The sequence below is a fragment of the Marmota flaviventris genome, chromosome 14 (genome assembly GCF_047511675.1).
Source record: "Marmota flaviventris isolate mMarFla1 chromosome 14, mMarFla1.hap1, whole genome shotgun sequence".
NCBI classification, from domain to species: Eukaryota; Metazoa; Chordata; class Mammalia; order Rodentia; family Sciuridae; genus Marmota; species Marmota flaviventris.
In genome coordinates this window covers 12,070,550-12,214,728 of record NC_092511.1, presented here as the reverse complement: position 1 = coordinate 12,214,728, position 144,179 = coordinate 12,070,550, and positions in this window count along the sequence as shown.

The window sequence follows — 144,179 nt, the reverse complement described above, 5'->3', positions numbered from 1 at the left end:
TCCAGACGTTGTTTCAAATACAGGAATGTTTGAAAACCTGAGTGGTCTAGCAAAGTCTGTACCCCCTCAGAGGAAACTCAGATTCCCTGGAGACACTGAAGAGCCGATCACATGGAAAATGATCTTTGAGCGAATTTCATTTAAAATGGAAAAGACAGAAGTACTGAGTGGACACCTGGTTTGTGAAGTGTGGACTGTCCACTGGTGGGCATGTTTTTAGTCTGTAACTGGACCAAATCAGGGCCATGTAGAGAAGCATGAGAACAGGGAGCAGGACCCAAGATCCTACAATGTAACACCCCCAGGATACTGAAGGATCCTGTTTGGGAAACACATCACCCTCATCTCTCTCTCCTGGAGACTCAGGCCTTGTGAGGTAGACAGACTTTAGTTTGAATTCTCTCCCTGCAAGGAAAAATTGGTGACATGGTCTAGTAGCTGAGGCTTATGTGTAAAATACAAGATTATTGCCAAGATTATCAATAATATCTGTAAAGCTCATGGCAGGTGTTCAGTTCTTACTTATCGGTATCATCCCACTGTGCCCAGAAAGGTGCCCGTGCATCATAAGGGCTTGCATGATCTTGCAATAATTGTAACCTTGAGTGAGACACATTTACCCTTGAGCATGTGCTTGTCTTGACTTGCCATAGAAGTCTACTATGGAGCATTGCAATTCTCATGGGTCCTAGCATTTTCTCTAGCTTCTCTTAGGGCACCACAGTGCAGCAATTCAGATCAGAATCTGACATTAGCTTTCTGAATTTGATCCATAGCTCTGCCACTTACATCCTGTATGGCTGGGGCAGATTTTTTAAGCTCTATCTTGTCACATTTTCCATAAATGGAGATTATAATAATCCTGACTCCTCTGAGAGGGCCAAATGAGTATATATGTGAATAATTTACAAGAGTAAGTAGTAAATGCTCAATAAATGTTAGTTATTATTGCTACGGATTTTCCTCAAACACTATTCAGCCAAGAGACGCGCTTGCTCTGATTCCAGTAGAGGAGTGCTGGCAAACGGAGGAACATGTGCGTCCCTCCCACACGATGCTTAAAAAGATACTAGACTGATCTCAGACTGCCTCCCACTTACCGAGCTCTAGATGTACTGACAACTGGAACTCCTCAGCGTCTTATGGTGGCCAGACCCTATCTGTTCGCGACAGACCACTGCGCTCCCATCGCTGTTCACACGTGAAGAGTGTCTCTCTGGGCAGGGCCACGCCTGAGCATCACAGGGATCCTGTCGTGCCGCACGGAGCTGTGTTCATAGAAGGCGTGTTTCTTCATTCATCATCTATGCTGTCGAGCACTGACCTTGCCAGGCAGCAAGTATGCAGAGGCTAACCTGAGATGCTATCCTAGAGAAGGGTAGGAGCCAGTGGGAGGGGACCGGGCCTCACTGATGCCCTTGTTCAGATGACAGGAAGTGGAATTCAGGTGATGACAGGAAATTGAGCATCCCAGACACACTGCGTGCAGATTCCTAACAGAATTCTGGGCAGCTGGGTTTCTGCTGAGGTGGGGGTCAGGGGTGGGTCACTGGTAATGTTTCCTGAGCCTTGCCTTCTTCTCACGCAGACCACTTTGCCTTTTGTTTTATTAAAGAAAGGAGATATGCTGAGAGGGGAAGCGAGGTCTAAGTACAGCTAAGAATAGAAGGGAAGATCTATACTTGGCTGAAGGCGGGGCTGGCGGCTGCCCTGGAGCACGCATTGCCTGTGCTTCCAGCCTGGCCGCCTGGCCTCAAGGTCACTGCTCTGTTTTGTCACTTGTTTACTGTGAATGTGCAGAAGACAGGGCGCAGGCTCTCCTTCTACCCCACCCTCCCATGCTTTGGTGTCCCGTAAGTTAGCTTCCTCTTTTTAAAATTTTTGTTTTGAAATGTACATTTTCTAAGAAAAGAAAAATAAACAAATAAATAAACAAATCTGTGACTCTAGACCTGCGTGTAGATTTTGCTAGCTTCCTGATGAACGTGACCCTCATGGCTGCTGTCTGATTTGTCCTTAGGACCACCTGTTAGGCAGGTGGAAGCTTGCATCCCTTCTCCATGGAGGCCGCTGTGTTCTAGCACCCCGTGGAAATGTTCTTGTCCTCTCCACAGCACTTTACTCAGAGTGAGGCCCAAGCCATGGTAGAGCCATGACTCAAAACCATACTTCATGCTTTCTACCCCCATTTTTTTCACCAACACTGGTGAAATTTTGTTGGAAAGAGAGAGACAGATACACACCCTCTCTGTATCATGGATTAGGGATTAGGTGCCTGTGAGAAGCTAGACAATCCTATAGAACATTCCTGCCATGGTTCCATGCAAATGCACCCCTTTCAAACTCCTTCATTATTACAGTCCAAGTGCTAGAGATTTTGTAGCTTCTCTTGCCTAAGGACAATCCATTGTCCTGCGTTTCTCTGCTTAATCTGTCTCAGCTCTTCCTCATCCCTTGATATGTTGAGAAACCCCTAGCTCCTTCCTGTAGGCCTGTTGACCTTTACTCAGATCTGTCCTACCTTAAACATTTCTCCACCTAAATGCCTTCCACCTTTTTAGTTAGTACACTAGCTCCCTTCTCCCCATTACCACCAAGCTTCCTCCGTGGCTGAACCCTCAGATCTTTGCAGACTGGTTTGATGCTGGATATTCCAGCTCATGTGCCTTGTCTGAGGTCACCATTGACCCCTGTGTTGGGGAATCTAGTGGATGCTATCTAGTCCTCATGTAAATGGCTGTCTCTACATCATCTGACTGGAGACTGTGCCTTCCTCTGTCACCTCCATGCAGACCACTTGTCTTCAGGTCCCCATACAGTACTTCATGTATGCTTATTGAACAAAGAGTTATTGAATGCCATCATGTGCCAGAGACTATTCCTAGAATCATGCATTTAACCATATTTCAGTACTTTGATAACAAGGTAAGTGTGAGTATATTTAATGCGAATTTAAAAAGATGTATCAGCCAGACAATATGATAAGTTCAAGATTTTCTTGGTTGTTTTTACAACGGAATATGCTTTGGCAGTGAGAAATTTCTGTGGCCCTCTTTGTGAAATGAACATAGAACTCACTTAATCATCAAACAAAGGTTTCTTATGCCATGCCAATTACATGTCTCTCTGGGTTTCTAGCTAGTGACTCCAATTTTTACAGGTGAGGGAGCCCCTCCTCTCACATCTGTGTTATTGTGTTTCCTGCAGGGTCTTGCCATGCAGCCTGTATTTATTGAATCAAATGCAAGAATTCTATAAATTAGCCTAATTATTTTATAACCTTACCTTTTACAAATAAATATGCCACAGTTATTTGGTTCCTGTGAGGATAGGAGGGAGAAGGTATATGTTTAATTTGTACATGATAAAATTTCAGTTAAGTAGGTGGACCCACATACCTAGAATCATTGTCTTAGTTTCCTCATTAGGAAAAAATGAGAAATGAAAAGAAAAATTGACTAAATGAAGGAAATTGTGGATGTAGCAATAAAGAAGTACCTATTCAGTGATCTCTTGACAGTCACCTAGGCTGGTTCCATAGCTTGGCTATTGTGAATTGAGCTGCTGTAAACATTGATGTGTCTGCATCACTGTAGCATGCTGATTTTAAATCTTTTGGATAAATACCAAGAAGTGGGAGAGCTGGGTCATATGGTGGTTACATTTGTGGTTTTTGAGGAATCTCCATAGTGCTTTCCAGAGTGGTTGCACTAATTTGCAGTTCCACCAACAGTGTAGGAGTGTACCTTTTCCCCAACCTTTACCAACACTTATTATAATTTGTATTCTTGATAATTGCCATTCTTATTGGAGTGAGATGAAATCTCAATGCAGTTGTTATTTGCATTTCTCTGATAGTTAGAGATGTTGAAACTTTTTTTCATATATTTATTGGCCATTTGTATTTCTTCTTTTGAGAAATGTCCATTTAGTTCTTTTGCCCATTTATTAATTTGGTGTTTTTTTTTGATGTTAAGTTTTTTGAGGTCTTTATATATTCTGGATATTAACCTTCTATCTAAAGAGCAGGTGGCAAAGATCTTCTCCCATTCTGTAAGTTCTGTCTTTACATTCTCAATTGTTTCAACAGATAAATGGATGAAGAAAATGTTGTATAGATACAAAATGGAGTTTTACTCAGCTGTAAAGAATAATAAAATTATGGCATTTTCTGGTAAATGGATGTAACTGGAGACCCTCACGCTAAGTGAATGTTTTCTCTGAATGCAGAAACTAGAACAAAATGAGAAAAAAATGAAAGAAATAAAAATGTGACATTCTATGAAAAAAATAGAAGAGATCAATGGAGCAAAGGAAGAAGGTTGAGGGGAAGGTAAGAGGGATGGGAAAAGGGAAGAATGGTGGAATGAATCTGACCTAACTTTCCTATGTTCATATGTGAATAAATCTCACCCTCATGACATCCGCAAGATACTAATTAAACAAAAAACAATACATACACAGAAAATCAGTAGAGTTGATGAAAGAGAAGAGGGGGAGGAAGGAGGTGAGAGAAAAGGGACTGAATTAGAGCAAATTATTTTCCATCCTTGTATAGTTATGTCAAAATGAAACCTAATAGTATGGATAACTATAAGGAACTGAAGAAGGAAAAGGAAAAGAAGAAGAATCTACAACCTCCTGACATGGACCTAAGATGTAATATGTATGTAAACTATTTTCCAAATCAGTGATGACCAGACTGGGGCTCCATGGTGTGGGAAGGTCCTCACTTTGAGAAGAAACATTCTACACTGTCTCCCTGGCAACACGGTAGTGATTCTGTAGTAATCTGTAGCAAGGTTTGAGTCTGGTAATGATGGAGAATGTAGATTAAGGATTGTAAGGTCTGAGCTCAAATCTTGGTTTTGTCCATTGTATATATGTATATGTCTAAGATGTATAATTGAGCAAGTTAGTCAGATTTCCTCGATTTGCTTACCTTATCTATGAAATGGTACAATGATGTGAGAATCAAATGAGATGTTATGATGTCATATATGTCCCCAGCATAGAATAGGCATTTAACAATGCAAGAAGCTACGATACTAATATGAATCAAGCTAGTATTGTCTAGGATGCTTCATAATAACCATTTGCTGACTACACTAATGAATCTGGAGTTTACTCTCTTTGTGTGTGTGTGTGTGTGTGTGTGTGTGTGTGTGTGTGTGTGAGTTACCAAAAATTGGCTTTTCTGAAGCTCAGTCTATCAACAAGAATGTCTCCCCTGGAATACAGCTAAGCACCGTGAGTCATGTGTAGACAGCCCTGCACAGGCACACTAGATGCAGCAAAGCTCATGGGCTGAAGCTGAAGCCTTTCCCTTATTTCCCTTGGATTAGGGCCCTCTGGTACTCATCCGAGGTGTGAGAGGATAGACCTGACATCTTACATCTCAGTCATCTTTCTTTCCCCATAACATCATACGCATTTCCTGGAACGTTGATTGATCTTTCTAAATTTGTTGAAGTGACATGAATTATAGGTTGGGACTTAGTAAGTCCATAGTAGAATGGAAACAAAAAGCAAACATAATGGAAACATAAACAAACGTATAATTTCTAGAAGCAAGTACATTGACAGTGATGAAAAGTAACAGCTAGCAGTTCTGGTTTTAAGAACGTCTTCTGATATAGATTAACAGAGCAGACACAAATACTCAGTAGGACCATTTATTTTGGGGGTAAATACCATCACATGCATTAGAAGGCTTGATAAAAACCCTCAGTTGGCGGGGAAAATTCAAGTCATGTTCAATCTTTGGAAGATTTATATCTTAAATATCTTCGCTTAAAGCACATTATATAAATATAGACTGAATTTACCTCAGACTCATGAATTTCAAGGTGCAAATGGGGTCATAGTAACAGAAATGAACATTTCACAGGCATATAGATTACCTATAGAATATTGCACCTTTGACTCATTAAAATAATGTCCTCTTAAATATTTCTAGAAATCCCTAGGAAGTGAATTCTTTGTTCTTCAGAGAAATTCTGCTCCCCTTGTGTGCAATATTTTCTCAGTCTATTGCTGCAGGTTTTCTGGCCACCTCTAGGTACCGGAAGTCTCCAGTACCTGTGGGCACTACAAATTCCACTGGTCATAAAGTGATCACGATGAATGATGCCTATCTCCCTCAGTGTTACAGCCTTGCACGTAGATCCCAAAGTTGTGTACAATTTTAATGTAAATGATTTCAGATTTTACCTACAACTGCTGTTTCTTAAAGGCTTTTGATCTGAGTTTAGTGAGGACAGAGCCAGATAATAAATTCTAGAGATAGTCACCATGCTATACTCAGACCAAACTTCCCCCTGATGACTCAGGATGTACTTACTGACTCAGCCTCTGAAAGACTTTTTTTCTTCCCTTAGGATTAACCTCAGAAAGTTCCTCATTCTTCATGAAAATAGCTTCCTGGCAGATTGTCCCCAGGGTTTCCTGACACACTCAGATGCATGAGAATTTCTTCCTTCCTTCCTTCCTTTATTCCATTTCCCATCTTTCTTTCCCTCCCTCCTTTATTTCCCTCAAGAAATATTTTATGAACAAGTGCCAGATGCCAGATGCCATTGTAAATGGTAGAGCATAGCAGCAGGCAGAATGGACAAGGCCCCCTAAGGGGCTTTGAATGTCCCCCTAAGGCCAATGCGGGGGTTAAGGGCTTGAGAAAATCGACAATAAGTAAACACATACATGGGTGTATGCATCGTAAATTTCCAAAGCTTCCTGTTTCACTGATGCCTCAATAACCCTACAAGCAGACAGGCTGTGAGCATCCTACTGAGATGACCAAGTGGCACGGCTGGTCCCTGCCCTGGGTCCCCTGCTTGCTCTCCTCTGAATGAGACTTACTGACATTCATCTTCCCCAATGCAAACCTCAGGCCTTTTGCTTGTGTAGCCCACTTTCAGCCCCCTAAAGAGCCCGTGCCCACGAGTCCTTCCTTTCTCTCTGTTTTTCTTTTTGTTCCCCACCTGCTTGGTTGAGAGCTTCCCTCTGTAGCATGGCATGCCTTTCTCTTCTAGGACATAACAAATAATCTAATCTCATGTGCCTCTCTGAGTGCTTTTGAAAGCCATGTTGGAATGATCCTTAAAAACCCTGGAGGAGGTCTCACCTCTTTACTTATACCCCAGGGTACTACACTCATGTATCACTTAGTGATATGGATAAATTATGAGAAAAGCATTCATTGGGCAATTTTGTTGTTATACAAACCTTATAGAGTATACTTGCTCAAACCAAGATGGTTGCAGCACCCCTAGGAAGTAGAATCTTGTGGGACTGATACCCTATGTGCTGTCTGTTGTTTTAGTCAGCTTTGGCTCTGACTAAAAGACTCCGTAGCACAATTGTAGAGGAGGAAAAGTTTACTCATTTGGGGACTCATGGTTTCATAGGTCTCAGTTCATTGACAGCAGGCTCCATTCCTTGGGGTTCAAGGTGAGGCAGGACACCATGGTGGAAAAGTGTGGCAGAAAGAAACACCTCACATGATGATCAGAGGCAGAGAGAGATCTCCACTTGCCAGATACAAATATGTGCCCCAAAGCCATGCCCCCAATGCTCACGTCCCCAGCCATACCCTACCTGCCTTCAGTTGCTACCGGATTAATCACAAAGAGTGTTTAATTCACTGATTGGATTAAGGCTCTCGTAACCCAATCATTTTTTCTCTGAACCTTCTTGCATTGTCTCACACGTGGGCTTTTGGGGGACACCTCACATCCAAACCATAACATCCATCATTGACTAAAATGCTTTTATGTGGAGTGTGATCTATTTAGATAGAATGATCATAAAGGCTTCTAGGACCAGGTGCCATCAGCAGAACATGAATCAGGAAAGACAATAAATAAGTGAATATCTGAGTGAAGATGATTCTACTAAGAAGGGGCAGTAAGTTCAAAGACCCTGGGCAGGAACATGCCTGGCCTGTTTAAGGAACAGCAAGGTTAGAATTGCTGGAACAGAGAGCGGAAAACAGAAGTAGGTCTGAGGGTTACCTAGAATGATGACTTAGGAAGAACCTTGTACACTTAGGGAAGAAGTCAAATAATGATAGGGTATTTCAAGAACCCAGATGGGAGTACCATACTTTGTGTTAAGGGCTTGGTTCCCAGGATGGTGCTATTGAAAGGTGGTAGCACCTGTGGGAGGTCCTTAGGCCACTGGGAGTGTGCACTTGAAAAGGGTTGTGAGACTCCATTGGTCCTTTTCTCTCTTTTTATCTTATGGTTCATGAAATGAGTAATTTGTTTTGCCACACACTTCTGCCATGATATCCTTCCCATGTCAGAGGCCCAAAGAATAATTTTACTCATCTTGGATTGGAGCCTCTAGAATCATGAGCCAAAATAAACCTTTTTACTTCCTAAGTTAATTTTCTTAGGTATTTTGTTATTGTAATTGAAAACTGATTAACAAAAGGTGATAGTAGCTTGGTTTAGGTGTCAGAAGTAGACAGGGGTGAGAAGTTGTCTATTTTAGAATATAATTTTAATGTACAGTAATAAGTTACTGAATTACTTAAGGACTATGAAAAAAACTGATTCCAGCATTATTCTATTGTTTCTGGCTGTAGACTATTACAGGTTGGGATTACCATCTACTGAGATATAAGATATTGGGGAGTACCAGGATAAATAAAGTAGCTGGAATCCAAGCTGTGGGATTTAATGTATTAAATTTCAGGCATTTATTAGATGTTACATTAGTTTTCTAGAGCTTCTGTAGCAAAGTATTTCAAACTGAGTGACTTACACATCAAAAACTTAGTGTCTCACAGTTCTGGGGGCCAGACATCTGAGATCAAGGTGTGGGCAGAATTGGTTTCTTCTAATGACTATGAAAGGCTCTGTTCTGAGCCTCTTTGCCGGGGTTGTAGATGGGTCTTCTCCCTGTGTCTCTTCACATCAACTCCCCTGTAGCTTCCACTTCTTACAAGTACACCAATCATATTAAATTAAGACCCAAACTAACATGATGACCCTATATGCAAATAAAGACATAGGAATTTTGGAGGGACGCAATCCAACGTATGACAGAAGTCAAGTTAGCAGGAGGAATGATTATGCAGTCCAGGGGAAAGAGTGAAGACAAGGTGTTTATTTACTGCCATCGACATATGGAAGGCAGGGGATGCCTAGGGCCTGGGTGAGATCACGTACTGAGATGAGCTGGAGGACCTCTGGGTCTTCAGGCACTCCAGCATTTGGAGGTGGGGGATTCTGACTCAGACTCAGGCTGACTCTGCAGTTCCATATATTTTTTACAGATTATAATTATAACTTCACCTAATTACTGAGCATCTGACTTTCTGGGCTGCGGGGGGGCCTGATTTCACAGGAGAGAGACACTATTCTCTGGGAAGATCAAAGCAGACTTTTTTTTTTTTTTTTTTTTTTTTTTTAACAGATAAAGGTTCTGATGGACTTTGATGCTAGTGTCTGCTGCCTCCTTACAAAGTCCACTTGTAGGCAGATGTTCAGTGTTGTCCTGGAAGAACTTAAAGCACATTTTAAAGTACATTAAGGAACTTTGCCTTGACTGAATAATAGCCCTGATGGAAGAGGAAACGAGATGTTTCAGATGTGTGACTCCCGTAATGTCCTAGGGATGAGCTAAAACACACAGCCATCTTCTTTTCATCTTTTGTTACTTAGCGACACATAGCAGATAATTTTGTTCGTTTTAAGTTTTCAGCATAGTTGCAAATCATGGTTTGATCATATTCCCAGGAAGGTGGACTTTATTCATCTATCAGCAGATATTTGCTAAGTGCCCTCAGCAAATCATGCCAGTGGGTAGCATGACTTCCTGTCTGGCCTTGGGGAGGGGGGGATGGTTTGCTTTCTGATGGAGCAATACACACTGACCACATGATATGCAGGAAGAACACTGACCTGAGGCATGAATTTGCTTCTCAGATGTGACCCATCTAGTATGTGCCCATGGATAACTGTCATGTATACAGTTTACCCCACAGATAAGAGATGTGGATTGGATGATTCCAGGGATGTTCTATAATCCTAAGACTTAAAAAAATAATAAATTCCTATAATTTTTAAAACTACAGCTGTTTCCAGGGGGACCCAGACATTTGGCCTAGTTATTTGACTTGATGTTGTTGGCCCTGGAATGACATTCTGCGTGGAAAGACTAGGAGTATTTGTGTTAGCAAAATAACAAGAACATTTCGAAAACAAACCCTCAACACTTCAAACCTTGTCTCCGGTGTAACTTTTTGCTTTTGCTCTCCTACACCCACCTTGTACCTGGTGAATTCATGTTGTTAAAGTGCTTTTAAAATGATCTTTCCAGGTGTTAGACTTCAAAGTGTTCAACTTTCTTGAGAAGTATATTTAAAAATATTATCTTTTGATCTCAGACTATTACTCAAGGCAATTTTGCTCTCATTTGGGTCCATTTGGAGGATTCTTTTTTAACTTTTCTTTCAGATCAACAACTTGAGGTGTGCTTATATTTGGAAGAGTTTTCTCTTGGGGTGCTCTTGTCCGTTTTCTAAGTATGAGACTCAGAAACCTTGCCATCAACAAAGATGAAGCTTGGTGAATCTTTAGAATCTTGTTTCCCTAGGATTTTTTTGGTACACCCATGATACTGGGTACATTCTGTTGGTTACTGTTATGCATTAGCAACAGGCAAGAGGTTATGTCCATCTAATGGCACAGAAAGTGACCCAAATGGTATCAAGAAGATATCTTGGTTCTCACTCCACATACTGAGTTCCCTTTCTGTACCCCGAGTCTTCATTTGTAGACTCTGTTTTGATGAAGTTATAACTTACAATTTTCTCATAAGAGTTTGTTGCATTTAAGATCTTAAAAAGGTAGAGTTGACAGTAAACTTAGAGATAATTTGATCCATGAGAAAATGTAATCTTAAGCAAATTGCTTAAGATTATGCTGAGATGGGCAGAGCCAGAACTATGGCTAGGTTTCTTTATTCCTCATTCTCCTGCACCAGGTTGGGTCCAAATCCACAAGGGCTACGTTGATTCCCAGTGAATCCAAACACTTTTTTTTTTTTTTGCCCCTAATAGGATTCTTTGATTTTAGATGGAAATAAAAGTTTCCATTATATGTGTGTGTGTGTGTGTGTGTGTATTTTAAACTTTAAGGATTCTAATACTTTAAATGGTCTTGGCACATTGTGTCTTTGTGGGGGTAGATACTTCATTTTCTTATCTACAGCAAAAGTGTTTTGTGTGTGAGTGTGTGTGTGTGTGCGTGTTTTTGTTTATTGTTTCAGAATGTTAAAGACTGGGCATTTTGTTGAAGACTTGGGAATTTTGAAACCAGGTTGTTCTCTAAAGAAAAATAAAATTTCCTGAGAAGCGGTAAGCATGTGGCTATGTCTCATTGTCAGTGTGTCGCCCCTGGAGATCTCTCTCTCCTGCATAACCACCTGACTGTGTAGTATTGCAATCAATTTCAAGGGATCAGCCCATACAGGAGAAAAACTTATGCAGAGGTTCTTTTCCTAGGTTAGAATTCAGCTCAGAGCCTGTGTGATTCCTCTTCCTGTCTCTTCCACGTTCTCCATCATGGGATTTCACACATTTTTTTTGTGTGTGTGTTTCCTTCTATTGCAGTTCTTACCACCATACTATAAGGTTTATTTATCTTCTCCTTTCATATTTGGCATTTGGAGGTCAGGGGCTCAGTTTGGTGTTTGTTTCAATACAGTGCTTGCTTACTGCAGTGCTTGAGACCTATTGCAAGGTTAGCAAATTTTTCAAAAGTGAATAAATGAGCAAATGTATAGTTGTGTAGAGCAAATGTTAGCTTGGTCCTTTGAGAAGCAGGTGCCAAGGCAGGATGAAATATGGAAGTGTTTTACTGCATAAAACACCTATAAGGGAAAGTGGAGAAAGAATTGGGTCAGAAGAGCTGGAGAAAAGTCCACATGTGACCTTGAGTGAAGGAGAGTGGGAAGAAAGGGTCAGTCAGGGCATCCTAGATTGCCCGACAGTCCAAAGACAGTGGGGTAGGGACAGTGGAGAGTCCTCAAGCCAACTGAGAACATCGGAAGAGCTTCAGGTCTCCCTGCAGAAAGCCTAGTGTCCCTGTGGCTCTCGGGCATTGGCTAGGAACAATCTGTGGACAGTGTGACTAGTGCGCACTTGGGTGTAGACTTCAGAGCATGACAGTTAAGGCTCTTGGTCAAGTAAATTCCTTTCTCCAGGTGTTTGTGAGGGACATCTTCAAGGTTGAGGCATGTACAGAATATTGCTACCTGTGTTTCTAGAAACTTCTTAAGTGACCCAGTGTTTCCTGGTGTGCTGGAAAGCTGGATGCAAATTACAAGGAGATCTGTGTACACTAGTTCTTCTTTTCCCTCCTTGAGGAGAATTTGGCTTTCCTGGAGCTATTTGTAAGAAGCAGGAGATCCTGGTGAATAAAAATATAAATATTTTTATATTTAAAAGTACAAATATAATGGGGGAGAGTGCTGGCTGCTCATGGAGGTGCCCAGGGAAGGTGGTGTCCACCTGTGTAGGCTGGTGGTTAGCAAGGACCAGCCTGTTCTTTGTCCTGGTAGCATCTCACGTGTAAGTGCAGGCAGAGAGCCCTGTGGGAAACACTGGCTAACGGGAAGGCCTCGCAGGTGACCTATCTCCATTCCTTCTGAGCTCTTGGCCAAGGAAACTGGGCCCCAAAGCAGGTTGGTTCCCTGGGAGGGCTCTGGTGCTGATGCCTCCCACCTGCGGATGGCTTTTCCTTTGGTGTTAGTCTCTGCTTTTTATGTCAATTTCATTCTGCTCCTTCTGTTTTTTGTTTTTTTTTCCCCCTGACCTTGTCTGACTTCCACACATTTGATATTGAGGTCTGGTTTTATAGTTTACTCACAAGAGCTCAGTGCTTGGGACAAAAATGATTCCTCCAATAATGGAAGCCATGTGAACATCTGAGCGCTCACCCTCTTTCCACACATCCACCTCTGCGTTCTTCCTCAGATCTCCAGGTGTGACATGGTTGACTGCAGCGCTTTCTTTCAGGCATTTCTGGGCACACTTTGAGCTCTGTCTGGGATCTTCGGGGTTCACTTTAGCCAAGTGCACTGAGCAGTCCCTCTGTGTCAGGTGATGTCCCAGGTCCCTGGGAGGCACAAATCAATCTGAAAGGGCCCTGCCCCCGTTGGATGTTTAATGTGTTTTCTAGCCCAACGGGGGAAAAAAACAGATGTCAGGGGAGGCAGGGCAGGTAGGGATGTGCCCAAGATGAGCCAGGAGGGTGGGATGGATGGGGAGGTGGCCTGAAACTGGCCTTCACAGGGAGCAAGAGTGGAATGGCTGTGGTGGGAGGATGAAGGCACAGGGGGGAGGTGTCAGCATATGCTAGAAGAGCAGTTGGGAAGAACTTGTGGGCCAGGCTGCAGGGTTCAGGCATCATCTGCAGGCCCCCCAACCACCTCTGCTGACCCCTGACTTTGCACCTTTTCTCTACCCCTGGCTACCTCCACAAGGGTTTGTTATATCATAAGTCTCCCACATAGTGGTGGATGGTTGATGCTTGCCATTTAGGAAAGTGCCTTGGCTATCATCAATTCTTTAGTAACCTCCCTAAAATAGGCAACTCTATTCACTGACAAGTGTGAAATGAAAGGTATCACAAATAGTTTTTATTTTAAAGCATGGAATTTGTTCATGATGATTGGAATCATAAGCAGTAGATTAATGTTAAACAAGATACAACTGTGTTTAGCAGTTCATGTACAGTGTGTGGAGGGAACAACTAGTAACCTCCAGCAGCTCTTCCCACCATCTCAGTTTCCATGACATTTAATGAGGGAGGGTATTGCCCCATTCAGATGTTGCCCTGTACAGAGCATTTGTGGTGTCAGAGAATCTCTGCAGACTAGACATTTTTCTAAATAGCTTCGTTACACTCCACCCACATATATTATGTTGGAAATCACGGGGAATTCAAAATACAGTACTCAAGTCATTTTCTGTTCCCAAAGAGTTTGCTTTCCAGCCAGGAATGCAAGATCCACAAATGTTATCATCAACACTTACTGAGCACTTTCTATGTGATTAGGCCACTCTTCTAATTGCTGCAGGTTAAATTGTCTCTAATCCTCAGAAGGATCTTATAATGCAGATGCTACTATTATCTGAGTTTTACAAACAAGGGGGAAAAATACAGAGAAGTTGAGGGATTTGTCCAAGATGACACAGGCAGAAACATGGTAGAAGTAGGATTTAAACTTGAGCAGGTTCATGTCAGAGCTCACACTGTTAATCCTTGGCATTGCTAATTGGCCTCTCCTTAGAGCTCAGCTTCATTCAAAAGGGAGTGCATAATAATGACAATGAATGGTGCTGAAAATCTGATTTAGTTGAGTTCAGGAGGTGAAGAGTTAAAATAATAATCCTCCACACCTGCAGAGGTTGATATGCTACAAAAGATTTCTATCTCCATTATCCCTGTAGTTAATCCATTCCCAGATGGGAGACTCTCCAGTGAGAGTCCCAGGAGCACACTTGAGACAGCCCATCTGGCTTTCTGAAAAAAAAAAAATGAAGTTGACATGTAGTTTGGAGAATCAGGAGTCCAAGCAAATTCAGCTGCTGTTGGAGCACATTAAACTGCTCAGTGTGTGGCTTTACAGCTTCTCAAATTTCATCTTCAAGGAATGGACATAATACCAGGATATAAGGTAGTTAAGTTGATAAAAGAAGAAGCCTACTGACCCCCCCCCCAAACAAAAATTTAGGAAAATACATTATATATGTATGTTATCAATACCAAAAATTCCAAGAGTTTTCCTTTCTTGAATCAAGTATAATAATATCTCTAAGCATGTTCAATTTCTGGGCTCAATTTGTGAAGTTTCTATGTTTTGCAAATTCTATTTCCAAAATATATCTAGTATCCTGATGCTCTTTTATATCCACAATGACACCATAGAAGACCACACCACAGCTGCAGTATTTTCTCTGTCCCAAACAGAAGTTCTTCTATGCCAGCTTAAACATATGGAACAAAAATTCATCTTTGATGAATTCCAATATATCAAATATGTCACTCTTTGTATAAAAGATGATGAATTACTCCATGGCACAGCCAATCCTGTGCTGTATGGTCTTCTACACAGGGTCTCTTCTTCAGCTCTGAGGACTTTCTCCCATCTGAACACATCTCATGCGTTCCCTTGGAATGAAGAACTGTTCATCCATTCTACTTCCAGTCCCAAGAATAATATAAAATCTCTCCAGGCCCCTTTTAAATGTAACTTTCTCCAGGAAGATTTCGTCATCTCTACAAATGGGTTTAATCTGCCTATCCCTGGATAGAGCGTGCACATTTTAAACTTTTCAGGTGCTCAGACCACCATCTTTCTTTCTTTTTTAAATTGTTTTAGTTGGTTATACCATCTTTTGTCCAAACCCAAGAGCAATTGTGATCATGTTTCGCCCTCCCCAAGACACTGAGCTCCTGATGTGCTCACCCTCTCTGCCTTCTCCTGTAGTAGTGCTTAGCACAAGGAGGCCCTCGTTCCATGTTTGTCAATATGCTCTCGATCTTCTTTTCTGCACTTCTTAATAGCCTCTGTTCCTGGGAAATTTTGAATTTCAAACATTTGCCATTACTTTTTTACATCAAACCAGAATTTATGTATGAAACACAGGTTTCCTCATTTATGGTTTTATTTGAACAAAGAAAGGTGCATCTGTAATACTAATAAGGCTTCTCCTCGGGACTCAAAGAGAGGGAACAAACTACAAAGATGCTTGGAATAATAATAATAAAAAAATGAGTACTTAGAAATTGAAGGATAGACTGACTGTGAGTATCTCTCCTGATGAATGAATACCTACTTTACAGGCTGATAGATGACAGCCCACAATGTTTATGAATAGCCAAAACAACAGAAACGGTTATCATTAGCATAGCAGTGCACTCTTAAAATCCATTAAGTAAATTCAGTGTTTCTTCATGAAGCAAAATTAACTCCCTTTCAATTTTTTTTTTATCAACCATTTGAAGCCAGTATTATTTTCCTGTTGTTGCTCAAGAAGAAAGCTTTAAAATAGCCTCCTCTTTGGAGTCACTGTGTGGCAGCAGTCCAGTGTCTTCTTGCATTTATGGATTAAACCGTGGATCACGTGGAAGCATTTTCTGAAAGTTGCTTGGGGGCAGCAATAAACTTCATGTTACGATGATGCAGGTTGGTACACGAGAGAGAAAGGGAGAGAGTGAGGGAGCGAGTGTGTGGGTCTGAATTGCTTTTGTCTTTCCAAATTCTGGGGCAGAGTTAAGGAGGCGAGCACAAAGGCCTGCCTGAAATGCAGTCATCTCTTGAGAATTGGAGCTGAGCTGCCAAAGAATCTGGAAGCAAGTAAATACAGGTGGAATCCATGTATGATCTTGCAAAAGGTGAATTGTCTCATAAGCCCTGCAATTTCTGAAGGCTTCATTCAGATCAGTCACCATCTGAGTTCAAGGGAAAGCCACATGCTCCAGGAAGCCATTATAATGACTGTGGGCACTGCTGATCCCTGTTACCTTCTGTGGCTCTCACCATGATTCGTAGTTCTGGCGGATTTTTGTCTTTGACTTTGGGACCCTACCAAGCACAGTTTAACATTTTTTTTTTTTTTAATTTCTAAGAGAGAGGTAGAGGTTGTTCTTAACCACCATCCTTAATTCAAAGTCAGTCATGTCAAAACTACTCTAAGATTCATCTCACTCCAGTCAGAATAGCAATTATAAAGAATTCAAGCAACAATAAGTGTTGGCGGGGATGTGGGGGGAAAATGCACTCATACATTGCTGTTGGGACGGCAAATTGATGCAACCAATCTGGAAAGCAGTATGAAGATATCTCAGAAAATTTGGAATAGAACTACCATTTGACCCAGATATCCCTCTCCTGGGTTTATACTCAAAGGACTTAAAATCAACATACTACTACTACAGTGACGCAGCCACATCAATGTTTATAGCTGCTCAATTCACAATAGCTAAATTGTGGAGCCAACCTAGATGCCCTTCAACAGATGAATGGATAAAGAAACTGTGGTACATATACACAATGGAATATTACTCAGCCTTAAAGAAAAATGAAATCATGGCATTTGCAGTAAATGGATGGAACTAGAAAACAACATGCTAAATGAAATAAGCCAATCCCCCAAACCCAAAGGCTGAATATTTCCTTTGATAAGCAGATGCTGATCCATAGTTGGGGGAGGGGGACGGAAGAATGAAGTAACTTTGGATTGTGCAGAGGGGAGTAATTGCACTATTGGTGTGATTCTGCACTGTGTACAGCCAGAGGAATGAGAAGTTGTGCTCCATTTGTATACAGTGTATCAAAATGCATTTTACTATCAAGTATAACTAATTTAAAAAAATAGAAAGGAGAAGAAAAAAGAGAGAGAGAAGTGCAGGTTGTTCTTAGACCACTGTCTTTAATTCAGTCAGTTGTGTGTGTGTGTGTGTGTGTGTGTGTGTGTGTGTGAGAGAGAGAGAGAGAGAGAGAGAGAGAGAGAGAGAGAGAAGCAGAGAGGAAGAGAGGGAGAGATATTTGGTCTGGTTGTGTTAAGTCTACTCAGAATTTTCCAGAACCCTACACACAACTACAAGCATATGAGTAGACTTATTTATTTTTTTCAAGAATCTTCAAGTTCTTGTCCACAGCCACCAGAGAGGGAGGAGCATAAAGACATATTCTGAATTCATCTGACTCCAGGTGCTTTACTGCAGCACTAGATATACCAAGAGCTCTATTGCATATCACACTACTTCTGGCTACTTATAAGACTTTAGTAGGGATGGCAGACATATATTCTCCTTCTTCCATAGTCCAAAGTTGCTACTGGGAAGTCCTCATAGCTCTGCCAGTCCACTCCCACCTCCACGTGTGGCCATATGACTGGCAACATGAAAAAATTTACCTGTGTCATTTCGAGACCTGATCCTTAAACACATGTGAACATTCATGCTCTTCTTCAGGCTGCCCAGAGTACAGAGGGTGACTTTGTGTATGTTCATGACATGATTTGTAGCCTGGGTCTCTAAAGGAGTGCATGAGTGGGAGCCCCTCTGCTGACCCTTACACCAGGACAGGCCTTTGTTTATTTTGGGGTATATTTGCTGTAGCAGTCTGTCTATCCTATGATACTAAATTTTGATAGCTTGCTTTTTAAAAATATTTTCCAAGCTCTGAACATAATAGTGTGGTTTATTTCATGTGATGAAAGGAAAAAAAAAACATTAACAAGCTCCAATATCACACTGAGTATTACTGACAACTTCCTAGCTCTGCTTGGTATTTATGACTTTTACTGGCTGCGCCTACATAGGTTTCCCAAGGAATTCTCTGGAACATCTTATAAGATCTTCTCATTGAACAACTTAAACATAAATTTCAAATAGTTTGATGACAGATAGAAATATATAAATCTTTAAAATGTAATTTTCCATTTTTTTCACTAATAAAAATTACACCAGGATACGGAAGCGATTAGAACATAATCAAAAGGACAAGTAGATAAATGACCTTGGATAAAAACGTTTACTGTTTTTATCAACATTTCCTTGTAACTTTAGTGAGATATTTAATTTTAAGAGGAACTGTTTTGTGCACTAAAATGGAATGAATAATTTAAGCTCCCTAAGAAATTCTTAAAGCATTTTTTTTTTTTGCTTTAGTTCCTAGGAGACTGCCAAGACTTGAAAAAAAGAATTACAGATTCTGCATATATTAAAGGAAAATTTAGGAATAGGTTGTATCATTACACTTCAAATCACTAACAAAAAAACAATATAAAGTAGGGAAATGAGAGAACCTCATCTTTTCCACTGTGGCAGTTCTGGGGGAAAAATGTACTGTGAATCCTTGCAGGATGAGACACACATCATCTATGGGGTTCTTGGAGACTCAGTTATTTGCTCAGATTTTTCCTGGAATTAATCCTAATCCTAACTTTAAAATATTATAACTGTTTAGTTTTCAATCTTCTGAACTTCTTTATCTTTCAAAAAATAATGTTTCTGCTTTCCTTTCCTTCCTGAAACCAATATGTTTCCAAGTTTGGTTGATTTTGCTGAATGATCTGCTTCTCCTGAATGCTCATGATTCTCCTCAATCCTTTCTCTTCTTGACCATTTGGAAGCATTTGATACTTTTTTGCTTTTCTTTCTTTCCATGAACTTTCTAAACTACCTCAGGTGTTATTCTTTGTTTCTAGAAACAAAGGCAGAGTCAGGAGTTCCATGGTATTGTAGAACTTAAAAAAAAAAGAGAGAGAGAGAGACACATATACAAGAGTGGGTCTTCAGGACAGGTTGAGAAAGAAAATTTATTCCAGTTTGTCCATCTCTGAGAAAACTAAGACTTTTGGCTTATTAATTTCTCATGAAAGAATTCAATTAAATGGTGACATCTTCATACAGGTCAGCATTGGGTTTGTGTCATTCTGCTTCCTACTATTGTAACAGAATACCAAAAACTGGGTATGTTATAAAGAAAAGAAGTTTACTGATCTCATGGTTCTAGAAGATAAGAAGTCTGAGAACAAGAGTCTGACATCCTCATAACTTCTGGTGAGGGCCTTCTTGCTACTTCATAATGTGGTAGGAGGACAACAGGGAGGGAACAAGAGAGGGTTGGAAAGCTGAAATCATTCCCATTAATCTATTCATGAGTGTAGAATCCTCAAGACCCAAACATCTCCCATTAGGCTCTACCTCCCCAAACTGCCACATTTGGACTTAAATTTCCAACACATGAACTTTGGGGGGACCCATTCAAATGATAACAGCTTGTATTTAGAATTCCATTTCCACTCCCTTGTCAGGTATATGCCCCCTCCAGCAAGTGAAGTCCCTCTTCAGCTGTTTTCTTGTCAAGGGATCCAGTGACTCCTCTCACAGGCAAAAGTTCCTCCCCCAATAGTTACTGCTTATGGAACCCTACTCCATGGCAGCTGCTCAGCTCAGCATTGTTGTCAGTATGAGTAGAGGCGATGCTGCTAAAAATAAAGCACATCCTGTGTTTGTGCAGGGCACATCAGTACCAAGAGGGAGGGGGCAGTGATTCCAATAACCCCAAGAGAAAGAAGAGGTCAAGAAAAGGCAAGAGAGTGAAACAGTGTTCTTTTAAAATGGAGTGACATTTCATGTGCAGCTGTAAAAGGGGTGTTTCCAGAAAACAGCAGCATCTGACCATGCTGTGGGATGGAGGGAGGCAGGACCTCCACACCTGAGAGAGCAGGGCACTCGTGTGTCAGTGGTCACTCTGGTTGACCAATGCTGGGAGGGAGGTAGAGAGGACAGCACTGAGGGGAAGAGGTCCCAGAGGTTCCCATGGTGACTTTCATATTCATCTTTCAAAGTCCAGCTCAGGCACCGGCACTTCTGAGCAGGCTTCTTGATGTTCTTCCCTCACCTTCTGGATGGCGTCCGAACGTCAGCTCCCTCTATCACTTCAACATGCAACTGCAGATACATACGAAATCACAATGTGCTTTAATTTATCTGCTAATATATTTCTCAAACAGATGGAGAGATGGTCGAGGCAGAGTTGTTGGTACCTCATCTTGGTGTTCCTGGAGGCAGCATGAGTACCTGAGGTGTGGGAAAAAAGAAGGCAGTAAATATTTGTGGCATTGCATTGATGTGACTCCAAATATCTTTTGGTTTAAATTCAGTCTGTTCCTGGGTTATTATCTAGTTTAATATGGTAGCTTTTAGAGCCTGATGAGGCTACCAAAGGCCCCAATATAAACTTTTAATATGCATCTTTACTATCAGTGTGGATTTTAACCGTAGGCTTGAGGCATAAATAAATCAACAATATTGCATAAAATATGTTTAATAATGAGCTATAATTTTGCCAAGAGATGTAAGTGGGTAGCTGGAAATGGTTTCACAGCAGATAACCAGAAATATGGAATCTTCCCAAAGACTAAAAGTTTTAGAATGACTCACCTAGAAGCTGTATAATTATTTCAGCTATTATTTTTTTTTAAAAAAAATCTAAAGCAATTTCTATTTAGAGAGCAATGTATAGCACAGAGACATTTGTGTGCCTGGATGAAATGGATTCAGAGTTCCTCTAATGTTAATCACTTTAAATCTATTCAGCTCAAAATGAAAAGGGGTGTTTAAGGAAAAACTAGAGGTTATAAGAATTAATCGCTTTAAAGCCCTGATTTTATGTTTGATGACTCATAAAGCTTTTAAAAGTAAATTTTAGAATAAATTATTAAGACACTGAACTTTAAGCAGGGTGCAGTGGTGCATGCCTGTAATCCCAGTTATCTGTGAAGCTGAGGCAAGAAGATCACAAACTCAAGGGCAGCCTGTGTAACTAAGAGGCCATGTCTCAAAATTAAAATAGGACTGGGGATGTAGGTCAGTGGTAGATTGCTTGCTTAGTGTTCATGAGGCCCTGGGTTCAGTCCCTAATACCCACACCAAAAAGAAGAAAGGAAGGAAGGAAGGAAGGAAGGAAGGAAGGAAGGAAGGAAGGAAGGAAGGAAGGAAATGAATTTGTCATTGGGCAAACCATTGTTTCTTTTTCTGCCTTGTTTCTTGCTGGCTGTTCACCTGGATAAATTGTTTAACCTTTCTGAAGGTCAGTTATCACACTGTAAACAGTTTTGATGTGGACCTTATCGGATTGCTTTTAGGCTAGACAAGATAATGTGTGTGAGACACATAGGTTCCTGGTTGTCTGCTATCTGTGCTCAGGAATTGGCAATCATGGAGAAGATAGGTGAGGCTGGCCATTTTTTAGGAAAAAGAATGCCAACAAGAGTGGTTCTTATAAAACTGAGATCAGAGTTGGGGTTCTGATTCATGGTGAATGATTCTTTACCATTCATGCCTAAAATACATGTCTCATTTTTTTTTTTTCTGTGATTCAGGGAAATAGATATTTTTCCAGTTCAATTGGTGCCCACTTCTGTGACATCTGAGATTCTTGGCTCTAACTCTTACTTTTTTGTGAAAGTTAATCCTCCACCCTACTACATGTTTTCAGGTCCATTACCCAGCACCAGCATATTCCCCAGCATTGGTCACCACTACATAAAAATGTTTCTTCTTCTTTCCTGGAAACTACAACATTTCCCCTATGACAAAAATGATTCTAGTGGGTTGAAATTGGAGGGAAAAATCTTGTGCATATTTATACAGTTATTTTGCCCATGAACTTCTATTACAGATCATTAAAACTTTGCCATTAGCTTAACTGCTAAGAACTCCTTCTAAGCACATAGTTTAAGTGTAAAAAACAAACAAAAAACCAAACAAGTTCTTGAGGATGTCCACTGCAATACAGGTAAATTGTAATGGGACCTTAAATATCTTATAATAGGGACATCTCTAAATACCTGATGGGTGAGAATAAAAGGAAATATATTAGAGCCATTAAATATATTATAAAATAATACTTATTTTCATGGAGATGATGATAGGGATGAAAATAGCTAATTTTTTTAATAACAGATGCATACCCACTTTATACTCCTACTAAAACTTAAAGTGACAAAAATTTTAAAAACCTTTGCAAATATGTGTATATATGCTTATATAGTATGCATAAAATGTACTCATTGTAGAAATTCTAAAACATACAGACAGACATAAAGAAGAGAACATGAACGTGCTCCTATGGGAGTGAATGAGAAGCATGATGCAGATGCTTGGTGCTTGAATGATGTTGGGGAAGGCTTTGCAAGGGACTTACAAATGTTATATCCAACATCCAGATGTGGAACTCAAGTCTCTGCTCTCTCTTCCACCCTCTTCTCCAGCATTCCAGCCAGTTAGAATTCTCTTCGTCTCAATGTGGAAATTGAATATGAATACTTTATTTTAACACCATCATGCTTCTTTCAGGTACCACACGGTTGTTTTTGTTTTGAACTCTGTGTTCTTTGTTTCAAGTGTGGGACATATCAACAAAACCTTCTGTTTTCTTTTCTGAATTTAGCATTTCACAACATGGGTCTAATAGTTGTACTAAAAATACTCAAACATAAAATTCTTAGTGAACATTGTGAAATCTTATAAATGGGCAAGATGGATTGACTTGAGGTTTGTTTTTGTTACTGAAAAAGATTTAATTTGCTTACCAGGTCATTTTGTTTTGTTTTGTTCTGATTTTGAGATGAGGGTGGTGCTAACATTTTATATAAATAAGGAGCCTAACCTTTGCAAATCTGAGGGCTAAGGAGAATTCAGAGGGAATAATTTGCTTTAGCTTTATCCCCTGAGATTTTTGGAGAGGAGGCATTCAGATTTCTTCTTCTATTTGATTTCTTGGGTTTTAGCTCCTGAAAACTGAAAATGCAGTTTGGGGGTTTAATCATTGCTTTATAAGTGATGAATACTTAGTAGTCAAAGAAGCTCAAGAAAAATAAAGCCTGGTGCCTGTCCAGAAGGCACGATGGTAGGATGCATGGCCTTTTTCTAATAGAAAACCCTAATTGGATTCTGTGGCCACCTATTTTCTCTTCTCTCTGCAGCTCACTGTCTTTTGTGTTACCTGTACAATCCTCATAACATTGTGGTTTCAGAGGTTCAGCCCATGGCTGGTGGACTCCATAGCTCTCGGCCTGAGATGGGGCAGAACCTCATAGAGGAAGGGCATAGAGGAGGAGAGCATTTTAGAACATGGCAACCAGGAAGCCAAGAGCTAGATATTAAAATTATGTATTTTGTGCATATTTATATAGCTATCTTGATTATTATATAGCTGATTTACATTGGGCTTGCTTTGTGTCAAACACTATCCCAAATGCTTTATATATATATTAACCTACGTGATACATGTGACAACCCCATGGCACCAGTCATATTCCTTATCTCCCATTTTATGCATGAAGAGTAACAAACAGTTAATATTCCATTGTTTGTGTAAAACATGGAAGCACAGACACATATTTATAAAATATCCTCCTACTGAAGAACACATGGGGGAATACATTTTTGGTCACTTCCGTGGAGGATTAAGTGACAACTAGGAAGGTGATTGCTGCAGTCTGGCTGGGCACCAAATAACCGAGCTACCACAAAAACTTGTAGATTCCAACAGCAACTCTTTATTCCTGAATTCTCACCAGCCGTCTACACGCATGTTCTGGGAAAAAATCCACACCTCCACCGGGCTCTGCATCCCAAATACTCTCTGAATCCCGCGAGAACTCAACAGCCACTCAAGGAGCGGGTGCCTGAGGCAGCAGGATAAGCCCTATTCCCAGCAGGATCCACCCTAAACCCGGATCCGCCCTGGTCCTTGAGCAGGGTCACCTTTCTCAAACATTCATGCAATGTCGCTGCAAATGACCTGGGTCCAAGGCAAGCCCATTTCCACAATGGAGAGTCCTCCCCCTAAGCAACATTGGGTAGGCTGACAAGGAAATTGCCATGCATCATTCCTACTTGGCTATGGCTCTCAGCAGGTGATAAACTTTGATCCATTTGAAAATGATACCTATATCAAAAAGAAACAAAAATAAAAATAGAGGTTATCTGAGTCTAGTATACACATCGTACACAGGAGGACTATTAAGGATTCAGACAAGAAATACATGGAGTCCAAGGGCCTGGGGCTCACATGACTAGTATTGGTGAGTCTTAGTGCCTATTTGTGACCAGCAAGGAGCTGAAGTGTATGAAGTGGACTAATCAGGACATAATAAGCATCCATTTGCTCTTGATAGGAGTCTCTCAGGGTGCCACTGTTCATTGCTCATTACATTTATCACATGGACCTAGTGCATTGTGATAGCAGGATTTTACAGATGTTGGCACAGCCTTGATTTACTTTTTTTCCCTGCTTCATGCCCTCCCTCTCTTCTCTTTCTCAGTTTATTTTGCCTTAGAGAGAAGAAACCAAACACTGCAATGGAATAAAATCAGTCTGGTAAGAATTTTCCCTTTTATCTCTTGTCCCTTTGAGGATTAGCAATTATACTTTTCCTTTCACATTCCTAGTAGATCATTTGTTTTCCTTTTAAAAGTCTCACTCTTAATTGGTTCCCAAGATACTTCCAGAAGGTCAGTTTGTCTCATTATACCTTTTGTTTTGGCTGAAAATTTTGGGAATAGCAGTTTGTCTAAAAGTGAAGTGTCCTTCCTATGCAAGCTGATGCTGGCTGTAGGAAAACCTAAGGACTGGGGATAAACTTGAGGCTATAGAGAGGTTATTTACCAGGGGAAAATACCACTCATTCTGGCTGTTTCAGTATACTGTGAAGAGGAAGCAGGAAAAGGAGGGAGAAAAAAATGACTACCTATTTAAGGATCAAAATATGGGTGCTGAAAGCAGCTGAGTCTGCGACCACATTGGAATCACCCTGTCTCAGCAGGTGGCCTTAGAGTGGCTGAGCCTTAGAGTGCTTCTCCCCAGCTTCTTGCATTGTATTAGAGTGATTTTCCTCTAATTTGAAGGGTGCCTGTGAGAGTAAGAGGTGGCTTCACCTGTGATGTTCCAAGGATGTTGCTCGTCACAGCTCAGGTAAGCTGCCCAGAACGTTCTGGTTCTCTGTTCTCCTTCTGGGTTTTGAGCTTCAGAACTGTTCTCACTCCTGTGATCTATGGCCATAAACCTGGTGGAGGGTGAGAGCTCTGAAGACAGAAAGGGATTGGAGACTGTAACTTCCACCTTTGTGCTCCAAGTCTACCGGCAAGCTATTCACCCTTACATCAAGGCCGCAGGTGTTCGTGCTGGTAGTTTTATAACATGTCTTGAAGTGCATTAGGGATTTTTTTTCTTTGTACTGGGGATTGAATCCAGGAGTGTTTAACCACTGAGTAACATCCCAGTCCTTTTTATTTTGAGACAAGGTCTTACTAAGTTGCTTAGGGCCTTACTGAATGGTGAGGCTGGCTTTAAACGTGTGCTCCCCCTGCCTCAGTCTCCCAAACCACTGGTATTACAAGTGTATGTCACCAGGCTCAGCTTGAAGTGCAATAGACTTTTCCTATATTGGTCTTCAAATTATCGTGGCTTTTTTTTGACTGAATATGCATTTCACAATCAGTGAATTTGCATAATGAAATTTTCTTTGTTTCTAAATGCTATCATTAAATTTTTATTGTTGAGGAAAAGCTGCTAGGAACATGAATCACGTGTCTTAAAAGAGATAAGGGAATTTCATTCTTCTTAAGAGATAATTAGGAATAATATTTGGTTAATGTCTTCAGTGAGAAAGATTTGAACCCTCGTTTCTATAATTCATTATTTTTGTGGCACTAGTGTTAACTTTTATGTTATGTTTTATAACAAGTGGCTTTAACATAGAATTCAAGTTGCTAAATGGCCTTTAAGAATATAGCTGTTTATTGCTTCACTCATACCATCCCAATGCTTTGAAACCAATTTCCTGCCTGTTACTGTAACTAAGTTTAGCAAGACTTATCAGAGATCTTTAAAGTTAACCCAGAATTTCATGTAAAACAATATTTGAAGGTCCATATTTTTGGAACAAGACACCTTTTTTGGTTTCTAGCTTTCTTTTCTTTTTCTTTTTCTGAGTTTGGTACTGGGGGATTTAACCCAGGGGTGCTTTACCACTGAGCCACATCACCAACCCTTTTTATTTCTTGTTTTTGAAACAGGGTCTCACTAAATTGCTTAGGACCTTGCTAAGTTGCTGAAGCTTGTAATCTTCCTGCCTCAGCCTCACAAGTTGCTGGAATTACAGGCATCAACCACTATGTCCGACTAGTTTCTGTTTTTTTTAAAACATGATTTAACTGAGATATAGAAGATCAAGTGGCTTTTTGGAATCATTAGGATGGTGACCATTGGAACTAATGTGAACCCAGTCGCCCTGACTCTGTGCACTGATATTTTTAGCATTACATTTTGCTTCTCCCAAGCTTCTTGCATTGTCTCCTTTTCTTTGCTTTTCCTTCTGTCATAAGCAGCTCTGCTCTCTTTCCTAATGAGACCTCATCCACTTACTAACTTGCAGAATTGGACTCCTACTCGGACAGTAGTGCTGCACACGTAAGTGGAAAGCAGGTTTTGCTCACCACATCCTAGAACCCTTGTGTGCTTACCTCTTTCTGCTCTGTCTTTTTGAGTCAATTCTTCCTGGCAACATTGTAAATATCCTGATGGCAGTACTGCTTCTTATGTGTTTGTTGTCTACGATGCTTAGCGCCAAGTCCAACATAGGGTAGGTGCTTAGTGTTCATTGATGACTCAATAAATTAATGACTTCAATGAGTGTAGAAAATGTCTTACTGTAGCCCAGGGTCAGGCATTTGGAATCAAGGGGAGATAGAATATGTTACCAATGACCAAACATTTTAGAAAGCCAACCATTCCTGTCGAATGCAATGGATTTTAGTATCATTAGCAGGAAAACCAGGTGACACCTGTTGCTAATATACTGATTGATTTCAAGTAGGAACAAATGTCCCGCTCCAAGTACTAACTGGGGCTGGGATTGCTGTCCCTGTGGGAAGAGGACAATGTGTTCTTTGTGGTCTTTGAAGCAGAAATATAGGCTATGTTGTAAATCGTATCAGATTTTGAATCAATACTTTCCCCTTCTTCTTAAGATAAGCCAGAAGTTTCATTCTCTGAAGAAAAATGAGTATGTGGCTTGTTTATTGGGAGAACATAGGTCATCTGAAAAGGCAACCAGTTTTCAAATTAAAGATGGTTATCTTGTTTATTGGAGAAAACAGGACCGTGAAGGCTCCCTAGATTGGCAGGAAGTGCAGGACTCTCAGGTGGGGGCTGGAATTATAGGTATTAACCACTATGCCCGGCTAGTTTCTGGTTTTTTTTTTTTTTTTTTTTTTAATGATTTAATTGAGATACAGGAGATCAAGTGGCTTTTCAAGATCATTTGGATAGTGACCATTGGAACTAATGTGAATTCATCTTGGGAACCGCCGCTCATCACTTAATCTTTTAGAGGCTCACTCTTCAGCAGGTGAGTGGGAAGGATAATTTTCCTGTACCATAGACAGGGTCAGATGTAAGATAATGTACACAATGTGCTCTGTGAACTCTAGAGCACAGGGCAATTCTGAGGAAATGTTTGTTTGGTTCAGTGGATGGATAATTGAGCTGGGAATTCTGAGGCCTGGATCTGGGTTCTGCAAGTCTAAAAACTGGCTTTCTCTGGCCGAGGCAGGGGAGAATGTTGTGACCTCTGCTGCTTGACCTCTCTCTACCCCAGGGGTTCCAGAAAACACAATTTGAATGCCGTTGTCTTCTCTCACTTTCGCCTCACCACTGACTTATGCTTATCCATCCTGCCTTAGAGATTACAAACCTGAAATTTGTATGCCTTGCCCCAGGTCACACAATCAATAAGCCCTTCAATAGCTTCCACATAGGTCATCTGATTCCTAATGCTGGCTTCATGGGGAGAAAAGGGAAGCTTTTCATTCTCTGACAACAGCAAGTAGGGGATGATCCAGCTGTGCATCTGTGGAAACCAACTCTAGGCTTTCACAGTGGAGTGCGTGGGTGTGACTGGGAAGGGGTGATTTCTCTTGTGTTTGCAATCGTGTAAATGGCACAGAGGGTGACTTGTTTACCAGGCAGAAGCAACGTGTCATCTTCCATTGTAGAGTGAAGAATACAGAATTTTCTGGCAGAATTTATGTCTTTGATGTCTCAGACAACTAGATTATCCCTTTAGAACGTCCCGGTCTTCTGAATTCATATGGTCTGTATTCATGGTTTTATGTGTGTAACAAAATCTGCTAATGGAAAAGTTCCATTTCACAAGCACCAGTAGCAACTCTTAGAGGACTGTTAGTATTTCATTAAAATTCTGGATTAGAAGAAACTTATAAAAAATTTTGAGCCCAATGCCTGCCTGACACTTTAAAAATCACTTGCCTGTGTTCATTCTGGCAGTTTACATCTCTCCATATTAAAGAGGCTGTAGATCTGTGGCACATGTGAAGTGGGATTGAAGCAAGACCAGAATTTGGGGTATGTGCTGAAATCTGGTTCTATTTCCTCTAGGATATATGATCCTTGACACGTTATTTAATAGCCATGTTCATTTATTCACTGATCATTCATCCACAGTTTCTGATGAGAACCCAGTGTGTGTCAGGCACTGTGCTAAGGGCTACAGACTCAGTGTTCCGTGAGTCATGGCTTTTGCCTCCCCAGAGATTGAAGGAAAAACTAGGGATGGTATAATAAGATAATGGATATGAAAGTGCTTTTTGCAATTGAAAAGTCTAAAAGCATATTAGATACAACGTCCCAAGGTTGGATATGATAGTATACTAGAGTGATAGTGTTAAAATATGATTTCACAGAAAATGAAATCTTAGTTTAAATAAATGGTAGGAATAAGTCTGGGCCAGACAGGCTGCCCTGGTGGGGCTGTTCCAGGACAAAAACAGGATCAGAGCTTGGTGCTGAAGTGCGCGTGCTTGGTAGAGAAGATCATGCTTTACTGAGAGGTTTTGAAAGGCAGGGGGAGGTGAGTGGCTGTAATAGCGTGTAAATGCAAGACTCTGCGTGATAAGGTGTGATCTGATCTCCAAATCACTCAGTTTTCCTGGGTGTTACCAAACTCGCAAACTATTGAGTGTGTTAGATTTCTTGCACAAAACTGTAAAGGTGCTGTGCTTTGAGCTGAGTGGTTTTACAGGATAGATCCTAGACGGCACCCATTGAAACAAAGGCACACAGGAGCATGCAGGAGGAGGTCACGTATGACACTGTGGGCCGGGAGGACTTTGAATTGACACAGCCCTGAAATTGGCATTTAACCAGACTTATTTAACCAGATCTCTACCTTGGTGGTTTTCTTCTAAGAAATCTTTAGAAAGTAAACTAGCTCATGCTTCATATTGAGTGGTCCATATGGGCTCTGTACCAGTGCCAGTAGAAAAGTTGATGTAAATTAAAAAATAAGACATAATTAAAAGTTTCAGAAATATGTTTGATATCACCTAGTCACAGATTCATTGTTGTTGAGCTGAGAGCTTTATTGATGTACCTTCTTATTAAAACAGGTTGACAAAGGATATTAATATGGTTAATAATATGGCAGCAAGATTTATTTGGTTTCCTTCAAAAAGAACCCCCTTTAAAGCACTGTAGAAGCTTATCAACAGTCTGATCCAGTAACAATGACCTTGAAGAGCAAATAGAACTCTTAGGCAGGGTGAAAATTCTGCTGGTGCCCACTGGTATTTATAGTTATTTATAGTTTATGCATATTCTGATTGGTCCCTTCTAATTGATTGGGGTCTATGACACTGGCTGTGAACATTTTGAATACCATAGTTGGCCAAAGGTTGCTTTATCTGTCCCTTAATTCTTCTAGTCTGCATGTCATTACTGAGTGGAGAACAATATGGGTATCCAGATTCAATGACTTCAACCCAGAACACAGAATTGTGTTGCTAAATCTACTTCTAAAGATCTTATGAGAGAACAGCTCATCTCACAGCTGAACTTTCTGCTTTGACCCAAAGTCCTCCTGGTCTCTCCACCAGGAAGAAAAAGTCCTGTCTTTTATCTCAACACAGCTCATGTTCATCTTTAAAGTCTTGGTCGTGGTCAAACATTCTCTCTCAGTTCTACCATACACCACTGACATCTCTCATCTTCCTTGACACACATGATCTTCCAGATTTATTGGGCTAAAAACTTACTAATTGCCAAGAATCCACCAATTTTATGTATCATCAAAGATACTGATTATTTAAACTTTCTATATATTTGAGCACCTAAGTCAAAAAACATTTCCTCTGATATTCCTAGAGATTGAAGAACCCCTGTTTCTCTTCTTTCTTGTACCTTTTTTCCTGTTAAGAGGGAGAATAAGCTTTTCCTTATTGATTTCTCTGCACACTCACTCCTCCAAGATCTTCTCTGTTACACACTGGATTGTAGTCTTATTGCATTTATTTTATATAATAATAGTTTAATCATATTGCACTCTTATTCATCAATTAAACTCAGGTCCCTTCAAGCTTCTTATTACCCAGAAGTTTATTAATCTTAGTTCAGTGAAGTTCTGATATCTTCTTCTGGAATACCTTCATAGGAATCTTGTTCTATTTCTTATATTCTGGGATTTACCAGTATGCTTCAATTTTTTCCCCTCTCTTTCTGCTTGGTCTAGTTGTCAACTGCTTGTGTTTACTGAGAAAAACTGTGATTTTCTCTCTAATTCTCATCAAAATGTATATAGACTTTCCTTTTGATTTCATTGATAATCAGGGAAATTGGTTCTGGTTTCTAGCAACCAAAGAAATTAGGGGACTTTTGTGTATGATAAAGAATCAATTTCTGCTTTCTGTGTTCTCTCACTGTCCCATCTACTGCCTAACATGAAGTTTCATCTCCCTCTCTTTCTCAAGCTTACCTGCTTACTTGATTTGTTTCATTCCCATTTATAACACAGCCACTGAGGCCTGAAATCTCTCTCTCTCTCTCTCTCTCTCTCTCTCTCTCTGTCTGTCTCTGTGTGTGTATGTGTGTTGCTTATCTTTTTGTTTTTTATTCCTTTCTCCTCATTTCTGTCAACATTATGAGAGTTCCAAACTCAAATTTCTCTGATTTTACATTATCTGTGGCTCACTTATCAGAAGTATCACTGACTAGTGTTTGGGTGAATGACTGCTCCCAATTTAGCAGGCACAATGAATGTAATCTTGCAGGACATTTCTTTGACTCTATCCTATTGGAGAACTCAGGGTTATTGTTAGGTGGCCTACAGAAAACCAGATTTTATTCTTTTCAGGATTTTTATTCCAGAAGTGTTATCCAAGGTACCTAAAAACCAACTTGATTTTGAGTTTTCTACAACTGATGTGGCAATTGGGTGTAAATTAGGACTTTCTTTCCTAAAGTGATCACATGTTTGAATTATTGTTATATTTATCCTATTCAATCTTAAATAAAACACATCTTTCTTTAAAAGCAAGGTTACAATTTGGTGCAATCATTGGGATTTCTGACTTAGATACTCTGAAAAGAGAACAGGGGGTTGGGACTTTAGGGATAATTCCAATTTCCTAGCAACTGCAAGTTCTTTGTACCCAGCACATATATTCCTATGTGTGTGACCAGACTGTGATGGCATTTGCTTTTATGAATGTCCCAGAGGACATTTAGACTCAGAATTTCTAAATTAACCTATCAGAGTTTCCCCCAGTTCTCATTCAGTGTCCCAGAGCTTAGTGTCTACTGCCACCACTCACTAAACCTTTTAAGTCAGGAACATGGGTAGAATAATTAATACATCCTTCTTCCTCACTCTTTCTCAACTTCCAAGGTCATTCCACATTCCCTCCAAAGCATTGAATTCACATTTTTCTTGCCAACCCCACTGCCCTACTATTGGGAAACTCACCTGAGCCTAGCCAAATTAGTCCTGTTGTTGACAGTCTGTTTTTGACATCTGATTGTGTTTGTTTTGTCATGCTCCACACTGAATGCACAAGTCTTTCTGTACATTTCTTACAGACAAATATCTTCTTACCTATCTTTTGGCATGCCCTCTGTGTTAGTGCTGGTACCAGGATTGTATTTGTACAGATTGGAAGCTGGAGATCCTTTTAAAGTATCGACCATTTTTCTTCTTCATACATTACTTCATGCCACAAGTATCAAGGCTGAAATTGGGCGTATTGGCTAATGGCACTTGGGTAACTCTAAAGCAGCTGCTTTGTGGTCTTGTCATGCTTTATGAGCTGGGAAAATTTCAAGTGAGATCAGAAGCAGCCAACCTTAACTTTTTCCCTGAGGTTGCTGCCACTCCTGTGGGTGTAATATCTCTGTTCATCAAAAGACATTTTCCCCTACTTAATGTACTTACCATGTGGCTTTATTAGAATGAATAGCTCTTTCTTTGTAAATGGATTTGGTTGGAAATTCAATTTCTTTTAGGGCCAGTGGGAGAGGTCGAAGGGCCATAAATATTCCTCCTTTGAACAGTTTATAAGTAAAATGACATTGCCGAAGAACCTTGAAAAATATCTTGCTATGTGCTGAATTATGTAAATCCCTGGCAATCTTCTCTTTCCTTCTTTGATGAGAGCAGATTGCATCATTGTCTCTCAGTGAAGAGTAATGTTCATGGGTGTCCTAATGGAAAGACAACAATGTCTCGGTCTTTATGAGTGAGACTGGCTCAGCAAGCCATCAATTCTAACTCCTGGCCTTTCCCTCACGCTGGGAATCAGAACTTCTTATCATGCTTCCCTTGTTCTATCTAGCGCTAGAGATGAAACTTGGGTAGAACCTACTGTTTCCTCCACTTCTGATTTGCTTGTCTTTGTGTAAGGCCCATAACCATTTTAGTTTTACTTTCTTTATGTTAAATGAAAATATTATCTTCTATGTATTTGTCCCATTACTGATATTGATATGGAATCAAACTGATTTTCAAAGTTAGCACTTGATCCATTCCATGGGCCAATTATTTCCATGGAATAATTCTGGTTGGCACACATGCACAGATACAAAGAGATTAATCAATATTTTTGCAAATCACATGCATTATTCCTTGTGCTTTTTCTCCTCACGATGACTGTCTTGGGGGAAATGAGCAAATATTCAATATTGTTTCCTTCAATTGCAATGTGAGGCTCAGTAGGAAAGACATGAAACATTAGTTCACGTATCATAGGCTGGCCATTATTCTAGTCACTAAAAAGCCGAGTTGGATAGTCCCAAACTGTTCCCATTTACACCCGCCCTTGGATGGGGTTCCATCCACTCTAGGTTAACTTACTCCTTGTCTGTTCATCATGCCAGAGATATCTAAGCTTCCTATTATGGAGGTTCATTTGAGTCCGTTATCACTAGGAGGTAGGTTGGCCTTATGTAGAAGTTGATTGAAATGTAGTGGCAGCAACTCTGAAAATCATATTTTCACTACAAATACTCATAACTAAATATGACTCAGGGGCAGTTCATGCTATTCTCTGACTGGCAGCAAGAAAATACAACCAATGTAAAAATTCAGAGCAAATAGGGCTCTTTCTATTACATTTTAACATAGGTGTCCCAAATATATTTATGGGGAGACAAGAAATGTAAGACACAATCTCTGTTGTTAAGGACTTTATTAGGGACTTTATAACTCAATAACTCTATTCTATATTTTACGGTTTACAAACTCAACCATACCCATTCTTACATTTAGTTCTTACCTTAAAGTTACAGAATTTCTAGCATGCTTTTGAAAATGTCTGAGTAATGAAGGAAGAACTCAAACTGAGATCCCTGGAACTCATTCCAGAGTTCTCCTCCCTGTAACATTTGCTTCTTCAAATCTCACAACTTGTTCTGAGTTTCATTCAGATGTAGCCTAACCTTGTCACAGTGAGTGAATCCAGAAGCTGTCCCAGAGAGTTCCCGGGCAACTGTCATATTCTGATGTTAACTTGCTCTCCCACCCTCTTGGTACTGGCGACCAGCTCCACGGGCTCTGTGACTCTGCCACTTCAGAGGGAAATGTGTTCTGAAGGATAAGCTGGTGATGGTGCCTGCCAAGAGAAGTCTTGTCAGTGTGCTGGGTCAGCTGCCTTTGTGACCCAGGGGTAGGCATCTTTTAGTTTCTGTTGCTGTGTGGGGTTATGGGGGAAACAGTCACATAGATGGGTATTTCTGCATAAATGGAGAATTCAGGACTGTAGTCAGAGAATGCATCGCTGGGGTCATTTAAGCTGAGCAGGTGAGAGGTGTGCAGTAATTAACCATGAACGTGAGTGGAGGCATGGGAAACGAGGAAGAAGAACTTGGGGAAGAGCAAGCAGTTCTATGTGACTGGAGATGAGGCCAGGACTGAAGAGATGGCAGTGGGTGAGACATAGAGGGAGAGAGGAGACAGCCCATGAAGGATGGCTACACCATACTCAATGAGGAACCTTAGGAAATAACTGAAATTACTTGTGGGGGCAGAGCAGGGCATTTGGGTCAGACAGATGTGTAGTCTGATCTTTCCCCCACTACTCAAGTAACTAGCTAGTCTTATTTTCTTCATTTGTAAAATAGAGGTGATTTTACAAATCTCTACAAGTAGAGATTACTTTTGTAACATACTCCATACATGTACCTGAAATTTCCAGCAAACTACTTTAGATATTGTATCACACCATCATTATCATTATTATCAAAAATGTTATTTTCTTCAGGATGAGTTCATTAACTGTGGTGACAAGCATGACTTTTATTCTTGGTTTTGCTTTTTATTGTGTGACCTTATGTGAATTCCTAAACTTCTCTGTGACTTTGTGTTTTATTGGTAAAGAGTACTAGAAACAGTAGTGTCCCCACTTCACACTTATGAGAATCTAGAGGATAACATACATAGAAATTAAAACACTGCCCAAAATGTAGTAAGGCTTGAACCTTGAACCCTTCGTGACAGAGTCCTAAGGAGCATGTACAAAGGAGGGAGAGGGTCTGTGATGTATGCTAGGTCTTCAGTCTGAGGTCATAGTCCCAAAAGCAGGTGATTGGACACATTCTTGGCTTAGGGTGAGAGGACTATAGGAGCAATAGTAAAATTGTGCCTGAGATCATCCTAGAGGCCAGATCAAGTCATGGTCAATTGGAGGGGAGAAGCCCCTTCCCTGTTGTCTGGACACCCTATAAATATCTAAGATTCTAGTGTCAAACTGGCACAGAATGCCATACTAGTTAAATAGAATGGAGGTTGAGATTCAAATTCTTCCAGTTTGCATAATAATAAGTGGCATTTAAAATTAGTGGTGCACATTTTCAGGCTGGTACCAATGATGGGTCTTCTCTGGTTTCCAGGTTACTTGGTAGGTATTCCTTCATTGCACAGACTGGAGAAGAACCGAGTTTTGGACCGAGATGTGAAAGTCTCTTTTGTCATCACTGAACTCTTTGCTTTCTCCAACTAGACAATTGGAGAAAGCTGAATTCAAAGAATTCAAAGTTTTGTACTGTGGAGAAGGAAAATACAATTATATACATTTGCAATTTACTGTTGCTTAGGTAGATCTAGTCTTTCTTTAGTATCTATATTTAGATCACCAGAGCCTAGGCTTGGGTGACCCAGGGGCCACTATAACAAGGATGAGTTTTGAGCCTAGAGTCTTTTCCACTCAATGATCTAGGAAATGATGATATAAATCTGTTTTTCATGAGTCTTCGTTTAGGTGTCAGGGAATTTGATAAGCTGAAGGGTACAGAAAGGGCCTGTTACTTCTCAGGGGGGAAAGAAATGTGTTCTGGAAGAACAAATTGACACTTGTCTGACAAGTTTTTATTAAGCACTCTTTTTGTACTATGCAGATTGTTGGGTGCTGAGGACCTAGACATAAATGGCACATGGAGTCCTCAACATAGTTTACTGTTCTGATGTGAAAAGGGGTCCATGCAAAAGAGTTACAGGTGATTTTGGAAACTGCTTACACTAAATTGGCTTGATTCATCTTAGTTGTTCTGACTTTTGATAGAAATAATTTTCCATATATTGCTAAAAGCTCATGTGCCAAGAATGACTAAGGAGATTTGCTACTCCATGAATTTCTCCTTCCATAAAGTCATCCCCTTACAATAGGAGAACCTTGTAAAAGAGTTTGGCCTATAATTTCAGATTGTAATTTTATTAGTTTGAGAAAGGCCCATAGGTCAGTGTGGGTAGTTTCTAATGTAAAATCAATGCAGAACAAAGCTATGGGATATTTCTCAGTGTCATAGTGGATAATATCTCTTGTTAACTATGTGGAAGAACTGTAATGACAATTCTGTCATTTTAACTAAAGGGACTAAAATAAACATGGCTTTGTTTTTTTTACAGTGGACAGGATAATAGACAAATCGAAAAGTTATGTGAATATCGAGGTTGCCCATTTGGAATTTAATTTTATATTTTTTCCAAGCAAAAAGTGGTATTGATATTTCATATAATGGCACCAGTTTTCATGAAGACTTAAATTTCATAAAAAGTTTCAGGAAAACTGAATAAAAGGCAAGGCCCCCAAAGGTAGAATTTAAATTTTGAAACATTATTTTCTTATAAGATATATATTACCTAGGCTACACAATTATTAAAAGAAATATCAAGGCAGAATTTTGTTCATATTATCAGCAGATAAAAAACAAACACTTGAAACTAAGATATTATTGATAAAATCTAAGGAGCAGATTGGATGACACAAACTCAGGGGTTGATAGAAGATAGAATTAATTTGGATACATAACTCCACATCATGATTTGGGATTAATGGTTAGACTGAGATATTTCCCTTTAGGTTAGGAATACTCACCCATTTTAGGATGGAGTAAAAAGAATCATCTCACCTGACCTTGATAAAGTGTTAGTAATACATGTTGAAAGGAACATGATTGTTTTTATTATGAACTTGAGATTTATTTATTTTTTCCCCACATATTTTCATTGGTGAATTATAGTTGTGCATAATAATGGGATTTGTTGTTACATATTTGTATGCGCATATGATATAACAAAGTAGTTCTGCCAATATTGCTCCTGGGCCTTCCCTCCTGAAATTGAGATTTAAAAGCTGTCTGAGTTGACTGCTTCCTCCAGCCATACCCAACCTGCCTACAGTTACCATCCACCAGTCCGTTCAGGTTATTAACCTGTCAAATGGATTAACCTAGTGATGAAGCTTAGCTCATAAGCTAATCACTCTATAGAAGATAGAGTTAATTTATTTACATAACTCCACTTCATGATTTGAGATTAATGGTGTGACATTCCTTCATGGTCACACATGAGCTTTTCAGGGGACTTCTTGCATCCAAGTCATAACGATATTTCTGTACTAACAATTAGCATAAATACAAGTGTGTATATGAATTGTCACTGTATTTCTCAATGCATTATCACAAAGTCAGCATATCCACATCACCACCATCAGACTATGAAGTGAACACTACCGGCACTCTAAAAGCTCTCCATGCCTCTAGCAGGTTAGAATGCAATTTCTCTTCCCTAAAAGTGACCAGTGCCTTGATGTTGAATCCTTAGCTTAGTTTTGCTAAATTTAAATATATAAACAGTATCTATATTTCTATATAATTATGTCTGGCTTTTGTCATTAGCTTTATAATTAAGAATTTTATCCATATTCTTTCATGCAGAAATAATTTATTGACTTTCATTGCTGCATATTATGAATGTAACAAAACACATGTCTGTATATTTGCATTGCTAGCTTGGAGCTGATGCTGCACCGTTTCTGAGAAATCATGTGTCTATAGTGAATATACATAGGTGGTTCTATGGAGTATATACTGCCTAACAGTAAAACCATGAGGTATCAGAGTTAAACTTAGATGATCTCAGTTTTTCAAAATTACTGAGACAATTTATTTTCACATATATGAAAGTTCCTGGTTTTCATATCCTTTAAATGAAATGAAGTTCTTAATTTAAAATCTAGTTTATTAACTTTATGAAGGTAAATTTATATACATGACATAGTTAAGTGTGTAATTGAACAGTATCTATTAGGTCTATAGGGTTGTACACCCATCCTCAAGATCCCTTTACAGAGCATCCTATCACCCCCATGGTATGCGCTTGTGCATCTGACCCCTTCCTCCTCACCAAAGTGCCAAGTGTCAAGCAAACAGACTTTCTAGAATTCTCTGTCAATAGGATCATGCAGTGTTTAGTCTTCTGTGTCTGTTTTTGTTTTTCATGTTACATGATGGTTTAAGGTTCATTCATGTTGTTATATGTTTCAGTGTTTTATTCTTTTTATAGTTAATTGGTATTCCATTTTATGAATACAGCATGTTTTGGTTATGCATTCAGGGGTTTATGGATTTGTGGATTATTTCCAATTTTTGTCTATCATGAATAAAAATGCTATGAACATTCACATGTACATTTTTGTAGAGAATATGATTTCATTCTTTTGTGTAGATATCTAGGAATAAAATCTTTAAGTCATATGGTAAGTGTATATTTAACATTTTCAAAAAAATGCCAATATCTTCTTGAGAGAAAAGCCTCTTCAAATCATTGGTACATTTTTTAATTGGCTGATTTATCTTGTTAAATTACTGAGTTGTAAGAGCCTTTATATATTTGAAACACAAGTACTTTGGCAGATATATGGTTTTATAATTTGTAAATATTTTTATCGTACTTTGTAGGTTATATTTTTCATCTTCTCAATGGTATCATTTGTAGCACTATAGGTTTTAAATTTGATGAAGTCCAATGTATATCTTGTTCTTATGTTGCTTATGCTTTTGGAATCATATCCAAGAATGCTTTGCCTTTATCAAGGTCAAATTTGTCTATATTTTTTTTTCCTAAGAATTCTACAGTTTTAGCTGTTACATTTAGATCTATCGTGCATTTTTGGTTCATTTTGGTGTATGGAGCCAAAAAGGGGCCTGACTTTATTCTCTGGTATGTAGATAAGCAGTTGGTCAAGCATGATGATTTATTTCCCCACTGAATTATCTTGGCATCATCGTTGACCATTGCTACATCTGCAAGATAGAAGAAAACATCAGCCTTCAGCCCTTCACAAACAAACAAACGATGACCACAAAACCCACAATTAGGTAGCTATACATGAAGAGAAGTAGCCCTGAGAGGGCTGGAGGATCCAATTGAGAACCTGTAGCAACAAAATGGAGTAAAACTACCCAGAAAACATCAAGAGGAATAACTGAATTAAAGAAATCTCAGGGGAGATCGCATACCTGAGACACCAGGGAATGATTAGGAACAAAGAGGAAGGGCAGGTACCATCATTATTAGTCAGTGTCAGCCAGGCCATCAATGCCATCATCAGGGTCACTAGTGTTCTGTTCTTCTGAGGACACCAGAAGATTCTCCACTGAGGTAATTAACAGCCATGGCTACCACAGACTCCCTGGAGATGGACATGCTGTGCTCTGTCCCCCACTCCCAGAAAAAGCCATTGTTGTGTCATCCTGGGATCAGCACTGTCAAGCCCTCCAACACTGCATGCTTCCTAGTCCAGAACTTGGGCTCCTTCATGCATGGCTGCACTCCAGGCCTTAGATCCACGTTCACATTGTAGGCACCCATACTGCAGACACTGGAGCCACCAATGCAGGGTAGCACCATCCTGGATCCAGAATCATGGATCCCCAATTTCATTACTGCTTCATGAGCAAGTATGATACAGACTTTGGAGCTATTGATACAGAAAACTAACCTGTGTACAAGACCTCAGAGCTACTGTCATTCCATATGTACCCTTGATCCAGATTACTGCAGTCACTCTGCAAATACTGGCTCTGCAGCAGAAGCCAATGCCACCCCTGGCATGTCTATGTCCTGGTCTCTGGAGCAAGGTGGACCTGCACATATCAGTGTTCTGCCTTTGCAGCCACATGGTGAGTGCCTGCGACTAGAACACTGGAGTCACTGTCACACCTGTGACTCAGACCCCAGAGTCTATAGCTCTGCACATGCCCACATTCCTGACCCTGGTTGTTCCACAAGCACCTGTACCTTGCATATCACTACAAAAAAAATGATAGAAGGGGCACTTGTACCTTGAGGACTAGTGCCACCGCATTCCTAGGCTTCCAAGCCATGGTAACTCCACACGTGCCTGAGTTCCAGATCCTTTCCACATGCATAAGACAAAAATGCCACTGCCACCATGGTACTTGGGAGCCTGAGCCAGGCCAAGAGTGATCACCTCGGCAATGACTTCCCCCTTTGGAGATAAAGAAATTAGGAATATCCTAATATCCTTCACCACTGAAGTTTCTAACAGCCCACAAGGCCTCTGCATACACCCAGAGCCCTGGCAATCTCTGCAGTTTTTGCCAACACCAGCCTCAGATCACTAGGTCCCCAGAGGCTATGCTGCTGTGATCTCATTGGAATCAGAGCTGTACACACCTTCCATCCATTTCCTGTACACTCACTGATAGTTGGAGTTTATTCCTACTGCATTGACTCCTTGGAGCCTAGAAGACCATCAAATGTGGAGATATCAATGCAGGACAACAAGGAACAAGGAAAACCAAGAAAGCATGACAGCAAACTATGACTTTGCCACTGATTGTTTTACCAACCAGTCCAATGCTCTGTTTTTCAGTCAGTGTCCTGGGAATTTGAATAGAATGATGATGATAATAATAATTAAAATGGTAGATACTCAGGAGCTATGTGTAATGGATGGATGAATTCTACAGATGAAAAATCCCAGGCCTGGAGAGTTAAATAACTTGCACAAGATCATGGCTAGTTAATGATAGAGCTGAGATACACAACGGAGGCTATTTTCAGAGTATGAGCTCCTAATCACTGTATGCTCTGAATACTTAGTGGAGCCAGAATACAGACAAAAATACTCCTGTAGTGTTTACAACTCAAACTACTTTGGAACTAAGAATACTTGCAATGGCAATCAGGAAAAATTTTCAATTTAAAGTATTATATTTGCAAAATTACCAAGGACAATATATAATTAATCATTTAAAAGTCACAGAGGAAGATGAAAAAAAAAGCCTTTTTTAAATTTTTGAACAAAGTTGGAGATACAGATAATATAAGAAATAAGATATGGTCTCCTAAAAATACAAATATGGATGGTGGCAAGAAACAGCAGATCTTTCTTTTTTCCTTTTCAGTAAACATTCTTTGGATGTGGTGTGTTTTTCTAGGGAGAGAGCTATTCGGGAAATGATACATGGTGAAGAACCAGTCAATTTTTTTTTTTTTTTTTAGCTCAAAATTGGACCAAAGATTTTAATTTCTGTTCTAGTTGACTGAATGAGTGTCTGGAATGAGATCTCCAGACTAATATAGTTGCAGACAGTGAAGAGCCTTCAGGAGCCCTCGGAGAAAGAAAGGATAATGGAGCAACCTGGTGTTACTACCCCGCAGGGCCAGAAATGAGACTCTAGGGGCATAGACAGCCCCAGAACCAATCCAGTGTTACAGCTGGATAAACATCTCATCTACAGAGTAATTATAATTGGGATCATGCAGAATCCCAAAGGTAATGATGGTCTATAAAAGGCCCTTAGAACAAAATATGCCTTTCTGAAGGAACATAGACCTAGGAAGAGTGAGCCAGCATGCGACTTGATTGTTTCTTGTCAACTGTTTCTGAGATGCAAACTTTTCTCAGTCTATCTGGTCCCGACCATAACTGATCCTCTTGGATTAAAAAAATAAATAAAACAAAGACTGGAAACCAGAGTGTATAGAGAATTTGCATGAAGGAAACAATAACAACAGAAAAAAACGAAGAACATTTGTGGAGATTTTTATTGTTCACAATGACTTCTTGCATTAATGAAGTATCATATTGCCTCTTGTATTTATTTTCTAGCACTGTGTAAAAATTAAATGATCACAAGCTGTTAGTGGTTCAAAACAATACCCATTATTTATCTCACGGTTCTATAGGTTGGAACCTGATGTGTATGGTTGAATTCTCTGATCCATTCATATCTTGCCAAGATAAAATCAAGGAATCACCTGCAGCTTCAATTCTCTTCTTGGGCTTGAGGTCTTTTCGACATTCACTGGATATTGAAAGAAATCATTTCTCTGTCATTTTTCCACTTGACCCCTCCATCTACAAACCAGCAATGGCAAGTCCAGTACTTCTCATGCACCACATCTCTTTGAATTCTTCTTCTGCTTTTATATTCCAGGTCCTCCTAAATAATCCAGAGTAATCTTTCTATCTTAAGAACAACTGATTAGTAACTTTAATTACATCTGCAATACCCTATTTGTCATGCTGTGTAACAGAACCATGGTAATAAAACTGGGGTGTGATGCAGAGATCATAGGCCAGGAGTGGTAGGAGTTTTATCCCATATGCATTTGAAAGATAAGAATTCCAAGGCATGGGGAAATGAAATAACTCACTTGAGATGCTGTGTTAAAGTGATGGAACCCGGTCTGAGCTCCCAGAACTCTGCTCTTCCTTCCAACTTATAATCTTCTCATATGCAGAAATGAATAAAGTGATGTATTTGAAGAGGGCCTAGTCCTACAATGATCTATATGAACAGGCACTTAGCATCCTTAAGTGACTGATCAAATGTATTGAGTTTAAATTAATCTTGGCAAATGAAATGTGGATTTTTGAGATGAAAACTTAGTGTTTCCAAATGAGGTGAGGTGTTTGGGGTAGCATGCATCCAGGCAGCTGGCAGAAAACAGGTGTGTGTGTGTGTGTGTGTGTGTGTGGCGGCTAGAGACACAGCCAGCAGTTTCCCACTGACACCTTCAGTGTGAGTTAGCTCCTTGGAAAATGATACCAGCATTTTTTTTGTAGGGGGGGCTGATTGCAGATAGCTCATGTTGGGAACCAGAAATGCTAGTTTTTTAGATGAGCAATTCTTTCAGAAGCGATAGGATAAGGTAGGCTAACAAAAATAGAATGGTGCTTGGGATTTTACCAGGAGGTAGGATTTTTTATTCCCAATTTGATCTTTTGAAATGACTTGCTGGCTTGATATGTGATAAACAATTAAATTGAATTGGAGTCGTGGATAATTCTTAAGTAAGATATCCAATTAAATTCTTGTATGCCAAATTTAGTCAGACTGCATTCTGCTGGACTTTCAATGTGCGTATTAGGCATGACATGAACAGCAGGTCACTCTTTGAAATAGAAATTGTCATTTGATGCAGCTAACTGTGGGACAAATATGTAGAATAAAGTACTATGTGGAGGGAAAGAGGCTTTAGAGTGCTGTACTACTCTAGTGGGGCCAGTTACCCAGTTTCAAATGACCTGAACCTAGTTAATTATTTATATTAAATTTTATCCATTAAATTAAGAGGTATGATTTCTTGCTCCAGACTGGACTCAGAGTGATAGCCACTCCCCACCCCTATACACAGTTCACATCACTGAGCCAGTACCTGGTGGTACAAATTTTCAATCTGTTTTATTACTTTAGAGACATAGCATGGCTGTTATCAGAAGTGATTTTTTTTTTCTTTTGTGTTCAAGAAAAGAACAGTAGGCTCACATTGAAATATTAATGTTTGGCAATTGCTTCCCAGGGTGTATGCATATTTGTTTTATAAATGAAAAGACATAAAATTATAGAAAGTAAAATAGTTTCCAGAAAGTAAAATGGTTTCTAAATCTAGAGATCCAAAAGAATTCTATACCATTAAGAAAAACCAAGTTGGCATCAGGCTTTTATAATGTGAGCCAATAATTTACTGGTTTCCTATTCAAAGCAGGGAGCACATTTCTGCAAAACTACAATGGAATGAGTCTATAAAAATAACCATAAATCTATTATATAATGATTATCTAATGAGCTTCCTCCAAATACCCAAAACTCCTTGATTTGGCATTCAAATGCACGACTGATTCAACCTTTCCCTACTTTTCTAACCCTTTTTCCCATTATCCTTTTTTGTTTTAGTCCAAAACAACATGTGGCTGTCTGCCTCCCCATCTGTCCTGCCCCTAAGTATCCTCGAAACCATGCAAGCTTTGGGCTCCATAAAATCTGGAGAAATTCTGCAGAGTTTGCAAAACAGTAGAAGCATTAATTTCTCTTACAGTTTCCCAGTCAGTGAAGAACAGCCCTGCTCGTTAAGATGGAGAAAAGCATCTCTAATTCAAAATGTGAGTAGTCATGCAATTAAATTGGGAAATGGAGAATTCATTATGATGGTATAAAATATATCAAACTGTCACATCACAAAGTAAATCTCAAATGGCTCAGCTTTAGGATATCCATCTTGCTCAGTCTGGTCTCTGCCTTAGAATTTCCCAGACCTCCCTGGAGATAAATATTTGACATACATCAAAATTTAGTGATAAACCCAAAGGCAGCATTTAGGACGCCTGCTATTATTACCTATCTTTTGCCACATCTTTTTGATATCCCTGCCTGTTGCTACACCCTTCTTTGCCAAAAAAGAATTAGTAATACTCTAGTAATGTTATTTTAATTAGTTAATTAAAATTAGTCAATTCTCAGTAAAATGTCAATGACTTTAGTTCTTCCAAGTCTTCTTTAGGTAAAAGGAATATGTTGTTTAGAAAAGCACAGTGTTTCTCCCTAGATCCTTGGATTATAATGTCAGATTGGATAATGTCAGATTGGCTAGGTTGACGTGGACTGGGAATGACAATACAGGAAATGGATTTTACCAAAGAACCAAGGTGGCACCTGTCGTCTACTGCAGCTAACTACAGTGGTGGTGGTGGGTAGCACTCATATATAGATAGACACACAGACGTGTACATACTGGATGCAATAGTAACTGAACTGACGCATTTTCTCTTCCTGTCACTGAAAACACTAAACCATTTTATGGTGTTCATTTCTTTCTCTGTAAAAACATTGACTGCATTGTCTATGGGGTGATACATCCTCTGCTAAGCCCCAGGATGCAATCACCATGGTTGAATTTTGAAACTGTTGCAGGGCACTGTGTGATTTGCTTTAGATATTTTTAAATGAGCCCCTTCCTTTAAATGTTGAAAAGAAAGTCAGACCTCCTTCTCCGGATTCCTTTGCAGTCAGCCTTGATCTTTCTGGTGGACTCTGCAGAACCAGAGAAGTGCCTGTGTTTTTCTGAACACACTTGGTTGCCTTCTATCCCCTCGCTTTTGCTTGTTCATTGACAGCTCCTCGGTTGCCCTTTTCTCTCTTCTTGTTTGAACAATTTCCAGTTAATATCAGTGTAATCTGAGATCTAGTCTTCCACAAAAAATGTCCTGATTGCAGAGATTATGGTCAGTGAACTTGCACTGTACTTACCACTTTTCTGTACCTAACACTATAATAATATTTTATTTACTGTTGGGATTATTGCTTATGTGTCCCCCCATTAGAATAAGGGGAGATGCCCTTGAACCAAGGGGTACTCCTTATGCTGAATCAAAAATTCCTAAAAGGGCACAAAAGTGGATCAGAATCTCATTAGAGTTTTGATTGAACTAAACTGCAGTTTCTTATACATAAAAACTCAGACCAAAACTTGCCCTCCCTACTTTTTTCCCCTCAATTTTCCCAGGGAAAAAATGCATTATATTCTTTGAATACAGAGTAGAAAAGGACCTCAGAGATCAAATTCAATGCATTTTATTATTTGGGTTTTAAAGTCATCTTGACACAGTGCATACAATCCTGGATTTGTGAGAGATATGGATTCAAGATCTAAAATCATCAGGATTTATTATTAAGCACACTGCCTGGACATAAGAACTTGTCAATTGAAAAAACTGAATGGAACCTTAGATCATGTTTGGCAAATTGCTTGCCCACTCTGAGCTTTTGTTATAATTTTTGTGTAATCCAAACTATACGACAAGGTCATATAGTGAATTAGTTACACATGCAAGTCCTTTAGGGTCTTGGGTGGTTTCTGAGAGCTCCACAGGCTGTGCCACAGCTTGGGAATCTTCCTTCAGCCTCAGCATAAGCTGCTAGGCAGTCCATGGCTGGCTGCTGCTCTCACCGCAGCTCTGAGGGAGGGAAGCACATTACTCTTTGTGCTCCCTCCTATGAATGCCCACTGGCCTGTGGAGACCAGGCAGAATCCTTTAATCAGATTTTTATTAAAACTTCTCAGATAATGCACGAGAAACACAAACTCGAGAATCATTTGCAGCCTGGCAGCTCTCTGCAGCCTGTCCCTGAGTTGATACGCAAAGCCTAAGCATCACCAAAGTGGTCAGTAACAGAAGCAAACAAGCAGGGGTCCTGGTCCAGACCAGCTTTCCTCTTGGTGAAGCATTGGATAGTGACCTCAGAATCGCATGCTTGTCTTTTTCAACTTTTGTCATTAACCACATAAGATACTCGTAGAAGCTTTCTTCCAGAAGCTTCAGAATGTAGTTTTTAATTTTTTTTTCAACTAATAACCTTTATTATCTTTGCAAAATCAAGTGAAGAACTACCTTCCAGGTATGGCTACAAATAAGCACCTTGGATTTTGGACTGTGCCTGTTAGTGCTATAATTCTCATGTTCATATAAGTTATCTTTGCTCTTTGCACAATGCCACATTAGTTTGACTCATTTCCATCTGGCTGCCTAGTACACAACACAAGGCTCTGTGTTGGGTACGATGTGAGTGATTTTCTGGATACTCATAATCAATTAGGTGAGACATACTTAAGAAAATATTTAATGTTATGCTATGAGGGTGGAGTAGACTGTTGGAGAGAGGAACAGGACTAGTGTGGATGGGTGGCTTGGGTAGGCAGCCCTTGAACAAGGTCTTAAAGGACTTAGAGGGAGAAGGAAAGGCATGAGTAGAACTCTGTGGGCTGAGAATAGGGAGATTACTCAGGGGAGGCCAAGAAGACTGATAGGACTAAACTTATGGGAGGAAGTTTTGAGAGAAAGGATACTGTGATAAGAGATGAAGGGAAAATGTCATTTGGAGCCACCCTGAATGTGGAGATTTGGACTTCAGGATTAAGAGGAAGAACCATTTCTTGAATGCTCTAAGAAAGAACGAGTTATATGTCAGCAAAAGCAGTGACATAGGAGCAACAGTTAGTGGTTGCTAGAAACTGTTTGTAACCCTTTCCACGGTCTTTGTGGATTTACAGCCTAATAATGATCCTTGGGTAATTTTCATGGAAGCAGTGACCTGTGCCTGACACCTGGGAGCCACAGGGGGACGAGGTGGAAAGAGTGAGGTGAACCAAGCCCCAAAGCCAGGGAAAATCGATGGCTGTAAGTAGCTGCAGCCTCAGAGCTGCAGACTGCTCCAGTGGCTGCCGCATTGATTTCAGCTCTGGCTTCTAATTGCTGCAGTAGGCAAAGCCAATGCTTCACTCTCCTGTGTTTAGGGCTCTATAGATTTTCCTGAAGCACAAGCCGAGGCTTTTTCTTGCAGCACTTCTCTACCTTGCTCATTTGAGCATTGTGTTAAGTCATGATCTGCTTGAAACTTCTCCATTTCATGCATGTGCCCTACTTTCTAAGGCACATTGTGGTTTTCAAGGACATTGACCATGGCTTAAATGTTTGTGTGTGTTTCTAAGGGATAGGCACAGTCTCACTCATCAATCTTTGATGAACTGAATTCAATGCCAACTGAAATTGTGGTTATTATTGAAACTGACTGCTTCAATAATAATACAGAATGGTATTTTTAAGAAGGAAAAACTCACCCAGAATCCCACTTTCGTAAAACAATCATGGTTTCTCTTTTTTCAAGTTCTTGGACATTTTTTAATGTTTATTTTTAGTTGTAGTTGGACACAATAACTTTAATTTATTTATTTACTTTTATGTGGGCTGAGGATTGAACCTAGGGCCTCACAATTGCTAGGCAAGCACTATACCACTGAGCGACACCACCAGCACCTCTCAATCATTTTTATACCTAACTTGACATGGTTGCCATCTGTTCATCTATTTATAACACATTGTCACTAAGGACTTACTAATATGAAGCATTAAAAATCAGAAACATATTAGGTGTAATTATTAGGGATGTTCTACTCTGAGGGTTCTACCCTCTTGGTGTTATTCATCAAAAGATTTTGCACATTATTTAATAATTTTCATAATAACTTATTGGGTAACAGACATGGTACCTTCCTTTGCTCACAGATCAGATGTGCTACTGTGGAATATAGAGACAAGTGCACTCAGCCACACTGTAACGTGATTTGAATTCACAGCCATCAATATCAACTAAAGCAGGTCAGGCAAAACCTGATCTGGTGGCTTTGACTGACAGTGGTAATGTGTGGTGGTGATGAGAGCTGACACCTATCTCTTAGCATTTTTAGTATTTAATATAAAAAAAATCCTACTATAAGAAAAGTTGTGCAGCCAAAGATTTACATAAAAGCTAAATTCAGATTTTCATAATTAGAACCCACATGTTGGGATTATCAAAATCTGAGAAGTAGGTCACAGAGGATTTTAACTACGTGGACATGAAAACAACTCAATTTTTCATCCTATCTAATCCTTACCCAATTAGTCACTACCACTGAATGAAAGTTTCTACCTCTGTGGCAGCCCTTCTTCCATCTTGGAGTGTCTGGGTTGCTCCAAACCAGCTGAACAGGAGGCAGTTGGAGAGTAGGGACCATTGCACATATTGCTACCAATCTCTGTCCTTGGACTCTGGTGTTTCAGGTGAGCATCTGAGGAAGAAACATCCCCAGCCAGTTACCTGGGGCTCAGCTTTCTCATATTTTACAAGTGCTGACATTTCTCCTCAGTTGGCATGCAGCCCACGTGGTCTCAGAGAGGGGCCTGATGAAGCACGATGCCCTGGGCAGTCATATTCTCGGAGACTGTCAGGTTGCTGTCTGAGTCAGGATTGACTTTCATTATTGACCTTGACGGCGTTTGGGTTTCCTAACCAGAAGGGGAATCTCCTTGTTCCCCATCCAAAGACTGTAGGAACTGAGCAGAACACAGATGATGCAGCTGACAAACAAGGACAGTGCAGACACAGGAGGAGGCGCAGGAGGGTTCAGCATGGCTCGCCAGCTCCAGGCTGCTCCGTGAGAGCGGTCAGCAGTTTTATGGGTGATGTGGTAGAAGAAATGATGGCCTCCTTTAGGAAAGCTTCAGAAACCAAGATATTTGTTTAGCTTTATAACCCGTAGATTGTGCACAAAAATAATAGGCATTCATTTCAATTTTCAAGTATAAAATTAAACATTCTTTTAGAAAATATACCTGGGCCCAAACTGTTGATTTCTCTCTTTAAATTTTTGAGCTAAGTATGGGTATTGGATTCATAGTGATGAAGAATTTGATAGTAAATACAGTAAATGCCCAGTTTTGTTGTATTGCGTAGTAAAACGTATATATTCTGACTTCAAAAGATGTCAGCAGTTTTATTTTATTTGTGGTTTGCTATTCTGGGTTAAGGAATTCCCTCCAGGTACCATTTTATTTAGATTTCTAGCTAGCTGGACATAATATAGATAGACATATAGACACTGAGGGCAAGTTAACCTCATCTGACCCTTAACTCCAGATTCTTATACCAAAAGTTACTAATGCAGGAGAGAAGATCCCACTACAGAAGATATTTTACTGATTTTTTGCTCCTATGTCCAAGTATTAAAAAATATATTTTATATGCTTATCTGAGCCTTCCAACTGCACATTTTGTTCCTTTCTCATAACAGACTTAAAGTCCTGTATTTCCAAAGAGCATGAAGGTAGTTTCTTTCTGGCCAGTTTGAATGGCGGTTGAGTTGGAGTGTGTAAATGGGTCAATATGGAGGGATTTTCATGTGGTGAGTAGCATTCATATCATATTGGCCAGGTATTATCTAATTAGTTTTATCTGACCTTGTACAGACATTGTGAATGTCATAAAAACATAGAAACAATTAAAGAGTCATATCCTAAGTTATCAAGAACTGAGGGGTTTTCTTCATTTTTTTTTTCCTGTACTAGAGATTGAACCCAGGGCATTCTACTAATGGGATGCATCCCCAGCACTTTTCATTTTTTATTTTGTGTCAGGAGTTTGGTAAATTGCCCAGGCTGGGCCTTGAACTTGAACACCTCCTACCTCATCCCCCTGAGCCACGGGGATTATAGGTGTGCACCACTTTGCACATTTTGGTCATGAAAATGTTTTAAACAGGCTATTTTATGGTTACTGGTGTGTTGGGAAGATTAATCCTTATTCATTACTGAAATATGAATTAATATTCTGATGATCCTAGATATTTGACTTTTGCTTCAGTAGTGTCATAGCAACATGGAGAAAAAACGTCACATTGCAAGCCATGATTATTGTATTTGCTATTAAATAATTTCTAATGTTCATTATTTAAGGCATATGTCAGCTACATTTTAACATGGTTTTTACACAGTTTGGAATCTAGACTTACATAAAGGTGACTTAGTGTGAACTTACATTTTATTGAGATTATAATGGAGACTTTTTAACAAAGTGGTTTCATGCTGCTTTTTGACTATGGCTTGCTTTTACATGATTTTTTTTTATTAATAACAAAGAGCACAATAATGATGTAGCATGGATCGATCTTATCTTCTGTGTAAGCTCTCCAGTGGTCATCCACAATGGAATTGTTACTCTCTTTTAAGGCAATATTTGTTTTGTGAAAATCAATGATTCTTTTCCTGATTACCATGACTTCACTGAAAAACAGATGTGCTCTTTCAACATGTCTTCCTTCCATTTTTAATTTGGTTAATTTATTTTAACACACATCACTTTTCAAACCAACAATTCTGAATGAACATTTCTAATTTATTTGTGTTGATGTGCAGTACTTTTCTGAGTTCAATTCATTTACCTCTTAGAGTGAATGAAATTTGTGATTGCAATTTCAATTTGAAGTAAGTTCACATTTGCTTAATGGATATGTCAATGATTGAACTTCAATCTATTGATGAGAAAACCTATTTACAAGGCATTTTCTTGTGCCTGGGCTTCCACTTTAGGTAGGGAGGCATGTAAAACAAGTGAAATAATTCACTAAATCCACTGGGAACAATATTTATTAATAAACTGAAATCATTAGACTAGGAATTGACTTACTTTTCTCTTGGTAGGGTAATAAGGCTGGGGGAAGACAAACACATGAAATCATGTCATGAAATCAGATTCAACTTTTAAAATATTGAGTATCTATGGTCATCAATGTGATGAATTGCCCTAAGAGTCCTGTTGGGCTCTTCAAGCACTAGCCCCACAGTATGAACCATGTAATCTGGGCTCCACGTCATACTATATTGACAATTTATTCCAATTTCAAAAATGGTTCCTCATTCTGCCTCCTGAGTATCATCTCAAAGTGTGACTCCTTGGGTAGTAAGAAGCCCAGATTTGACCAGCAATATATTTATTAAAGGTGCAAGGCCTTGGGCTGGGGATGTGGCTTAAGCGGTAGCACGCTCGCCTGGTATGCGTGCGGCCCGGGTTCGATCCTCAGCACCACATACAAACAAAGATGTTGTATCCACCGAAATCTAAAAAAATAAATATTAAAAAAATTTTCTCTCTCTCACTCTCTCTCTCTCTCACTCTCTCTTTAAAAAAAAAAAAAAAAGTTGCCAAGCCTCTCAGTCACATGCCTCACCTACATGCCTTGAAAGGGGTAATGGAAGAAAGGAAGATCACAGGTGATTGAAAGAGTGTGCCCCCCTCTACCTTATAGGAAAATAGGGAAGCTATAAGAGAGTTTGTGTAGCTCTTTAGTATGTCTTATTTTCTATCACAACAAAACAATTTTCTGTTTTCAAGACTAAATTAGCAGAGGAGGCACTGAGAACAGACAGTCAAGAATGTACCCGCCACCTCTGACACTGCTTGTGTTGGTGACCATTTGGTAGAAACACTTACAATGTTTCCACCAAACATTGTGTTTTTTGCACAGCTTGGGACTACTTTCCCTGAAGCATGATGTGAGCCTCCAGAAGTATATGCACCTATATAATGAAATTGTCTGGAGTGAACTGAATTGGAAGAGACTACTAAACCCATCTGAGCCTATTGGAATAGGGACGCAAAGATTCTACAGCATCCTCCGATGTGATCACATAAACCTCTGGAACCACAGTGAATTCATCTCTCTCCATGGAGATGAAATAACAGAGAAAGCTGCAGAGAGAGATAAGATTGAAGCAGCTCTTTTTGAAGCCTTGCTGCACACCTGTCTTGGGTCAGCGAGGCTTGCCTGAATCCTGAGAGCTCTAACTAATACATCCTTTTAATGTCAGCTTAGGAGCAGATTCCTATAGGCATGGGAAATGGAGAAGGAAGACAGTGTACGTTACTATTTATAATATAGACTCATGCAATCTTACAGTGAAGTGGCCATTAGAGGGTTTCTAGGTTAGTCTCATTTTATTGGTAAGGATATTGAAACCCAAAGGGAGGAAACACATTTTCACCAGGTTAGTCAGTGAAGTTGTTAGTGGTAGAGTCAGAATTTGGATCTCAGTTCTGTAGATGTGACTTTAATGGAATGTCTGGAAGTGATGCCGTGATACCTGTGACCTCCACAAGCCCTCCTGGGACCTGCTTTGTGTACCACTTGCCCACATTCTCATGCTGTCCCTTATGCAAATGCGCTTGAGCTCTCTGGAATACCTGAAAACCCAAAGCACCATTTCCATTGGCGAGGGCTGTTTATATCACTTGACTCCCCTTAGCTTATTCTGTGGATGGGAGATTTATACATCGTCCATTTCCTTGTTCAAGTTGCTTAACCACTTGTTTTCCTCTGACATCAGCAGGGCCTGCATAGTCATTCTGCCAAACTCTCTCTTACCCCTGTGGATAAATTTTCACTCTTCTTCCAGGTCCCAAGAGAGCCCTTTTCTGTGTACTTACAAGCATACTGCATTCTTCACACAAATGGAGTCTCTTGACTTGAAGTAAACTGAGTCTTTTTTTTCCTCCCTCTAAGGCTAACAGGTACCACTGTGGTCTCTTTCCCATGGACTCCTACATCCTCCTCGATCTTGGTTCATTGATTAGCCCCTTCCTAAGAGCTTCAACCTCTCTCTCATCAGTGGTTGCTATCTCTACATAAAAAAATGGCTAAAATTTCCCCATTCTATGAAAAATTGCCTTTAGTTTTCTTGTTGGTTTGCCATTCTTTCTCCATTTATACCTGTACAGCTACTGTTCTCATTTCCCTCCTGTGCAGCCATTCTTAAATGTTTGTGTTTGGTGTCTGCCCTACATGGGCTGCCTAAAGCATCCCTTCAATGGATCCTGAACATTTCTGATTGCTGAATCTAGCAGCCTCTTCCTATTACTTAAAAAAACAAACAAACAAAAAAAAAACTTTTAGATGTTTTTGAAATCATTGACCACTCCGTCCTCCTTTCTTGCAGTAGTTTAGTTGCATTATTTTCTCATCATGCAGTCTTATAAACTAGTCTGCTTAACTAGGCATTTTTAAAATTTCCAGCCCTGACATTTTTCTCTCATCCACATGGATGAGGCTAACATAAAGGCTGAGTGAGGGCGTGTGCATTGACAACACTGGCCATTTATTTAGAGGGGTGTCCTTTAGTAGATATTTAATGTCTCTATTACTTAGCTTTCATTTCATGATCTGCAAAGTGAGGTGAAAAGTAATTGCTCATATTTATTGAATACTTGCTGTGTGCCAGGCACCATTATGAACACTTTATATGCATTAATTCACTTCTTATCATAGCCATAGGGATTATTATCAGGAACTTGAAATACAGAGAGGTTGAATAATTTGACCCAAATTATATAAAACAGTGAACAGCTGAGCCAAGATTTGAATATAGGTATTTCAGCTCTAGATATTAATTGCTACATTATTCTACTCTACAACGGTGATATTCTTTACTCATAGGATTCTTATGCAATTCAAATAAAATGATGCATATAAAACTAGAATGTTTACTAGGATAAATGAAATACCTAGATAATATTAAATCTTAATATTCCTCTTATTGTTAATAATTTTTCTTTGGGGGCTTACACTGGGGGATTATCTCTATTTTTCTGCAGTTGAATAGCCAATAGTCTCAGGCCATGGCTGTCTCCTGAGACATCCAACCATATATTTTTATCCAGTTGCAAGACATAAAACTAAAATCAGCTTATATAAAATTAGACACGTCCAATTGCTTATCTTCCTTTTAGCATATAATGTTTTTCTCAGTGAATGATACCATTTTCTTCCCATACCCCTGAACATCAACCTTGAAGTCATCACTATATATCCACTCAGCCCTCATTTTCACAGTCAGAATGAGCCAGTTTCTGCTTATTATTACTCTGGGATATTTTTTGAGGTTCCCACATTTCTACTTGTGCCGATTTCTCTAATAATTTCATCATATCTTGGCTGGATTATTGCATCTGCTGGAAGTATCTCTGTCTTTCTCACACATCTCCTTAACAATCAGAGTTACATTTCCAAATCTATAGTTAAAAACCTTTTTTTTTTTTTTTGAGTCATGGATGTCTTTTTTTAAACCAAATCCTAAACAAGCGGAAGCCTACATAGTGAGATTCACAGCAGAGCTACTCAGATCAGATTGACTTGGGGATTTGGAATTTGAAGATGAGGACCCTTTTATTTTCCTCTGCCTTTCTCCTCTATGAATTGGTTTTGAATGGACTTTGTAAAGCCCAGAGAGCATGATTTAAAAATATTTCTTCGAAAATAGACTTAATCACGATGGTCTTCTACATGAATCCTTTGTCAATATAGCAGTCAAGGTCCTTCACAGTTTTCCCCAGAGCATTTTTTAAGGCTAGTCCATGGCTACTTGCATCACATAGAACCTCCGTCTCTGTTTAGCATTCTTTGCTCACCCATCCATTCTCATATCACCTCTCCTCTGCTTATTGATATGAACTTCCTGGAATTTTTTCTTTGTTCTCTGCCTCATTTACTCTTATTCATTCTTGAACACTTGGACTAAATAACATTTCCTTTATATAATCTTTACAGAATATCACGGTCAATTAGACTCACTCCTTTGTACTCTACAGATTTTGTGTTTGAGTTATATTAAGATCAAATCACTGTCTTTTTATTGGAATAGTTTGTATACATGTCCATTTCCTCCTCCTCCCATCCATAGGTTGAGTTCCTGTGTCTAAGGAAATGTATGTTTACATGATATACTCAACACCTACTTAATTCCCAAGGGCTCAAAACTGTAGTTGCTTAATGAATTGAAAAAACTGGGCCTATTTTCCTAAGTGTTTGGGCTTTTAGAATAAGAATTATTCTTTTTTTTTTAATTTTGTTGTGTTTAGGACCTGGCAGATCTTGTTTGAAATTCTTTCCTTTCAGGTATGATTGGTGGTGTTTTTATTCCAATTATCCTGATATACCATCATTTCCTTATCTAGCTCTTGTTATTTCTGAATTTTGCTGTTTTATCTATCTATCCATCCATCCATCCATCCTTCCAGCTATCCATCCATCCCTCCATTCATCCATTCTCAGTTTACTCATCCTTAGAAGACCTAAATTACCATGACTGCACATGGGGAAATACCTACAAATTCCAATAGCTACAACACTCTACCTTATAATTTTTTTGTATTTTTAAGTATTTATTTATTTACTCTAATTTGTTATACATGACAATAGAATGCATTTCAATTTATAGTACACATATAGAGCACAATTATGAATTCCATGTCTCTAGTTGTTCACAGAGTCACACCATGCATGTCTTCATACAGTACTTAGGATAATGATGTCCATCTAATTCCACCATCTTTTCTACCCTCATGCCCCCTCCTTTTTCCTCCCTCCCCTTTGCCCTATCTAAAGTTCCTCCGTTTCTCCCATGCTACCCCTCAATCCCCATTATGAATCAGTATTCTCATATCAGAGAAAATATTCTGCATTTGTTTTTTGGGGATTAGTTTACTTTATGTAGCATAATATTCTCCAACTCCATCCATTTACTTGCAAATGCCATGATTTTATTCTCCTTTAATACTGAATAATATTCCATTGTGTATATATATATATATATATACCACATTTCTTTATCCATTCATCTACTGAAGGGCATCTAGGTTGGTTATACAATTTTGCTATTGTGAATTGTGTTACTATAAACATTGATGTGGCTGTATTACTGTAGCATACTGTTTTTAAGTCCTTTGGGTATAAACCAAGGAGTGGGATAACTGGATCAAATGGTGGTTTCATTCCCAGTTTTCCAAGGAATCTCCATACTGCTTTCCATATTGAGTGCACCAATTTGCAGTCCCACCAGCAATATATGAATTTGCCTTTCTCCCCACATTTTTTGCCAGCACTTATTGTTGTTTTTATTCTTAATAACTGCCATTCTGACTGGAGTGAGATGAAATCTTAGAGTAGTTTTGATTGGTAATTCTCTAATCGCTAGAGATGTTGAACATTTTTTCACATATTTGTTGATTGATTGTATATCCTCTTCTGAGAGATGGTCTGTTCAGTTCCTTGGCACATTTACTGATTGGGTTGTTTTTTTTTTTTGTTTTGTTTTTTTCGTTGTTTTTTTTTTTTGGGGGGGGGGGGTGTTAAGGTTTTTGTGTTCTTTATATGCCCTAGAGATTAGTGCTCCATCTGATGTGTGAGTGGTAAAAATTTGGTCCCATTCTGTAGGCTCTCTATTCACCTCACTGATTGTTTCTTTTGCTGAGAAGACGATTTTAAATTTGAATCCAATTCATTTATTGATTCTTGATTTTATTTCTTGAGCTATAGGAGTTTTACTAAGGAAGTCAGGACCTAATTCGACATGATGAAGATTTGGGCCTACTTTTGATTCTATTAAACGCAGGGTGTCTGGTTTAATTCCTAGGTCCTTGATCCACTTTGAGTTGAATTTTGTGAGAAGTAGGGATTTAATTTCATTTTGCTGCATATGGATTTACAGTTTCTCAGCACCATTTGTTGAAAAGGCTATCTTTTCTCCAAATGTATGTTTTTGGCGCCTTTGTCTAGTTTGAGATAACTGTATTTATGTGGGTTTGTCTCTGTGTCCTCCATTTTGTACCATTGGTCTACAAGTCTATTTTGGTGCCAATACCATGCCATTTTTGTTACTCTTGCTCTGTAGTATAGTTTAAGGTCTGGCTGCTAAGGATTGCTTTAGCTATTCTGTGTCTCTTACTTTTCCAGATGACTTTCATGAGTACTTTTTCTATTTCAGTGAGGAATGTCATTGGGATTTTGATTGGGATTGCATTAAGTCTGTATAGTGCTTTTGGTAGTATGGCCATTTTGACAGTATTAATTCTGCCTATCCAAGAGCATGGGAAATCTTTTCATCTTCTAAGGTCTTCTTCAACTTCCTTCTTTAGTGTTCTGTAGTTTTTGTTGTAGGGGTCTTTCACCTCTTTTGTTAGATTGATTCCCAAGTATTTTATATTTTTTGAGGCTATTTTGAATGGGGTACTTTTCTTAATTTCTCTTTCAGTGGATTCATCACTTATGTATAGAAATGTAATTGCTGCTTTGCTAAATTCATTTATTAGTTCTAGAAGTTTTCTGGTGGAATTTTTTGGATCTTCTAGGTATAGAATCATGCTGTCATCAAATAGTGATAGTTTGAATTTTTCTTTTCCGACCTGTATGCGTTTAATTTCTTTCTTCTTTCTAATTGCTCTGGCTAGAGTTTCAAGAACTATGTTAAATAGAAGTAGTGAAAGAGGACATCTCTGTCTTGTTCCAGTTTTTAGAGGGAATGCTTTCAATTTTTCTCCATTTAGAATGATATTGGTCTGGGGCTTAGCATAAATAGTTTTTTCAATGTTGAAATGTTCCTGTTATCCCTATTTTTTTTAATGTTTTTAACATAAAGGGATGCTGTATTTATTTAATGTTTTTTCTGCATCTATTGAGATGATCATATGATTTTTATGTTTAAGTCTATTGATGTGATGAACTACATTTATTGATTGCCGTATGTTGAGCCAACCTTACATCCCTGGGATGAATCCCACTTGATCATGGTGCACTATCTTTTTAATATGTTTTTGAATTCAATTAGCCAGAAATTTATTTAAAATTTTTGCATCTATGTTCATTAGAGATATTGGTCTGTAATTTTCTTTCTTTGATGTGTCTTTGGTTTTGGAATCAGGGTGATACTGGCTTCATAGAATGAGTTTGGAAGTGTTCCCTCTTTTTCTATTTCATGAAATAATTTGAGGAGTATTGGTGTTCTTCCTAGAAGGTCTTGTGGAACTCAACTGTGTATCCATCTGGTCCTGGGCTTTTCTTGGTTGGTAAGCTTCTGATGACATCTTCTATTTCAATGAAAATTGATCTGTTTAACTTGTGTATATCATCCTGATTCCGTTTGGGCAAATCATATGACTCTAGAAGTTTGATGATGCCTTTGATATTTTCTATTTTACTGGAGTACAGATTTTCAAAATAGTTTCTAATTGTCTTCTGTATTTCTGTACTGTCTGCTATGATACTTCCTTTTTCATCACAGATATTAGTAGTTTGAGTTTTCTTTCTCCTTTTCTTCATTAGCCTGGCTAAGGGTTTATCAATTTTATTTATTTTTTCGAAGAACCAACTTTTTGTTTGTCAATTTTTAAAATTGTTTCTTTTGTTTCAATTCTATTGATTTTACCTCTGATTTTAATTATTTCCTACCTTCTATTTTTGGTGTTGATTTGTTTTTCTCTTTTTGTAGGGCTTTGAGATGTAGTGTAAGGTCATTTATTTGTTTTGTTTTTTCTTGTTTTAAGGAATGAACTACTTGCAATGAACTTTCCTCTTAGTACTGCCTTTATAGTGTCCCAGAGATTTTTGATCTGTTTTATTGGTGTTCTCATTTACCTCTAAGAATTTTTTGATCTGTTCTTTGACATCTTTTGCATCCCATTGTTCATTCAACAGCATTTATTTAGTCTCCATGTGTTGGAGTTGCTTCTATTTTTTTTATTTTATCATTGATTTCTAATTTTATTCCACTGTAATCTGATGGAATACAGGGTAGTATCTCTACTTTCTATATTTGCTAAGAGTTGCTTTGTGGAATAATATATGGTCTATTTTAGAGAAGGATCCATGTACTGCTGAGAAGAAAGTGTATTCACTCATTGTTGCATGAAATATTCTATATATGTTTAAGTTATTGATTGTATTATTGAGTTCTATAGTTTCTTTTTTACTTTCCTTTGGAAGATCTATCCAGTGGTGAAAGAGATGTGTTAAAGACACCCAGAATTATTTTGCTGTCATCTATTTGACTCTTGAACTTGAGAAGAGTTTGTTTGATGAATGTAGATACTCCATTTTAGGGACATACAAATTTGTAATTGTTATGTCTTGATGTGTGGTTTCCTTAAACAGTATGAAATGTCATTCTTTATCCTTTTTATTAACTTTAGCTTGAAGCCTACTTTATTTGATATGAGGATGGAAAGACCTGCTTTCTTCTACAGCTCATGTGAGTGGTATATTTTTTCCCAACCTTTCACCTTCAGTCTGTGGATGTCTTTTCCTATGAAATGAGTCTCTTGAAGGCAGCATATTGTTGGTTTTTTTTTTAATCCAATCTGCTGGTATATGTCTTCTGATTGATGAGTTTAGGCCACTAACATTTAGGGTTATTGTTGAGACATGATTTGTATTCCTAGCCATTTTTGTTTATTTTTGGTATTTAACCTGAGTTGGTTTCTTCTTTTATTGGTTTTTCCTTCAGTGTAATACCTCTTTTTGCTGATTTTCATTATTGCTTTTTATTTTCTTCTCTAGGAATATTTTGCTGAAGATGTTCTTTAGGGCAGGCTTTCTAGTTGTAAATTGTTTTAACTTTTGCTTATCATGGAAAGTTTTTATTTCATCATCAAACCTAAAGCTTAATTTTGCTGGATATATGATTCTTGGTTGGCATCCATTTTCTTTCAGAGCTTGGTATATGTTGTTCCAGGATTTTCTAGCTCTCAGGGTCTGGGTTGAAAAATCTGCAGATAACCTAATTGGTTTCCCCCTATATGTGATTTGATTCCTTTCTCTTGTGGCTTTAAAAATTCTATCTTTATTCTGTATGCTAGGCGTTTTCATTATAATGTGTCTAAGTGTAGATCTGTTGTAATTTTTTACATTTGGTGTCCTCTAAGCCTCTTGTAATTGATTTTCCTATTCATTCCTTATGCTTGGGAAATTTTTTGATATTATTTTATTGAAGAGATTGTGCATTCCTTTGGTTTGAACCTGTGAGCCTTCCTCTACACAATAAATCTTAAATTTGGTCTTTTGATGTTATCCCATAATTCTTGGACATTCTGTTCATGGTTTCTTACCATCTTCATTGTATGATCAACTTTATTTTCAAGATTGTATATTTTGTCTTCATTATTTGATGTTCTGTCTTCCAAGTGATCTAGTCTGTTGGTGATGCTTCCTATTGAGTTTTTTATTTTGTTTATTGTTTCTTCCATTTCAAGAATTTCTGATTGGTTTTTATTTTTTCAGAATATCTGTCTCCTTCTTGAAATAGTCTTTTGCTACCTGTATTTGCTCCTTTAACTCTTTGTTAGTATGATCAATGGTTGCCTGTATGTGTTCTCTTAGCTCTTTGTTGCAGTGATCAATTTTTGCCTGTATTTGCTCACATAGGTCATTCTTTAATTCATAGATCATTTGAATTATGTGCATTCTGAACTCCTTCTCTAACATTTTACCAACTGTGCTATTTATTCATGGATTATATTATTGTAGTATCTTGGTTTGCTTAGGGCACTTTCCTCCCTTATTTACTCATGTTGTCTACATGTCTTCCTTTCTTGCAGTGCAGATATGAGGTATAACAGTTTCTACTGTATAATCTTACAGTGTTCCTGCAGATTACCTGTACCTTACTCTGGTGTCCCATGATAAGTGTTACTGCAACTAAAGGTGGTGGTGGCAATAGCGAAGATAACTGAAAATAGTAGTGGGGGTGTCCCAAGATGTATGCAACCACTTTCAGAGATGGGGCTGAAAGGGTGGACCTTACAATGGCTTTGGGCTGCCTGTTTCGAGATGCCCTATCTGTTTTCCCGAGGTGAAGGCTACTGTGTGGGGAGGGCTATGGCAATGGCCGCAGGGTCCCAAGATGGAGGTGGAATAGGCTTGGGTTCTGTCGTGGGTCTGCTGGTGGGCATGGGTGATCCTGGGCTAGGACCTGGACCTTGGCTCTCATGCGGTTGGGCAGCGTGGTCCTAGCATGGGACTGGGGTCTGGTATAGGTCTACTGGTTGGCAGAGCAGTCCTCTACCTTATTTTTAAATTTACTTAGAATGCCTTTTGTTTTTAATTATATGTATTTGTGTTATTTCCCCCAACCAAACCTAAGTCCTTTTAGAACAAGCTTCAAACTTGCCACCATCTTTTCCTACACTGTATCATGGTACCGAGCTTCTATTTATAGTGAATGAATTTCTGACTCTACTTGATTTTCTGACTCTACTTGAACAAATAGATTTTTTAAATTTTTTTCTCTCTCTCTGTGTGTGTGTGTGTAAAAGTTGTAGCTGGACACAATATTTTTATTTAATTAATTAATTATGTGGTGCTGAGGATTGAACCCAGTGCCTTGCAAATGCTAGGTGAGCACTATACCGCTGAGCCACAATCCCAACCCAAACAAATAGATTTTTATTCTTTATTGATAAAAGTTTTATTAAAAAGCATCACACCTTAAGCCCCATTCATCCTCCTCATCCTCTGTATCACATTCTACCTTAAAGGATTCTGGTGTGCCTGTTCACTACAGAGCTCCAAACAACAGAGTCACCACATTATAAGAGGACATCTGGCATCAGAGTCCTGACAGGGCTAACTGCTGGCACTGTGCTGTAGGTCTCTTCTTAAGAACTTCTTTGAACCTTTCACAAGTTGCCTTCAAGGAGCATTTACATGTCAGAGACACTATGCTTAAAGGTTTTTACAGTGAGCTACAAAGGTAAAAATAGTACTATATACTGCATTATGTTGTAGAGCCTACTTTCTGCTAATGCACATGAAAATATCAATATCTGCAGAATTTTCTAAAATTATTTGACAGTGGAAAATTATTTTATCAGATACTGGAACTGAGAAAAGGTGTTCTTTGGGAAATTTTACCTTAAGAGTCCAATCTTGAGCCATACTACAGACTTGAACTGGATGAGTTCTGGGCTTTTTTTTTTTTTTTTTTTTGGTGGTTGCATCTGTGAAAGTCCAGGGAGAATGTAGTTAAAATCTTATAGTCTTCTTGCTTACAAGTTGTAGGTTATTTCTCCTTCGTGATAGTTTCAAATACATCAAAATATGCTCCTTTTCATACTACAAATATATACTCCTCCCCCGCCACACACACACAACGAAAAATTGCACAAATCAATTTCCTGGAATTGTATGATTCACTGAAGCAAACTGAATCTTAGTGGCAGTTCTAGGTTATTCATTTATTGAAAAATAATTGCTTTATAGCAATTGATTTATTATTGGCTTTGGGGAAATTTTCATAAGGCCAAAGAATGTATATGTTTATTCTAAGATTAAGAAGGCCTCTAAGAAGTTAGGTTAACAGTTAATATATACATGTCATCTGTAAGGTCAATATACTTATTAGCTTTTACTGTGTTTGGCTATCAATTTTTTAAAAATGGGTATTTTATTTAAATCAGACTCAGGACCCTTTGACAGTGAGAAATCTTTTACTGCCATTACTCTTTGCTCATTTTCTATAGGAAGGAACACTCAGGGAGAAGGATATTTGAAGAAACATTTGCTCCTTCTTTTCCATCCCCTCTTCCATCCCAGTGTGATTTAATTTAGAAGACACTGTGGTGGTGGATTCCCTATTACTTTTTTGAAATCTTTGAACTCTGTGTGCCCAGATGCTTTGGATAGATGGAAATATTAGTTTATTTTCTGTCACTAATAATAGAATGGCCCAGACTGGGTAAGTTTTAACAAAAAGAGGCTTATTTGGTCTCACAACTCTGAAGGTTGAAGGTTGAGGGGCTTCGTCTGGGACAGCCTTCCTGCTGGCAGACAGCCAAGGTGAGACAGAGGGCATTCATGGGTTGCACATGTGTCTCTTCTGCTCTCTTTCTCTCTCCTTCTACATAGCCATCAGGATACAGTCATGGGGGCTACACCTAGTGATGTTATCAAATCCCAATCCCTCCCCCCCACATATTCCCTTTATGAACTCTGGGATCGGGTTGTTTCTACCTTCTTAATATGTCACAGTGGGAATTGAGTTTCAGCACATGGAGCCTCAGAGATATTTAAACCATAGCAATGGGTTTCCACTTTGCATGAAAATAAAACCATGGAATAGGCTCTTTGGTTTGGGAAAGAGTCCCGCTCTTTCCCATACACTCTAATTGTCACTGGTCAGTAAATCATGTTGCCTCCCATGAGGGAAAAGACCGGAAGCCCAGGTTGGCTCCAGGTCTTAATTCCATGCTTCAAAGCCCTCTAATTAAAGAGTTATTGCCATTAACAAAAGTGACATTTAACCTCCATTTTATTCCTGGTTCCCTTTCTCTACTGATGGATGCTGGAGGTGGGGAGGATAGTTAAAAGCCAACTGAACTGCCTGCCCAAGGCTGTGTATACACAGACATTTCCAGATCTTAGTGAATGTGGGGTCAGGGATTGGCCGATACAGATTTTTATGGTTTGAAGCTTATCTATTTTGTGAGATCTTCCTTGCAAGAGACATGTAAAGTAAGAGATAAAATGAATATTAATTCAGAATGAAAACTACAGATGACAGTACAAAGATTTAAAGTTGAGGTCTATCATATTTGTTATTAACTACCTACCTCTGTTTTATTTTTCCTTTCTTCATATAGGTAAGTACTATTTGATTATCCTTTCTTATGATACTATCTTAGAATGTTATCTATAGAAAGAATAAAAATCATATTCATTTTTCAGTTAAATAGTTAACTGAGTTTAAAAATTATAGATCTCTAATAATTTTATTAATTTAATAATTTTAATAATGCATTTCAATTTTTTAGATCATTGTTAAATTTAGGACAATTCCTCTCATGCATTTTTATCCATAAGAGATAAGATTTGGGAAAATGTTCTGCTGTCAAACTTCCACCTCTGTAAATTTCAACCTTTGCCTCTCCTTCATTTCCATTTAATTCTGTTATACAAACTCTGACCTCTACCTTCAAGTCAAGACATGGGGCCAGTTGGCATTGTATCCCTGGAATCCATTCCTTAGATAACAGTAACCTGTTGTGACCATGCACAGAAGCAATTGGGAACATCAAGTTTGCTTCTCTAAAAGCAAACTAAATGTATTTCAAATTTAATTTCCTACTCCATATGTGACATGGGGGACAGAGATAAAGACAGAAGTCAATGATCTTAACTCTCTGCTGCTAAAACACATTCATTCAGCAAACTTTATGAAATGCATTGTTTTCCTATTTCAGAGCCATAAGGGACCTGTGCCAGTAAGAGCTCTAGAAGACTAAGCCTTACAATAAATCCTTTTCTAAGCATAAAATCTTATCATTGCAGAAACCAAAAATCGATGAGGGCATTATTTGTAACTTGAGAAGAGAGTCAGGTTTTTAATGGAAGAAGAGCTGTGTACTTATTTTTAAATCAAAAATTTTCTTTAATCATTTTCTTCTGTAGAAACACAATTCAAGGTGCAGCTCCAAAGTGCTAACATCACAGTAGCAGCTTTATTGACCATTTATATGTGCCAACACTTAACATGTGATTTCTAATCTTACCAAAACCCCGTGAAATGGGGAGGGCAAAAGCAAAGCAATAGGCTTCCCAGGTGTCCCCTCTGCTCTCTCAAGACACCCGGCAAAAAGAGAAGATTTGTAGAAAGAAGCTCATGCATTTATACAGGCGTGCTTCATTTGAATTTCAAAGGTGAGTGGGTTTCTGAAAGCCAGATAGATAAATCAATTTCTAGAGATTAAACAGTGCTTCAGAGTAAGACAAGCTCTCAGATGTGTTAAAATGTAATAGAAAGTAGAGTTCAGATGCAGCTTTATTTTTCTTCGGGGTAAAGCAGATGATGTGATGGATTTGTTGTACAGAAGATTTAAATTGCATATATTGATGCTTTTCTGTGTCTTTGCAGAAATGTATAAGGACTATCAAAATCTTCCATTAGTGAGACTCATGGCCCCCATTCTTACAAGAACAGACTCCTTCCAGTATTTTATTTGATTTTTGTTTTCTCCAGCTTTATTGAGGTATGATTGACAAATCGAAACTTGTATATATTTAAGGTGTACTGCATGGTGTTTTGACATAAGTATTCTTGTATAATGATTTGCACAATCAAGTGACTTAACAAATTCAGTACTTCACATGGTTGTCATTTTTTGTAGGTATTGTGATACTTAAGATTTACTGTCTCCCCAGATTTCAGGTATGAAAGACACTATTATTAGCTGAAGTTACCCTGTTGCACTATAGATATCTGGAACTTATTCATGTTATAACTGAGGGGTTTTACCCTTTTACAGATCTTCCCAAATCTACCACTCCTTCTGTTATCTAGCAAACACCATTGTACTCAATTTTTCTAAGTTAGACCTTTTAAAATTCCGTATTAATGATATCATGTGATCTGTCTTCCTGTTCATTTCACTTAGCATAATTTCCTTTAAGTATGTCTATGTTATTACTAATAGCAGAATCTCCTTCTTTTTTAGGCTGAATAATATTTAGCACTGAATAATATTTAACATAGTAATTTCATTATTGATCTATCTGTTGATGGATGCTCAGATTCTTTCTGTCTTGTCTATTGGGAATCATGTTGCAATGAACATGGGCGTGCACATAGCTCTTTAAGGTACGGGTTTCATTTCCTTTGGATCCTTTGGATATGTACTCAGAATACATGTCCCGAGTCATAGGGTTCTAGTTCTCATTTTCTGAAGCATCTCTACACTGTTTCCCATAATGACTGGATCAGTTTGCGGTGCCACCAGGAGTGGACAAGATCTCCCTTTCTCTCCCCTGTACCTGACACTTGTCATCACTTGTCTTTTTGCTGATAGATCCTAACAGGTGTGAGGTAATATCTCACTGTGGTTTTGATTCGCATTTCCTGATGACTATTGATGTTGAGTACCTTTCTATATATACCTATTGGCCATTGTTTGTCAGCTTTGGAAAATTATCGGAGTTTCTGGACATGTTTCAACTCTTTTGTAATTCTACTTAATATCTTCATTTGATTTTCAGTTTGAAGCCTATTATAATAATGTTTCTGCTCCTTATGTCTAAATAACATATGTATTTTAATTATACAAACTGTGTTCTGATTAACTTATTTATCTTGTTCATCATACAGAAGTGTCACAGGATAAGGAAGTCACCATCTGTTTAATTAACCACCAGCAAAGTGAAAATACACAGATATCATGTTTTCCACTTGGGCTTTTAGAAATAGATAATTCCATGAACAAAATTTTTAAATGAGCAGAAACTATCAACTTGATGAAGACAGCTTTTGATACGTAAGGGTTTTGAAGAGATGCTTTCTAGTGTCATTACACATTACCTTTACAAACAGTAGACTAGAAACCTTGGCTGATTTCAGTGACTAGAGGGACATTGTGGAGGGACCGTATATGTGCACATTTTCTCAGAGTGCTCTAGTAACCGGATGTGGTATTTTTGGGGGGAGTAGTTGTTTTCTCATTCCCAGTTGATATTTATTCTTCTGGGGTGTCCTCCAAAGACTATTGAAATCTGTTTGTGAAATGAGTAAACTTAATGTCATTTGAAATGTTTAACTTGCTAGGTTTTTGCTCTGACAATGATGTCACTATTTCTAAAGATGTGGAGTTGTGGATTTTGTCATAGTTTGCTCCCATGCTGAGGAGCTCTTTCCAGATTTTGACCCTGTTCCTATGACTAAGATTCTCAAACTCTGGAGGCTTTATTCGTTAGTACTTTCCATAATGCCAGAACTGTCTGTTTGAAAGAGAATTATTCTTAGCAGTCTCCTAGCGTTCATGATGTTTCATGACTCTGTATTTTCCATGCCCCCTTCTTTCAATGCTAACAGTGCTCTTTATCTTCAAAGCCCACCCTCCCAAGCCCACCCACCATTTAGGACTCAGCTTCCACCCACTTCGTTTTGTGTAGCCTTTTCCATCTTGATTCTGTTCTACCAAGAATGGTTCCTTTTGTAGTTTAGAAAATTTATCTCTTTTAATATTTACCATAATGGATACCTTCCTTCTGAACTAGAATGAGATCCTTGGAGAATAAAGCCATATATATATATATATATATATATATATATATATATATATATATATATAATATATATATTTGACTTTGACTTCCCTTCCTGATTGTTTTGTGTACTTTGATATCCCTTCCTGATTGTGTAACATACGCTCACACTCAGACCCTCAGTACATATCCATTAAATAAACAATTCATTCATTAATGCATGTGACTTAATAGTGTTATTGGAATAAAGTAAACTACTCTGGATGTTACCTTGAATAATTGAGTATCAGATAGAGGATATCTTATTATTCCTTGAATCAGCTGAGATCTAGGGTAATCATAGGTCTCCTCTGACTACTACCTAACAGCTAGCTACTTACCCACATGGCTGCTTGTATCCATGGTAACTGAAATGCACAAATACAGGTTCTGAAACATAATCTCCTTGGGAAGTCAGGGTCCATATTAAAACTGTAGTTTGCATTTGTTCCCCCTTGACCGGTATTATTTTAGGCCTGTAGGGATGACGGTTTTTCATTAGGCAGCCACCTGAAACCCAGAAAGCAGATCACCAGGCAGAGGATTTGCTTACATGGTGGAGAGAGAGGGCTAAGGGGTACAGATTTCCCAGTCTCCAAATGTAACAAATAATTTGCCTTCTTCTCTGGAGAACTAGGTGGTAAATATTTACTATGTGAAAATCGTGTGATCATAAGAAGCAGTGAGATAGCAGTAGGTTGAGGAGAATGGGTATGTTCTTCAAACTTTCTTGCAGGAAACAGGGAATCCAGTCTGAGTAGGTGGTTGTAGCTTTAAAGATGTAGTTGGCTGAGGCCACAGAGCTTAAGTCTTTAATTTTGTATCATAGGCAAAGTTCAGGCATCCCAAGAGTCTGAGTGGGCAGGGAGGCCAGAGTTGTCTGGAGGACTCAGAATAGTGACGCACCATCTATGTACCAATCAGAAAAATCAATAATCTGGACAACTGGTGGCTATAAAAGAACATATTGATTATCAGCCAGTTTTGGTTTGCTAGGGCTTCCACAACAAGGTGATATGGAACTGGGTGGCTTAAAACAATAAAAACTTATCATGTCACAATTCTGGAAGTCGGAAAGTTTGAAATCCATGTGTCATTTGGGCCATGTTTCTGCTGAAACCCTGGGGAAGGATTTGTTCCAGGTTTCTCCCAGTGTCTGGCTGCGGGCAGCATAACACCAAGCGTATCCATAGTGTTCTCTTCCCCTGCACGTCTCTCTCATTGTGTGGTGATTCTTACTGTTGTTGTTAGGTAAGTGTTGATATGGCCTAAATGTCTGTGCTCCTCCAGAATGTGCATAGAAATCCTAACTCCCTCACTCCTATTTTGGGAAGTAATTAGGATATATGGGTGGAGCCCTTATGAATGGGATTGGCAACCTCGTAAGGAGAGATAGAAGAGCCTTTTCCCTGTCTTTGTGCTCCTCTGGGTGAGAAGACAAAGGGAAAGCCACTATTTGTGAAGCAGGAAGCAGCCCCTACCAGACACCTGACCCACTGCCAACTTGATCTTGGACTTTCCAGTCTCCAGAGCTAAGAGAAATAAATATCGCTATTCACTCTGTGATAATGTGTTCCAGTGGCCCAAGCTAAGATTAAAATTCACCTTTATCCAGTATGATCTCATCTTCAAAAATTCTATCTGTAACATCCCTATTCCCAAATAAAATGACATTCTGAGGTTCCTGGGTGTCAGGATTCCAACATGGACATTTTTGAGGGTATACAGCTTAGCTCTGACTGTGAACACGTTTTCTAGAGTACATGCCTAGGGCCTTACCTGCTGTAGATTCCAAGGCCTGAGTTGCTGGGTTAGTCAGAAAGCACTGGGGAGCTGTCCTGAAGCCCAGATCAATTAAAGGGGTCAAATCAGAGAGAGGTCTATGTTTTGAAGAAGTCAACTAGACAAAAAGAATGGGGAAAACCACATCTTACCTGGAATCCACAAAGCCCTGAGGGCCGGGAGGACTGTCAAGGTGACATTTGACAACTGACAAGTTGCCAAGTGCAGCTGGGTCCACAGGAGGGTTTGCTGATGGTGCTCCTGGTTTGGAAAACAGAATCAAGGAATGCACACTACAGCTTAGTGCTTGTCCTTTTGTTTTATGTTCCTTCTTCTGATGATTTTCTCCAATTATCTCAACAAATTTCAGAAAGTTATATTTGAAAATAGAAAATGTACTTATTTTTAAAGGAATGAAGAAGTAAAGCAAATGCTTTTTCAGTGACTACTCCAATTAAGGAGGATCCTAAGCAGTTGCTACACGAATCCTTACATTGCCTGTAAGAAGGCGTCTCAGCCAGTCTGGCCACAAAACAATGCACTGAGCCCAGGCGGCTCATCAGCAAGAGGCATTAATTTCTTGCAGTTCTGGAGGTGGGAGGTCTGAAATCAGGATGCCAGCTTGTCTTGTTCTGGTGAAGGCTCCCTTCAGGTTTCCAATGCCGATTTCTCATTGTGTCCTTACATGGCAGAGGGAGGGCTAAGGGGTACAGAGCTCTCCAAGGCTCTTTAAAAATGGCACTGATCCCAACAAGAGGTCTATACCTTCATCACTGAATTCTCTCCAACATGCTCTACTTCCCCATACCATCCCATCGGTCAGTCAGGATTTCAACATATGACTTTTGAGGAAACAAGGATATTTAGTCCAAAACAAAAAGAGATGACTTATTATCACTCTTATAAACAAAATCAGAACTCATAAAGACAGGTAAATTCTCCCAAAGTAACTGAGAATATTTTATTTGTGGCTTTTTCTATACTAAAGTTCAACAACTACATCATATTGACTCTTTAACTGATTCGTGTTCTGCTGCTTTGTTGGAGACGTGAGAGGTAATAGTTTTATGATTTCTATAAGCCATACTAATAATATACCATACGGAAAAAAACACAAAGGACATGAAAGCTTTTATTGAACACTAACTGTATATTTGATGCTTTTCAACTGCAAATTTTGGCAATTCTCAAAAAAAATCTGCTTTACAGTGAAGGATGAAGTTAAGATTTAGAAAATTTAGTGATGGGCTAAATATCACATTACAAAATATTAGAAATGTGGCTTGAACCATAGCCTTTTGTGAAACATGAGATCCATCCTTTCGTTGCAGTTTCTTCCTACTTATAATTTATTAGAGGGTAAATTGAATAGAATTAGAACTATGTATTATTTTCATATCATGTACAGATTGAATGTGTCATAAATATCTCACCAGTTCACATTTGTTATGAGAGCAATTTAAGAGTAGACTGGAGGATTTTAAGATTCTAGAATGCAGCATCTTAGCTGTGGTTTTCAGTTTATGGTAACATTAAATTTATGCTATCCATAATCAATTCTGGATCCTGTTTTGTAAAAATGTCCCAAGCTTTCCAAAGTCAAATCCTTTGATTTCAAGGTGAAAAGCATGATGTTTTATAATAATTCTCCATATCTCCTTCTAGAGGGATATCATCACGCAGAAGAGGCCTGAGGGACCCCAGAAAGCAAGTAAAAGGGTTTCCATCTTGGGACATTTGGTCCAGTCAAGTTTTAGTCTGGGTAATAAAGTCAATTCTGTTATTTGTATATTTTACATTTCATCAGCTCTGTTCATGAAGTAAGGGCCTTGCTCTGACCAGATTGTAGAGTTTTTAAAAGAAGTCTCTCTTCACTTGCTATTGCCTTCTTTAGAAAGAAATAGTGCCCTCTCGGTTGTGGTGGGTGGGAGGGAGAAAGCTCCTGGGGGTGGGAGGTTATCCAACATTTATCCCTTTATTCCAAACTGTGGTAAACTGCTAACTCAGGTTCCTAACTGTTGACTTTACTTATTTTTTTTTGTCCTAAGTTCTATTTTAAATGGTAACCCATTCAGCAAGAGTATCCAGTAGCAGTAGGATTCTTTACTAGCCATTGTGCTCATAAATCCACTCCATTTCTCCAGAGGAAACATGTTACTAGTGTCCGGTATCCAGTTACCAGAGGTCCTCTGTGGTAGGTAAAGGAAGCTTTTCTGAATGTCGTCACTGAGCTAAGTGTTAAAGGATGAGCAGGTGCCCACCAGGCACTTGGGGCTGGGGGAGGGAAATCACATGCAAAATATTCAAATGGGAAATAATGTAGTTACAGAACAAGCCTATTGCTTCAATATTCCTTCCACTGAGTGCATTCTGCTTAGAAGAGTTCGGGACATTCATGAGCTTCACAGAAATGGAATCATTGAGTACGTGCTCTTTTGTTCATCACATTGTTCATTGAATACTGTGGCAGAAACATTTCTTTATGTTGTCATGTGTTGTAGTAGTTTATGCATCTAATGTGCGATATTTCAATGAGTATATCAAAATTTATTCACCTGTTTCCTTGGTATTGGAATTTTTTTCTATATTTGGGCTTCCTGAGAAGCCACCTCTTGCTGGAAGTGAATAAGATATGGGTTCAGTACTGGGAAACTGGTAGTCAGTGTCCCAATTTCATTGCCAATTCCTTTGACCTTGAAAACTATGATGTCACAGTTGATGAGGTTTATAGTCATAGTCATGCTATTACTGCCTACCTATTCAGATCACAAAGAACCAAATAATTTTTATGTCTTTAAGAAATTTAATCCAGTAAATGAGAAAACACACATTTTTTTTTAACCAAACATATTAGATATCTTTCTGGCACTATAAGAAAATACCTGAGATAATCAGTTTATAAAGAATAAAGACTTATTTTTGCTCAGTTTAGGGAATTTCGGTCTATGACCCACTGGTCCCATTGCTCTTGCAATCCTGTACATCATGGTTGGGGCTTGTAGTAGGGCAAAAGCACTCACCTCATGCTAGGATGTGAAAAAACTTTGAAACTTCCACTACCTCCTAGTATCACCTCACTGAGGACCAAGCCTTTAATACTCAATGAGCATTTTGGGGACACTAGAGACCAAAACCATAGCTACAAATTACAGGATAAATGGCTGTCTTTTGCTTTATTCTGCTTAAACCCTAAGAGCAGTGCTGTCAGGCCCCTCACACTTATCCCCTTCAGTTTCCTGAGGTCTGTGTGGACTTATTGTCATTGGGAGCTACACATTTTTGTCTCAGTGAACGCCTTGACTAGAGATCAGGCGCTATTACAAGATCAATGCCCTAGTTACTCTGCTGCAATCAGACTTACGACTCCTAGCAAAAAAGTTTCTCCAGAATTGCTAAGAGAGAAAATGTGGCTGTATTTTTAGGTTGGATCCTGCAGCCTGGACCTTGTGATGTGAGGACAGAGGTAACCATTCCAGGTGGCCTCTGGCTAAGAAGGATGAGTCTGCAGGGACCTCTGTTCAAAGCATTTCCTCAGTTGTGTCCTCCTGGCAAAGCCCAGGAGCCTTCTTAGTTGATCCATCCATCCTCTAAAATGCTTTTCAGCCTCTTGGACGAATCGAATTCCCTGCCCACTTCCTGTAACAGCCGCTGAATGAGTCAAAGCAAACTCAGCCAGCTCTGTAGTGTGATAAGACATCTGGAGACACAAACACCAAGAGTTTATGCAAATGAAACTGTAAAAATGTTGAAGTACAAAGTGAGCTGATGTGGTATAAGAATCCAAAAGGTCATAAATTTAAACTGGGTATCTATGGAATTCATTTTAATCCAACAAATACAGACTCATTACCTATCCCACTTGACAGGGGTTAGTGGGTGGTAGGCAGGGTAGAATGAGAGGTGAATGAGACAAACCCTGCTTTCATGAAAGTCACAGCCTAGAGAAAAATGGCTGAGATCAAGTGTGGAGGCAGATGATGTGCCCAATTGCATTGGTCTGGGTTTGAAGCCAGACTGCCTGGGTTTGAAGCCCTCTTCATCACACACAGCTGAGTGACCTTGGACACATTGCACCTCCAGCTCTGTGTGATCTTATGTAAGTCTGAGCTTAATGATACTATCTACTTCATAGTGTTATTTTGAAAATTAAGCCAGGTGACTTGTCCAGAGCATTTAGCCCACACCACTTGTTAAAGTATTGCACCCACCCTAGGAATTGCTACAGAATTTTAATAGATGACAGCTATTCGGTGAGTCACAAAGCAAGGAGGAAAGTTGTGCCTGATTACAGGGTTCAGAAGAGAAATCAAGAAATAGCAATGTTTGGGAAAGAGGAGCAGGACATCAAATGATGGAAACTGGGGAGAGGCACATGTCACAGTAGTCGGCTGTGGGTGATGTCATCTCTGAGGTCACATTTCCCAGAATCGCCCAGTACCCAGCACCTGTGAATGAAGTGCAGTAAATTCATGAGTAAAAGGAGAGCCCAGAGCTGGGTAGACACGGGGGTGCTGTGAGATACCCTGGAAAGCAAATTCCACCATGGCCCTGTTCCAGGTGAGACTGAACTGGGAGGATAGTAGCAAATTGGATAGGGCTTGGAGCACAGGGCAGAGTCCCATCCTTAGGCAGTGAAATTGTTCTGCTTGTATTTCTTTTTCTTTGAATTTTGAAGGAAATTAGAAAAAAGGCTCCAAGCTGTATTGCAGAGTCAGCCGAAATATTATGAACTCATCTTTCATCTTCCTGCCATCAGTTATGTGCAAATTAGACATTCTCTCCTGCCTATAAATTGCTTAATCTAAGTTTGTGCTGCAAATGACGCCAACAACTTTAAAGCTGCTCCTTGAGCTATGGATGAGTCTGATGGATTCCCTGAGGATTGTTTTCTTGAATAGGCACAGTCTGCAGAATTCAAACCTAAAATGTTTCCTGCAGAAAAAGGTACGACTTCCCTACTCTGAGATAACTTCCCTGTTCCCAGGTATTCAAATGTCATAAAATATATATACTTTTGTGAGGTTCTTGTGAGGTCAGCCTGTCCAAGGAAATAAGATGTTCGCTTCTCAATCTTTATTTGTCAGCCTTCAACTTTTCATATTCATGAAGGCTTTTGCAATCATTTTCCAAATATAATATATGACTTAGCCCTTGGAGCAATCATGCTTAGTGGGTTTTGTCATCATGCCCAATGAGGACCTGGGGGCTCAGGTCCCCTCACCAGCACCTCAGGCTCTCACCCTTTGCCCCATGGCCTCCAAGACTCTGGGTTTTCCTCTCAACCATTCAGAACTCTTCTGTCATTGCTGCTTATGTGTGACATAAGTCACCGTCAAGCCACACATGGTTTTCTGCTTTGATGGGGCCTCTTAGATATGCGTTCTACAACTACTCTTGACCTTAGTCTCTTTTCATTTTAAAAAATTTGTTATGAGTCCTTATCTTTGCCAGAAAAACAACAGCAGAGAGAGTGACTTCGTGACTGACTCTTGATGTGACAATGCCCTGGCAAATCCAATTAGCAAGAGTCCAGGGCAAAGATCAAAAGACACTAGATTGTATGTGGAAGGATCAGGAGGAAGAAGTAGACAGATGCCTCAGACTCCACTAGCAAGTGTGTTCCTGCCCAGCGCTGAGCCAGGGTCAGTGTGGAGTGGACAAGAGGGAGCTCTGGAGGCCGACGCACCTGGGAGAACTGGCTCAGCTGTCCTTAAGCTACTAAAACTAGATCTTGACCTTGAGCTGAACTTTCATGCCAAGCCTAAGTCTCCTCATTGATAAAGTGGGTTCAGAAATAGTTAAGTGATGTTCACTCATTTCAGTCATTCATGAGTCAGAATATTTATTGAATAGCTATGATAGAGGCATTTTTCAGGTTGCTGAGAGTAGAAGATAAGCATGAAGAAGACATGGTTCTTATCCTATGGTCTTGGAATCCAGGGAAGAAGACATCACGGTCCAAATAATTATGTGATCTGAAAAAGGCTGTGGGGGAATAATGTGAGGTGTTTTTAGAATGTTCTAGAATAGCCTAGGGATCAAGAAGCCCTGAAGTTGAGACTGAAAGTGTTGGGAAGATGAGCTGCCTTGCTGGGTTACTGCGAGGATCATGCATGACATTTGTGAAGTCCCTAGCACCAGGGTATAGTTGTCAATGGTGACAATGAAAACACTGATATTGCATGAGGAACTGCCCATTTTGGACACTTTGAGATGCTCCAAGAGGGGCTTCCCCAACCTCTTTCCTAGCTGCAGCCCAAATTCCTTCCTTAGCGTCGGAACCGCCCTCTGACAGAGATTAGGGGAGAGCACTAGACCAGCTAGTGTCTCCGGGGCTGAACGAGATGATGAGTGTCTCGACCCGGCCCCTGGCACCTCACCTGGCCAAAAATCACACCGAGTCGGGAGTTGAGTCAGCTGTGATGGCGCAGCAGCTCAACTTCATTATGTGTGGGGGGGTGACTTTTATAGCAGAGGAAAGTAGGAAGTAGAGGAGAGACGAGATGGGACCCAATAAGAAATATGCACGTCCCTGTTGCTGGGGATTTATTCTAACATCCTGCTACGTTTGCGGAAGCCATATCTCATAACTGTACAGGCACATATACGGAAGCCATTTCTCAAACTCAAATCGCCACGTACACAGAAATATCACAAGACCAGAGTCACAAGGCTGTTTCCTCACACACCCGCAGCTCTGTGGCAAGTATAGGCCCCAACACCTTAGGACAAAAAGGCTTCTTTTACAGAACTTTTTTTTTCTTTCCAGGTAATTCCCCAGAGATGTTTTCTAAATTACTCTATGTCATGCATTACGGTTAACTTTCTGAGATTTGTTCCAATCTGTGAGTTGCTTATAATTGATATGATATCCCATCTTGAGACAAGCTTTTATTAAAGGGAAAAAGCCTAAGAATGATCCCTGAGACTGGAAATGGCACCATGCTCCCCCTCCTTACCCCACTATGAATCGGCCTCCTTATATCAGAGAAAACATTTGGCATTTGTTTTTTGGGGGGATTGGCTAACTTCACTTAGCATTATCTTCTCCAACTCCACCCATTTACCTACAAATGCCATGATTTTATTCTCTCTTATTGCTGAGTAATATTCCATTGTGTATATATGCCACATTTTTTAATTCATTCATCTATTGAAGGGCATCTAGGTTGGTTCCACAGATTAGGTATTGTGAATTGTGCTGCTATAAACATTGATGTGGCTGTGTCCCTGTAGTGTGCTGTTTTTAAGTCCTTTGGGTATAGAAGGAGGAAAGGGATAGTTGGGTCCAATGGTGGTTCCATTCCCAGTTTTTCAAGGAATCTCCATACTGCTTTCCAGATTGGTTCTACCAATTTGCAGTCCCACCAGCAGCGTATGAGTGTGCCTTTTTCCCCACATTGTCCGTCGCCAACACTTATGGTTGTTTGTATTCATAATAGCTGCCATTCTGACTGGAGTGAGATGATATCTTAGAGTACTTTTGATTTGCATTTCTCTAATTGCTAGTGATGATGAACTTTTTTTAAATCTATTTGTTGATTGATTGTATATCCTCTTCTGAGAAGTCTGTTCATGTCCTTGGCCCATTTGTTGATTGGGTTATTTGTTTTTTTTTTTTTTTTTTGGTGCTTAGCTTTTTGAGTTCTTTATATACCCTAGAGATTGGTGCTCTATCTGATATGTGAGGGGTAAAAATTTGCTGGGAGCTCTTACTTTGAAGGTAATAGGAAGAGGTTGGGATGTTTGAAAACATGCTGGCTTCCTGCAGAGCTTTACCCAGGGAATCTGTGCTATGTCTCTATTCTGATGGGAAAAGCGGTCCCCTGCCACATTCCCAATCCATAAAAACTTTCAGTTAGTTATGATGATGTCGATGGTCCCCTGTGATGCCTTGGGGGTCCGGCTGCCAGCATGCTTCTGCTGGCAGATGGCCTTGATCAGCCCCAGTCCTGCGGGTTACTGAGGAGGCTGACTGCCAATGAGAGGAGATTTTCTGTCCTGCTGTGACCTGCTGAGACCTTGTAAAGGCTGATGCAAAACCAAACTCCTCTTTCCATTTACCATCTATCGAGACTTTTTAGGTACCTGTCAATTCCTTGTCCCTGAGTTAAAAGTTGTGAATAAAAAAGTGAATCAAAAATGGTCCCAGTCTTCAAGGAGTTTGCAGCCTAGTTTTTTTTTTTTTTTTTTTCTTGGTTTTTTTTTTTGTGTGTGTGTGGGGAGGGTGGTACTGGAGACTGAACTCAGGGCCACCTGGCCCCTGAGCCACATCCCCAGCCCTATTTTGTATTTTATTTAGAGAGAGGTTCTCACTGAGTTGCTTAGTGCCTCTCTTTTGTTGAGGCTGGCTTTGAACTCACAATCCTCCTGCCCCAGCCTCCTGAGCTAAGAAAATATGGGCTTTTGGAAAGGGGCATGTTAGGGCAGGCCCAGAGAAGAAGTGGGACAGTCCACATTCTAGGCAGCAAGTTGCCAGTGACAAAGCACAGCAGGGTGAAGACATCTGCTAGGTGAAGTGGTGCATGGGCAGGACAGAGTTGAGAGTCATTTGGTTTAATTAGTTATATTTCAACTGAGGCCCTTTGGTGCATGGGGGGGGAGGGGGTGGAGACAGAGAAAGGTGGGGGGTAGGGAGAGGGAGAAAAGGAAAGGGGGAGAGAGAGGAAGATAAGCAAAGAGAGAGATGGAAAAAGGAGAAAGGGAAAGAAGGAAGAAGAGGAGATGGAGGGAAGGAAGGAAGAATGAAATGAGTAAGAAAAGGGAGGATGGGTAAGAAGCTGCTAAGTGGTAACTGCTGTCCCTGGAAGAGGGAGATGGAGTGCACCATGTAATACGATGTCCATTTTCACAGGTTAAAGTAAGGATGCACTGGTCAAGTTGTTGTTCTTAATTCTCCTGTTGGCATGGATAAGATAGACTGTCAACTTACTTACATCCCTGAAGCTTCTATCTTGTCCTAAATCCAAAAAGCAACAACTTTAGAGCCTGATAATCTAAGGTTTATGTCCCAGTCCTTTCATTATTTGCTATGACCTTGAGCGAATTTCTTATCCTTGCTGAGCCTCAGTTTCTCCGTATGTAACATACAGAGGTGATCCCTCTCTCGGTTACTGTTGTAAGGATCAGGTACAATTTATAAACTATTTAATGTGGTCCCTGATGTATATAGGAGGCATTCGTGAATGGACGTGGTTATTATTTTTGTGATTTTTTTGTTTCCAATAATAATTCAGTATTATTTCACTTTATTTTATTTTTTCTGTACTATGTTGTAAAATCTGTGAAGAAAGAAATCAGACCTTCCCCAGGCATCTGACTGCTACTGATATGTGAAACTCTTGGTAATTCACTGATTGAAAATTCTATGATGTTTGAAACTGTGAAGTGGAAAGTTGTTTCACTGTTTTACACTGCTGGGAACAAAGGACTTGACAAGAACAATTTTAGGGGAGAAGTTTATCAGGGGCTCCCGCTTTCAGAGGGGTCAGTCCATAGGTAGCCAACTCCATTGCTTTGGGCCCAAGGTGGGGCAGAACATCATGGCAGATGGTGTGGAAGAGGCAAGCGGCTCAGAATATGGAACCAGGAAGCAGAAATGAAGAGAGAAAGAGAGAGCTAGCAAGTGCGTGCTCCACTTACCAAGGACAAAACACAAACCCCAACGGTGTGTCCCCAGTGACCTACCTCCTCCAGCCACTACCTACCTGCCTACAGTCACCACCCAGTTAATTCCTATCAGCAGATTAATGCACTGAGTAGCCGAAGGCTCTTGTAACCCAATCATTTCACTTCTGAACTTCCTTGCACCATCACACATGAGCTTTAGGGGACACCTCATATCTAAACCGTAATAAAAGGATAAATTCCTGTTCACTTTTCTGGTACAAAAAGTATTATGCAATATTTTACGTGGTATACAGAATTTTCTACAACTTCACAAAATGAGAAAACAGAAAGTAAGATCGTAATGCCAGAACTCTTCAGAAAGAGTCTTTTCTCCTCTGTATGTTGCCAGAAAGTAGCATAAGGGTTCCAGCTACAAGGAGGAGGGTGTAGTGAAATCCTCTGGGGTGCATGGTTCAATGGTTCTTCTATGTGATCATTTCAACTAAGGCTTCCTTCCTATTGGTTTAGTACTGGACGGATGGCACAGTCTTACTAGGATTCCCACAGTTGCCATGCCTAGAGTTTCAGCAGATTGCAGGTTTCTAATCCAGAGGATTCAGATTTGGAACTTTTTTTTTTTTTTTTTAGTATTCAATTACTATTTTTTAAATTGATTTTATTTTTTAAATCCATGACAGCGGAATACATCACAATTCTTATTACACATATAGAACACAATTTTTCATATCTCTGTATATAAAGTATGTTCATACCAATTCATGTCTTCATGCAGTACTTTGGATAATGACGTCCATCACATTCCTCCATCATTGCTAACCCCCTGCCCCCTCCCTTCCCCTCCTATCCCTCTGCCCTATCTAGAGTTTGTCAACTTCTCCCACGGTCCCCCTCCCTACCCAACTATGAGTCAGTCACCTTATATCAGAGAAAATATTTGTCATTTTTTTGGGGGGGAGGGGATTGGCTAACTTCACTTAGCATCTTCTCCAACACCATCCACATACCTACAAATAACATGATTTTATTCTCTTTTATTGCTGAGTAAAATTCCATTGTGTATATATGCCACATTTTTTTATCCGTTCATTTATTGAAGGGCATTTAAATTGGTTCCACAGTTTAGCTATTGTGAATTGTGCTGCTATAAACATTGACGTGGCTGAATCCCTGTAGTGTGATGTTTTTTAAATATAGACTGAGGAGAGAGATAATTTGGTCCAATGGTGGTTCCATTCCCAGTTTTCCAAGGAATCTCCATATTGCTTTCCATATTGGCTTTACCAATTTACAGTCCCACCAGCAAGGTATGAGTGTGCCTTTTTCCCACAACCTCGCCAACCCTTATTGTTGTTTGTCTTCATAATAGCTACCATTCTTACTGGAGTGAGATGGTATCTTAGAGTAGTTTTGATTTGCATTTCTATGATTGCTAGAGATGATGAACATTTTTTCATATATTTGTTGATTGATTGAATATCCTCTTCTGAGAATTGTCTGCTCATGTCCTTGGCCCATTTGTTGATAAGGTTATTTGTTTTTTTTTTTTTTGTTTGTTTTTTGGTGTTTAGCTTTTTGAGTTCTTTATATACACTAGAGATTAGTGCTCCATCTGATGTGTGAGGGTTCGGAATTTTGTTCCTGCTTGTGTCTGCTGAAATCCTGAGGTACTATCCAGGCCAGAGCCTCAGCTTGGGTCCTGTCTGCCCAACCCTGACCCACACTGACACCTAGGAATGTTTGTGCTCACAGGGGGCATCTCTTATTATTAGCAGCCATGCGGCCTTGTGAGCCAATAGATGCTTGTCCTCTTTACTGACTTTGTAAGTGAAGCCATGGTTTAGGAATTTGCTAACTAATGTTTCCTGTTGACTGATTATCCTCATCTATTATGTATACACTTGCACACCTTCAGTGTTTAAGTCCATTTAAATCCCAGATCCATAGCCACTTACCTGGTGAATGTAGATGGTGTATCTATATGCTGCTGCTACTATTGCTGGTGAAGGCTGTGAACACTAATAATTACAACTGTTGGAATCATTCTACTGTGTCTATTGATGCCTACCACACCCCAGGTCTCAGGCAGGTTCAATTTCCCCTTGCAGTGGATTAGTCCCCTACAGTGACACAGAATCCTTGGGGTCAGAGAGATCAGGTGGCATGTTCCAGGTTGCAGTGTCATAAGCAGCAGAACATGATCCAAACCCAAATCTGCCTCATTCCCAAATCCCTGCTGCTTCCACCAACATGAAGGCCAGGTAAATGATGTCTTTTCATTATTTTTGAGTATAAATTATAGCCTTTCAAACTTCTGTTTTGCTGGGAGAAGATTCAGTTTTACTTTATCAGGAGGAGAATTCAGTGATTTATTTCATATTTATCATTTTAGATTTTTCTTATCTTTTTAGTTATTTTAGGCTGGAATGAGACTAGGTGAATTTATCTGGGGCCCCGTAAGGGAGTAACATCTTCAGGGTTAGCCTGAGCCAGGGGATCTACATGCAGATGCTTGAACACAGAAGGTAAAGTGCAGCTTTTTTAAATACCCCCTTCTTTATTAACTGCTAAGTCAAAGAAATAGAATCTGCTACACATATTGCAACGTACTTTAGAAATGGAATAGCTTTACTACAAGCCTTCCTATAGAGTCAGGTGAGGATGTGACATCCCAGAAGTTGGTTAGCCCTGACAGCAGAGAGAATCTACTGCATTGCAGAGTCAGAATAACACCCGTATGGAAAACAGCAGTCAGAGTGCTTGCCAGGGCTGTGCTGGTGGAGCTGCATTTCCAAAGCCCTCAGAGTTGCATATGCACAGCTTAATTCTCAAAGGACACCTGTTATCTTTTGAAAGGTGAGCAGAGAACAGCCCTCTCTAAGGAAAGGTTTTGAATGGAAACTGCCTGATGGTTGAGAATAAAAGGACAACATGAGTTTCTGTGTGGAGGAAACAGGATCTGGATGTGCATCAAGGAATGGCCTTAGAGAGGAACCACTCACACCTGGAAGTCATTTGGCAACGGGTGCTTGGTTGAGTAAGAGGAAAGGGTGGTGGGCACATGTGCACTGGGATTTGGTAGCTATCTAAGGGCGATTCTTCCAGAAATATTTGCCATTGGGGACACTTTTCAGGTTATAGATTTTGTGTCTCAGTCCCTTACTGAAATACCAATATGATACTTGTGAAGCTTCATGCTATGGGTCAGAAGAATTGCATATCATTCCTGGGAGAGTCCCTTCTCTTGGCCTCTAACAAAGGGGTTATGGAATATCTATTGCTGTTAAACTCTAACATGCATAGGAATCCCCTGGGAATCTCATAAAATGCATGTTCAGTAGTTCTGGGATAGGGCCTGAGAATGCATTTTCAAGAGTTCCAGGTGATATTAGTAATGCTGTTCTGGGGTCTATATTTTGGATAACATGGGATTAGATTTTATTCAAAAGCTCTTGACATTAGGAGATAAAGTGAGTTAAGAAGAGGTTAAAGGATAAGAAGAAAATTTGTGCCTTGATCGATAGAATTCATCAATCTCAGAATTTTCAGTGTTTTAAAGCTACTTAATCTTTTAAACATTTATTTGATCACTGATGTTATGGGTATTCTAGAAACCAAGAACACAGTGAGGGAAAATTTTCCAAGATCCCTACTATGTGGGAGTCTAGCAGAGGGAGACAGGCAGCAGCCAAAAAAGGGGGAGAGAGAGAGAGAGAGAGAGAGAGAGAGAGAGAGAGAGAGAGAGAGAGAAAGTGAACATGGTATATGATAATTCAGGCCACAAGTGAGAATTTAGCTGGACTGTAAATTCCATAAGGCTATGAACTTGACTGTCTTGCCCAAGTACCTATCACTCTTTCCTGGAAGAGCCATTAAAACATGATAGGTGCTCTGTAAACATTTTATTGAACACAGGAATGAGTCAGCTATGTTAAATACTATCTAAAAACAACATAAAATATGGTGATGTGATTCAAAGAGACTGGAAGAATAGAATGGGAATTTTAGGGTAGTAGACAAAAAAAAGCCTCTCATAAGAGGTGGCACTTATGTACTGCATGACAAAAAGGGATTGACTGTGTGCAGATTAGTTTTGTAAACAAGTGACAAGTGCAAAGGTCCCCAAAATGGATGTTCTTGGGATATTCACACTCAGCAAGGAGACCTATGTGGACAAGCTGGTGAAGACTGGCCTCAGAGACCAATGAAAAGAGATAGATCTAGGTGGGTAAACAAAAAAAGAAGAGTTAGTGGTCATGGTCAAGGATGTGGATTATCTTTTAGTTCCATGGAATATCATGATGACCTTTCATGATCTAATTAATGATATAATTCATGATGTAATTAATGTTATAAAAAGGCCAATCTGGCTGTTGTTAGAGGACATAGGAAGGCAGGACAGACAAAGCATGTAAGGAAACTGTTCCTATTGGGAGAATATTCCAGTTGGGAGACTACTCTGGTTAGTAGGCCTTTCCCATTGGGAGTTCGTTTCAATGTGCAAGTCATTTCAGTGTGGAGATGGTTTCAGTTGAAGTGCTATCCCATCCTCAGGGCAAGAAATGATGGTGGTTCTTGGAGGGCAGTCATGGAAGTATGTGCATTCGTTATATGGATCAAGATTGACCTGGTAGGATTGACTGATGGATTAGAGATGTATCAGACATGACTTGTGTGTTATTCTAAAAAAATTGTTATGTGAATTATAATTTCTCTATGGTTCATCCTTCCTGCTCACTGGATGAAACCAGGCTAGAAGGGCTGAAATTCTCAGTCACTGCTCCACAAATGCACTGAACAGTAGAATCATCTGATGAATGTTAAGGAACACTAATATCAGTGTCCCATTCTTGCCAAGTCTAATTTAGTCTGATATCAGGTGCATCCATGCACTGAGAGTTTTATAAGCTTCTCAGTGAATTCTAATGTGCAGCAAAGTCAAAACTAATGCTGTTTTGATCTTGCTGTTCAAAGTATAGCCTATGGATCTGTAGTATTACCAACCCCTAGAGCTTGTTAGAAATGTAGAATTTCAGCCCTCCCGTGATTCTGTCCTCCTGAATCAGAATTGACATTTTAGCATCCTTAAGTAATGCTATTTATTGTGCATCAAAGTTTGAGAATCATTTTCTAAATCATTGGCTCTTGGCTGTATGTTAGAGTCATATCAAGAGTTTTAAAAATACTGATTTCAGTTCTACCCCCAAGAGATTCTGATGTAATGGATCTGTAGTACATGTCTGGGCATCAAAAATGTAAGTACACCCCTGATGATTTGAATGTGCAGACCAATTACAGCCAGTGTTCTATGTCTCACAACTGACTAATTAAGCTAGTGGCCTTGAGAAAGGTACTTATTTTCTTTCATAATCTCTTCTTTTTAGACAACAACCCTTGGCTCTGACACAGCAGATCAAAGAAATATTAGGTAATTAGTATATTTTCTAGCCAGTGCAACTTTGTATGGATATAATTAGGAATTTAGCCATCAAGGGGATCCCAATATTGAAAAGTAGGCTGATAAAGTAAGATAAAACCTGAGTTAATTTGCCCACAAAAGTGAAGGTGATTGGTTACGGAGTTTAAGTTCTCAGCAAGATAATCTGATTGATGATGTTGACCAGATCTTGTTTGCCACCAGAGGTACAATCGAGATGAGACTGCAGTAGGAAATGTTGTCATGGCATATGAGATTATTTTGTGATGATTCCTGAGCTGGTCACTCCTGTGCTATTATTCTGGGAAAAGGTTGTGGCCCAACAACACAGGGCTGACCACTGTCAAGATTATTAGGTTTGCTCAGCAGCAGACTGCATGTCCAGATCCTGGAGAAGTAGCAGTGATGCAAGGATTGGAGGCTGGTGAACACCTGTTTACAAATGACACCTTAAGGAATGTTGGGACCATCTTCTGAAGATGTTGTAGAAAAGGATCAATCACTTTCCATCTAGATGGTCAAGCTGAAGAAGGTGGACTTCATGGGCTCATGTCTCTGGAGATTATCATTTTCTATTCCAGACTTGAGGATTTGGGCAAACTGCAAGCTCCATAACTCCCCTGTGGAGTTATGGAAAAACAATTCACATCCATATAGACCTTTACTTATAAATCCCAATATTTCACTTGTTTTGCTTAAAAATTCTGTAAAGGTGCCATTATTTCCTTCTATGGGTAAGAAAAATAATAGAGGAGGTGGCATGTTCTATGGATGGAGTGCCAAGTCGTGGCTCCTTAATTTGAATACAGGTTGTCTACCTCTAATTTCAATGTACATCTGAATTCTAAGTAATAGTCCATACTTTATCCTTTAATTACTTTGCTTGTCAATATGTTCGAGATTTTTTTTTAAAAAGGGAGTGACTTGGAGCCAAAGGAAGCAATCTCAAATTCATCTGTGAGGGCCCAAGCCCTTAGAAATCATGCTGCAGGTTAACGTGGCCTCTGAGAATGTATGGTGGAGTGGATGGCTAATGGGGTTTCTTTAGGGGATTATAAAAATATTTAGTAATTGGGTAGAAGTGATGGTTGCACAACCTAGTGATTATACTAAGAGCCATTGAGTTGTATGTGTTTTGTGGAATGTGAATTATATATCAATAAGATATAGAATTCAGTAATTGATAGAACTAAGCAGAAGATTAACAAGGAAATATAAGACATGGAAAACATTATAAACCAACTAGACGTAGTAGTTTTCTATAGAACAATCCATGCTAAAGCAGCAGAATACACATTCTTCTCAAGCACACATGGAGCATTCTCCAAGACAGACAATTCTTGGGTCACAAAAAAGTGTTCAGTAACCTGAAAAGATGTGATTATGCAGAGTACACTGTATGAACATAATGGAATAGAATTAGAAATAAATAACATGAGAAAATTTGAAAATTTCACAAATATGTGAATATTAAATACACAATTCTAGGTAGATCAAAGAAGTCACAAGGAATATTAGAAGTACTTTGAGATGAATAAAAACAAAATCTCAACAAATGTGGGGAAAAGGGAACAGAATGCTTAGAGAAAATTTTATTGCTATAAATGCATATATTAAAAACAAGTCCCCAAATAATAACTAACCTCATGTCCTAAGACTAGAAAAGTAAGAGCAAACAGAACCCCAAACAGGAACAAGGAAGGAAGTAGTAAAGGTGAAAATAGACATTGATAAAATAGAGGATGGAAAAAAAATGAGATGAAATGAAACCAAAAGTAGGTTCTTACAAATGAACAACAAAATTGACAAATGTTTAGCTAGACTATAGGGTTTTTCCACTGGGTGTCTTTTCCAAGATCCCTGAAATAAATCAAGCCATGTAGGAGTCAAGCTTCAGATAGAGTCACTTTGCTTTATGAATGAAAACTAAGACATATCCTGGTCTCAGTGGGACATGGGATTGGCTGTACCTCTGAGCCCATTCCTTACTGGTGGGGACAGGAAAGCATTTTTCTTAGGCGCAGCTACATTCTGAATCCAGGTCATACAGAGCTCAGGTGGGGCAGACAAGTAGTAGCCCATAGTCGGCTGCATTTGTTGACAATAAATTTCCAGGACAGTAGGTTGTGAAGAGTAAGTACTTCCTGTACTGTGAAAGGAAGGGTAACAAAATGACTTTCAAATCAATAGCTATGGATACAAATCCTGGCCTAGCACTTACTAGAAGATGATGTCAAAAAGTTTATTTAATTTTTCTAAGATTCAATCGTTTTATATCTAAAAGGCAGGTGATAATTTTTATCACATAAAGTTTTGTGATGATGAAGTACAATCAAGTAAAATGTGCCTTTTCTAGTACTTACACTGAGAAGATGTTCAGTAGATGGTGGGTCTTGGTGCTCTGTTTTGCTACTGTTGTTGTTATATTATTATTCCAAGGAAATGAAAGTTCAGTAGCGAATTCAATCATGCCGCAGTCTGGCTGGGCACAAAATAACCGGGCCACCACACCGCCTTGTAGATTCAAACAGCAATTCTTTATTCCCGAACTCTCACCAGCACTCTACACGCACGTTCTGGGAAAATCCACACACTCCACCGGGCTCTGCATCCCAAATACTCTCTGAATCCCGTGAGAACTCAACGGGAACTCAAGGAGTGGGGCCCGAGGCAGCAGGATAAGCCCTATTCCCAGCAGGATCCACTTTAAACCTGGAACCGCCCTATTCTCAGCAGGATCCACACCCTAAACCTGGAACCGCCCTAAACCCGGATCCGCCCTGGTCCTTGAGCAGGGTCACCTTTCTCAAACATTCATGCAATGTCACTGCAAATGACCTGGGTCCAAGGCAAGCCCATTTCCACAATGGAGATTCCTCCCTCTAAGCAACATTGGGTAGGTTGACAAGGAAATTGCCATGCGTCATTCCTACTTGGCTATGGCTCTCAGCACAATCAGACTTTTTTTTTTTTTTTCAGAAGCAACACCACAACAGGGAAACAATGACTTGGCTAGAAAGAGTCCAATGGGCAGTTGTTAAGATCATTCAGTCCATTAGGATTCTCCCCCCATTGCAGCTATTTGCCACTATGAAATTCCCCTTGGATCATCAAGTTTTTAAACACACTTCTCCAATATGAAGCAGAGGTTTTAACAGCATAATGGAGTGATCCCAGAGCATCACTCAATTCAGCCATGCACTCTAAGAATGAAAATTTAATGTTTAAATTCCATATTTAGATCAGTTTTTCTTTATACCAAGCAAATGGTTTTCCAGTATGGTGGTGGTCAGGTTTTCCTTTGGGTTTGAACTTTCCTCCTAAATCTTGGAGCATACACTCAGCAGGCATGGTGTGCATGCCCAGTACTTGTATTTTTGTGGGGGTGAAAATAGACTAATTATATAAGTACATTAAGGATGGTTATTTTCAAGAGCTGTCGATCACTCTTTTATTACAGATGGAGAAATAAAGGCTGAGGTATCTCTCTTGTCCAAAATCAGGTGGCAGGAGTCAAGACCAAGTCTGCTTGATTCTGAGTCCCTTTCTTCTCCTGCTCTATCACTTTTGCAGCCCTGAATAGACATCTATAGATAAGACTTCTAGCAGAAAGTCAGTCTTCCAGGTAGGATATGTTTATTGAAATGAGCACAATAAAAAAATCATTTGCAAACATCTTTGAGGGGAGTGACCACATCTAAGGAGAAAGGAGAAGTATACACAGAGGAAATATGTCCTCACAGTACACCATTCAGCCTGACTCTTCCTCTTCATCCTACGTGCACTCATTCACACCTCATTCATTCAGTTCCTGAGCACGGCTGTCTATGGCATGTTTGACTCTGGGCTGTAGGGATGCAGCAGAGTATACAGATAGCAAAAGGCCACTGTGCTCATTCCTGAGGCCTTCCTTAATCTGTGATGAAGGGAATCTCTCACTCCTTTGAAGCACTACTCCACTTTCATCTAACTTCTGTGGTACCCAGTGCTCCCGGCATTGGCACATTATGAAAAGCATAAAGCTCCCCGCTCCACCTTCAGCACTCTGTGCTTCCAGAAATCTTTCCCTGTCTGCACTCCCAAATGCAGCCCTAATTTAGTTTACTATCTCCCCAAGTCCTGCAGCCCTAACACCTGCCCTTGCCTGAAACCTGAGCACAAACTATCTGACGTCAAAGGCTGCGTGAGTAATAAGCAGTGGGTTCAGTTTCTACTTGGTCTGTAGGTAGCCCCAAATCCTTGGTGCATGGCTAAATTCCTTAGATTCTCAATTTCCTCATTTGTGGGACAGGGATAAGGGCAGTACCTACCTCTTTGGGTTGTTGTCCTAATCAAATGTGATTACGTCTAACTGTCTAACTGGACTTTCTCCTCCTCCGGGACTCTTAAGCAACACATTTTTGCTTATATAATCAGATCCAAACTAAATCTGGTCTTCAGCATTACCTCTCTCCATTTCTTTAATCCCCTTTTTTTCCTTCAGCTCCCAGTCTTCAAAGTCAGTGGACTAATTGCTGTTCCTGAAATGCACCCTGAGTTCTACTTTCTTTGTTTTTGCTCAGGCTCTCCTCCCTGGCTCTGCACCACCCACTTCAGTAACCATCCAGGTTCTAACCCAGGTGACCTCCTCACATGCTCCCAAACTCTTCCTTCTCAGGATGTTGCCCACCATCCCATCGACCTTTCCTGGAACTACTTAGGTAGATGTTTGACCATCCTCCTTGGCAGGGAGATTCTCAAGGTTAAGGACTGTGTTCATTAATGTGTTTGCTGAATAAAATGAAATCAAACACACTTTTAAAATACTCTCCATCTTTGAAAAGGCATTGTCTAACTCAGTAAAAATGAACACTTGGTTTAGGATAAACCCTTCATTCTGTTGATATAATCTATCTTCTCTTATGATTTCTAGGATAACAGAAGCCCAATGGGGCACTGGATTTTCTGATTGGTGAATTCTGTGTCACTTGTGGTCACTTTAACCATAAAACTTTTGGTGTCAGGAGCAAACATTTGAAGGTACCTTTAGTCTCTATGCCGAGTTTGATACTAACTTCTTGAGTCATACAGAGACACTTAGCTTGAATACTTCCTTTGAGAGTTTAGAGAATCCACACCTATGGTGGAGCAAAGGCAAACCTCTGAATTATTCATCACCATACACTGGAAGAAGTAAAGATGAGAGAGAAGGTCAGGAGGAAAGGGGAAGAATCAGGCCGTGGGGCCTGGGGCTTCAGCTGCATTTGTCCGTAAAGGGAAGATTAATGATCAGCTCTCTCCTGATGAAAAAGGGATTCTAGGGAAGGCTGCAAGTCGGGGCATGTGAAGATAGGTTGGAAATCATGGGGATTTATTAGTGCTTCAGCAATTCCATCTCAAGGTAGGAGATGGAGCAATCACTGATGAAAGAAAGAGTATGTGTGTGGAAATGAGGGGCAGTGGACAGGTGCTGAGTGAAACTGAATGCAAGTTAGGGATAATCAACTTTAGCTAGGAACATAAAGAAAGGTTAATCTATCCAAGAAACCAGCATGCACGGAAAAGCTTGTTTGGACTGAAGACAACACCAAGGCAGCTCCATTAAGAGCGGAATGATTAGAATACAGCTGCCCAGCTGTGGTTAGAGGTACTCACACTGCTCTTATCTAAACAAGACTCTTCTTAGAAGCAGGGGAGCAAAAGATTATAGTCACAACTAAATTTAGGATGCTATTAATTGAGATTTTTTTCATGTCTCATCATATGAAAAGTTAAGTCCCAACCAAAGAATGAGAAGTAGTGAATGCATCTCATTTCCAGCCATTCCTGCAGGATTTGCTGAAAGACACAGAACTAACCCAACATCACCACCCCTGCCAAGTGCTCACCACTGACCAACACAGGGCACACAAAGAGAAAGGAAACCAGCCTTTTGAAGGATGTTACTTCCCACCAGGAGAGTGCTTCTCTTTCTTTGAGCAAGGGAAGGGGATGAGTTCCAAGAGAATCACTCAAAATTATGTAGAAAGCCTGTGAGATGCATGCTGCCACTGCATACCCTTCCCTGCCTGTCTTCTTTGCTGGTGACCTTGCCTATCACCCCCTGAGTAGCTTATGTTGCCAAGTAAAGAATTAGAAAAGAGACCATAAGAGTGTCAAAGAGGCTGGAGTAATGCAGCAAGTTTTCTAACTTTTTTCTTTTCCTGATAAGAATATGTAAATCAGGCAGGGTCCTATCTGCATCATTCCTTGGTGTATGCAACATCTGAGAAACTATTACCTAGGAAACAGATAGGAGTCAGAGATTATCTGGAACTAGCCACCCCTTCTCTCCCCAGCCCACAACACACTCCAGAACTGGTAAAGGAGAAAAGAAGTTTAATTCGGATGTAGACAATACTTTACAAGTAAAGTCTGTATACCAGAATAAGACTCCCCTATACTTTAATGTGACTGAAAATCAAGTGTTTGTCGCCTTTCTGCCACTGTGACTAAATACCTGAAAAGAACAACTTAAAGGAGTAAAAATGTATTGGGGCTCATGGTTTCAGAGGTTTCAGTTCATGGGCAGCTAGCTCCATTGCTTTTAGATCTGTAGTGAGTTAGAATATCATGGGGGGAATACATAGTAAAGCAAAGTTACTCATCTCATGGTGACCAGAAAGGAGATTCAGAGATAAAGAGACTCTTGGACAAGATAAGCCCTTCAAAAACACACCTCCAGTGACCACCTATTCCAACTAGGACACACCTCTTAAAGTTTAGACCTCACAGTTGTGCCACCAGTTGGGGGCAAGCCTTCAACACATAGGTCTTTGGGGTGATGTTCCAGAGCCAAACTGGACCCCAAAGGCTCATGCCCTTCTCACAGAGAAAGATGAATTTGGTCCAGCTCTAAGAGTTTCCAAACTTTTAATAGTTCTAGCATTGCTCAAAAATCCAAGTCCAAAAGTCTCCTCTGAGACTCAAGGCAAACTCTTAGCTGTGAGCTCCTGTAAAACATTTTTTTAAAATCAACAAGTTACATACTTATAACCCACAATGGCACAGGATAAAACTCCCATTCCAAAAGGAAGAAATACGAGAATAACAAGGAAGAATCAGAACAAAGCAAATCTTGTACCTCCATGTCTGTCATTCAGGGCACATGGTGGAAAGATGAGCTCATGGAGGCTTGGGCAGCTCCTCCTGAATGGTCTTGCTGGCTGCAGCCCACATGGCTCTCCTCTTGAACTGGGTCTGGCCACTGCTTGTAGCTTACCTTGGCAGATGCTCCCTGTTTCTGGCATCTTTAAATTCTTGGGGTCTCCACTGAAGCTTTGCCTTTACTCTCATAGCTTCAAGCATCACCCTATCAGTGACTCTGGCTCTCTTATAAAATGCCTGGCCTCCTGAGCTTTCTTTAGAAATCTCAGAGGATGAATCTGCGGCCCCATAACTCTTGTGTTCTGCATTCCTGCAAAACTAGCATCATGTGATGACACCAAGATCTGCCAAATGCTTGAGCAGTAGCCTGGCTCCATTGAATCTTGGCTGCTGTGGCCTCTGAGTGCCTGGACAATTGAGCATGATGAAATGAATCCTAGGGAAACAACTTCTTAGGTGGCTCTATGTGAAGAGAGTGCCCAGTGCTCCCTTCCAAAGCAAAGTCTTTAAGACAAATTTAAACTTTACATCCTCGAACCTGCAAGGGATAGCATCTGGAAAATTTCTGAGATGCTCTGAAGGCACTTGGTATAAAATATTTGGCTTCTTTTTAGAGGTGCTAATCTCTTTGGCAACCACAGCTTCCTTGGCCCTAACTTTAAACTTGCTTCTTTTTGGGACAAACTGTAAAAATTTCAAAACTTTTTGCTCTGCCTTTTACTCTAAATTCTCACAGTCAATCTGTCTAAAAAACCCATCAATGCCCATGCCACTACCTGAATGCTGTGCAGCCTTGAAATTTTGTCTGCCAGATTAATTGGTCCATCATCTTTAAACTCAGATTCACACAAAGTTTCAGGGCATGGACAAAATATAGGCATGATCTTTGCCATAATGTGACATGAAAGGCTTCTAGTCCAATTCTCAATGGAGTTCTCACTTTTTATCTGAAAGCTCATGAGCACAACCTTTACTGTTTGTATCCATAGCACTATTCTGGTCTTCTTAGTTCACATTAGAATTGTCCATTAAGTTCTTCTTATAACATTTTAGGGATTCTCTATTCTGCATCTCTAAACCTTTCCAAATTTCTCCCACATACCAGTTCCAAAGGCTCCTGAACAACACCATCAATTGCAGTCACAGCAGTGATACTACTTCTGGTACCAATTTTCTGTGTTAGTCAGCTTTTTATCACAGTGACTTTAGAAAAACCAACTTAAGGGGGAAGAATTATTCTGACTCATGGTTTTACAGGTTTCAGTCCATGGGTGGTGGCTGGCTGCTTTGCTTTTAGGCCTGTTGTGAGACAGAATATCATGGGAGGGGATACATGATATAACAAAGCTCCTCATATCATTGCCAAGAAGTATATAAAAATTAGAAAAGGTCCAGAAACAAAATAAAACCTTCAAAGACACATACCCAGTGACCCAGGTATTCTAGAGAGGTCCAGCCTCTAAAGGTCTCAATCACTTCCCTGTAGTGTCACCAGCTGGGGACAAGTCTTCAAGAAATAAGCCTTTGGGGGAACATTCCAGATCCAAGCTATAACAATCTAGAAGTAAGACTAAGATATTATTAGGAAAGATATTACCCATTAGGGAAGGGCAATGACACAGCACAGTTGGGAAGCAGTTTTTTTGGGGAAAAATAAAGCCATTTCATGCTTGTACCCAAAGAGCTGAGATGCACTAAAAAATATAAATATTCCTTTTCTGACCTAGTGGAAAGATAAGTGGAAACTTTAAAAAGTGACATTGAATGGTGATGATTCACTTAGCTTGGATTCTTAGCAAATTTTCCCAAAACCTTTAAGAACAGTTTTCTTGTTTCTAAAGCCTGGAGTATTAAAATAGCAAATAAACAATGGAAGAGGGAATTTGAGCTGAGTAGGTTGGGCTGCAGCTGAATGCTTCATCATATTTTCCATTAAAAATCACAATTTGTAGTCAATTTAATACCACAGAGAGAAACGCTAGAGGAATGCTTAATGTTTCAAGCTTAACTGGAACCAAAATTCAATGATTTCCCATTAATAATAATTCTATCTCTACCATCAGCTTGGAGCACTTTGTCGCCACCCTTTCTCATTTTCCCTTTGCAGATGCTCCTGAGTTTGGATATCCTTGTAAATGCTGGGATTCCTAATGAAAAGGACCCCAATATCTTCAGGGCAGTATTTGTACCAAATAGAGGCCAGCAAACCGGGATGTTTTGAAGTGGCTAAGGCTTCTAGTGAAGCAGGAAATTAACATTAAAAGCCTATGCAGGGGTGGGGATGTGGCTCAGGTGGTAACGCGCTCGCCTGGCATGTGTGCGGCCCGGGTTCGACCCTCAGCACCACATACAAACAAGGATGTTGTGTCTGCCGAAGACTGAAAAATAAATATTGAAATTCTCTCTCTCTCTCTAAAAAAAAAAAAAAAAAAAAAAAAAAAAAAAAACTTTAAAAAAGCCTATGCAGAGGCCCAACAGACACTCCTTGTGTTGCAATTAGAAAATCCAGGTATTCAGAAATCCAGGTGTTCTTGTCTGTCCACCTCAACCCTCTCCAGATTCTGCAAAAAGCTACTCTTCATTTTTAGAACTTCAACAGCTCCTTCAGAAAGTCTAAGGACTGGTTGAAGGAAAAAAAAGGAAGCCAAGGGCAATAAACTCAGCTCCTCTCTAGGAGACGAATCCTCTGAATTCCCCAAGCAAAGGGGAGACTGGAATTCATAAAAGTAGGATATGGAGCCAGGGATCTCAAGTTAAAGACAAATGGGTGTGTGTCCGAGCTACTTTCAGGATTAAATCTATTATGGCAGGATGTGCAGAGCTTACTTTGAGTACTTTGGGTGTGCGTACATGTACACATCAACACACACCCGGCTCACAGTGTGAAGTTATGTGGCTAACATTATAAGCAATAGACATCAATCCTCTTTTCTCTTTGTTCTAAAAAGAGATGGCCTGTGTAACCAGGAAAATGGTCCAAACACTCAGTCCAAAGAACTAAGACAGGGCAATTGGATTTACACAGTTTCCTTTGACCTTTTATTGCTATTTGGCAATTCTATCCTTAACTTTTTCTCTCCCAAATCTTCTCCCTATGTTACAATGACAAAGTCAATATTCACCTAGGTTTGTAGCTGACTTTCCCATATATTCCTTAATTCTAGTGACTCCGTGATAAATTATTGCTATCATATGCCTGGTCAGATTGATCAGAACAGCAACCTTACACATCTGTGGAAATTAAAAGCAGAGAGACAAGGCCAGGAAACATTGATTTCTCCCTCATCAGAAATGCCTCCTGACTTTTCTCAATTGCTGCCCTGTGTAGACCAGCACTGGGTGTTTGATGATGATCTAAGGACAACCAAGACCTTGACATTATTCCAATGTTACCTCAAGCTTTAGATTCACCAGTGTGAGCACAAGCCCTTTTGTAAAAGTTGTACTTTGGATAAATATCACATTTCTCCTCTCATTTAAAAGAGAGGTTTTGGGGAGCTGTGGTTGTGGCTCAGTGGTAAAGTGTGTGCCTTGCATGTATGAGGTACTGGGTTCTGTCCTCAGCACCACATATAAATATATAAAGGTATTGTGTCCATCTACAATTAAAAAAGAAAATAAAAAATAAAAGAGCGAGGTTTTTGGATTTCACTTGTACTTTTGGAAGATCCACAAATAAGAATGGTAGGCTAATGAAGAAAAAAAAAAAAAAGGAACAAATCCAAAAGGAGATTCCTGCCATAGAGCCTCATCTAGATGTCAAGAATGGTACAGCTGTGGGGACACATGGATGCATGTCAAACTGTCAGGCACAGAAGAGATGACAAGGCTAATTCATTGTGAAGATACAAAGGCAAAGACATAAAGCCAGGAGCATAATGCTTGGGGGTACAGCAATCCTCTAAGACTATCTGCCAACGTTATATGTGACTTCAACAAAGTTTTTAGAGGAAATAAGCAATTCTTGTCACAGCACAAGAGGTCTGTTGTTCTTAAAAAGAGTTCTAAGTTCTCCTTGGGTCTGGCTTTCTCCTAAAGTCTTTCTTCCTGTCACCCCGGCCTCTGATCTTGTCAGACTGGGCCAGCATCACTTTCCCTTACAGTTCAGTTCTCCACGGTCCTCCTTTCTTTTCTCTCAGTTAAGAAAATACAGAGTTTGAGGAAGAGAATATTGCCTGTCGGAATTTCTAGGCACTCCCTGGGACTCATCTTAATGAGGTGCCACCAAGAGATGGTGTCCTTGTTTAGCTTTGTCCTGTATTAGTTGTGCTTTTCTGGAAGAACCACCATTTCTGTCATTTTGCTGTACAAAAGAATTTCTTCTTCCATAGAAGAGTTGATGAAAATTGCTTCCCCCATTACCACCCCACAGTGATATCAAACTTCTTAGGTATCAGGTCCTGGAGTCCTAATGAGATAATAGATATGTAAACTCATTTAACAGTATAGATATGTGTAGCTATCTGTATAGTCATTTGATAAATGTTAAAGAACTTGCTATTCCTCAAAAATTTCTAAAACTTTCTACTTTATCTTTCTTAAAGATCTTATTTTTTTCTTCATTGCAGTCAACTTTGTGCACATTCTAATGAGACTTATATTGTTCAGGAGGTTGAAGTCTGGTTTATCTTGGTGGTTGTTAAGATGAAATTTTTCTAAACATAAATTAAAAAATAAACTCTTGAGGCTAATCATTTGAACATAGTTTCCATCAAAGATTATTTTTTACTTATATATTTGTCTGAAGATCTCAATTCCTAAGCTGTTTTTAATTAACCAGGGTAATCCAGATATGTGGTCACGTTTATATTTTTAAGTAGCTGGATCCCAAGAGAACACATTGTGATATCTTAATTTCATGTCTGATCCTTACATGGAAAATTCTATAAGGACAGGGATAGCTTCTGTTTATCATTACATCTCTTGCACCTTGTATTGGGCCCTGATACAGTAGGTGATTATAAATAGAAGCTGAATAAAATAAATGTTGATTAAGTAAATGGTGTTTTACAATACTCTTCACTTATTCTTAAAATTGGATGCAATTTGTGTCCTGTTTCCTTTCCTCAGTATCTTTGTATTTTAGGAAGAAATGTTCTGGTCAGTATAAGCATTGTTGGAAATAGCATTAAATAGGAACCAAGGAGAAATGAGTTCCTATCCTACTCCACCCAAAATCAACCTTATATTTGGCAAAAAGATTATGTTCAGATCTCATCAAACAAAGTTCAGGAAACTTGACAAAATTATTTTCAGTCTATAGATAGAATGTATTTGCCTCAAAACCCCTCTCTGGTTAAGTTCATAGAATGTCTACATCTTTTTTTTTAATATGAAGAGAATTTTTTTGAATGATCAGATCTGTAGTTGCAACCTTAGTTGTGTATTGGGTTTTCTGGCATATTCAGAAAAGTGTCAAGTGGAAAAACTAACTTCCATTCATTTAGTCCTTTGCATTAGTAAGCTATGTGGTCTCAAGGACTTATTTCATTATTCTGATCTCCGGTTTCTTCATCTGCAAATTGCAACTGAGTGAGTTTTCAATCATTTTTTTCCCTGCTGTTGCCTTTTCCAACTCCACTGATGGCCACTGCCATCCTTCTTCTCCCCCGAGTATTTGTTTATTCAATGAATAGAACTGAGGACCTATAGCTACAAACACCTTGCTTGGTCTAGGAAGTAGTTGTGAAAAAAGCAACAGGCTCCCCGAATAAAGGCTATCATTTTCTTATTGTTCCCTTTCCTGGATTTGTGCTGAGAACCTGGGATATCAAATTAGGAGATGTACAGAGGAATAGAATAACCAGGATGAAGGATACATCTTCTTGGACAAGAGGAAAACTGTGAAGGAGCAGGTCCCACAAAGGGAGGGTTGGAGAGAGCCGAGTCCACACAGGGTTCAAATTATAAGTCAGGTTTAGAAATTGTCATTTTCTCTTTCTTCTGAAAGTTTTTATTTTATTTATACTGTTTTCTTTTGTTATACTTTCTGATATACCCATAATTCTTTCTACATTTTCACGGTGTAGTTCATGAAGGCTTTATTTATATGGGTAAATGGTGTCACCTGAATCTAAATTGACCTAAATCCCTGTTGTTACTCAGTTAGTAGGAATATTTTGATAAATCAAAGTGTTTTTATGATTTGTGGTGCCAGGTTAAATGCATAGAAAGTTTTAGTCAAGGAAATGATCTATTGTTAGAATATCACCCTCTTCCACCAAGATCTATGAACTACTCCTCTATTGAAACCATTTCAACTTTGTACTACACACTAACGTATTTTAGGATGAGTTGCTTCTCATTTTTTAAAAATATTTATTTTTAGATGGATTTTACAACTTTTTAGGTGACTAATAAGAAAAATACTATTGGCATTTTGACTTGATATATTAACTATGGAGAACTGATACCTTTATGATATTTATCTTTCTTTTAGAACCATGGTATATTTATTCATTTATACAAGTCTTCTTTTATAACTTCCAAGTGGAATTCACACTTTTACAAATTCTTGTACTTTAGTCTCATTAATTCTATTCATGAATGTTCTCTCTTTTTTCCACTGCAAAGAGATAGTAGAAAGAAAAAGATATGTTTTAGACAGCTTGACAGGAAACATACTTTTCAAAATGTTTCAATTAGAGAAACTCAAAATATTTCTTTATCAAGGAATAAAAGGAATATTTTGAAAATATTTGTCCAACTTATTTAGACCTAACTTATCCAGCTAATATTTTGTCAGTTATATCTATTTAATATTCATTACTTTCTGAATTACACCCTGGGCAAGAAAAAAAAATTACTTGAAATTTTAAGGAATGTTTGTAAATAACATTGTGGAAATGGATGGGGCCTGTTGCAATGGTCATTTCCTTTTCATACTAGAAGTTCGCTTCTTTTCTTATACTTCAGTTGATTTTAATTAAACAAAGTCAATTAATGAAAGAGGGATAACTAACAAGGTGTTTTTCAATGACTAAATGATAGTGGTTGCTTGTACTTTCAGGACACTCACTGGGGTGCGCACTTCACATATACTGACTTTGCATTCTCACAGTACCCTGATCACAGAAGTGTGAAGGGCTCATTTTAACAGCGAGGCACCATGTCCAAATCACCCAGTCTAGGTCTGCTCCTCTCCATCTGTCCAGCCTTGTAGGCGTCCACAGCAGGTACTGCCTCCCTCAAATAAAAACTAATCCAGTGGCCAGATTGAAGCATCTTCAAAGATGTTAGAAAGCATTCCTAGAACTTTTTCTTTTTCAGGAAGCAGGAGCTCTACATTCTTTTAAAATGAGAGGTGCAAGAAACATCAATAGCTTCTGCAAGTATACCACATTTTTAAAGGGATTTTTTTAAATAACAGGAAATATAAACCTCCTCCTCCCCACAACCCCTACCACAGGTATGCATGTTCAGGTACATATGCTCACTCACACATACTCCATGCTGCATATCAGCTTTAAAAAAGACCTGGTTACTCTTCCAAAGTCAGAAGAATAAAATATTTGCACTTAAATGATTTTTAGTTTTCATCTCTTAGAAATTAGCATAGTACATTGATTTAATATTTATTCAAAACAATTGTGTAAACATATTTTTTGAAGAGCTGAGAAGAATCCAAAGCCCTTTTAAAAGACTGAGTGTAACTCTCATACCTATTCCACTAAGGAACTCCAAAAAGTAATTAGTTTAGGAAAAATAATCATCATCATCCACTTCAGTTGTGTTAGAGTAGCAGGCCCAAGTGAAAGTGTGTGTGTGTGTGTGTGTGTGTGTGTATGTGTGTGTGTGTTTACTCACTTTTGTGGAACCAAGATGTTGAGTTTGGCCATGTCTAAATATTTCCCCTCAACCTTCCCTACTCAAATTATATTTCAGAAAATCAAGGTTCAGATCATTTGCTTCTGTTGCAAAACTTACTACATGAGATTACAATTGCCCACCAACTGTTGCAAGCATTGAGAATACAAATGTGTGCTCCCGCTGAAGCTTGGGGACCTCTGCGGTCAGTTTTATATAACATATATAAGTTAATGTCTTATCATGTATTATAGCTGATAAATAGATACAAATTGACAAAATAGCTATTCAATTAGAAAAATATTTAATTTGCTATAATATGTTCAATGGTACTTTTGCAAAATATAGTAGACTCAGCAATTACTAAATTCAAATATTAGAATGACTGAGATTAAAATGATTGTATGAGACTAAGTTGATCAAATATTTTCAATGGAAATAGTTTGATGAACTAATTCATTCCTGTGATGATAAACATTTCGAGGTTTCCCCTACATAAAATACTGAGCAGTCTCCTCCTGATGGAAGGATTTGCCTCAAGGAGTGGGTAGTGTTCTTTAGCAAAAGTAAAGCAAACAAATAAAGCCACCTAAAATACAAGCACCTATTTTAGAAGGAAATACATGTTTGAGATGTTAAATGAGATGTTCAAGACACCTGTGCATAACATATGCCTATATTTTAAATGTATATACTATACATATATATACATATATAGATACATATGTAGATACATAATACATACATAAATACCCACATGTACACAAATTCCAGTTTCCTCTTTAAGAAGGGTACTATTTTGAGTCAGTAGATTGCTTTGCTAGTTGGAATTGCTAGGCAGAGAATACCAACTTCAAATCAGATTACATTTTTGCTTCATGCTGTATTTTCTTTCTTTCTCTAATGCTTAGTGAATCAAAGCACAAAAATATAAGCCTCTTTCCTTTCCACCCTTTGCATTTTTCTTAAGAGAAAGATACATAGTTTAGGAACCAGTGCTTATACATGTCAACATAAAGTTATTAAGCAGAATAATATAATGAATGTAAATTCATAAATTGAATCAGTTGGTACAAATGAATCAGCAATACCTTAATTTCCTTCCTGTCTGTCTGCAGGTCTTTTTGGTTTTGGAGCCATAAACATCTCTGTGTTAGTGTTAGTGGAGCTGAACACACTAGCTGTTTTTCTTCCTGTTATATTAGAATTTATTAACATAGTGATTTATAAATGTTTCCCTAAAACACCAAAGCAATGCAATTTTCTAAAAATAAATGTTGGTGATTGTATGAGAGTAATATTTGCACCTGCGGTACTGGTTCTTCAATTGTTTTTTTATTCTAGAACCTCACAGGTGGGAGTCCATTTAGATGAGTTTATGACACACTAGTTGTCTTTGAAACATAAATAGAAACTATTGTGTGGTCTTCCACAGAAGCTGCTTTACAAGGAGTCAGACGGGGCTGCTACAGCCCTCTTTCTGCTGCCCACCCCTGGGGCAGTCACTTTTTCTTTGCTTGTCTCTTTTTGCTGCCTAGGCCACACAAGTTCCATCTGGAACATCAGTAGTTCTCTTAACATACTCTGTAAGGACAGAAAGAGAACCCAGGGAATTTTGTGAGCATCCAAAACAATCTCACCAGAGCTTGCTGCCAGACTATATTTTTATAAAGAAAAAAGGAAACAGAATACCTTACCTATATTTTCCAGAACTTCTGTTGTGTGCAGGGAGTACAACTCCTAATTTTTGTATTCAAAATAAAGGTATCTTCAGAAATCTGGAAAGAGAGGACTGAGTTTGAGAAATCAGCAATAATAAGTATATTCTGTTCTTATTTTAGTATAGCTAGAATTTCAATAGAAAAACTTTTAATATAAAATTAGATGATTTTGGAAGGTGAGTCTTTGATCTTTCCTTTGCTCCTGGACCAACCTGACTGAGGCCTGCATAGAGCTGATGTACATCGCTTCTGCAGAAACAGTGAACAGTCAGTGAATGTGAGAACAGGGGTGTTCCGCCAGACCCATCGGCCCAACTATGACACACTTGCTCCTCTCTGTTTCTCTCACTCTGCACACTTCCTTAGAGTTTGCATGACAATATCCTTGCTCTGCCACACTGCTTTGAACTAGTATATCCTCATGGCTGGCTTTGCCTTCCCTCACCTGTGAACACACTGAGGGCCCAGACACCTTTTTAATGATCTGTATATTTTGGATGTCCATCATAGTAGAGCCCATAGATGGTGCTTGCTAAATGCATGTTGAATGAATGAATGAAGAGAATCACCAGGCATATTGTCTTTCTCCAGTATTGGGAAGGGCAAAAATCACCACTTTGCCTTGAGTCACTTCCTGACAGAGCTTAGCTTTCAGGTATGGTTGTAAAGGATGGCATGGATTTATTGTACTAGCCTGGGGTCTCAAGTTTGATCTCTGATCACAGAGCCACTGAGGTGGAAAGAGCATAGCTGTGAGCTGCAACAGGGTGTAATTTGTCATGTCATCTGTAGACCCTCTCTAAGGAAGTGCCATTGACTAGAGATGCTGATGCTCAGAAGATAGTGTGACATGTGACAAGATCACAGGATGCACAGCCACAAAGATCCCACTTACCTCTAAAATATTGACACCCTCTTTGGGTTTCTATTTCCCTCTCTCCAAAATGCGGGGTATGTCTACCTCATAGGGCTGGTATAAGGATGGGCAGGAATGATACATATATAGCATATTCCTATCCCAAAGCCTTTCAATAAAAGATAATTATAATGCTATATTGTACAATATGCCATATTGATGTTATGTGATATATATTGTCACCATTTGTCTGGAATGTTGCTAGATTGCATCATGAAGATGGTTCTTTGGATTAAAATACCAGTGGAACAGAACTTCATTTGCAATAAACATCGACCAAGGAACACCTGTTTCCCAGAGCTATCGTTACTGCTTGAACCAGTGTTTTAGTCACCTTTTGGGCCACTGTTACCAAAAGATCTGAAAAGAACAACTCAGAGGAGAAAAAATTTACTGGGTGTTCATGGTTTCAGAGGTCTCAGTGTATAGATGGCGGCCAGTTCTGCTACTCAGGGTGTAGAGGAGGAGAACAGCTCAGGACATGACAACCAGGAAACAGAAAGCTCTCGCTCACCAGGGACAAACATAAGCCAAAGGAATGCCCCCAGTGACCCAGGTCCTCCAGCCACTCCCCACCTACCTACATTTACCACCCCGTTACCATTAATTCTTTTTATTTTATTTTATTTTTTTTTAAATTTTTTATTGTTGGCTGTTCAAAACATTACATAGTTCTTGATATATCATATTTCACACTTTGATTCAAGTGGGTTATGAGCTCCCATTTTTACCCCATATACAGATTGCAGAATCACATCAGTTACACATCCATTGATTTACATATTGCCATACTAGTGTCTGTTGTGTTCTGCTGCCTTTCCTATCCTCTACTATCCCCCCTCATACCATTAATTCTTATCAGAGGATCAACACACTGATTAGGCTAAGGCTCTCATCACCTGACCATTGTACCTCTAACTTTCTTGTATTGCACATGAGCTTTTGGGAGACACTTCATATCTAAACCATAACAACGAGTGACAGCTTCTCCCAGGGGATGGGGCCAGGAGCAGACTGACCCTATATGTAACATAGACAGGATCTCCCCTCCTAGGAATTTGTGCACCAAAGGAAACATGGGAAGACAGCAGGCACTCTTGTTTTCACACTCCTCTTCTTGCCAATGCCCCTTTCTCTTCCCTCCTGTGCTATTTTAAGAGGCAGTGAATCAAATTATTTCAGCAAGAATAGGCTTTCCTCCTAACGTTTCAAAAAGATTGATGTTCATATTAATTATGGACCAACTCTGTCTCCTCCGGCAGTCTTCTCGTTTTTTTTTTCCCCTTGCTGCAAATATCTTTATTCATTTTAAAGTCACCTCTTCATCAAGTCTCTCATTCTAGAAGTTTTCTGAAGATGAAGAATAACTTTTTCAAATCAGATATGATAACAGTACCATTTCACTTCCCTGCTGGTATACAACCTGCTACATAAATCACAAAGGCTGGACACATGCTTGTGAACATCTAGCTATTTGTTTACTTACTGTTGAGAAATATAGTTTCACAAGTTCCTCTGTGATACAGTGGAAGTCCCCGTCTCTGCAGTCTCCTTCTCTCCCAGGCTGTCTCTTCCTCTGCCCTGTGCCCCCAGGTACGCTTGCACTCATAGTTCTAAGACCTGCCATGTTCCTCTGGGTGCCCGTGACCTTGCCTTGCTGTTCCATCTGCCTGCAGTCACCTCTGAGTGCCATTCCTCTGTTCCTTCTTCACTTCTATTCATCTCCCCATGTTTGACTCTCCTCACCACTCCATTCAAGCCATGATTCTGAGTCTTTCCATGTCTTCTCTGATGGCCATTGCAAACCTTCGCCTTATTGGTTTGGTCAGACTTTATGTCCACCTGCTTCATTTACACACTTCTGGACTTTGCCACACCTAGATATTCATTATTCAGCTTCTCAGATCTTGTATTTCAACCTGCTGCTCTCTAACTAGAACCCGTCCTGCCCTTGCAAGTGCCTTTCAATGACTTGCTGAGTAGCTAAATTCTCTACCCTTATCAAGATGTGTGGGCTACAAACTCCCACACTGGCTTGTTGCCTCTCAGCTTCCCTGTTCGTGTTCCTTTCTATGTGCAGAGTATACACCATGACCTTTCACTCCAATAACATCAGCTTTCCTCATTATGCTTTGTCACATTCACTTGAAAAATTATTAACATGAAGTGATCCAGTGGACCAACTTCTGTGCTCCTTAACTTACATTCCTGAACATTGCTAAACCAAACTTTAGAGCTCTGAAGTTCAGGGCTTCGTAGACTCAAGGTCACCACCAACGTAGACTAAGATCTCAGAGACTCCCAGAAAACTAATATACTTCTAGCTAACCTGGAAACCTTTTATACAATGTAGTTCTAAATTTCCTACTATAAATGTAAATAAATAACCTCTACTCTTAACCCCTCATTTCCCTTAGATATAGTCTTTTCCTTTCTCTTCAAGTTAAATTTATAAAAATGCATTCAAAACTAAAGTCAGGTGGCACTTGCCCATGTAGCTACTTGGGAGGTTGAGACAGAAGGATCCATTGAGCTCAGGAGTTTGAGTCCAGTCTGGGCAACATAGTGAGACCATCTCTCACCCACATCACAAAAAATAAATAAATAAATAAATAAAAAGAAAAAGAAAGAAAGTAAAGGTCTAAAATTTTAAAAACAGAAACGGTCTAAAATGAGTATGATTGGATGATTTTTTTCTCCTCCTTTTCGCTCTTTGAACTCTAAAATTTAAACTGAAGATCTTTTCCTTATCCACCAAGAATGACCTTTTGTCAAATTTGTGGACAAGCTTTCCCACTTAATTTTGATAATCCTGCAATACAGGATTAAGGTCTTTTCCAAGTTTTAACACCCAGCATAATGGGGATGTACCCAACTCTTTACCCTCTCCTGTTCTTCACATGCAGAAATGAAGTTCCCTCAAATCTCTCTCATACTTCCTGTGCTCAGTGCCCTCCAGACCTGCTGCTACTCCGTTCTGGCATGATTGCCTATAATCTGCACGTGTCCTTTTCTTTACAGGTGCCTCTGACTCCAGCTTTAGTGTCCCACAGCCCTGCCAGTATGCACAGCCTGCCCTACACAGGGCAGCTAGCCATGTCCAGTGGGTCCCATGATTCCCTGCTTGAAAGCAAACAAACCAACAACCCTATCTTCTCACTGACCTCATGGTAAAATCTAATCTCCTAAATATAATATTCAAAAAGCAACTCCAGCCTTCACACCCAGCCTAATTTCTCATCTCTTTCTTTATCACACCCACACTGTCCCTGTGTTATCCTGAGCACAATTGGGTCTCCATCAAATCTCCATCTTTCTCTTTCCCCAGGATCATTGCATTAAAAAAAAATCTGCATGAAATATTTCTTTACTTCAACCTGCCTCTACTCCTTCATCTCCCAAACACCATGCTTCATTTCTCCACCTGGATGATTTCTCCTCAGCTTTTAGGTGTTCACTTAGGTTGTCTCATTCTGGGTCCTAGAACAGGTTTAAAAAAGCTTTAAGTGAATGAAATGACTATAATGTCCTTATATTCTCTGCTTATCCCCAGGACAGCTCTTCTCATATTCAGTAAGTAGCAAATTTAAGCTGTTAGGCAAGCAGCCAATTCCTTGTACTGGTCATAGAGTATGACCTGGTTAATTATTCCTAGAGCCTCATTTGGTGGTTGGACATAGTTGATACTAAAACATGTTTCTTGGATTGAATAGCTCAGAATGCAAGCTGATAAAGACTATTCATTGAAAGTAAATAAATATATTTAGTATTTATATTGTTTATATAGTATTTTCATTCTTTATGATAATACTATTGACATACCCATGATAGCATTTGATTATCACAGCAACCTTGTTATGGAGAAGTTACAAATTTTAATGATGTCCAATTTATTATTTATCTTTTTGTCTAGCTTTATGTATAGTGTTTGCCCACTTCAAAGTTGGGAAACTCTCCTTCTAGATATTCTTCTAGAAGTGATTGCTCTTACATTTGGACCTAAGGTGAATTGTTGTAAACAGTGTTAGGGAAAGGATAAACTTTTCCCCCAGGGTTTGCCAAGTCATTCTAGTAGGAGTTTTGAAAACACTAACATTTTCCAATTGAATTGCCCTGGCATTTTTATCCAAAATGACTTCATCATAGAAGAAGGGTCTCTCTGTACCCTTTATTCTGTTACCTTGATCTATTTTTCTATCCATTTAGCTAAATCACATTGTCTTGACACTCTAACTTCACAGTCACAGTCAATTTCAAAATAAAAGAGTGTGAATCCTCCCAGTCTTCCTTTTAAATATTGTTTTACGTAGTATAAATAGTGTAAATACTTTCCATTTCCAAATAAATTTTAGAATAGGCCATTTGTATAAAAAGGGCAGCTGAGGTTTTGGCTAGAATTGTGCTGAATCCATAGATATGTTAACAAAATGTTTTCTAACCCATGAAAATGGTATATCCCTCAATGTATGTATGTATTCTTTCAGCAATATTTTATAGTTTCAATTTAGAGGTTTTGGAAATCTTTGTAATTCCAAGAAATTTAATGTTTTTAATGCTATTGCAATCTTTTGGAATGATTTCTTCTTTGTTTGGTGCTTGAATATGGAAATACAGTTTAGTTTTTAATCTTTTTCCCTATCCTTTGATCTTTCTAAATTTACTTATCAGTGCTAAAACATTCTTGTATATTTCTTTGTAAACAACCATGTTTCTGTGAACAAAGACAGTTTACTTCTTTCCTTCCAATGTTTATATTTCTATTTTTCTATGCTTAGAACACAGACTAGCACATCAGTTTGCTGTGGCAGGAGTTGCAGACCTTCTTGTCTCGCTTCTGAGCACGAGAGGGAGGTCAGTGTCTCACTACTGCACAGTTTACAGCTGCAGGTTTCTTTATGTATGTCCGTAATTTGAGTCACAATGATCTCTTCTCTGATTATTTTGCTGAAAGTTTCTTTTCTTTTTATTCCAGGGATTGAACCAAGGGGCTCTTAACTACTGAGCCACATTCCTGGCCCTTTTTTATATTTTATTTTGAAACAGAGTCTTGCTGAGTTGCTGAGGGCCTTGCTAAGTTGCTGAGGGCCTTGCTAAGTTGCTGAGGCTGACTTTGAACTTGTGATCTTCCTGCCCCAGCCTCCAGAGCAGCTGGAATGCACCACTGTGCCTGCCGAGAGTTTGTTTTCTAATCCTGCGTGAATGGTAAAAATTGTCAAATGATAGTTCTGCATCTATTAAAATGTACATTTTGTTCTATAAATAGGATGATTTGTATTTACTCTCCTTTTAAAAGTCCTTCTTGTTCCTGGGATAAATCCCACTTGATTGTGATGCATTGTCTCACTGGGTTTTCTGATTTATTATCCTCCTAGACACAATGCTTGGATGTCTTAATCATAGTTATAAAGCAGAATTTAAATGTAATAAATTGAAGACTGTGAGATAGTGTTGGGGCTACAGTGAATGAGGCTGGTGTAGGAGAAGGACTCAGAGGCACTCTGTTCTCATTTTATATAGTGCTGAGGCACGGAATGTGATCTAATAGTGGACCTGAGCTAGAGGAAGTACAGGTGGTACATTGAAATCATAACTGGGAGATTTAAATGAACACAAATAAGAAACTGAATGGGGAAGAAGTACAATTAAATCATCCAAATATTTTAAAATTTAAATAAGGGCACAGTATTTGAATAATGTTAATAGCTTAAGAAATGGAGCCATTAGTTTATATATTAAAATAGTGAGAAAAACCACTAACAATTATTGAAAGACAGAAACAAACTATTGTAAGGGAAACTAAATGAGAAGTGAAACTTGGGGGGGCAAGAAATTGAGGTTAAAAATTTTTAATTTTCTTTTACCCTTGTTTAACGAATTTTTGATCATGTAAATATATTGGTTTTATTCAATTTAAATATTTAAAAATCACTTTTCCCTGAACACTTCTATATCATTCCTGATCATATTTTATCATTTTTTCATTTTAGTTATCATGACATTTTAGAGATAAATTTTCTTAAAAATAATCTTGAACATCTGCACATTTATCTCTGCAAAATCATAATCCCTCACAGATGTTTCTGTCTGGCTCTGGGCCCAGAGATATTAATGGAATTATAATGGAGAAGGTCTTGAGCAAATGTGTTTGTCAGTCTGACTGTGCTTTCGATCTTAAATTGTACTAAAGCTGATGATAGAGTGGCATTAAGTAAAACTGCTGTGGGGCCTCAGCAATTTATCTGAACATCTGGTTCACCCTATTCTCTTCTGTACTCTGCTTCAAAAGCCAAGTTTGTCCTTACAGCATATTATGCTATAACCCAAGATTAAACTGGTTTTGCAGAGAATTTTAAAACTATTTGCTTCCATATGAATTTGAATGCTAACCATTCCTTGGGCTCTTGTGCTCCTGATAGTCCTCTTGTTCCTATCTACTTGCATCTCCATTTTTAATCCTTCTCCCCACCTTGGCATAAGCAACAGAAATAGAAATTAATCACTCAATGGGTATTCCAACCATCATCAAAGACCAATGAGAATCAGATAGTTTATTTTCAACACTATTTTTGAGCCAGATTGAATTCTAACTTCTATCAATCTGTTGCCTAAGGTTTTGTTAGTATGCTCTTTTTACAGTGGTCTGTTAAAAGAAGACACCTGCAGTTGGGTGGTGGTTTAAGGTTCCCCACAAACTCAAATGCTCCTCAGAGGTGGCTGGGTGACATCCCATGAGGTCATGTCCCAAGCCACAGTCTTTCAGAACAGCCTGTTCCTATTGTTGAAGCTGAAATAGGGGAGTTTAGAAAAGAGGTTGGGCACTGGCTCTTTGTCCATTTCTCCTATGGTTCTATCCTTTCCCAACAGAGCAAGCTCTTTAAGAACAGGAATGGATTCTGACTCTTCCTTGAGATTCTTTAATTATCTTGAGCATAGGACACTTCCTGGAAACATTATCACTGATTCATCTGTCATAACTAGGGTTCTCATTGATTTCTAGATTGGCTTGTTTAGTGTGTTATAAAAATTGTTTCCATTGTGTTAAAAAAAATTGTGGATTTCTAGCTTCCATTTAGGATATAGAAGTTTGGAAAGAATATTGGTCCCACTGTCATGACAGGAAAATCCAGGTTTTAAAAATATAATATTTTAAATATTTAAAAAATTATAAAATAATCCATAGCTTGAAAATCTTAATTCTTATCTATTTCAGAAAGTGAAGCTGTAAAGCGAGCAACTAACCTGAAATCCAAGGAAAGGCAACAACATTCAAAAAAGGAAGTAGAGGGCTGGGGTTGTGGCTCAGGGGTAGAGTGCTTGCTTAGCATGCATGACGCACTGGGTTCTATCCCCAGCACCACATTAAAAAAAAAAAAAAAAAACTAAATAAACAAAATAAAGGTATTGTGTCCATCCATGTAAATAGTGTGTTAGTCAACATTTTGTCATTGAGACCAAAATACTTGACAAGACAACTTATAGGAGAAAAAGCTTATTTTGGCTCACAGTTTCAGACTTCTCAGTCCATGGTCTACCAGCTTAAGTTCTTGGTCCTGGGATATGCAGAATGACATGGATGGAGGGATGTGCACAGGTAAACTGCTTAGCTCAGAGCAGCTGGGAAACAGAGAGAAGAGAAGAGAGGAAGGAGCTGGGGAGAAGATAAAAACCTTCAGGATCACACCCCTAGTGACTTACTTCCTCCAAGTATACCCTTCCTCCCCATAGTCCATTCAGCTATCAGTGATTAATCCACCAATGGATTAACCCATTGATGAACCAGAGCCCTTTTGAACTAATCATTGGCCCAAAGCCCCACTTCTGAACCTAGAGGCAGCACTAGATTAACAAGTGAGATTTGGGGAGACATTTCAGATCTAAACCATAATGTAAGGGGAAAAAGGAAAATACAAGAAAATTGAACTCACTACAAGGAAAAAGAAAACACTGAGAGCAAAATTCAGTGCAATGAAGACAGGGAAACAAGAGAGTCAACAAAACTGAAAATTGATTCTTATAAAATGTCACTAAATAGTGATGAATCCATAGCTATCAGACTAAAAAAAAAAATTCCTAAAAAAAAAAAAAAAAGACAGTCATTATCAACATCAGAAATAAAAGATAAGACATCACTAGGGAACCTACAGATGTTAATTGGAAAGCAAAGGTATGCTATGAATAATTTCAGGCCTGTATGTTAGACAAAGTAAAATTCCTCTAAAGCCCAAACCCCAAAGCTCACTCAGAAAATAAACAAACCAAATTGTTCTGTAGCTTTTACATAAATAAATGTTCAGTTAAAAAAATGATAAAAAGCAGCATTTCCAAGGAAAGAAATTCCAGGTTTAGATGGTTTTACTGGCAAATTGTATCAGACATTTAATGAAGAAAAAATACCAAATCTATACATTTTTTTTCCAGGTAGAAAAATGAACTCTTCCAAATTTATTTTTATGAGGTTGAGATCAATCTAAATTCAAAACATATAACAATATTAAATTAAAAGAAATGAGAGAAAAATAAGCCTTATGAAACTAGGGGCAAAAATTTTAGGATTTTAGCCAAAGAGTGTAATTATTAAAAAAGATATATATTCTAGTCAAACAGGTTTATACCAGGAATGCCAAGCTAGTTCATTATTCAGAAATCAATCAGTGTAATTCATCACATCAACAGAATAATAACAAACCCTTATAATCCTCTTAACAGATGCACAAAGAGTATTTGATATGAGTCAACATCCATTAATAGTCCAATCTCTCCAACAATCTAGGAATAGAGGGAACTTTTCCTAGTCCAATAATAATAATAAAAAACTGCCATGTACTTACAGCTAACAATATATTAATGTGAAAGAGTAAACTTTTTCTCTCCAAAATTTGGATAAGGCAAGTTTCCACATTCTCTTCTTTTATTAAACAAAAGACATAAAAAGCATACAGATTGCAAAGTAAGCAATAAAACTGTGTGGATTTGCAAATTCTGTGACCATTTAGGTAGAAAAATCTCAACGAATCTTAAAAATTTTGCTAGAACTAAAAAATGGTGTGTGTCAGGACACAAAGTCAATGTGTAAATGTTAACAGTATTTCTATACACTAACAGTGAACAATTGGACTTTGAATTAAAAAAATAGCATTTGTAGTAGCACCAATAAACATGAAATATTTGTATTAAAATATACAAAATATATATTCAGACTCTATGCTGGTAACAACGGCAATTTAAAAAGATACTAAAGGGATTGGGGTTGTGGTTCAGCAGGAGAGCACTCACCTAGCATGTGGGAGGCCCTGGGTTTGATCCTCAGCACAACATAAAAAATAAATATATAAAATAAAGATATTGTGTCCAACTACAACTAAAAAAATATTTTAAAAAAGATACTAAAGGATAAATGGGGAACTGTAACAAGTTCATAGGTTGGAAGCCTTGATATTATTAATATGCTAATATTCCTCATACTGAACTCTAGATTCAACACAATCCCAGGAAAATATTTTTGTTGAAATTGATAAGCTAATTCTAAAATTTAAAATGCCTAGTAAGGGAAATAGATTTTATCCTATAAAATAAATGTGACCTCATAAAAATATAAATAGCCAAAGAAATTTTGAAGGAGAATCCATTTGAAGGACTTCTTTGTCTAATTATTTTTTGGGGGGGGGTACTAGGGATGAACTCAGGGGCACTCGACCACTGAGCCAGATCCCCAGCCCTATTTTGTATTTCATTTAGAGACAGGGTCTCACTGAGTTGCCTAGTGCTTCATGGTTGCTGAGGCTGGCTTTGAACTTGTGATCCTCCTGCCTCTGGGATTATAGGTATGCGCCACTGCGCCCAGCCTTCTTCATCTAATTTTAATGCCTAACATAAGATAAGGTAGTTCAGACACTGGTGAAATGATGGGCACGTAGCTTAATGGAAAAGAATTTAGGAGCCATAAATAGACCCCTATAGGTATTAAACACTGATGTTTGAAAAAGTTGCAAGGGCAATTCGGTAGAGAAAGATGATACTCCAACAAACATCTTTGGAACAATCTATATAAATATGTGGAAAACACAAAATCCTAGGCTCACACTCTTGTAACATACCATATAAATTAATGAAAAATTAATATTCAAAGGTGAAACCTAAAATGTAAAGCTCCTAGAAGAAAAAAAATGGAGAAAATATTTGTATTCTGGGGTTAGGCAAATATTTCTTAGATGCAAGACTAAAAACAACATGTAAAAGAAAAATTAGCCTTCAAATTTAACCATTTCTATTCTTAAGAGGGTTTTTAAGGGTGCCAAAAGTCAAATAATGCAGGGAAATATTTGCAAAACACCTTGCTGACAATGGCCTTGCATCCAGACTTTCAGCTGTTCCTACAATTTTTGAGCCCTGGTGTATAAACCCTAGATAATCCTTTCCCCCTGAATATTGGCAGACCTTCTAGCCTGACAGTGATAGGCTAGTCACTTCCTTGATTAGGTTTCATTTTATGGGAAATGTGACTGGTAGGAACTCCTGTACTCAGAATCCATCACAGAAACCAAAGACAGATTCTCCTGGCTTTGAAGAAATGAGGAGCCATGCTGTGAGGCCTGTGTGGGGGTGGCGCCAGGAGCTGAGAGCATCCTCTGGCCAATATTCAGCAAGAAAAGAGTGTCCTGAGTCCTATCTAAAGCAGCAAGGGACTGAATTCTACCAAGAACCTGGAAAGCTTGGAAGAGAATCCTGAGCTCAAGGTGAGACCAAGAAGTGAATGCAGCCTGTGACATCTTAAATTAATCTTGTAAGACACTTCACAGAGGACTCAATTATGTCATGGCCAGACTTTTGAAACACAAACTATGTGATCGTAAAAGTGTGTTGTTTAAAACCACTGAGTTAATTACACAGCACAGAAAAATGAATACACCAGAATAGATGAATGTTCAAAATCCAATAATAAGAAAATAAATAGCCTAATTAAAACTTGGCAAAAAATTTGAACAGATACTTCACCACATCAAAGTAATTAATCATTATGGAAATGTAAATAAAGCTACAATGAGATTATGACATATACTTAAACTGGAGTAAACAAACAAGTAAAAAACTGTCCCTGTCATGGCTGGGGTTGTGGCTCAGAGGTGGAGCACTCACCTAGCATGTATGAGGCACTGGGTTAGATCCTCAGCACCACATAAAAATAAAGATATTGTGTCTACTTACAACTAAAAAATAAATGTTTTTGAAATTTTTTTTTTTACAAAAGTCCCTGTTAATACTAAGTGCTGATGAGAATTTAGAACAAGTAGAACTCTTATACATTAATTGTGAAATTACAAAATGATGAAGTCACTTTGGGGGTCAGTTTCAGAATTTCTAATAAATGAAATACGTACTAAATATTAAATTGAATACAACACTGAGCAATTCCACTTAATGAAAATAAAAGCTCAAGTTCACTCAGAAATGTGTACTTTATATGTTATGGTGGCTTTCTTTTTAATTACCTCAAGTTAGGAAAAAACCCAGTGTCTTTCCACTAGCATGTCAGTTTCTCAATGTTGTTGTAACAGATTTCCACAATCTTAGTGGCTTAATACTACACAGATTCATTATCTTATATTTCTGGTGGACAGAAGTCTAGTAGAGGACTCAGAAGACTAAAATCAAAGGATCCGTTGGGCTGCATTGTTTTGAGAATACTCAGCTCATGTCCTTCAAGACTGAGGTGCTTGTCAGCTGAGCACCATCTTTAGACCCTGGAAGCCTCATTCTGATCCCCATATAGCCTCTTACATTGGAGCCACCAGGAGGGCCACAGATCTTTCCAGTGCTACCAACTCTCTGATTTCAGAGTCATGTATTCACAGCCTCCAGGGATTAGAACATGGAGACTATTAATAGATGATTGGGGCTGGGGTTGTGACTCAGTGGTAGAGCACTCACCTAGCACAGGTGAGGCACTGGGTTAGATCCTCAGCACCATATAAAGATAAATAAATAAAGGTATTGTGCCCATCTACAACTAAAAAATACTTTAAAATAGATTATTAGCCTACCTGCCACAAACAGTGAATAAATAAAAAGTAGTACATTTATATAATAGAATACTACTTACCAACAAAAAGAAATGAACTGCTGATAGACGCGACATGAAAAATTCCTAAAACCTTGTGCTGAGAAGCCAGACCCAAGAGAATGCATATGACATGACTCCATTTATTTGACATTCTGGGAAAGGCAGGACTAACTCCCTATGCAAAAAGCACATGCTCAGAGCTGGGGACTGAGGAGGACTTGACCGCACAGGGCTCAGAGCAATTCTTTGGGATGATGAAACTGCACCGTATGTTTTTGGTTGTGATGGTGGCTATACAACTGCGCATTTGTCAAAACTTGCAGAAGTAAGGGGGAGTGCTGGCGCACATCTATAATTCTTGGGAGAAAGCTGAGGCAGGAGAGTTGCAAGTTCAAATCTGGTCTTAGCAACTTAGAGAGACACTGTTTCAGAATTAAAAAAAAATGGCCAGGGATGTGGCTCAGTTGTTAAGTGCCCCCCCCCCCTGGATTTAATCCCTGGTACCAAAACAAACAAACAAACAAAAAGTGTGTAACTGTGCCATACAGAGGATACATTTTAATGCATTTACATTGATGGGACAACTTCATCTAGGACAGATGCAGAATAAGACTTAGAGCAAGTAGCCTCACTGTGAGGCTAGTACGAACATCATTATTGAGTGATAAATTACAAAAGTTAAAGATAGAATGATACATATCTACCATTTATTTCACATATATGTATATGAATTCACAAACTAACACATCATAAATAAATTGTTGTTAAGCTGGAAATAAAGAAAACTATATTTTTTGGGGAATAGAGTATCTTCTCCATCTAAACTGATATTAAAGTCAAAGCAAATTAACAAAAAAAACTGGAGGTCCAGACAGTTTATTTCAAAACAAACTAACAAATAAGGCAAATAAATAAAAACTTCTATAAGGAAGGTAATGATAGGAATGTTAGAAGCTGAGGACATACTTGTGTAGGAGATGGAGATTGCATCTCAGTGAGCTCAGAGTCTTGATGTGTGGGTAAACCAGCTGGTGTGTGGTGCTACAGAAACAGAGAAGGGGATTTGGGGAGGGTTACTATGGGAGATGGAGGATGCTGAATAAGATTAAGTTGTTGGGTGCGGTGGTGCATGCCTGCAATCCCAGTGATTCAGGAAGCTGAGACAGGAAGATTTCCAAATTCAAGTTCAGCCTTGCAACTTAGTGTGACCCTTCTCAAAATAAAAAGGGCTGGGGATGTCGCTTAGTGGTAAGGCGCCCCTGGATTCAATCCCCGGTGCCCCTTCTAAACAAATTAAATCATTTAAAATGGGTCAGTGATGACTTTAATGGGAATAATTTCTGCTGACTTCAGAGGACAGGAAAGAATTATGTTAAAATAGATCAAAGACTGTCGTATGTGGTACTATAGGAACATGTGTGAGCAACTCAGTATACATATTTAGAGGGGAAGGGAGAGAGACAGATGATAACTGGAGAGGATGTGGGATTCAAGAGGAACCTTCATTTTTTTTTATGAAAGATGCTGCAAAATGTCTGTTGACCGGCAAGGTCCAGGAGAACATGACAGACTGATGACGTGGAGAGAAAGAAGATAGGAAAGGGGCAAAATCCTTGTGTGGATAGGAGAAAGTAGGGTTGGGGCAGGCACAAGCTAATGACTGGGCTGTGGCAGGAGACTTCCCGCTTCATCGCAGCAGGAGGAAATGAGGAAACACAGGCATGATTGTAGAATGTTTGGTGGAAACACGGTGATGCTCATACTGCCTAAAACTTTGCAATACACATTGTTTCTTTAAATGTAAATATCTCCATTTGAGCACCATCACAACTGTGTGGGGAAGAAGAGGAGAATGGAGAGGGAATGAAGCCAGAGACATTTTATACTTGATAGTAGAACTCAAAAGTTAATGCTTGACCTCTTTAAATATATTGAATTTGACCATCTTTCCTGGTGTCAAGGAAAGACACTTACTTTGGAATTCAAATCCTGTCTCACCACTTACAAATGTATGACCTTGAGAAAGTTGGCTCTTAAATGAGCGAAACTTAATCCCAACAGAGCTACCTGGACTGGGGATGTACTCTGAGGAGTCATTACCATATAGAGAGCACTTATTGTCAAATAAAAGGTAGTTAATAACTTATACTTGAAAAAAATATTTAAAAATTACAGGGAGTCTTCTGAACTCTCGCTTGTTCTCATAAAGGTCTTTTTACATCCCAGAGAGATCGTGTTGACACGGTGAGTTTCTATGGGAATGTTCTCTCTGCTGAACAATGTTAGTTATAGAGAATTTCCTGGTTTATGTTTGTCATATCTAAATGGTATTTCTTTCAAGCACATAATGGTCTTTACTGACAGGAAGCTGTGCAAATGTTCTCCTTTTACAATTTACTGAAATTGCTGGTTATTTTTAGAAAGCGTCAGGCATTAGTGAACCCAGTGCTGAAAACAAGTCTTTTAAACTGACAGCGTAAAATTCAGTCTAAATTGCAACATTTCCAATACCGATAACGCCAGCAGACTTTTATATTGTGTATTACATTTTTTCAGGAGCACATTAAAAATATGTCCTAAATTATCTGAAGTGATTCCGGGACAACCATTGTGTCATTTTTACAGATGGGTAAACAGAGGCACTAGAGGGTGCAGTGCTTACTGGACACCCCAGGGAAGCTGACTTGCATCCTAGATCACGTCATCCATATTGGCTCTTCATTCATTGTGTACCATAATCATGGGAGCTCTCTATTATGCATCCAATGAGTAGTTTAAGACATGGCTGGAGTTTAGTTTTAATAATTTATGTCTCTTCGTAAGGTTGTAAGCTTGTGTTCTAGAGAATATTAGATAAACTCCTAGAGTTTAGGTGATAAGAAAAAATTTTATTGTTCTGGGATAGTAAGCTGATGGGAAATCAACATGCAGTGAGGTTGGAAAATTAGTCGTCTTTTATTGATAGTGCAGTTTGCAGCTCAGGAAAGAATAACAGAGAATTTTGTTTTTCCATTGGATTTTAAATGATGCTGCAAATCCTCAATACCTGTTGGCTGAAACAAATTAATTCATATACTTGCTTGAACTTCCTTTGAGAATTGAACAGTCAAAGCCTCTCAAGTATGACTGTAGCAATCAATTACCAATATTCTTTGAATAAAACAGCCAGGGAGTTATTTTTATATCTATCTTGTTGATCCTTCAAAGCTGTACTAAAATGAGCTCACGGTATTCAGAAAAGTGCCTGCACTAAAATCAGCCAAATATTTCTCCTCTAAAGATACAGAAAATAATGACACAAAGAAAAGCCCCTGAAAGGGCAGTCGAGAGAGAGCAAGCTTTGGTGGTGTCTGTACTGCATCCATGACTCTCACCACATCCCTTCAACTTCCCCAGGGACTTAAAGTGGAGGTCCTCGATCCCACGGTTCAGGCATATCCAAGATGGTGCAGGGACTGCATGGATTTGGAGTTCATTCTTAGTGTTACATCTTCAAAGACAGGGTTTGTTTTCCTGCTGTCTTCTGTATTGTTCCCCAAATGGAACATATGAACCCTTTACCCATTGATCCTTCCCAGACTTTTTCAAGAAAGACGTTTTGAAGAAAAGAGAGCAGTTCCCACTGGCTCTGGGTTTCCTTTCCGACAGCTTCATTCATCTCTCAAGGTGCTTCTGTCTTTCTAGTTTGCAGAGGTCCTGGCTTTGTGAGCCCTGGGAAAACTCCATCCAAACTCCTCTGGATCAATGGGCCAGGGAATCAGGGACTGATTACAGCAAGAGGCTTCCTTTCGGGACATCCTCTTGAGTGTCCGTCCAACGTCAGAAGCTCTGGGATCTGTAGCTTGTACTCCCTGACTCCCTCCTCAGAGAATAGCCCTGTGAACCGCAGGTGCCACTTGGTTGAACCTTAAACTATCTGCTGTGGAGGTTTTCTTCCTTCAGGGCTACTTTGGACTGGGAAAGCCACGTCACCTCTGCCACTGCAGGTTTCTTGACATCCTGTTCCATGGTTGTGGCCCTTTCTTAGCGTAGAATCATCCAGCTCACTTTCATCTTCCAAGTGATGGGAACACCCCAGCATGCCTTCAAGGCATTCACAAACTAGACCCATCTTGCTCCACTTTCCCTCCCTGTCTTGCCTCCATTCCTCCCTCTTCCTGTCTACTTCAAATAGATCGAATCTCCCACCCCAGGGTTTCCAGCCCTTTGGTCTCACAGACATTGTTCTTGGTCTTCAGGATTCTTCAGACTCACTCATCTTTATAGCACCACCTCACGCATCAACCCCTCTGTCGGGTCTTTCTAACTGCAGTGCAGACTCAGCGATACTTTCCCCCTCGGAATTTCACTCTGCGGAGTGTGTGCCTCTGTTGCTGGAATCTATGGATTTCTTATCCTTGCACTTTTCTCCAGACTGCAGATTTCTGAAGGCTGTTATTCTAAGCTGTTCCTCTAATCATCCCTACCTGGGACATGGCCTCATCATTTCTTCCTGTGGGTTAAAACAACAATTTTGGAATTGGCCTGAACCTCAGCTTTTATTTCTCATACATTTATTTATCATTTCAAAAATACTAACTTAAAACTATTAACATGTATCAATCACTTTGAGATAACAAACACATTTGCTGAGTTTTCTGGGTGCATTTTCTCATCTCAATCTCAAGTAACCCTCTGAAATAAAAAATGATTATTATCCTCATTGTATCAATAAGGCATTTGTAGCTCAAAGGGTTTGAATGCCTTGCCCCAAATCACACTGATAGTAACCAGCAAAGTGTCCAACTGTTTCCTAGGGCCCAGACTAGTGACCCTGAACAGGGAAAATATATCTAAAACTGGTGCCTGAATTATTCACACGTGAGCTATTTTCTAAGTTCAACTACTTGCCAGCAAAGGACCAAGCAGGGTTCCATGCATTTTGCTGGAACCAGTTCAGCTTTTCTTCCTTACAGATTGCAGCTTTCCAATGGTGTGATCTGTCTACATGAGTCGTAAATCCCCCAGTTTATTTGCTGGGCCTCCTCTGCTTCCATTATTTCTCCTTGAAGTGTCAAAAAAAAAGCAAACACAAGGCCTTCTTTTAGGGGGTTCCTCTCCTCTGCTGAGATGAGTCTTGTGGTTTTTGTTAACCATGGCCACCAATTTCCAATTCCCCTCTCTGGATCATTTCTCCTTAGTTTATAAAGCCATGCAATATAGAACCGCAAATTTAGTTAATATGATTTATCTTCTTTTGGATTAATGGAAATGAGAAGAGCAAAGGCAGCACTGAGCTCTCCAGCAGCTCATTCTAATTTCAAATATTGATTAAATCAATCCTTAAGCTATTTTATTATTCTTAATAGATTCAGTTGGAGGTGAAAATCTTATTCTGGTGAACTTTATTTGGATCATTCTAGAGATAATACTTGGCAAGTAGGAAAAGGAGATCAGTCAACCACAGAGTTCAGAGTCTGGTACAGATAAGGCTGAACTCCACTAACAGCAAAGAGCATAATCTAGAATCGATGTCAAGATACCAAGTCAAAGTCTGGATTCATAGATGAGGATACAAGCTTTGAAGACACAGTGGCAGGATGAGGGTCCAGAAATATGGTCTCACTGCATATGTGGAAAGAATCAGCTCTTACCTAATTCTAGCCAGTCTAATATACTTTTGTTCCTTCCGTTTTAAACATGCTGGAAGCAGGATTAGCCTATGACCACCTTTTCTACCTTGGGCATGCCTGTAATGCCAGGGATCCAGAGCACTAGTATTGCCATTTGGTATTATGTGGGTTGTACACTCACTTTGATGGCAAGGGCTCTTCCCTAAGACAGAACATTCCCAGATAGTGAAGAAGAATAATGTCCTTGTGAATTTGATGACTTTAGGTAGTGCATCACTGAGGTTGCAGGCTGCTCTGAAAAATCCTTGGGAAACAACTAAAAAAACCTCAGTCTATAACATTAAAAACCAATGGCTATGCACATTGCAACAGCATGAGACTTTGACAGCGATGGCAGAGCAGAGAGTGGAATCTGAAATCATCTGTTTACAGAAGGTCAGATTTTCATCCTATCTCTAGAAAACACAGAACACCGATATCAGACCATGTGATAGACACCTGTGTGCATGAAGAATTTCCTTTATAGTCACAGAATGTGAACTCACCTTACAAGATTGTTTATGCAAAACTTTGAGGCTCAGGAACATACTTGTGTATATTCCCTATCATTTTACAAAAGAGCAATGTAGATGTATGAAAACAAATGGTACAGTGCAATTTAAGTCAGGACTACTGCCCCTGCTTATTATAAAATACATTTAAAAGACAAAGGATATGTTTAAATAACCCAAACTCATCCGTTTTTTTTAACATTGCATGGTTTTAGCCAAATATGGTCCTCTCAGTCACAGAATGTCAGTTTACATTAGAGGAAAACAAAGAATTTAATACAGAATGGATAGGCTGAAGCTTAGTTGTGACCGTTAGTGTCCATGCTATCTGTCACAATTTATTTTAATTGCATGTGCCTTATATTCCACATTGAGCGAACTTGACAAATTTTGTACCTACAACAATGGCCCTGTTGCTCTGATCACTGAGTGGTATGATTTCAATCTCCTGGTGAGAGCCAGGTGCTAGTGAGGCCCAGGTGGGGGTGGTCACTTACTCATGAGAGTCAGTGTTCTGACTTTGTGAGACTGAAGGTGGCACATGAAAGAGAGTTTGGGGGAGGTGACCTTAGAAATGCAGGTGGTTCATTGCTACTTACTTCTACTACAGAGGAAAAAGCCTCCAATTATTAATCTACATGAGCTGAGTCATGGAGAGCCAGTTTATAATCCAGCATGGCTGAAATGATTATTTTTAGCCTTAGGTATTCAAAAATCAATAAAATGCAAGGTCTTAAGAGGTGAATGGAGAATTTATTGAAATGATCATTTCAGGAGGTATTTTGTACAGAATTAGAAAGAACACACTTATAAGTTTCTCAACTCTGAGTGTCCAAAACAGGCCTCGGGAAGAAAGAACTTCTCAATTTCATGAAATGTTGAATTCTTGAAATAATAAAGTAACTGTGAGACTCTCTTGAAAAACCAAAGATCTGTGTTTTTCAGTTTTATATATATGGAAATATAACTAATGTACACTTTACTTTCTATGTGGCCTATTTTGACTCATTATCAAATCACATACCTATGGGTAGTATGAAAATTATTCAACAAATTATGGTAAACAATCTCATTTTGTAGAAAAACATTCTCCTGAAATCATCAAACTTTATAATGTACCCTAAACAATTATAAGTTGTTTAAAATGTGATAAAATGTCTCCTCAAATACTTTATTTGTGAAATATATATATTTGCAAAATTATAAGTCATAACATGTACATAGGGACAGTTAATTGATCATACAAATAACATGAAATTTACAAGGATATAAATACGAAAAAACACAAAAGTCAAATCTGATATATTTGACTAGATACAAATTTAGAGCCTTCCATAAATAATATTTATATTACATATAAAATATGCAATGATATATTTTCTTTGTGAGCATTCTCATAAACCAATAAGAAAATCACTAAAATCTACAAATACTTACAAAGTATTATGTAGAGAAGGAGAAGCACAAGTTCATAAAAATCACAAATAGAAAACTACAAAATTATTAGTTATTGTGGATCCAAAGACAGGTGAAACTAAATTATTTTTACTCATTTAATAGTAGGAAGAAACAAAAAAGATATCAATGATTTAAAAGACTATAAGAGGATATAACGTATTAAACTATTGCTTCGGTAAATTGGTGTAACCTTTGGGGAAAGTATTTAGCAATACCGAGGGAACCTTAAGATATCATATTGTTTTGCTTGTAAATTTTACCTTAGAATACTCCAGGGTTTCAATCGAGATGCATACACAATATACTTCCAGCTGGGTGCATTGGTGCATACATGCGATCCCAGCAGCTTGCGAGGCTTAGGCAGGAAGATTGCAAGTTTGAAGCCAGTCTCAGCAAAAGAGAGGCACTAACAAACTCAGCGAGACCCTATCTCTAAATAAAATACAAAATCGGACTAAAGATGTGGCTCTGTCATTGAGTATCCCTGAGTTCATTTCCTGGTACCCTCCACAAAAAATGTACCTCCATAAAAATTTTTAAAAAGTTGAACAACATAAAAATTGTTCCATAAGAACGATCATATGGTGCAATACTATACAGCCATCACAAACATGTTTTCAAATAACATTTACTATTACAGCATATCTTGATAATTTTTATAAATTTAAGAGAAAAAGTGAATGGAAGAGCTAATTAGACTATAAAGTCATAAAGGTATTAGAGATTAGGGAGACTGAATTAGGATACAAGAGGGTTGTAGGCCTGTGTTCCTATCTGCAATAGCAAGCTGCAGGAGTGAAGTAGAGATCAGATATGGTGGTCTAGGATGACTAGTCACGTAGGAGAGTTCTGTGGGTAGTGGTCCATCATGGTACCCTTATTATTATCATCACCACTTGGCATCCATGTTCGTATGTGGCATGCAGTGGAAATGCAGGTGATTGGAAACACTACTGGACCGAGCCAGCAGAAAATGAATACACTTATGTATACTATCATTTAAATGATCAGTCTAGTGCTTTGTTAAATGTTTTTAGTGAGACTCCTCCATACAGAGGATTCCTTGAGGGAATCATGCTGTGGTCAAGGTGAAACTCAAAGGCATCAGACATACTTAAATATACATGTGAAAGTTACCAGAAAGATTGGAAACTTCCAAAACAGAAGGAAAATGAAATCAGCAACAGAAACCAAAAATGTAAGGAAGGAATTAATAAGGATAAAAGAAACAAGGTAAAAAAAAAAAAACACAGTAGATTTTCTCAACAAAATAAAATTCAGTTCTCTCATAAGACCAACAAAATAACTAAAATTGGCAAGTCTGATAAGAGAAAAAAATACAAATAACAATTTTGGCATATTTTGAGTGTATTGTAATGACAGTATCAGTGCATTTAGAGTTTAGAGGGGTGTATTAGAGTAATGAGTAAAAATCATTAGAATGTTCTATATGTTATTGTACCAATGTAGGAGGATAAAATTAATAGATATTTAAGAAAATATAAGCTATAAATTGATATGAAAGTGATGGAAAAATCAATATTGTGCTTCAATTGTATTTTTTTAAAAATTGAAATGTTTAATAAAGGATCTATTTCCCCCAAATTTATTAAACTTAGATACTTTAAAGGTTTAGTTCTTCAAAATTTAGAAAAATGAAATGTTTTAAAATATAGAGACATCAAAATATGAAAAAGAAAATTATTAAAAACTTTTTTGGAAATAACAAATTCAAATCCTAATCCAAGAAAAATTAGATGGGATATATAAACAGATATTTATATATGACTTAAATCAATTTATATGTGGCCTAAAATATATGTACAAATGTGTAAAATATATGGTTTAAAATATTACATAAAATATATGACATGTATATGACTTAAAACTTTTCTAAAAGAAATTCTCTTGCCTAGATGTCTACACATCTGTGAATTCTATGAATCCTTTAAGGGAGATCACAATACCAATTCCACACAAATGTTTTCATAAAGTAATAAAGGAGTTGTATTTCGTAACTCATTTCATGTGAACAGAATTGCCCATATACCAATACCAAAGACCAGAAAAATAACTGGAGGCCAATATGCCCCATGGGTAAAGAAAGTATTCTTTAAAAATATTTTGTATTTAAAATAAAAAGAAAGATTTATGTATATAACATATATTTATTAAATAAGTATATGATATTATGTATTGAATATTGAATATAAATGTTATGTGTTCATTATTTAATATATATTCATAAACACATATGTGTGTATGCATATTCATTTATATATAAAGAAAGAGAGAGAGATAGTATGACCAAAAAGACTTTATCCTGGAAATGTCAGATTGGTTCAATATTGAAAATTAATTAATATAATTTTTTATGTCCACAAACAAAATTATAAAATCCAGTGTTTGCAATATGTGCAGAAAAAAATGGTTGTCTAAATTCAGTATACTTTTCTTTTAAATATTTTCAATAAATTAGGAATGAGGAAGAACTTGCTGAGAAATAGAACATCTATTAAAAAACTACATCTAACTTCATGCTAAATGTTGAAAGTCTGAATATTATCTGATAAGATTGTGAACAGGGGGGCTGGGGTTATAGCTCAGTGGCAGAGCACTTGTCTTGCACATGTGAGGCACTGAGTTCGATCCTCAGCACCACATAAAAATAAAGAAAATAAATAAAATAAAGACATTGCGTCCATGTTAAAAAATATATTTTAAAAAAGATTGTGAACAAGGGAAGACTATTCATTTAAAAGAATCCTATTCAACATTGTACTGGAGATGCTAATTAGTATATTAAGACAAGAAAAATAAATTTCTCCTGAATGGAAAGAGAAATAAAATGTTATATTATGAGAAGATTTGATAATCTATAAACCATCTAGTAGAATTAATGTGTAATTTTAACAATTTTTAGTATACAAAATGAATGTATTAAACCCAATTGTATTTTCGTATATTAGCACTAAATAATCACAAATTAAAGTTTAAAAATCATTTATACTACCATATAAATTAAGAATTGGATCAATTTAGATCCAAATTGATCTATGGATTAATAAACTTATATCATTAAAACTTTTATATAATGAAGTAACTGAATGCTAGACCAACCTAGAAATGTTTATAGCTATTTTACATGCCATGGTAAAACCCATCAGCAAGATGTTCTGAAAGATAGAAAAATCTCAATATTAATAGCAATAAAAAAACTCAACAATACCTATGAAAAGTTTGATTGTATAAATGGAAAACCATGTCATAAGTAAGTAAAATAGAACATAAATATATTAATTTTATCCCCATTTCCATTTTTTTCATTGAAAAATAAACATACTAATTCTCCCCAAAGGAATCTCTAATTCAATGTCTTCTTAAATAAGTATATTTTGGAAATTAATAATTTGTTTTTAAAATTTACTTTGTGGAAAAAGTCTAAGAATAGCCTTGGAACTTTTAAATAGGAGTGACACCGAGTTGTCTGTCTTAACATACACAAAATACCAAATACCTATGATACTGGTAGCATTTTGATCACTAAAACATATAAAGAGTTCATAAACAGACGTGTAAATATGACTTGTTTGTATAGGACGAATTCACAGTTAAAATTAGTGGAAGAATGTTTACATATTGTATCAATGATGTTAAAACTAAATATGAAAAAATATATAAAAGAGGATAATAGTTTATAGTGGTGAAATACTATCTAAAGATATAAAACTCAATATCATGGAAAAAATTGAAAAAAAACAATAACATTAGAATTTAAAGATTTTCACAAAAATATTTGTCGTCAAGTTAAAAATCACTTCAGACTGAAAGGTTAAAAAATAGAAGTTACTTGCAAGCATAGAAAACCAGCTAAATATTAATGTGTGTATACTATGTAAAGAGTTCTTATAAAGCAATGCAGAAAGGAAGATAGCTCAACAGAAAAATCCAAAAAGCATCTGAATAAAAAGTTGACATAACCAATGAAACATGGCTCACTCACCGTCTATTATGGAATTTTAACTTAGCATAAAACGTGTGAAAGGCATCTTCTCAATATTTAACAATTTAAGTATTAATAATATACTTTAATTTACTATTGCCATGTTTAGAAATTTACTGTAAAATATTCAATTGCAAGCACAAATATGTTAACACAACGCAGCACGTCATGTTATAATTATTGAGTGCAGAGGAATAAATGAACACAACAAATATGACAGCTCACTGACACTCTGTTTTCCTTGGTAGACTGACAATAAATAAATAAGTCACCAACTAAATACAGCATCTAAGTGTAAATATGGTGGTTTTCTTAGATGAAAAGAGTGGCATGCCATGAAAGAGCACACTAGGGGAGGTCACGCATGCATACACACACACACACCTGCCCCATCACACTGTGCACAGACACAGTATAGACAATTCCAACTGGAAATGGTTATCCACACAGTGCCCACATAAAATGAGATAGACCTAAATTAGAAACAGAGACAGTTTCTAAGTTATAATTTAAGTAAAAAGAGTTTCCAAATACAGGGTATAGTAGAATCCTATTTGTTCAAAATATGCACCTGGCTCTATCTATAATCCTTTTATTATCTCCTACCATTTGTCTACCTCCTGTGTGTATTTCAGGTGGCCCACTCATGCACACACAGACAGACTTATACACCAACACACACACTTACACACCTGCTGAATGCCAAATTCTCACTTGTCATTTGAGGTCCAGCTTATATTTTATTATCTACTACCTCTGATTTGTAGTAGACAATAAAATATTATTGAGCTGAAGTCACAATATTCAATCAACTCCCAAGGTGAGAGGTGGTTAAGAGTGCACCTACAGCTCTCACCTCAGTGTTCTGACCTCTTCACCTGAGCATAATTCCCTTGGCTTTTTCCTTATAGCCTCATTCCATCCTTTATGATGGTATTGTAATAGTACATTGAAATGTTCAGTAATTTCTCCTAGAACTATGTCATATTTATTTTTAAGGTTGGAATCTAGAAAAAACTTTATGCCGCCTATTTTTTGGTAAATGGTTATTAAAGAAGGTGGTTCCCTCTCTACCCCTATTTTCAATCAGTAAGGACCGTGATTCTGAACAGTGGTGCTACTGTCATTTTACACTGAGTAATTCTTTGTTGTAGGGGCTGTTCTGCATTACAGGATGTTTAGGAGCATTTCTATCCTCTGCCTACTAGATGTCAATACCAGCTCTTTCCGCATTCCCAATTATGACATTCAAAAATGTCTCCAGGTATTGTCAAACATCCCTGGTTGGCAAGGAGCACTCCCAATTGAGCAGCACTAATACTAGTCTATAGGAGAAAGCATTTTGCTATGTTGGTGAAAATGATAATCTGTTACTTTCAGTATCATATGTTTACCCAAATGGTTGATGTTAGTAGTGAAAATGAAATTGCCTGCAATTAATTCCTGCCTTGATTGTCTCTTCTTGATACTTTATTGAGAGCAGAAAGGTATCTCTCTAAACCACCTAGATGTGGTAAGAACAGGACAATGGGCATTAGGAGTGTCTCTCTCTCTCTCTCTCTCTCTCTCTCTCTCTCTCTCTCTCTCTCTCTCTCTCTCTCCTCTGTGTGGTCTGCTCTGCATTTTTCTCAGAGACAGACAGCCTCATCCACCTCATCCACCTCATCTCTTGCAGCACAAATTGACCATGGCACCAATGCCCATGAGAAACTCAGTATCAGTCTTTAATAAAGCAGTTGGGCCAATCATGTGGCAGAGACTTATGAGTTCTGGTGGCAAAGGAAATGAAAACTCTGACTGCAAAAAGGCTGATAAGCCCCATTAGTGAGGTTTATATAGTAAGTAACACAGCTTTTACTTGTTCTGCCAAAATATTCACTGTTTTTCTCTACTCCGTGTATCACTGTCTCTATTGACTGATATTTTTAAACCCATCAATTATTTAAGGACAAGGGAAGCATTATTAAGGATATGTAAAAAATGAAGGGTTTTGGAGAAGATATTCCATTCAGAGAAGAGCTGAGAGAAAATGTGCAGACGAGAACACCTGCCCCTTATTAGACTAGTCAGCAGGGCACTATCCTTGTTTGAACCAACAAACGTCTGTTGAGGGTAAATTTTGTGCTTGGGGCTACCAACGAGGCATAGGATTTTCTTATCTAGGATGGCCAAATTTGGGCATTTTGAGAGTAAAAAAAAAAAAAAGGCATTATTAATAAGTGCCTTGGATAGCTGACAAACCTGAGCCTGAACTGGCTCCAATCCAGGGTGAACTGGTTCAAAATTTCATCATCATCTTGGGGAGATGAGACACCTGAACAACAAGATTTTCCGTGGCCTTGTGTTTGCTTATGACAAATTAAACACTGAATTATTAAGGAAGGCGAGCAGAGAGACATTCTTGTTATGCAGAGAAGAGTAGGGAGGAGGAGGTAAGAGTTGCGAAACACTTTTAGAACAATTGATATTGTTAATGTACCAACATGAGTATTCATGCAAAATGGCGCATGCTCCCGCAGGGTCCCCTGGGTTCTCACACCACTGGGAGGGAAGCAGCTTTATGTAAGCCTAATGCTGTAACTGGAGATGCATGAGTGGTGCTGTCGTGAAGGCTGGATCAGTTCAGTTCAAAGCTGTTTACTGAGCATGTGGCATATGTCAGGCACCATCAGTTCAGGACTCAAAGATAGAGCTCCTCTCTTCAGGAAGTAGGAAGTTTGCCATCTGCAGGAGATGCTTATAGAACAGTGAGTGATTTCTTCAAGGGAGATTTTAGAATCTGTTTTAGAAAAAGGGAGTGATTTCTGTAGTCATTGGACCTTCAAGATCTAGAAAAAATGAACATTCTACCTGCTTGCTGAAACTTGTACTTTTTTTTTTTTTTTTTACGAACTAAGAAGACAGAAATATTTTTAGCTGCTATTCAAGCAGCTCCTGGCCTTGTTCCTAAGTTTGTTATCTCATTGAATCCTTAGAATATCATTCAAAAAATGTGTTATTATCTCATTTTACAGAAATACTGGGACTTTAAATGACAATGACAATTTTGAATCACAGGATAAAGTAGAGCTGGATTTATGAACTGGGCTTATGTCAAATTTACTCTGACATCTCTGCCACTACCCAGGACTATAGATGATGGATAGTGGGCCTCACAGAAGTGTCAGAAAAGAATTCAGGCAGGTCAGTGATGCCAATCCACCCATCAGTGCATTTGCTCAATCATGCACAATACCCCTGGTAGTTCCGATGTTTATATATTCTACTAAATATGATGAATTAGATTCCTTTTACAAAGAGACAATGGTTTCTTTGTTACGTTGTACACATGCTGGATAGAGAGAATAGGCTGGGTCCACTGTTTTTCTGTCCACTGGTGCAACATGAGGTGAATGAATCACCAACATAACCCTCACTTTGTTTTGCATTTTTCCAAAGACCCTCACTTTATTAACATTTATGTCGCTATAATGTCTTAGAATTGAAAAAATAAAATAAAATAGATGGGAAATGCTGTATGGTCCATATCTCTAACACCAGCACTGTAAACAAAACTCTAATACTGGCCTACAATAAAAGCAAGGCAGGAATTCCATAGAAAAGAGGTGGGGCTTGAGAGAGGATTTGGCAGAGATGCTTTGGATGGCCTAAAAGTGGCTGAAATGACACTGTGGCCAGAGCAGAAAAGTGAGATGACAAAGGAAAGAAACAGTACTGCCACCATAAGATGTCTAAGTTCTCCTTAGGAAAGACTTTGGTGGAATTAGCCCCTTGAGAAAGGAAAGAGAAAACGTCAAACATTTATCCAGTTTTTCTGTATTAGCTATGCCACTGAGTAACCAAGGAGATGAAGATGAAGGGAAGTTTCTTTTTGTACTTTTCCAAGCATGATGATCAAATGCATTGTTCATGGGGCCAGGTATTGTGCTTCAATGGCAGCTAACGTCAATCAACAAGCTCCAATTATGTTTCTCTTGGGGAAAGAATCAAGCACCATAGATAGGACAAGTGGCTTCTAAACCCTTGTTCTGTTTATATAATGTGGATAAAATAGCACCTGCCTGTTAAAGTTGCTGTGACCGTTGAAAGAGATGATGGAGATAGTGTGGGTGAGGTCTGGAGAGTGGATTTTGGTGAGAAGGAGTAGCCTTGCTTAGCGAAGGGTCTAGACCCTAGCGAAGGGTCTGCCCTGTGGCTTCTGGAGTGTGGAATTCATGCCTCCTGCTCTACCCTGCAGCCCAACACCATCATTCCACGTCCACACACTTTGTTCTGTCTTCTCAGTTCCTTGTGGGCTTCTGAGACATGGACCAAGTGTGTTTCTTTGGTACCTCATAGGAACCCCCTATTTTTTTCTCATCAAATCCACTGCTGGAGTCTTCCCAAAGTGGCAGCAGAGGAGTTTGCACAAGGATGGCTTCAAACTGTGCCAAGATGAGGATGGTTGGGTTTCAAACAAAGAAGCACTAAACTCCAGGGTGACCAGCAAAGAACTTATTTGGGGAACTTCCTTGCTGAGTGCTGCAGCTTATCCTAAGGAGAGACAGCAGGAGGAAAGCAGTGCTCCACCTGGGCGTGTCTGCAGGAGGTGTGGGGTTTATACCAGGGTCAAGGAATTTTGGCTCAAGGCCGGGACCAGTTTCCTCTGTGCTTTGAGCAACATCCTAAATGTCTTTGTCAGTGCCTGGGAATATTGAAGGCCCCAATTGGACTCACTCCTGATGGGAAAAGCCTGCTGCTGGTTAGGTCATGGAGCCATGGAGGTGTCTGTGATTTTCAGTCAAGACACAGAAAAATAGTGGGGGTTTGGGGGACACTATATTGGCAAAGGACAAAAATCTGATTTTATTAATGCATTCATCATTTGACAGATGTTTTTTGAGTGGCATTTCTGAGCCAAGAACCATGAAAGAGACAGGAGTTCTCACAGTCCATATGGACACCACTTCTGCTTCCTGGGGCATGCAGTCTCTGAAGGGGACATACTAAATTAATAATCACACAATCATAAGTCATGCAGTTGGAGATGTGGCTTTTGGATTTTACTCCAGAAATAATTTTGATAGCATTCAACCTTAAATTTTAAGAATCTACAGGCTTTATTATTTTGTGTTTCTAGACATTAATTAGAGGATATTCTTGGAAGGCAGGGTGCCATCTCATCGAAGTGAAGGAGCTGCTGGATGTGGTTCATCTTGCCACACTTGGAAGGTAACTCCATCCCTGGATTTCATGAAATCCGAGGCACACCTTTTGGTGTGTGTCTAGAATCCCACTGTAAGACCAAATGTTCAAGCCTTCTCAGAACTCATGTGTGGAAGCCTCATCCACAGTGTGGGAATATTCATAGGTGTGGACTTGGAAAGTGTGGATCATGAAGGTAGAGCCCTTGTAGCCTTCATGGATGGGATTCCTATCCTTTGATAGAGACCCAGAAGGGTCCCTTACCCCATCTTCCATGTGAGGGCACTGCAGGTGCCATCTATGAATCACACATCAAATGTCCCAGCCGCCTAAACTGTGAGAAATAAAGTTCTATTGTTTATAAGCCACCAAGTTAATGGTATTCTGTTATAGTAACCCAGGTGGACTAAACAGGTTTTAAGTGAGATAGTGTCTCCAAAATATTGATTCTCAGGCCAAAGAAATACCCGAGTGGCTGATACACTGAACAGTGACAACAGGTTGACACACTTGATTTTGACAACGGAGTCTGAGTCTGTTGATCTTTCTGGAAGTACTCAGGTCAGTGTTTCAAGTAAATGAGGGTCCCCTTACAACACGTAGGAGCCTATGTGCATGCGCACGCTTTCGGGCGCGCGCGAGCACACACACACACACACACACAGGTTGAAACTGCACAGGAGAAACTGAATTTTGTCAAAAGTCTGAAGTGATTTTATCATCATATTATATTCTATCAAAAGCTTGAAGGTTCCCTGTCCTTATCAGAATGAAGCTGTTTGGGTGCTAAAGTTCATTTTGGCTAACTTTGTATCCATTATGAGAAAATGAGTTTAAGAAAATTTCTGCCCAACCCCAGGGAAGCATGTGCCAGGCATCAGGAGGCCCTGTGGGGGTGTGAGTGGAGCTGAAGGAACCCTCTGTGCATCACTGTGGGGTGCTGCAGTTGCAGGCCAAAGCCTGCTAAGTACAAAGGGGCAGCGGTCCTGTGGGATGAGGAGCAAGAGAAGGCTGAGGAGGACCTGCCTCTCTCTCAGGCCTGCTTCTCTCTGGCTGATGGGCTCCCCTGGAGATGGTGGGAGGGGTCTAACCCATGGAGAGTGCCTTCACAGCTTCTCTGTGTTCCTGGAACCAGGCCACCCTGGGACTGAAATCTCTCGCCACAATTCCTGAAGTCCAGGAGGGGACTGGGCTCAGCCAGGCTGTGCTCGGTGTCACACTCAGACAAGATGACCCTGTCCCTGACTGTAGGGAGGCCACTTACAGGAATGTGGTGGACAGTTCCCAGGGAAATAGGATGTCTTTGGTTAGAGCCTGAGAGAATGCCGTTGCTGTACCATTGTAGGTTGTTGGTAAGAATAATGGAGCTGATCGCATAGAGGTTTTAAATGTTCTCACCATAAAAAAATGATAAGGACTGAAGTGCTGTGTATCTAACTAGCTCAAGGTAGTCATTCCACAATGTGTACATGTTTCAAAACATTACATTGTATAAGATAAATATATAAAATATTTCTTTATCAATTAAAAACAAAAAGAAGAGTTGGAAGGGGAATTTACATTCTAAGTGCAAAAAATAATATGCATTGTAAGCAAATCTTGTTAAGATACAGAGGAAACAGAAACAAAACAATAATGAAAATTAGTTTTTATTTTGCCTGAGTAAAATATACTTAAACTACTCCTAAACAGCTTAGCCTGTTACACTTTGAGGGTCCACTATATGTATTGCTTCCAAACATTCTCATGACAAAGTCACATTTTGGCACAGGTACACTGTGAGGCAGGAATTGCCCTGTGGTGAGACCCTCAGACAGTGGTGTTTCAATTGGTCTCCACAGAGATCAGCTCCGAAGTTGGGGATGCGCTCAGAGGTCCGAGCTCCCAAAGAACAAGAATCCAAACACACAAGGAAGGGCCCACCCTCTTCACAAGGAACAAAGTTGCTTCTAAGCCTTTGGAAATTAGGTGAGTGGCAAAAAAAAAAAAAATCTCTCCCAATCTGTCTCAATGTTCCACGCCCAATGAGTCACACATACCTACTGGTATTTCTGAAATCTGTGGCCACTTCGTCACTTGTATGCATATACCTTATCATACCTTGGCAGAGTAACTGAGAAACTAGTTTCATCAGTTATGCACTCTTTAGAAAAGAAGCATTCATGAAGTGCATGCACTTGGGAATGAGGAAAAAGTTCCTGCTTGTATAGGGTTCTTTTTTCCAATCATTCTTGTGCCAAGTTTTTTAAATCATTATGATTATTACCAATTCCCAACTAAGGAACAAGATTTGGAAAGAGCCAAGGCTAAGGTCAGCCAGAGGAGGTGCTACATTTGTTTTATTAGATTTATTTTTGATGGAGGCCACCTGTTCCTAATTTTCAGCATGGCTCTTCTGATTTCTACATGGCCTTAGAGGTGTGTGTGTGTGTGTGTGTGTGTGTGTGTGTATGTGTGCGCGCGCGCACCCGCGCGCTCACGCATGCGCTTTGTATTGATTTAGGGTATGGAGTTTTTATTTCACCAACTATCTGAAATATTTCTCTTACGTGCCCTCACCTGCCTGCTATTCTTGAGGAATAGGAACAAACGGGTACATCAGGACTTTATGGTATTTTGTGATATTTACTTTTTAAAGGTTAAAATCAAAATTAATGACAAATGGAAAGTTTTCATTTCACAAGCCTCTTTTGATAAATTTAGAAAGTTTAGAAAGTCAGGCTGGGCATCCCTCAGCCTTTGTCTCCTACCTTGTTAAACACAGGACCATCCTTTTCTTCGTTCCACTGACTGTTCTCTAGTATGTGCTTCTGTAGGAATTGGCTGTATCCAAAGCTCCATCTGAAAAAATACACCAATGTGACAGCTTAGCTGATAACATACAAAACTGTCTTCCATCTTAGAAAAGAACAAACAAGAGGTTCACCAATCTGTCCTGTGACTCAGGACCCTGGCCATTCCTGCACTTGGCTCCACCTCTTCCCCTTCCCGGTCACTCCTCAGTTAACTGAAACCCAGCTCTCCACTCCTCTCAGCCTGCCTGAAGCTGCTCACACCACGGTGAGCAATGAGGTCATTTCCCTCCATGTCTTCACTGCTGTTCTCAATACACTTGACCTGCACACACCCTTGCTTTCTGGACTCTCTCCATCTTGGGTTCTTCCTCACAGTGACGTCCCAAGTGGAGTCCTCCTCACTTACCATTGGGTACCTCCCAATTCTCTATTCCCAGGGCTCATTTCTCCTCTAAACACCAGCCTCGTGTCCAACACTGTTTTGACATGAGAACTTCCCCAACTGGGTGACCCATGGGAATCTCTTATCAACATGTCTGTCCTGGTCTTGTCTGTTTCCACATGAGCCTGCTCAGACTGGTCTTCCACCTGCATTCCCTAGTTCAGCCTGCATGCAGTGACCCCGCCCAAAGGCCTTGGAGTCACCCATGACCTCTACCTGCTCACCCCAAACACCTGGTGAAGCACTAAAAATTACCTTTCAAAAGTCCCTGGGACTCTTGCCTGGATTATTGAAACAACACGGACAGTCTCATCTCGCTGATTCCAGTCTATGGCCTTAAATCCATCCAACTGCACTAATGCCAAGGTAATCTTTCTAAAACACCAATGCAGTAATGCCAATTCTCTGCTTAAAATTCTTCAAAAGCTCTCGGTTGTGCAGAGTTCAGTGTGTGTCCCCGAGCATAGCACGTACAGCCTTATTCTGGCTTTTGCTTATATTTTCAGTTTCATTTCCTGCCAGCCCCTTTCACTCTCAGCTGTATCCGAAAGAAGGAAAATCGTATTTTCATTTAACTCATTCTCATCTCTTCAGTCCATAAGAATTCCATTTTAGTCTTATAGATTTGCCAAAAGCAAAGTAGCAACCTTCATTCCCTCTAATATAATCAGTCTAGAATTTGCTTCCATATGAAAACGTCTCTGTATTTGATGTCCCTGGTTATTTCCTCTACTCTGTTCTTGTCCCTATGCATAGAAGGGTGTTCAGAGACTGGCACACTGGCAGTGATGAAGCAAGCAGGCTGTCTACCTAGTGCCCATCCATTTGATCTTTTGTGTAGTCTGCCTTCAGAGTTTCTGCAGACCTAGAAGGCTGGTTTCTGGGCACTTGGCCATTGGTCAGTTCAAGCCCTCATCAACGCACACGATCACATATTAACATCTCAAGCCAAACTTAATTGATATGTACCAATCTCCATGCACAGAATTTCAACTAGCACTCCTTCTTCCCGGTACCTGTTAAACTCTCATTCCTGATCCAGATCCAGGTCACACGCTCCCTCCTCTGGGCCTCCTCCCTTTACACTAACCCTTCTTAAGGAGAGTCGATTATCTCCTGCACAGCTCACACGGCACCCTGAGCATCCCTCTAACATCCCGCTTAACACTCTGTGTGACCACCCTCGTAAATATGTGTCCCTCTCTCACACTTGTCTTTAAGTATTCACAGATGGTCTGAGTTTTGGTCAGTGCTGGACTTTCAGTGCCGAGCCTACTGCTGAATAGCTGCTCGTAAATGTTTATTAAACAAGCAATAGTCACCTACTTGGGAAAAATAAGAGAATTTATTTGTCCTATTGCCTCTATTTACAAGGGCATTTCAAATAGAATCACAAAACATTAGAATAGGAAAGAGAAATTATCAGAGGGTGATGGTAACTGTTTTCCTCATCCAGATTAATAAAGGCAAATGAGAAGTTCAGAACTTCTGTAAGATTCCACTGAAAACCAATTGGATTTTTCAGGATTGGCTGCCCCAGCAATGCAAACACTGATTTGATAATGAGCTCAGAGATTAGCATGCCTGAGCCCCTCCTATTAGGCTTCCTTACGAAGTTCCAGGCATAGGTACAAGGAGTCTCCAGGCTGCAGCCAGGGGGAGTCTATGCAGTGGGTCCACTCCCCTCCACACACTCACCATAGTGGTTGATCTATCTGAGCTGTGTTTCCATTGAAGCCCTAGATCCCATTCAGATAAGGGTTGCTCTTAGCAGGCACTACTATAATTCTCCATGTCACAGGAGTCCTTCCACTTGTGGCCAGAGGGGACGGAGGTGATGATTGAGTAGTCCAAGCTTGGTCTGCCCATCACAGTGCAGCAGCAAGGACATGGGACACTCTGGTGACACATCTGCCTTTCGGGAGCCTGTTTCTTATGGTGGACCTCAGATCTGACTCCTCCTTTACTGTTTCAATGGGTCTGGGCTGGGTCAAGGTTTAGGGTTGCCCTTCTTCTTTCCCAGGGGGGAAGACTGTTTCCTGTATCTTACTGAAGATTCCATGTCCTGTTCAGATTTCATAGCTCAAATGTCAAGCGAGATGGGAGGTGGGGCTTGTGTGTTGTCCAGAGGACCCACCCATGGGGACTTCCTGTCCAGCTCTGTCATTCCAGGCTTTGGCAGCCCTGCTCCACCAGCCCTGGTCTGCCTCAGGAAGCTCCCTCTGTTCTCCCTTCAGGTTCAACCAAGGAAGGATCTCCAGTTTTGAATATCACTTTGGCACTCACAAAACAGTTGACTTAATCAAGGAAACATTTGACTTTTAACTGTAAGTGTTTAATGGCCAGTGTCCACCCAACTCTGGGCCCTACGTGCTCTTGTTACCTCATTTACACTGTTGTCAGGAACTCAGCAGAAGCACATTCATCCTTCAGAGTGTGAATGCTTTGAAAAAGATGCTCAGCATTTAAATGTCAAGATAATGGAGCAGCCCACACCTCCACAAATAATTATGTAAAGGACAGAGATGAGGTGTCACCACGTCACTGCTGCCCAGGCTGCCGGGGACCTTGGAGCTGTGGCCACCAGCCTACACCTCTCTCAGGTGAAGAGCAGAGAAGAGGCAGTGTTGGGCCCAGGGCCTGCTGCACTGCAACTCTCTCCACCCTTCCTGTGGTCACAGCTGAGGCCAAGAGCATTTGCATGGGCATCTTATCCCCCTGACATCCTACCTGGCAAATAGTTCTATTTGAAAACTGTCTGACATCTCCCATGCCAGGGAAATGGATGGTGAGACTTGATGCACTATTCCTGTGCTCTTGGGGCCCTGACAAACCAGCCATCTTAATTCACTTCTTTCTGGAGGAATGGGGCAAGGTCACACCTGGCCATTGAAAGCATTTAAAGCCCTCCCTGGAGGGGGGATGTAGGAGAGCAGCAGCCACCAGCCAGCCCTACACTGAGGAGGCCCTTGTGCTGTTTCTAACTGGGACCTAATTGTCACAGGATGTTCCCCTGACTTATTTCTTGGCATAGTGGAGGCTGGATTAAGCTATCACAAATGCCCAGGCCATAGAGAATTGACTTCTTTTCAAACAAAGAATTGTCCTTCTCCTATTCCTTAAAGGCAAAAGCAAAAACACATACATCTGATTTCCTTACCATAGCAACTGATAAAAATTAGACATATTCTAGGTGGCACCCTTCATCCTATACAAAGTGGGAGGACAGCACTCCTATAGGCTGAGACCAAGATCAGCAAAGCAGTGTCAGTGTGAACCTGGGCTGTCTTGGAGGCAGAGGGCCTAAGTGCACAGGTAGTAAGAACTGAGTCCAGAGATGAGTAACCCCAGAGATGCCTCATCCTATCTTCTACTGTTCTCCACTGGGGAACTGTCACCAGTCTAGGCTCCAAGCCTTGCAGACTCAGGGTGTTTAGTTCTCCCTAAGGTGCTTCACTGATTAATGTCAGGAGGTGCATGCACAGAGGTCGTACACAGTCCTTGTTACTCCCTGAAGTTGCACAGCGCTCAGCTGTGTACCAGTGCCATGGTGGGGTCACAGGACAGTTGGTGCTGCTCTGTGAACTATTCATTTTTAGTTCATGATAAAGCAGGAGGGATTGAAAGAACGCATTCAGAAACATTTAGGGCAGTGTGACATTGTTGCTACATCCACTTCCGAAGCCCTTGGATACTTCTTGAATTCGTAGTCTGGTCAGGTACAGGCCAGTTTGGGTGCTCTTGATCTTGGAGTGAGTCACTCATGGTGAATCACACATGATGGGTCCCGGGCGTAGGCGTGCACAACAAGGCTGTGGTGAAGTTCAATTAATCACCTCCAAAGTGTATGAAATTGGAATCTATTTCTTTTAGTGGAAGAATAATAAAGAATACTTTATTAACCATGGTTAGTAGTTACAGTTAGCAGTCACCAACTATTGTTAATAATATTGTATTGTATACTTGAAATTTATTAAGAGAACAGATCTTAAGTGTTGTCACACATACATACAAAGATAACCATGAGGTGACAGATATGAACTAACGAGTTGCAGTCACCATTTCACACAAATCATTGCAAACTCGAACATTGTAAACTTGACATGTGCATGGTTTTGTCAATAATACTTCAGTAAAGCTGAAAAAAGATAATTTAAGTCAACTAAAATGTTATTGGATTAAATTGTTGAAAGGAACTGGTGAAGACTTAAAGATCTTTATTGAAAATTTGATTACATTTGCTTCATTTTGGATAAAAATTAAAAATGGATACCCTGAACCTACAGAATTCGTTATGAAAATCCCTTTTTCCTTTCCCATCAACCTATCTTTTCCACTGTGAATAATAGTAAAGGAAAACTTAAGGTTTAGACAGACTTTGCACTCAAAAGTGCTGTTATCATTACTCCAACATAGACTGGAAAATTCAAGAGGTAAAAAGCTAATTTCCCACTATAAAAAGTGAAATATTGAGAACCATGCTGTATATTCATAATGTGTTTGGAGATTTGTAACTGGAGAATCACTATTCCATTTTTTGTGGTTTGCTTAACTATAATTACAAAAAGATAAAAGCCACAGTACATAGCTTTTCACGAAAACCTCATCTTCTAATTCCAATGAGCAATATGTAGTTTGGGTAATTTTTCCCCATTGCACCTTTCCTGATTATTTTGTTAAGATATAACTTCATGTCTGTCAAGTCTAATAATACAGCTGGGCTTGTATCTTGTGTATCTTTGTCTTTATCTCATTTCCCTTTTCCAGTAATTTACTTATCTTCTTTTATAGAAGTATCAGTCTGCAATGGATAAGAAACTAATTTGTGCGCAAGCATGCATATAATACAAACACATTTATCTGGACCTTGGAGGCAGTGCAGCCCTGTTCTTGTGCAAGTCCTTCTCTTCTCTATGTACAGCTCACTCCCATGAGGATCTCATCAAGTCTCAAGCCCTTAAATTCCACCCAAATGCCATCGGCTTCCAAATGTTTCTTTGTAGCCCAGACTTCTCTTGTGAACTCCCCTCACTTGGGCAATTCTTGCATGACATTTCTGCTAGGATGAGTAACAGATCCAAAACTGAGTTCCTGATCTTCCGCATCCTTACCCAAGATGCTCTCTGGGCACACTTTGTCATCTCAGAACCATCTTTCCAGTAGTTCGGACAAATCCCGGGAGTCCTCCTTGACTCTTTTTTTTACAGTCCACATCAGTTCCATATTGAAATTGTGTTAGATTATCGCAAAAGTCTCCTAAGCAGTTCTGCTTTTACTCTTGTCTTCCAGCATCTTCTCAGCATAACAGCGAGAATGAGGTTTTCAAAGCTAAAAATAGATCACATTTCTTTTCCACTCAAATCATGGCAACAAAGTCCCACCTTAGTTTAAAAGTCCATTATAATGACCCTAGAAACCATGTATGATCTACCCTGTTTTTGCTCACTTAACCCAAACCACTGAATTTCTTCTCCATCATGGATGGAGACATCACTGAGGTTGGGCACAGGGCAGCTGTGTGTTGAATGCTGGTCATGGTGAAAGTGAGATGATATGTCACCTTCAGTGGAAGTGGCAAAAGACTCAAATGGCTTTTTTTTTTTCAAGAGTTTGAGCAAATGATCTTATGCCAAGCATTTCAAACCAACTTTCAGGGCTTTTTCTATTAGCCATAAATCTCCACTGTTTGTTTACTTTTTTGAAAAAGTAAAATCAAGAAGTGAAAATTCTTACCACCACTGGGGAGAATCATTTTAATCCTTGAGTCATTTGTCTTAAGACAAAGGAGGGTTGCACTTGAGTTTCAGGAGACAAACCTCAGCTGTTGTGTGAATGAAAGAGATTTATTCTTCTAGACATAAGAAGTGACTGCCTTATTTTCAGGAACAAATTGGGGTAAATGATGGCTATATTTTGGAAATATGAGAGGAGAGGTTATAGAAGCTCATGGAAGACTGCTTTTCTTTTCCAAAATAATAAAGGAATGTTTTGATCAGCATAGTCATTCATACTTTAGTATGAACAAGTGCAAGTCTTTTTTAGAGAGATTTATTTTGTAGACTTCATCTTTACTTACTGAATGAATAGATTTAAGTACCTGCAGTCAAGTGAGCGTAAGGATAGTTCTATTTATTAAATGAATATGCTTCTGTTTAGCCTTCACATTCTTCATCAGATGTTGAAATTCCTGGCCAGATTGAATGGTTCACTTTAACTGAAGTATCCATCAATCTTGGATTTCCTGTTTGAAGAGGTCTCTACAGTAGGGATTTGATCTGTGCTCTATTAAGTAGCTTTAAATACAAAGTAGAACAATGCCTTATAAAGAAGAATTCTGATTCTCACTGATATGATGCAGTCTTCTGCTTTTGCTGAACCAGCTGGAGTCTGAGGGACTTGATATTCTCCAGCCTGAGCTGGTGCCTTGGAGAATGACAGTGGAAAGTTCTTGAAATTCAGACTGAAGATCTATCACGGCCTGCTTAGCCTCTGCTATACAGACAGCTGTGAAAACAGAGCACAGACTATATCCACTGTCTTGTTTGATGCTCTGAACTTGTGAAATTGCTGGGAGGCTTCATGTTTTAATTTCCTGCAATGATTTATAAAAAGAGACTTTTCCTTCCCTTTGGGAAACCTGAATTCAAAGCTTTACCTGGGAAAGAAAAGAAGCCCAGCGTGTCACTTTTCAAAACCAGACTTTTCCCATCTGAAATCTTTGAATCCGAGAATCTCACCTTAGGTTCTGGTGTTGATCGTGGACAGCGAGACTCTCTTGTTAATTGCACTGTGCACTGTGGATGTAGAAATGTTGGCACGTGGGGAATAAGTTGGTGGCTTGTAAATTCAGAGAACATAGGAAGAGAGTTCTTTGAGATTAGGTATGTTTTAGAGAACTCAGGGGTGGAGGAAGTTCATCAACGTCAAGGCTGTGAGGATGTCTGACTACAAGCAGCACCCAAAAGCCTGCTAGATATGTATCCAAGAGAAAGACACCATTATTCTCTTTAAACACCAAGACTTTCTCTCTGTTTATATCCACTTTCTCTCCAAAAGAAAATAATATTTATCTACAATATGAAATACTTGTATTTTGTTACTCTAAGGTATGATGGATTATTTGAGGATCCTCTTTTATAAAAGACAACTTGTTCAAGCCACTTCTAACATACTAACACATTTAATCATCACAACAGCTTTAGGGACTAGGTGCTATTGCTACTTGCATTTTGCGGAAAAGAAAATCAAGACAGGGAAAGGTCAAGGAAAGTTAAGGCCACACTAAAAGGGACAGAGACAAATGCAAATGCAGCCCAATTATCTCCAGATGTCATTGCCTATAATCTTGACATCTGAGCATTCTCATCAGTTAATGTGTTTTTATTTTTCCTTGTTAAAAATATTTTGACTTCAGGAAAATGATAGATTCCATCCATCTAAATTTTGCTTATCTTCCTATCCCCCCCGCCATATTTCAATACTCCAATACTTGATTGTTCCAGTCTAGATTTTTGAGAAAACTAATACCATGAATCACCTCTGAAGTGTGATTAGGAAGAGAGAAGACACAATTTACAAAATTATGAAATGAAAGCACTATAGACTGTACAGATGTTAAGAGGAAATATTATTAAAAGTGTGTTTTACATTTGAAAACCTGGATAAAATGAAAGACTTCTTGAAAGACATAAACTACAAAGTCCATGAAAAAAGAATAGGTAACTTTTGTGTTTTTAAGGAAACAGAATTTGTCGTTAAAAACCTTTCTACAAAGAAAACTTTAGGACCAGATGATTTCACTGGTAAATTCTTCCCAACTATGTAAAGAATAGATAAAACCAATTCTACACAAATTCTTTTGGAAAATTGAAAAAGAGAAAATATTTTTTTTTTCATTAATTCTGTGAAGCCAGCATTATCTGACACCCACATCAAGCAAAGACATTCAAGCAAATGTGCCAATACATGGGCTGATATCCCTCATGAATACAGAAGCAAATTTTCTAAATAAGATTTTAGCAATTCAAATCTGGACAAAACATAATATATTATAATTGAGTGTGGTTTATCTCAAGAATGCAGGTTTTATTTCAATATAAAAAGTCAAACAATAAAATTCACTACAATTAACATATCAAGGAAGAAAACTATTTTATCAATAAATGTTGAAAGATATTTAACAAAATCCAGCATCTGTTACTATAAACAATTCTCAGCAAATTAAGACTATCAGGAAATTTCCTAACCCCAATAAAAGGTGTCTAAAAACCTGCAGTCACCATCATACTCACTAATGGTGAAAGACCAAACACCATAAGGTCAGGGATGTGACGGGATGTCTCTGAATCAACAATTCTACTTAGCATTTCATTGGAACTTCTAAGACTGTGAAACCAAGCGAGAAAAATTAATGAAGTTATTTCAATTGAAACAAAAATTTCAAACAGTTTCTATAATCTTTATCATTGTCTGCATAGAAAATGGTGGAATTTTCCAAAAAAGAAAAAAAAAAAAACCTTGAAGTTTTAAGTTGATTTAGCAATCTTGCAAGATACTTGATTAATATGCTAAAATCACTTGGGTTTCTGTTATCTAGGAATAAATAATATAGGTAGAGTACTCGCCTAGCATGTGTGAGGCATTGGGTTCGATTCTCATCACCACATACGAATAAATCAATAAAATAAAGGTCCATCAACAATTAAAAAATATTTTTAAAAATTGAAATCTTAACATTTTATTATCATAGAATCAAACTTTATTAAATAATTACATATAAGCCTGGTAAATATGTGAAAGACCTGTGGACTAAAAATTATAAAACATAGTTGAAAGAAAATAAAGATCTAAATTAAATAAGATCTAAATACCTTGTTTTAAAGGACAGAAAAGTGAATACCATTAAGATGTGAATTAATCTGAAATTTATCTACAGATGCACAGTGATTGCCATAAAGATTCTTGTAGACCTTTTGTGGAACTTGACAAAGTGATAGTAACATTCATATTAAATACCCCCCTCAAAAAAAATTGAAAATGAAAAACAAAGTTGGAGAGTTAATATCACTTGATTTAAGAGTTTTTCTAAGAAACAGTAACTAAGTATTATATTGGCATCAAGATAAATAGATCAATGGAACAGAATAGAGAGCTTAGAATCAGACTCATCAATACATGGACAACTGATTTTTAATAAACCTGCAAAGACAATTCAGTAGAAAACTGATGATCTTTTCAACAACGAAAAGCAATATTTGTATGTATATTCCAATGGTAGACATCCAGTATATCCAAATATTCCATGTGTATCATTGGTGCATTTCCAATGATACATATGGAATATATTGTGAATAGGGATAAAAAAACAAAAAAACAAAAAAATTCAGTCCATTACTCTCATCATATAAAGTCAATTCAAAGTATATCATAAATGTAAATGTAAAGTCTATAACGATAAAGATTCTGAAAAAAAATAGGAAAAAATCTTTTGTGACTTGAGTTAAGCAAAGATTTTCTTCCCCAGAACTCCTCATATAATCAGACAGCTAAAATTAAAGATATACCACAGCAAGCCATGGTGAAGATGTGAACAGCTGCTATGCTGGAGAGATTGTAGAATAAACAAGTCCTTTGGAGAATACTTTTGGTGGGTTTTTGTAAAGCGTGAAACATAAAACAAACATCCAACCCAGTCCTCTTCCATTTTTCCCAAACAGAAAAGAAAGCACATGTCCCCATAAGGGTGTGTACATAAATGTTCATAGGAGGTTTCTTTGTAAAAGGCAAATGCTGGAAAGAAACATTCATCCACAGATGAATAGCTAAACACATTGTGCTCCATCCGTACGATGGCACATTATTCTAAAATAAAAATGAACGGACTGAGATTGATGCAACAATGTGAAAATTGAAATACACGCAACAACATAATTTTGCTAAGTGCAAGAAAACAGACAAAAAAGAGTACACATTATATGG